This window comes from Myotis myotis, unplaced genomic scaffold (assembly GCF_014108235.1).
Source record: "Myotis myotis isolate mMyoMyo1 unplaced genomic scaffold, mMyoMyo1.p scaffold_m19_p_2, whole genome shotgun sequence".
NCBI classification, from domain to species: Eukaryota; Metazoa; Chordata; class Mammalia; order Chiroptera; family Vespertilionidae; genus Myotis; species Myotis myotis.
In genome coordinates, this window is record NW_023416324.1 from 27,942,805 (window position 1) to 28,085,925 (window position 143,121).

At 52.0% G+C, this 143,121-nt stretch overlaps 1 protein-coding gene and 1 pseudogene across 12 annotated transcripts; both read right to left on the reverse strand.

The window, feature by feature from the left end:
- Nucleotides 1-1,040: 1,040 nt before the first annotated feature.
- On the reverse strand, nt 1,041-82,723 carry PTPRF (protein tyrosine phosphatase receptor type F). 12 transcript variants are annotated; one of them, XM_036347748.1, is made up of 36 exons: nt 82,553-82,723; nt 75,734-75,807; nt 68,794-68,925; nt 60,607-60,752; nt 60,303-60,444; nt 50,012-50,200; nt 41,294-41,404; nt 37,650-37,661; nt 31,935-32,204; nt 29,909-30,490; nt 29,509-29,645; nt 28,929-29,073; nt 25,043-25,348; nt 24,234-24,427; nt 21,236-21,262; nt 19,864-19,981; nt 19,208-19,786; nt 18,439-18,536; nt 18,011-18,264; nt 17,829-17,922; nt 16,851-17,069; nt 16,376-16,530; nt 13,782-13,897; nt 10,132-10,164; nt 9,254-9,351; nt 6,569-6,692; nt 6,229-6,404; nt 5,429-5,548; nt 5,078-5,232; nt 4,716-5,001; nt 4,446-4,624; nt 4,108-4,234; nt 3,755-3,880; nt 3,429-3,583; nt 3,202-3,337; nt 1,041-2,785 (listed from the first exon to the last, which is right to left on the reverse strand). In XM_036347748.1, exons 3-36 carry the CDS (start codon nt 68,882-68,884, stop codon nt 2,717-2,719), a joined length of 5,769 nt encoding a protein of 1,922 aa, XP_036203641.1. In that variant the 5' UTR covers nt 68,885-68,925; nt 75,734-75,807; nt 82,553-82,723; the 3' UTR covers nt 1,041-2,716. The 12 variants fall into 12 exon arrangements, with proteins under 12 accessions (XP_036203641.1, XP_036203640.1, XP_036203643.1 ...); XM_036347747.1 differs by having other exon boundaries at nt 68,794-68,929; XM_036347750.1 differs by lacking the exon at nt 21,236-21,262 and having other exon boundaries at nt 68,794-68,929.
- A 6,670-nt stretch (nt 82,724-89,393) lies between these two features.
- LOC118675112 lies at nt 89,394-89,702 on the reverse strand (annotated as a pseudogene).
- Nucleotides 89,703-143,121: the final 53,419 nt, after the last annotated feature.

The window sequence follows — 143,121 nt, forward strand, 5'->3', positions numbered from 1 at the left end:
GTGCTAACTGGTTGCTAAGTGAAATAAGCCAGCCAGTGAGGGAAAGACAAGTACCATCTGATCTCATTTATATGTGGAATCTAATGAGCAAAATGAACTAACGAAACAGAAACAGACTCATAGATACAGAGAACAGACTGACAGCTGTTCACAGGCACAGACAACAGTATGATTACCAGAGGGAAAGGGGTGGAGGGGGAGGTAAGAGGGTAAAAGGGGGGGTAAATGGTGATGGAAGGAGACTTGGAGTGGTGAAATAAAAAATAAAGGTATCCATTACTCATGAACACTCAGAACCCACTTTATGCCACCTCCTCCAGGAAGCCTTCCTTGACCCTGCTACAGAGTCAGGTGCTGCCTCAGTGCACCCACAGCATCTGTGGTGGGCTCATCACGATTGTCTACAGTCTGGTCATTGCCAACTTAGGTATTTTTCTTCCCCACTTGTTCTGGGTCTCATTCATCTCTGTGTCCCCAGAAGTTCCATGGTTTGACAACGATAGGACTTGCCTGATCACTAGTGGAGCGGCCACAGGACTCAACGAGTGGATACTGCTGCGTCCAGGGGCCAGAAGGCCACACCATGCCCAGTATCTACATCGCAAGATGACAAGGATCCTCACTGGCCAATTTCCATACTGTCACAGCCTCCACTGCCGCAGTGGCAGTGGGGAAGCAGAGAGGCAGGTCATGGGAGAGTGTGGCACCTGGGAGTCCCAGTACCTCTGACATGGGGACGCAGGATATCCTAAGGGTGAGGAGAGGCAAGGGTACGTATGTTCCCAATCGGGGAGCTGTTCCGTGGGGGACTCTTTACAGGCACCGGTGGCTCCGTCTTCTGGGTCTGTAACCTCTCCTCTCAGAGAGTGGGCACCATGCTGAGCGTCCACCCTGTGGCAGACACTCCGGACAGCCTCCCTGTCTCCTTAGGACAGCCTCCCTGTCTCCTTAGGAGCAGGAAGGCAACCAGAACCTACCCCTAGGTCTTGACTTCCAGAGGCCAGACTCTGGTTCCAGAAAGAGCAGAGACAAAGGCCGGGTTTGTAAGAAATCTGATTATTCAAATTTATTACCATCAAGTTTTATGCAATGATGCTGTAGTTTTCTTAACAAATAGAAAACAGACTGTGTACAACAGTGAACTCTACAGCACTAGCATCCACAAGGTAAAAATGAATGTCGCATCCAACATTACCAACCCTGGATTGTTGATCTTGACCGAGCCTAGCTAGATCTTGGGACGTCTGCTTCGCGTCCCTCGGCTAAAACAGCTATGCACCCTTCCCCGCCCCCACTTACCTACCTAGATAGTGCTGCCCAGAGGAAGAGGCCCTCTCCCTGCCCCTCAGCAAGCCAAGATTATAAGGATTGATTATAGTACCATTGAGAAAAGTCCAGTAGTCTTGCCACATTGGTTCATGAGGGCATCTTGAAGGAGTGGAAAAGAGCAATTCTCACGGGCTTTCAAAATAGCTGCAAACCAGGGAGGAAAACCATCCGGCCCTTCTCTGAGAACAGACATGTGCTACCAGGCCTACTGGCCTGGACCTGAAGGGCCAGCCGTGCCCCTGCTTGGCCCTGAGGTGTGCAGGGTGTGGCACACACCCTGACCTGTGCCAACTGCTTCGGCCACATGGCCAGACCCACAGCCTCCCACCACCACACCGCACCGCACCGCACCGCACCGCACCGCACCCCGCAGTGCCGGGGACAAATGCCAGCCTCCGCGGGTCCTGAGGTCATCCCGGCAGCTCGCAGGGAGCCCCAGGGGCACCGAGCCGCCTCCCCTCTCAGGGGTTTGAAGCAGAGGCCAGGAAATGACTCTCTTTTTTTCCTTGTTTTTTTTTTTTTTTTTCTCCTTTTTTTTGATTTTTTGGATTGTTGTTTTTGTTTTTTGTTGTTGCTTTTTATAACCTTTGCAAACACGATGGTGATGAGGAACGCCTTGCCAGGCTCCCCCGACACGTCTGGGGTTCTGGGCTGTGAACGTTAAACACACACTGGAATAGATGACTGGGCTGAGTGTTTCCTATCTCTTCCTCGCCCACCACTGTCTGTGGGGCCTAAAATAAGGCTCTTAAGGAGAAACAAAACAAAACTTTAAAAAAAAAATTGTTCCCTGCATTTGGCTGAAACAAGATCTTGTCTGAAGGCCTGGAAGAGCAGCGGAGCGGTGAGGCCCCCGCGTAGGCTGGCGGCCCCGGCTCCACATGCGTGAAGAAGGCATGATCGTCCTTCAGCATTAGAAGTTACACAAAAAAGGACCCAAGTAACTCAAAACAGAAAATAGACTACACCCCAACCCCCATGGCAGCCCACTCTGCAGTGAAGAATTTGCAAAAGGAAACATCCGAGAGAAGAGGCTAGAATCCCTCAGTCTTCTCCACTTAATGTATAAAAAAGAGGCTTTTGCCCCATCCCCACCCCATGAGAAGAAGCATGAGAAATGCGACAGCGGAGCAGAGAGTTCGAGGTGGGCTCTGGGCGGGCCTGGTGGATCGAGACGGCTGCCGCGCCTGCCTGCCGGCCCACCCAGTGGCCAGGGGTTCTGAGCTCTCTGTTGTGGCAATGTTCCTGAAACGCTGTGATCCCCGGGGCTGTGCTCTGTCAGCAACGGCATCCGTGCAGGAGGGCTGGATGATGGTCGGTATGGCTCAGAGGAGCTGGTCCCCTCCGGAGCCCCTAGGCAGGGGCGGCGAAGGAGAGGGGGCGGTAGTTACGTTGCATAGTGGTCAAAGCTGCCGAGGTACTCCAAGGCTGCACGGTAGCACAGCTGGTACTGGTCCTGCCGGGAGAGGGGGATGGTGAGCACGGGCAGTGCCAGTGGGTTCCCCAACGTACTGCCAAGGGCACTCACACTGCAGCCAGTGGGCCATAGACTTAGCCTCTGCTGGCCAAGAGCAGGTGCTGGACCCAGACCTCCGCCCCAGGCAGCATCCAGAGGGCCTGAAAGAATCCCTGAAGGCTCATCTCTCGCTCCCTTTCCCGCTGTCCACATCCACCTACTGCCCCCGAGTTACCCTGTAGGGACTGCTATGTCCAACCCCAGCCGGAGCCAGGGACACCACGGGTGCTCAGGGCAGAGCTGCCGAATGAGGAGCACGTCCTACGGTGGAGTCGGGCTCCCACCATCCTGCCCTCGAGGCCCCGGCAGCTCGCCTGCTCAGTGTTGGCGGTGAGCTCGCGCACCGGCCCACGTACCTCCGTCTGCACCATGGCTGGGCGCTGTGTGCGCAGCGTCTTCACGGTCTGGAACATGTCCACCACACCCTCGTAGCGCATCCGCTCCAGGACGATGCTCAGGGTGATGAACACCCCGGTGCGGCCCACGCCAGCACTGCTCAGGGACAGCACTGGGTCAGGGGCCCCATCTACCAGGCCCGCAGGCCACCCCCGCCCCTGCCACCCCCTCCGGGGGCCAGCCCCACCTGCAATGCACCGTGATGGGCCCGTCCTGCCCAAACTGCTCCTTGGTCTTGTGCACCTGCCCGATGAAGTCAATGAAGCCCTCCCCGGTCTTGGGCACACCCTGCTCTGGCCAGTCCGTGAACTGGAACTGCCGGATTGTCCTCGACTGCCCATCCTGGGAGAGGCAGGAAGGGAACGGGGTGAGTGCCGCGGGCGGCAGCCCCACCAGACCAGGAGGGTAGCACGATGACACAGGTGAGCACCCTGGGAGCCAGGGCACATGCAGGCAGCCCCCAGCCCCACGTGCTCAGGCAGTTACAGACATGGTCCCCCTGTCCAAACTCACCCGGGCGTCCGTGACCTTGAACTCACGCAGGATATACTGTGGCATGTTGTACTCAGCCATCGGGTCAACAACAAAGTACTGGTAGCGAGCAGAGCGCTCTGCTGGCCAGTACTGGTGGCATTTCTCCTGTGGACAAAGGGCCCGCCGCCATGATCAGGTGGGGAGGAAAAAGGGAGGGGCTCCCAGGATCACAGGATTCTGAGGCCGGACCCCAAAGAGGTGGTGATAATTGGGGGGAGGGGGGGGAGGGGACCAGAGGTTATGCTGATGGGAGGCTGGGTATGAGAGGAGAGAAGAGTGAGGGGGGGCTGGTATGCTCCCAGGTATCAGAAGGGCCCTGGGGGTGGGCTCACCCTGCCCATCTCCCGAAGCCTGGTCAGCATGACGATGATGGTGGAGTTGTGCTCCCACAGCATGCGCCAGAAGTCCTCGGTGCTCTCTGCCAGAGGCCCCTGTGTGGCTATGTAGGCCTTTTGCTGCCTGGGGTGGACATAAGACTGGACATGCTGGAGGTGCTGTGCTCCCCGAGTCTCCCCAAGACTGCAGAGTCTCTTGGAGCTCCACTCAGATCACCCCTCCTCCAGGAAACCGACTCTAACCGCCTGGGCTGGCCCTACTCTGTGGTACCCCCAGCCAGCCAGGCACAGGCCTAGGCACCCAGAGTGTGGTGGGCAGACACAAGCACGCTAACCTGTAGCCATCCAGGAAGCTGGCATTGATGTAGTCAGAGCCCTCCACGCCCCGGATGGGCTGCAGACACACTCGGGTCAACTCATAGGGCATGATGTTCACCAGGCGGTTCTTGAACTTGTTGCAGGGCAGGTTGGCGCTGATGAAGCGGGATGTGTGGGCCTTGGAGCTGGCCAGCAACTAGCGAGAGGGAGGGACTGGTTAGGCCTGGCTTCCTGGGGGGGGCGGGACTCATCCCCATGACCCAATCCAGGCCCAGCCCTTGGCCCACCTTGAACTCGAGCTCCATGGCGGTCACACTCTCCCCAGGAGGCACTTGGCCCAGCTTCTGGATGTGGGCGTAGAGGTTGCGGGCGGGCACCTCTGTGTGTCCGCACGTGGCGGCCTCCAGCAGCGCCTCGTGGATGAACACGTACTGGTCCTCTGTCTGCACCATGTAGTTGCGCTGGGATCGCATGCACGTCACGTGGCCGTAGATGTCAACCGTCTTCTCGTGCTTCATGCGCTCCAGCATGGCGTCGATTACGATGAAGCAGCCCGTGCGGCCCACACCCGCGCTGCAGGACACGGGCTCGGCTTGGGGCACAGGTCCACCCACCTCCCCCCGCCCCTGGGCGGTGCCGTGCCTCTCACCTGCAGTGCACCACCATGGGCCCCGCGTCCAGCGGGTTGCAGGCCTTGACGCGCCGCAGGAAGGCCAGGATGGGGGTCGGGTACTCGGGAACTCCATGGTCTGGCCAGGCCATGAACTGGAACTGGCGCAGCTCCCGCTTCTCACTGGAGCCACTCTGGGGAGAAGGGTGGGGAGAGGACGTGTGGTGAGGGGAGTCTGCCTGCTACAGGCTCAGGGCCGATGAGGCAGGGCTGGCCGCCACAGTGCACGCCACAGGTCTGAGCCGACGCCCGAGCCCCCACCTCCGACGCCGAGTTCCCGCTCGCCCACCCGGCACACCTCGCTCAGAGGAGCACGGGACAGGCCCATACCTTGTGGAGTGCGAAGGTGCGCACGGTGTACGTGGCCAGCTCCACCGTGTCCAGCAGCGTCACCTGAATGAGGCCGTAGGTCTCAGTGCCACGGAGCGGCCAGTACTGATCACACTTCACCTGCAAAGGGACAAGCCAGGCCGATGCCAGGGTGTGCGGAAGTGCCCAAAGGCTCGAAGGGGCAGGGGCCCTGGGGCAGAAGCGGGGTGGGAAGATACAAGGCTCCCAGCCCAAGCTCTCAGATCCACTGTGCCACCCCCTCACCCCAAGTCTCTTGGGGGCCCCACAGCCGGTTCTCACACTACATCGCCAACCCTGCCCTTGCCGGGGGAACGAGGGCCGTAATTGAAATTTATTTATTCATGACCAGATCGCACCAGGCACGTTTTCTGCCAAATTTACCCATAATGTTTATGTGCCATTTTCAAGCTCTGTAAATTTTACGTTCCAGTCAATGCTTTGCAGTGCAAAAGCAGATAACAGTGGCTCTTTCCACTAATTAACTTGGAGATGTGTTAATGCCCCAGGAACATCCAGCATCTGGGGAACATGTGAACATCCCGGGAACATGCCAGCAACTGGGGAACATACTCACATTCCCAGAAAATGTAGCATCTGGTGCAATATATTAACATCCTAGGAACCCACTCGTGTCTGGGGACCACGGTAATACCCCAGGAAAATAGCAGCACTTGGGAATTCCCTTGGGGAACTTCGTCCCACAGGGACACAAAAGGTGCTTGAGTCATCTGGTGGCTGTTTCCCACCCCACCTCCTGGCAGAGCCCTGCCCAGTCTTACCCGGGACTTCTCCTCCAGCCGCGTCATCATGACCACAGTGGCTGTGCGCTGTTCCCACACCATCCGCCAGAAATCGCCCATGGTCTCGGGCAGTGGGCCCTGTGTGGCAATGTAGGCATTCTGCTTGCGGTAGCCATCGATGTAGTTGGCATTGATGTAGTCGCTGCCCGGGACGCCTGTGGATAGGAAGGGTCATGGGAGAGCATTATCCTAGGGTCCCCTTCCCCACCCACCACACCCCAGTGCACCCCAGGACTCGTGGGCCTTTCTGCAGGATGAACGATCACCCCAGACAGCAAGGAGGAGAGCAGGGGATGGGAAGGGCTCGCCCCTGGCTCACCATCGATGGAGGTAAGGATGACACGAGAGTGGTCGTAGGCAATGACATTTGCGTAGCGGTTCTTGGGCTTGTTTACCTCCAGGTTTGAGTTCTCCCACGTGAACTGCTGTCCAGGGTCAATGGACTGCAGAGAATGGAGGAGGCAGGTGGAGTGGGTAAGAGCGGAGGTCTCCCTACGGCCCCCAAGGGGGATTCAGCCTTCCAGGTGGTGCCCACATCCCATTTCACTCCTAGGCCACAGCCAGCCCCTCTGTCCACGGTTCCAGTGAAGGGTGGACTCCTGCTGCCCCAGCCATGAAGTTCAGGGGCTGCCACGTCACTTGTCAGGAAGGGAAAGAATCAAAGCCTCTTCTGGCCATGGAACAAAGCCCCTTGCCTGCAGAGCGACTGGGGGTGAGGTGAGGGCAGGGGAAACTCCCTCAGGCCCTGCACTAATGAAATGAGTGCAGAACGAGAGGGAGCAAAGGCCGCCAGCCATGCAGTACCCGACAGTGCCCAAGGCTCTGGGCATCCACCACAAGGCCCTGTCTGGCTCTCCCACCTCTCTGGCTGTTTCTTCTGCCTCCTCCCCTTCCACCTGCTTTTCCGCAGGCAGGACATAGGGCTCTTTCAGGGTTCACTCCCGGGCCCTCTCTGATCTCCACAACCTTCCCTGAGTGACTTCATTTGCTCGCAGGATCTTACGCCCACATGCTGGAGCTCCCAGAACCCAGCCGGCAGTGCAGTCTCCCCTGGGCCTCCAGTCTAAAGAGCCAGCGGCCTCCTTCCTTATACCACGCAGATCTGATGACCAATTTCCTGCTTCATGACTTCCAGGGCTCCTCACTGCCTCACCTCAGACGATGATAATAATAGCGGCTCCATCCTAGCGAGAGCTCACTGGCTGCCTGGCACTGTGCTAAGCACTTTGCATGTATTCCCTCACCTAATCCTGCCATGAAGCAGGTTCTATAATTACCCTCTCTTTACAGATGGATACAATCCGGTTCCCAGCACACGACGTTCCCCATGTTTTGGAGCCAGCCTGCCCCTCTCCACAGGGCAGCCTGTACCACTTCTGTAAGTCCCCCCAGCGCAGCCCACCTCGCAGCCCCCCTTCCCCACACACGTCCGCCACATTGACAAAGCACACTGTTCTATTCCATGTCGATCATCCGTCTGCACTCATCTCCCCAGTGACTGAGCTCCCAGAGGCCATTTGTCTCCGTATCCCAGCACCCAGCACAGGGATAGCACAGGGCAGGTGCTTGACAATGAGTGCATGACTGACTGACCATTAAAGATAACGGAACCATGGGACCCTAGCAGAGGGGAAGCCCTCGCAGGCCAGGGAAGCCAGAGAAAACTTCCTGGAGGAAGAGGGTCTTGCAAGGAAAGCTCATGCTGGAGGAGGAAAGGGGGCAGAAGGTGGAAGGGGAGACACAGAGCCTGGACAGGGGGCACAGAGCTCTGTTGGGAGGAAGGGCAGGTATGGGACATGGAACTCAATGTGTATGGGCTGAAGGCCATGAAAGGCCCTCCTGGCCAGTGAAAAACTGAAGGCAGGGAGCCCAACGCGCTGGATTTGTTACCCTCGAAGCAGGACCTTATGCAAAGCAGGCCCCAGGGTGCTCCACAGGCAGAGGCAGGAAGCTTGCCTATGGCAGACACGTTCCTCAATCTGTCTGCCAAGCTCAGCATCCTCTGCAGAGCTCAGACACACCCCTTGGAATCTGCCTGGCTCACAGCCTGTGGAAGGGGAATCACGGTGCCCGCGGTGAGGGTGGACACAGCTGAGGATGGACAGCTGATGGGAGTGGAACAAAGCCCAGGCTGGGCTGAGCCAGCCCTTCTATCACCTCTTCATCCTTCACTGATAGAGGTTAATCGCAGGCGAGATCTGTGCCAGCAGCAGGGGAACCGGGGCTGAGCCACAGGGACAGCTCCCTCTGTGCTCCTCAGAGGGGCGGGGCTCTGCTCTCACCTTCCCTAGCCAGGCCCTTCCCAGCTGGGCAACTTGGAAGCCCTCAGACCCCAGGCCCAGGGAACAGTGCTCGAAGTCTGAGCCTCCAGCAGGCAGGAGTCGAGGCCAGAGTGCAGGGCGCATGTGGAGGGCCCTGAGAGGAGGGTTTGTGCAGCCTGAGCCGAGTCCCCTGACTCCCCATCGCTGTGATCTGTGCAGCCCTGATAACACGTGAGTACAAGCTTGTGCAGGGCACAGGCTGTGCCTCTGTGTCAGGCAGGCCTGGGTGTGAATCTTGGCTCTATGACCCATCAGCTGTTTGACCTTGGGCAGGCCACTTGCCCCCTCAGCCTCAGCTTCCTCCTCGGTAAGACGGCGTAATAACAATACACATTTCACAGGATTGTGGAAAGGACTAAACGCAACGATGCATGGAAAGTACTTAACCCAGTGCTGGCCCAGAGTAAGTTCTTGGGACATGCCAGCCATTATCATTGGTGTGTGTGTGTGTGTGTGTGTGACCTTTTGCCTGCTCTGTGAGCATCTGGGCATGTGTCTGAGTGTCCAGGTCTGGAGTGCTGGGAGGGCCGCAGCCAGGCCCAGCGCCCGAGTAGCCGAGTTCCTGACTTGCCACTGCTGGCGTGCTCTGGGGAAGCCTGGAGCCCCTGACCCACAGCTGGGACCCGAGGCAGGAGGGAAGCTGGCGTGGGGCCAGGCACATGGCCGGGGTGGGGACGTCTCACCTCATACTCCTGGGAGAACTTGAGGCCATCGTTGGCTTTGAGGCGCTCAATGTTGTCCGCTAGGTCAGTGATGGGGATGGGCGGGTGGTCCCGCATACCTGGGGGCACACACAGGCTGAGTTAGCACGAGGCCCGAGCGAGGTGGCAGAGACAGCTCCAACGCATGTTTGTGCACATGTGAACGTGGGACCATGGAGCACTCGGCACTGGTGGCATGGAGACAGCGGCGCATGCGGCGACAGGATGGCAGAGCACACAGTGGCCGGAGGTGGGGAGAGGACGGAGAGGGCGTGTGTGTGCCGTGAGCACGTGGGAGCATGTCTGTGTGACGTGGCGCTGAGTGGGGGCACCAGGGCCCCACCTGGTGGGGTCTCAAGAGGGGTGAGAGGCTTCCTCCCTCCCAGGCGGGGGCTGTGGCTTCCTCAGCCTGCACCCCGCTGTGGGCAGCCCTCCTGCCCCTCACTGGCGCGGGTCACCATGGGAGACTCCGTGACATCATCGCCCCAGCATCAAGCATGTGGATGGAGTGACCATGAAGTACAGAGACAGGGAGGATGACGCGGAAGAACACGGAGAGAGAAGCAGAGGTGAGGAGGAGGTGTAGAGACAGGGAAGCAGAAAGGTGTCAGATTGAGGCTGGAGAACAGAGAGGCGGAGACTCAGAGAAGGGGCCGGTGGGAGGGAACACGACACTGAAGGAAGCAGATAGGGGAGGAGGAGGATGGAGAAGGGAAAAGAGGAGACAGCGAGAAGGGGGAAAAGAAGAGAGGAAAGGAGAGAAGAAATCAAGGGAGAAGGGGGGGCGACTGGGTGAGTAAAGCAGAGGAAAGACACGGAAGCCAGAGTAGGCCCCAAACATGGGAACTTGGAAAACTAACTTGAGATATTCGGGCAACTGGGGGCACTGGAACCTGCAGAGAAAAAAACAAAAAACAGCAGGGCAAGAGAAGAAAGCTGGTTAACCTTCCCTGGTCACATCACGGTGGGACACAGCGGAGGGGCGGTGACGTGGTGAAGGGGCTGAGGGGGCTTGGGAGGGGAGGAGGAGGAGGAGGAGGAGGAGGGGGAGGAGGAGGGGGAGGGTCAGGGGCAGCAAAGCCAGTCCCACGCAGGCCTCCTGCCTCCAGGGGAACACAGACGGACTCCCACCCAGAGGCAAGTGCTCTCGACTCCCAGGGGCCTGGGAAGCCTCTTTTTATGACTACATTCTTGGTCCAGACCAACCCTGTCCCCTCTGGTAATAAAATTAGACCTTGGCTATTTTCAGAGGATTTGGCAAAAGCAAAGTGTGCTTTTATACAGAGAGACGAGGCGCATATGGCAAGAAGCGAAAGGGTCAGTCTGCACGAGAACATGCAGATGCCGGGTCCCTCTTGCAGCTTTTCTGTGGGGCTGAAAAATTTATTTTCAGAAGAAACATTAAGTGATAAGAGAAAAAAAAATAATGTTTACTCAACGAAAAACACCGTGAGCCCTGGAAAGTGCTGCCGCTCCCACTGCCCCCGGGTCACTCGGCGCTGTCCGTGTCCAGTCAGCAGCCTGTTCCTTGACCTGCAGATTCTTGGTGACGCCTGCCATGCCCCTTCCCACTGCCCGACCTGGGCTACAGTCTCCTGCACTTGGCCTTTACCACCACTGCCAGCCTCTTCGTCGTCCCTCCTTTCCTCTCAGATCCCTGCCATTTCCCTGGGCCCCTGCAGCCACAGGAATTCAGGAGCTGTTGTCCCCAGGGCCCTCCGGCTGCTCTGCAATCCTCCCAGGACGCACATACCAGGCCACGGCTTCTCATGACCCTGCTCTAACCACTGCCTCTCAGCCTGGAGGAAACAGGCCTTGGGCAGAGAACTCCAGCAGCACATTCCCTACACACCCTCACCCGCCTCCCACCCTCCTGGCCTGGAGCTCAAAGGCACCCCCGCCCGCCTTCCCCAGGCTAAGTCATACCCCTCACCCAGGGCTTGGACCCTGCGTCACAAATGCTCACTCAAATGACCACTGTCCATAAACAAGGCCAAACTGGAAAGGAAATCCTTTTTGGATCCCACACCTCTCTCTCCTCCCTGGCGGTGCTCCGGCCCTTCCCGTCCTTCACACTCAGCCTCTGGAAGAGGTTTCTTCACTTGCTCTTTCCCCGCTCACTGATGGAAATCACTGGAACGCTTCTGCCCTCAGGATTCGGTCACCATGCTCTCTCCAAGATGCCAACGGCCAAGCCGCCGATGGCCCCTCCTCTGGGTCTCCGGCCTCTCTCTATCTCTAGTTGCAACATCTTAACCTCCTTGGCTACTATTCACTCATCCTTCCTCAGCGTTTCATCACCTCCTTCCCTGGCTGCTCTTTCCGCCGCCCCCCGTCCCCCTCACCTTCTCCTGGGAGCGCCCACCTACCCTCAGGCTTGGACCACTTAATGCTCCTTGGCACCTCCCGCACCCATGGTTTCAGCCTGGATGTTCGTGCGAAGGTCCAGACCCAGACTCGGCTGCTGCCTGGAACCCACATCCCACTGCTAGCCAGCAACCAGGAGCCATCTTTGCACGCTCCCCCCCCCTCGCCCCCCCACTCCCATGTGCAATCAAGCCCAAGCCCAGCTGCCGGTCTCCTTCCTTCGCGCTTCTCTGAGTGCGCTTCCCTCCACCTTCCAAGCCCAGGTTCCAGCTCCTGTCACTCACCCGGCGGCCTTCTAAACAGCCTCCCTCCCGACGTCTCCCCCTTCAGCCTGTCTCCCGCACGGCAGCCAGAGAGCTATTTCTAGAGCACAGTGCAACCCTGCCCGGCCTCTGCTGAAACCTTTAATGCCTCCCTGGCCCCTGAAGATGAAGTCCAAACTCCGGAGCCTGCTGCTCAGGTTCCTCTGACGGGACCTCCATGTAACCCTCCAGTTCGTCTCTGGGTTCTCCATAACCCCAGTTCCAATGCGGCAGAACACTCAACGCCTCTGAGCTGCTCCTGCGTGTGCCGTGTCCACCAATGAGAGCTCCCTCCCACCCCGTTCGCTCGCGTAATGACCACATGGCTTGGCATCCCCTCTCCGGAGGCTCTCTGCCCTCCAGAGCCCCAGCACCCTGGAGCTGTGATGCTTCAGATACCGAGGTTGCAACAGCCTGCTCGGTCTGCCTGGGTCTCCCTCTCTCAGGACATGTGCCCCCGAACTCAGTCACCATGGTGTAAGGGAGCCCACGCCACATGAAGAGGCTTCAGGTGGTTGTCACAGCTGGCAGCCCCAGGTGGGCTCAGAGCTGATTCTAGCGTCAACCGCCAGACACGGGAATAAACTAGTCTTCAGAATTCAGCGATCAGCAAACTTTGCTATAAAGGACCAGGGAGTAAATATTTTTGGCTCTGTGGGCAAAAGGTATCTACCACATCTACTTAACTGTGCTGTGACAGTTGTTGTTACAATGCCTAAGTAAATGGGCATGGCTGTGTTCCAATAAAGCTTTATTGGCAAAAACAAGTGGTGGGCTGACTCTGGCCGTGGGCCAGTTTGCTGACCCCTGCTTTAAAGGATTCTAGCTCCCAGACTTCAAGTCGTCCAGCTGAGGGCCCAGACACTCTACAATAGAGACAAGCTGTTCCCGCTGCGCTGCCGTCTGAATCTCTGACTCACAAAGACTGTGACAGACAATACATAATTATTGTTGTTTTAAGCCATTAAGTTTTGGGGTAATTTAATATGCAGTAATAATTAGCTCGTATATACACAGACCCTGTGTGGATGTGCTAGTTCATGCCTCCCTTCAGCTGCCTGTGCGTTTGTTTCACAGGCATTCAACAAGAACCCACCGCGCCCACAAGACCAGGGGCGGCGGGTGAACAGACACAGCTCCTGGCTCCACAGAGCTCAGACTGACACTGCGGCGATTCCAGCCCAGCGTGAGAGGTGTCATGCTGGAAGACGCAGAGAGGTTCTGGGGCCCAAGAGAGACACCCCCCCCCCGCCGCCCCCGCAAGCCTGTGTGGGGGCTGGGCAGTCCGGGAGGTGCCACCCAGGGGAGAGGTGTCTGCTGAGGCCTGGGAAAGGAAAGACAGGTGGAGGAACAAGGGAGCCACGTGAGTGTGGCTGGGAAAGGAAGGGCAGACACCACGCCCTGTGCAGGGCCCCTGTGCTCTCATGGGAGAGCTGGGGCCAGCTCCAGGAAGAATCCCATGTGGGCACCCCATCCCACAAGTGTCTGATGGGGTGTTTTCTACCAACACACCCCTCTTTCATGTGGAGGGGCTAGAGTGCAGGCGCTGGCCACCCCGTGCCTGGGATGTGGGCTCTGTGAGGGTCCCTAGCCCATATTCAGACAGACCAAAGACAAGGCAGGGCCTAAACAGCTGGGCCTCCCGTCAAGCTCCTAGGGCCCGGAGTGCCCGTCCAGCTGTTGGTGATAGGGGCTCCTCAGTCACTGCAACAAAGCGGACGGTACAGGGAGAAGGGCAAAAAGGAGGAACAGGAAATGGGGCACACGGCCAGGGTCCCTCAGTGGAGACCCCGGGGACCCGCAGGCCCGGGCTGGGCAGGCCGGCCGGAGGAACTGCCTACCTGGGGTCTGGTAGTTGAGCCTGCGCATCTCCACGGGGTCGGAGGAGTGGGCCAGCAAAGAGTCCTTCAGCCCAATGGACTGCTCGTCCTTGGACGATGGGGAGTGGGTCCTTTTCCTGAAGAGGCAGAAGGACAGCGGGTGAGAACCCGAGGTCCAGGCAGAGGATGGAGATGGATGGTGTGGCTGGCTGCCACGGAGCCCCCGAGTTCATGGCTCTGTCCCCCGCCCGCCCGCTCCTGGAGTCTCTGAGCACAGGGGAGCCAGGGGCAGAGCAGCTTCGACAGGGAGAACACAGGGTAGGGGTGGGGAGACAGCAGGTGTGGGGAGTGGAGGGAGGTGCAGCGAGGGAGAAGGGGTTGCGGAGGCTGGTGGCTCCTCCCGATAGAGGGCAGGTCACCGTTGGGCAGTAGCTGCTGTCCCTAAGGCCGCCACAGCTGAGACAGCAGGAGCCACCAGGAGTAAACATGCAAACGACACGTAAGATACACAAACATCACAGGGCGCTGGGCCCCAGCTATCTGATTCTCGGTATCAGGGTAAATGCTCAGAGCAGCAGGGGCAGGACAGGGCACGCATCACCCTAGCCAGCAGAGTCCTCCCTTGATGGCCTCAGTTCCCGCTTACAAGGACAGGGTCAGAGACAGACTACGGGGTCTAGCTGCTGACAAGCAACCAGGGTCTGCTTCTGCTCAGGAGGCGAGGGCATGTCTAGAGGGAAGAACTTGTGTGAGTTTGCATGAGTGTGTAGCGGTACACACTTCCCCAGTGCCTTGCAAGCAGTGCTCTTTGCATACACACAAGACTGTCTCCTGCAGCGCTTAGATAACTCAGAACAGGGAGCCAGTCCGTGCACACAGGGAAGCATCGAGTCTGTGCTGTGGCCGGGCCCTGGAGAAAGGGCGTTCCTTGTACAGGGTGCAAGTGGAGAGAGTGCCAGAGCCTGCCCCAGAGCCTGCTGCGCTGACAGGACAGCCACAGGCCAGGACGCTCCTGGTCAAAGCACCGCCCCTCCCTGCTGGGCCCGAAATATGCACAGGGATCATCAGTGAAAGGGGAGGCGTGTGAAGACAGAAGGAATGACTCCTACCTTTCTTGTTTACTAGGTCCCGAAAGACAGGCAAGGACAGAAGAAAGGAACGGTCACTATTTCCACCAAGAACTCAGGCCCTCTCAGGACATGGGGGACACTGTGGGACCTACCTATGGCACCCACAGAGAGGGGAGGGGGCTGCCTCTCCTGACAGACACCAGGACCCAGACGGAGTGGGAAGGAGGATGAGTGGGTGTGGGGACGCTCCTCAGGTCCCCGCCCAGAGGTCTCCATGCCCTGGACTGGGACAGTCCGTCCTATTCACCCTGGGAGGAAGGCGCTAAATCTTCGGGGAAGAGGCAATGGGTGCAGGTCAGGGGCCAGGGGTCTGGGCAGAGATGGGGCACAGAACACAGGAACTCATACATGGAGATGTGTTCAGACACACAGACCAACACGCGCTCACTGATGTGTCTTGCAGGCCCAGCCTTGTGTTGGGTGCTGGATATGCAGGCCCAGCACCTGCCTTATCGCTGGGGCAGATGAGGGACAGTGTGGGGAAGAGGTGGGGCCCGGGGGAGCCTTAGGGGATGAGATGGCAGCTGGTAGGTGGGCAGGGATGGGGCAGCTGCAGAGTGGAGGGGGGCACAGTCTGAGCTGGGGGGGGGGCTGCATCAGTTGTGTGACAATGTCCGGGAGTGGTGGCAGGGGCCAGGCTAGCCAGGCGTTTGACTGTCAGGTTACTGAGGTGAGGGTTTATCTTGGGAATCACTAAAAAGATTTAAACTGAGGCGACAAATTTTAATCTTTGGTAATACCATTCAGGCTGCAAGATTAAAGGATAGAAAGGGGGACCCCAAGAGCAGGTGGCTACAACTAGGTGGGGAGACAACTAAGATGTGCTGTGTGCTAGGTCCCAGCTGCCTGCACGTGCCTGATCCGTGGGGAGCCCAGCGGGACAGGGGGAGTAGATCCATAGGTATTCAGGACAGGGCTCAGAGGAGGCAGTGGAGGGAGAGGGAGAGGAAGGGTGAGGGTGACGCCCAGGTTTGGTTGGTAATTAGGGCGATGGGAAGAGGGTTTCGAGGAAAGTTCAAGATGCACTGAGTTAGGACAGCTGTGAGTGCTGCAATCGCAGCAAGCACTCAATGTCTGCCAAGTAAACATCCGTGGGCAGGGGGGCCTCCAGCTGGGCCTGGACCTCCCTAGGCCTAAGCGGAAGAGCCAGGCTGGGGAGGCATCTGGGAATGGCGGCAGAGGAACTGCTGACGGTAGGAGACCAGGAGAGGGCAGTATCTGAGACAGACATGCTCACGCCTGCCGGACAGAGACTAATGGACAGACACACCCACGGATGCACGTGAACCAGGCCTCTGTGAAGCCGCGGCTTCTTATCAACCTAGGTAACAGACACATGTGCACAAACGCTGCTTCTGCTCTTTCTGGCTTCCCACCGAGCCCCGGGCGGGTGTGGCTGCCCTGTGCCCGAATGCACCACGCCTGGGGAGGGCCTGGGAGTCTGGGGACGGGTGGCCGCCCTGGAGTCCTGAGCGCAATACTCACCTCTTGAACAGGAGGATGGCGATGACAATGAGGATGATGAGGATGACCGCCAGGACGGGGCCCGTCACCCACAGCATCTCAGGCTCCTCCTGCTGCTGGGCTGGCGCCACCTGGACCACAATCTCATCGGAGTAGGGGCTGGCGGCATAGCGCTTCTGTGGCCCAGTGGGGGAACAGCACAGGCGGTGAGCTCGGTGTGAGATCTCCCACCCGCTGCCCACCAAACCTCGAGAGAGGGCTCTGGGGCTGGGCCTGGTCTCCCGGACCTGAGAGCCTGGTCAGCTGACTGGGTGCCTAGGATAGATTAGGCCTGGCTTTCTGGATCCTAGAGGCTGGTGTCTTACGATCTCTTATGTAGGTCTGGGATTTCTGGGGCTGCCTCACGCCTGGGATCTCAGGGTGTTTTGAGCCTGGCCTGGTCTGAGGTCAGGCCTGGGGTCTCGGGGTGCTGGGGGCCCAGGTGGCTCAGGCAGACCTGGTCCACGGGCTCCTTCAGGGAGGCGAGCACAAAGCACTGGTAGCTCAGGTCCGGGGACAGGGGCCGGTTGTAGAAGCCTTGGTAGCTCTTCTTGTCCCCCAGGGTGAAGGTCTCAGGGAGCACGTCCACCTGAGCAGCCACGTAAGGCTTTAGCCGCTCTGTCTGCCGCCGCCGCCGCCGCCGCTCCCCGCCGCCCTGTTCGATGGCCTCCAGGAGCTGACAGAGCAGAGCACAGTCACACCGGCCCCGGAGCACGTGTCCCTGAGCCGAGACCAGGGCTCACCGTCTGTGTAAGGGGCCTGAGCCTGCTTTCCTCGCAGAAAAATGCTAGACACCGGATCCGGCAATGCTACTCCTTCCCGCCAACCCAGTAATAGCAGTGCCGCTCCTTCCCTTTGGGTAACCTGCCTCTGCCGGTTCCACGCTGCTAGGACAAGACGAGGCTCCCCTAGGCCCCGGGGGTTCCACTCTAGACCCTGGAGACCCTCTAGAGCAGCGGTTCTCAACCTGTGGGTCGTGACCCCTTTGGTGGTCGAAGACCCTTTCACAGGGGTCGCCTAAGACCATCCTGCATATCAGATATTTACATTACGATTCGTAACAGTAGCAAGATTACAGTTATGAAGTAGCAACGGAAATAACTTTATGGCTGGGTCACAACATGAGGAACTGTATTTAAAGGGCCAGAAGGTTGAGAACCACTGCTCTAGAGCCTACAGAACTCAAGGTTCTCTAGAGCCACAGAGATGTTTCTGCCTTCTCCCACTCCAGGGATCCTTGGCAAACTCCTCCAGGGAATCCTCCACAAGCCAGTTCTCTGAACTCCTGGGAGCCATCTCAGAGTCCCTCTTCCCCGGAGGGGCCTGGCTGCCAACAAGAGCAACCAGAGAGTGATTCCAATTTAGGGGAGCCCCTGGGGCCACAGCGAACCACTGCCACGGGGCTGTCGGAGCCCTGCCCTGCCCCAGCCCGCACCTCGTCCAGCTCCAGCTCCTCAGGTGTGCTCCACCTTGCCGTCAGCATGCTCCCACCCACACGGTCAATGGGCACCACCACGATGTAGAACCACCTGGGCGGGCAGAGCAGGAAACAGGTCTGTCATTGTCCATGCCCACGTCACCAGCCCTGTCCTCCTGCCCAAGGCCTCGTCTGCACACCTGATGAGGGAGGGGTCCTGCACGTGGGGCATGGAGAGGGTGAAGCGGCCGTCCTCCATGTAGGCAGAGGCGGGCTCCGGCTTGTGCGGCAGGAGGTCAGGGGCTGTGCGGATGGACACCAGGTGCTGCAGGCCCCCGGCGCTGCTGCCCCGGTTCATCAGCACGAACGAGTACTCTGTGTTTGGCTCCAGGTTTGCGATCAGCTTCCGCATCGAGTGCCCATCCACCTCCACACTCTGCCCGTTGTACAGAATCTGCGGGGAAAGGGGAGGGGAGGGCGCCCCGTCACAGGCCTGCAGGATGGAGCTCGCGCGCACACACCTAACCAGGGTCCTGCGCCACGCACACATACACGTGCCCACAACGGGACTGGAATTGTGGCCGTGCCGTCCCGCATGCAGGCTGGACTGGCTGTGGCCCTCACCCACCTTGAAGGGTACAGCCGACTTGTAGGAGTCAGGAACCTCCCAGCTGAGCAGCACAGACGTCTTCATTGCGGCCGCCACATGGAAGTTCTTGGCAAACACTGTGGAACATATAAGCAGGGAGTCAGTGCTGCTGTGGTCACTGGGGTGGAGTGAATGGGCCTGAAAGGTTCCCAGCCAGGAAGAGACACTTATTGAGGTGCAGGGGTTAGGAATAGTTGCAGAAAACCAGGTATCCCACTCCCAGCTGGCTTCAAATCAAACAGCTCAGCCCCCAGGCCCAGCAATTCCACACAGTGAGCACCCAGCTGGCAGATGCCACAGCACCCATGGCCAGGATCTCCAAGAGTGCTTGGGTCAAAGCTGGCGCTCACAGGCACCAGGTCAGAGTGGCCACAGGTCAGTGGGTTTTGGTCATGAGAAGCATATAGCCAAACACCAGAGACAGTGCAGCACGTCCATTAAGAGGTCAGTGGGTTGTGGCCCCAAGAGATTAGTGTCGCATACCCAAGAACGGTGATACAGTCAAGAGAGATCAGTGGGTCAAGGTCACAAGAGACTGGAGAGTCACACAGCAGAGGTCAGTAGGTCAAGACAGCAGAGGTCAGAGGTCACACACGGAGAATGCAGTGCCCATCTGCTAGAGGTTAGTGGTCATGGCCATGAGAGACTGGAGGGTCACAGAGCAGAGGCCGGTGGATCAGTGGCCAGAAGTCAGTGGGTCAAAAGCAGCAGAGTTCCCCAGGAGCAGCTACGTGCCCGCAGCACACACCTTGCTCCACGGGCATGGTCCGCGACTGGATGCTGGGGCTGAGTGGGCCGGCGCCTTTGCTGGTATGTGCGCGGACCTTGATGTCGTAAGTGGTGTCTGGCTTGAGGCCGGACAGAGTCAGGTGCGTGTCGGCCGTGGTGTTCTGCAGCTCCTGCTGGCTGTTGATGTCGTGGTAAACCACGGTGTAGCTGGTGATGTGCCCGTTCTGTTCCGCCAGCACTGGGGGGTCCCAGGCCAGTTCCGTGGTGGAGGTAGTCAGCCCTATCACGTGCAGGTTTTGTGGGAAGCCGCTGGGCACGTCCTCGGGGGTCATGATCTCCTTCTTGAACTCCTCACCTAGGCCGGCCCGGTTCTTGGCGGCAAGCCGAAAGATGTAGGTGGCCCCCTTGTGCAGGCCAGTGACCGTAAAGTGCTGGTCATCCTTGCCAAAATCTATGGTGTTGGGCCTTGTCTCGTCAGCCCGGTAGTATTGCAGCCGGTAGCCCAGTAGCTCGCCAGGCAGCTCCTTGGGTGGGTTCCACTGGAGCAGGGCAGTGTTCATGGCTGTGGTGCTGACCATCATGGTGGGCCGGCCTGGGACTGAACAACCACGCACTGGGCTCTGGCACTGCCCTCCTCGCAGCCCCTCCCTCAGCTGTCCAGGACCCCTTACTCACCTGCCCCCGTCGTCATGACAATTTTGGGCTTGCTTCGGGCACCGTCCCCTTTGGTGGTGTAGGCAGCGACAGTAATGGAGTAGGTGGTCTCGGGGGTCAGGCCGCTGATGGTGGTTTCCTAAGGGAGGAGGAGGAGCCCATGCCCATCACGGGAGAGCAAGGAGAGGCCAGACCAGGCCAGCCACCCCAGGTTCTCAGCCGGTGGGGAGTCCCCAGGCTCAGAGGGCCGGAGGTCCTGGGAGGGTGCTGTGCAAAGCTGGCCTCTGCTAGAGGCGGGACCAGGCAGGTGGGGTGTGTGCCCAGGAGGACCCCGCCCGTCCCAGGATCCGCACGCCTGGGGCAGACAGCTTGTTCTTCCTTTCAGACAAGAACAAAGGGCCACACTGTTCTTTCACTCCATTGTTCTGTGAATAACACCTCGTGAGGTCTGTGCACACATGACACACAGGGCCTCGCACGCACACAGCACCTTGCGTGGCTCCTGGCACACACACCCATGCACACCCACAGAGCAAGGTAGAGGAATGGGCCAAAGTACCACCCTGCAGGATCAAGTCAGGACCCCAATCTGACCCCCATCGAGGCACTGGCTCCACAAACACCTTATGCCCTGCAATGCCTCCTGAGACAGGGAGGAGAGACAAGGACAGGGAACCCCCACACTGGGGAATGCACTAACCCATCAGTCCAATGATGCCTGAGGAGTCAGCCAAGGCATTGTCCTCCCTGCCTCGGCAGGCCCTGCCCATATGCCCTTGTCCAGCCAAGGCATCGTTTTCGGACATGTTGAGAAACCACGGGAGACCAAGCCACGCCACACAGAGGGAAGAAGGGAGGGACCAACGTGCACTGGGAACAGAGCTGTCACCACCAGCCCTGGTGTCCCTCCAGCTCTGAGCCTCGGATGGGTCACTGCAGCCACCACCAAACCCTTGCAGGCCTCCTCCTGCCCCAGCTGGAGGGTCTCCCAGGGCTGGGACTCCAGAATGCACCGATGATGGAACCTGGCTCCCCGGATTCCCCTCCCAGCCTGGGCCCAGAGCAGGTGACTTTTCATTCCAGGGATCAATAAGGCCTAACAATCAGGATTGGATTTAACTCCATCCCCGTCTGGCCAGAGCAGTGGCCAGGCCCTGGTCAATCACAAACATTGGCCAGAAATTGCTGCTCAACAGGCGAGAAGAAAGGATTAGAGGCAAGGCCAATGGCGGCTCGGCTCGGGGCTTCTGTCTAGATGCCTATTTTCTCCAGATGTGGCTGGTGCCCTGAGGATCTTGGCGGCTCAGGCTGGGAGGAAAGGCGGAAGAGAGGGAGTGACCCAAGAGCCCAGCCTGACCCAGGTTTCGCCCGCATCCGCACACCTGTTACTTACATAGTCCTCGGACTCCTCTGGCTGCCACTGACCGCGGGAGAGGGAGAGAAAGGGAGATAGGATGTGAAAGACTCTGGCCTGGAGAGAGTCTGGCCCAGGGAGGGCAGATGGAGGACATGGGCCTCAGACGTGCCCATGAGGGCAGCACCCCAAAACAACTCTCCACCTGAAGATCCCAGCCCCTGCCTCATGAGCCCAACTGTGTGTGTCAGGGCTGAGGAAGGGAGTGCTCTAGGCTACTGAAGGTTCTCTGAGGGCCAGGCTGCCTGACATGGGGGTGGGCAGGACAGCTCAGGCAGCGGGGAGGGAAGACATCACGGGATGAGCAGAGAGGGTGGCTGCACAACCTGGTTTGCCTGGGACAGGCTTGGCCTACACTTGTCGCCATGGTATGATTACTAACTCGCAAAAGTATCCCTTTACCTTCAAAAGTATCCCGGTTGGGACAACAGATTATACAGTCATCCTAGGCAGGAGGACTGTCCTGGGGAACTGCACCATGGCTGAGGGTGGAGCCCGGGGCAGGCCGGACAGCAAGGTGACAGAGGTGTGAATGCCAAACTCAGAGCCCGGGCCCTGCCCCTCTGGCACGGGGGAGGCACTGAGACCCCTGTTCCTCCCTGGGATGCCGAAGATCTCATCAAGGTAGGGAGGCATGCATCAGGGCTGCAGTGTTGCTACTTCTTGGTGCATTCTTCTTTAGTTCATGATGCAGTAGGTGGTAGGCTGGACAGGTGGAGGAAGTAACGTCTCCATCCTGCAATCCTATGGCACTGGAGTGCTGGGGATTGGCAGGTGCACAGCACAGCACAGCGCAGGGTAACGGTCTGTGACATCTCCAAGAGGGAGGTACCACGGGTCCTCCAGCCCAGCCATCCTCACAGTGCTGGTCTGGCCTCTGCACACTGCGCCCAGTCCTTTCTGTTCTGGGAAGCGCTGCTGGGAAGGACTTGCAAGGAGAGTGGGACAGGATATGGGGGGAGGCCACTGGCAGACCCCTACCAGCCATGGCTGGGCCCACCTCTGCTCTAGGCTCCCTGCCTGATGGGAGGCATGCACTGTGCAAGGCAGGCCTGGGCAGGGAGGTTCTCACAGGGCCCCTCTCCTGTGTTGGAGGCCGAGTGAGAGAGAGGAAGGGAAATACAAAACAAGTAGAGCAAAATAACGAGGAAGGAGAACAGGAAGGGATCAGAGGAAAGGAGAGAGAAGAGATGAAACAGACAGAAGCACAGTTGAGAGGGAGAAACGGAAACAAAGGAGAAAGAGACCACGAGAAAGGGACAGAAGGACACAGGGAGGTACAGTCAGAGACCATGAGAAACAGAGACAAACCTGAGACATGCACAGAAGCAGACTGGTCTGGCTACACACTCTCGGGAGCACATACCCCACGGTTCTTTCAGAATGGATGGGGGCCCTGAGCCTAGCAGATGGTGCTGCTGGGTGAAGGACAGGCTGTGGTGCCCTTGACAGACCACTCAGGGGACAGCTGGGCCCTGTGGCCAGACTGGGGACCAGGCCCATCTGCTCTCCTACTGGCTCAGAGCAGAATGACCCAGTCCCACGGGGGCTTCCCTGGAGCCTGAGCTCATGCTTAACCCCCACCCCCACCCAGGTCACAGGATGATTGAGGCCAAGAGGGCAATGTCCCTCCTCCTACAGCCCAGCTCCCTTTAAACCACCTCGGACCAGAAGGGGGCACCCGAAGAGGCTTCTCCAGAACCCCACTGGCTGCAGCTGTGTGCTGGCCCCTAGGGCGGGAGGGGCTGGAGAGAGCCCATTCCCGGGATGTTTCTGGGTGGGTGTGTCCACTGAGGCTCCAGGAGGAGCCCTCAACCTGCCCCAGGAATGCGGCGGGTATACATGCCTGCCTCCTCCACCCCCTTGTTCTCTCAGCACCCAACAGGCTGAGGGGAGGAAGAGGGTATCTCCTAGGGAAAAAGGAATCTTGTTCAGAGGGCTGAGCCCAGCGGGAGGCATGAAGGCCCCTGTCTATGTGGGTGAGACCGCCAGTAAGCACAGAGCAGGGCAAGTGCCTGCACCTCCGATCCCAGCCCAGGTAGGGTGGGAAGCTGGATGGGGAGGGTGCATGGTTCTGGAGGGAATCAGGGCTCCTTTCCTGAGGGCTGGCTCCCTGAAGGCCCGGATTCTAGATGGGGAGATGCTGAGAGCACACCACGCCAGATGTTAGGTCTTTTCAGCAGAATATGTTGGGAGGGAGCTTGCAATAGCAATCACAGCCCTTTCCCCAGGACTCCAGAGACCTGGCTTCTTATCCAAGCTCAGCCACCTACTTACTGGGAATTCTGGACCATCACACCCCCTCCCAGGACCCCAGGTTCTTCATCTGAACAGCAACCCAGTGCTGAGGATACCCCAGGGACCTCACCCCAAGCTCAGGGGCAGAATCATCACCCCCCAGGACAGAATACAGAGGGAGATGTGAGGCTTGCTGGCAGGCCCAGCTCTTGAGAGTAAGCATAAGGGACTGAGCCATCCTCCTGGGGGCCTGGCACAGAGTAACATCCCAGCTTGGCCATTCACAGAACGCGGCAATGGCCAAGGGCCAAGCTGGGGGAGAAGACTGCCCAGGAGGGCTTTCCCGGCCCTGTGGGAGCAGTAGCTGGCCAGCTCAGCACTGTCTAGGAGGAAGGTATATCTCGAAAGCCTTGCCTAATGTGACAGCGAAGGCTCACAGGAGGACTTGGAGGGGCGGGAGCCCAGGTGGCGGTGACAACGGAGGCCTGGGTCTGCGGAGACAGAGCTATTCAGTGCTGGTGCTGGGGGCTGAGCCACAGAGGTGACGGCCAGGCCAGGACTGGCACAGGGCGGAGGGGGCCGGCAGGGCCTATTTCTGGAACCTAGCCCTAACCTCCTGGTCTCAGTGCCACCGTCCCTCTGGGAGCAGGCAGGGGAGGGAGCAAACCTGGGCTCCAGAGAGGAAGCCGGCGTGTTGGTCTCGCCCACCCTCCCACCCCACCATCTCGCAGGGGCGTACCTGGGCCTCAGCCAGCATGACGTCCTGGATGATGGGTGGGCCTCGGGGCTCGCCATTCTCCAGCCGCACATAGGTGACCTGGTAGCCTCGGATCTGGCCGTGCTGCTTGCTGGGGACCGGCAGCTTCCAGGAGACGTGCACGGCGGTGGAGTTCAGTGGCTCCACCTCCACCTTCCGTGGTGGCCCACTGGGCACTGGGGATCAGGGAGACAAGGAAGTCAGTCCTGGAGGTACGGGTCCTGGCTCGGGTGGGCACAGCACACTCCAGGGCCTTGCCCTTCCACCTCACTGCCCCAGGAGAGGCCCTGATATAACTTCTTTAGACCGCCTGTCCCTGGAGAAGAACACGGAGGGCTCCCTCTGCCAGGCAGTGGGGAGAACCCAGGACCCTGTGACCCCTCTGGCTTAGGGCTACTTCACTTGGGGAGAGGTCTTTGATGACCCCAAAGTCAGCACAGCCTGTTGTATCTCCTCCTGGGCCCCATATCATGCCAATGTCCAGGACAGGTGGAGTCTCCCTTGTGGTTTGAGTGTCTCTGGCACCAATCTTCCTGGTCCTCATCTCTCAAATCTTAGAGAAGGGGAGCTACTTCTTTCATCTTAGCCTTTTAAGGCTCTGGCTGCCCTGGAAATAGCCCCAAAGGCTGGAATTTGGGCATAGGCTATCCCATAACAGGCTCTCCCATAAGCTACATCTCCCCGGTTTTGGCCATTACGCCTACACCAGGAAGAGGAGTCCTGGGCCTGTGAGAGACAAAGGCCCCGGCTGCAGGCCTCCCTCCCGCCCGTCCCCCGGTGTCGCTGCCTACCGTCCTCGTTGGTGCGCACCAGCACCGGGCTGCTCTCGGGCCCGGGGCCCACGTCCGTGTGCGCCCGCACCCACACCCGGTACTCCGTCCACTTCTCCAGGCCCACCAGGTCCCAGCTGGAGTGTTCGCGGCTGATGCCGTTCACCACCTGCCGCCGGCGGTCCTCGCCGTCCACCGCCTCGTAGGCCACCGAGTATTGGGTGATAACACCGTTGCGGCTGTCGGCCGGTGGTGGGACCCAACTTACCCGGACTGTGGTGGAGCCCGTGCTCACACACGTCACCTTCTGGGGAGGGGCGGAGGGGGCTGGGGAAGACAAATGGGGGGAAGCAGGCAGATGGAGGGGGGGTCACAGGCACGGTGACAAGTCACAGAGGAGGGGAACTCACCCAGGAAGGTCATTCCCTGAGGGGCAATGGCTATCCGAGGGCCCCCCAGGCAGACTACAGCCACTGCTGCCAGACAGCCTGGCTACCCCTGGACCATAGGCATGTGCACGCCAGCTGTCTCTCTCTCTCTCTCTCTCTCTCTCTCTCTCTCTCTCTCTCTCTCTCACACACACACACACACACACACACACACAAACGGTATCTCCCACACATACATATGGTGTCTCTCACACAGTGCCTCACACATATGGTGTCTCGCCCAAAACACACACAGCATCAGGCACACACAAGCATGGGGCCATGCCACCCCCACCCCGAGCACGCAACTGCACACAGCTCTTCTCTTCTGAGGACAAGAGGCTGCAATGGCCTTTCTGGAACAAGGATGCCCCTGGCGTGTGCCTGCCTGGACAGGGGTCTATGCCGGAGCCACAGGTGACAAAGACTGGAGACCAGATGCAAAGGTGGACAATGGCCCCGGGTAGTTTAGAGAAAAAGTTCCTGAGAAAGGTGCTCTCTCAATGGGCTCCTTGGGGGTCAGGAGGCAGGTCGATGCCTTCCTTGCCTTCAGTGACATTCCAGGCCCTATTCCCACTCAGGACTGCTGCCACCCCATGGGCTTCTTGCATCTCAGGTGCTGCCACCACCCCTGCCCACGTGACTTCACAGCCTCCGCACCCCAAGGCTTGCTCCTCCCCAGCACTGCCGTGCTCATGCCCTGGATAATGCTGTGACCGGGAACAGCCCTACCTCCCAAACCGTGGCTCCAAAGCTCCCTCGCAGGCCTCACCTCTTTCCCAGCTCAGCTGCTCAAGGCCCCCAGCACTGTGCCTGCTCTGTACCTCCTGGAGACCTCTGCCCATCGACCCCATCCTTACCGTCCTTAGCATTCAGCCTGAACACTGAAGTCCTCCGTCTTACCAACACTCCAACTCCCTCTCCCCCTTCCTGCCCCAGGCTCCTGCCCGGCCTGCCCCTGAGCTCTGAATAAACCCAACTCTCCACCTTCTCTACAGCGGCACTGGGGCGGGAGAGCCAACTGGCCAGTCAGGGTGGCATCCTCTGATCCCATCCCCATGGCCTCGCCTGGGCCCTCCACGCTGCCCGACAGCCTGTTTCCTGTCCACCTCACTCTCCCACGTGACACAGGGTAGTTTCAACCTCCTCCATGCCCCTCAAACCTCCGGCTCCCACGACCCCCCTCCCTCAGCATCTGACCCTCTCTCCTACTCCGCAGAGAAAACCAGCTTCTCCAAAGCAGCTCCATCCACCTCTTGCTGCCACATCCACCAACAAACTGCATTCTCTCCTTTCCTCCGCTTCCTGCCCGAGGCCAATCACTCCCAGCACCTGGGCTCTGCCCCTCCGAGCCTTCCATTCCCCTTTCCCCTCCAGCAGAGTTTAAATATGCTTAAGACTTCCCATTAGAAAAGACAGGCCCCGTCCTCAGCCCATGTCCCACCAGCTACAGGGGTCCCCTTCGCCCCCGACTAAACATCGACGCCTGAGTTTTCCGTCTCTATGTTCTTACCGCCCGTCTTGCCTTGTGAAATCCAATCGGCGTCAGACCCTCAAACCACCAAAATTCTCTTCCAGACCCATTCCTCCCCGTTCCTCTGGTCCTGACCTCTCAGCAGCATCACCTGGTCTGCTTCTTGAAACTCTCTTCTTCCACCTCCAACACCCCCTCTCTCTTGGACCTCCTCCCACCTCCGGCCGTCCTCCTCAAGGCCCTCCATCTCCACCCGGGCTCCGGCAGCCTGCCAAGCGGATGGAGAATATTATCTGGAGCTTGAGTGCTTGCTTCTGTCCCATTGCCTACCCTCAGGAGAGCTACCACCCTCCTCCCAGGTCTATACATCAGAAACAGAGGCTTCACCTGACGGTTCCCACTCAGCCCCCTAGACTCATCCATCACCAGATCCTGGCCAGTAAGCATCCCAGACAGCCCGCACATCCACTGCGAACACCTCAGCAACACCTCACCTGAGCTGCCGCCTTTTGCCAACAGTCGCACAGCCTCCTCACTGGTCCCTGGCATCCTGTCAGGCAACTCCACGCATCCGCTTGCAGCAGCCAGTCAGTCAGCACTCCCACCTGCCTTCTGTCCCCGTGGTCTGGCTGCTGCTCCAGCCACATTGGCCTGCTGCTTGCCCCTGACCACAACCAAACACCAGCCTCCTTCAGGCCCTGGCACCTGCTGACCCCCTGCCCGAGGCCTTGTGTCACCCCAGGGAGCCCTCCCTGAACCCGTAGACCAGATGAGGTTCTTCCTGTCCCACCATCTCTCCACTGCCTGTCTCCTCCACAGCACTTTACACAAATGTAATTAAAAGCTCATTTGGATAATTGCAGGTTTAACAGCAGACTAGGATTCCCGTGGGCAGAGGCTGTGCCAGGGTCGTGCTGCCAGACCTGCACTGTGTGTGGGGCCTGGCGCCCAGCAGGACCACAAGAGGTGCTTGTGGAACGAATCCATGAGCATCACGTCACACGTGGCTCCCTGACATCACTGGCACATTTGAGTGGTCGCTGTGACACGGACCTCTCACAGATGCTGCCGTGCATTAAGGTTATCACACACACTTCCTGTCCCAATGCCACGGTCCCATCCAGCCATATACCCACAGCACTGCCATCACCCAGAGCCTGTGGACAGTGGCCTGCTGTGGCCACGTGACCAGACAGCCGTGGTCCATGGTGTGTCATCAGGAGAGCTGCAGAGACCCACAGACAGGGTCAGGGGTCAAATACCCAGAGACACACTTGCTGGGTCCCAATCCTAAGAACAGCTTTACAGACCCAATCACAGGGGCACAGACTCAATGACAAACACCTGCAGGACTGCAGTCAGGTGGTCAGATGGGGTAACACGCCCGCTCACGGAATCAGTCGCACTCATGCGGGAGTACAGCAATACACACGCCACAGTTATCACAAACAGCCTTGCGGTTGGTTCCACACATATGGCCACGTGATCGCAGTGCAGGCACATGGACATGCTCAGTCACATGGTCCCATTCTCACAGGTGTGCCCTGTGTCCAATTGGCTTGGCAGGACTGCATGGCCCACACATACTCATGGTGGGGGCATGAGGGCGGGAATATGGGTGAGGAGGAGATGAAATGTGGGGCTACAGGGAGGGAGATGGCTGGTCTGGCCACAGCGAGTGTAGTGGTCCCACCACTGAGGATGCCTAGCCAGCTGGTGTGACCATCGCAGAGGCGGGTGGAGGAAGGAGATGAGTCACAGACACAGAACTTACCTGGGTGGGGCGAGGGGGCGTGGTAGGGGCAGAAGTCAGGCAGGAAGCAATGAGTGCAGTAGCCACCTGGACACAGACTAGAGGGCACTTACCTGTCCCTCTCTATGAAGCCTAGACCAGAGTCCAGTCCAGGGCCCAGCTGACCTGACCGCCTGCCTGGTCAAGGGGGAGTGTGTGTGTGTGTGTGTCCCAGCCCAGCTGCAGCACGCAGCAGTCTCAGAAGACACTTACTGGACTGTGCCGTGCGGGCCTCAATGGTGGGGGTGAAGACGCCCAACCCCATCTCAGAACGGGCGGCCAGCTGGAAGTGGTACAGCGTGTCGGGCTTCAAGTCCTCTAGGGTGTAGGAGGAGGTAGGATCGAAGGTCACCTTGTGCTGGAAGAGCAGGGAGCACTCACTGACCGCTCTGACCTTCAAGGTCACGCAGAGGCTGTTCCCCAACATGGGTGCAGCTAACCCCTCTGGAGCCAGTGTGGCTCCGGTGCTGGCTCCATGCCACATGGCCACCTGGACCACACAAGGGCCACGTGGGCAGGGGAACACCTGGGACATGTAGCCCCAGGGGAGATTTAGGCTCTGCCAGTGTCACGTGGGCCACACAGCCTGGGACACTCAAGGACAGATCTAATGACTTTGCCCCCAGCACAGGGTGACGAAGACTAAGAAGCATAAAGGCCTCATAAGCCACAGAGGCCCAAGGAGGACCCCAGGGGTTACACCATTCTAGAAAGGCCTGCCCGGGTAAGCCCACCACAGACCCCCAGGGACCAGAAGCCCTCCTCCCTCCTCCTGTCCTTGCGAGGCGCTCACCTGCTGGCCTTCATCCTCTGCTGCCCAGTACACCAGCTCATACTTGATGATCCGCTCCTGCGGGGGCAGCAGCCATGAGAGCTGGATCCTGGTGTCGGACTCCACCTCGGCCTGGAAGTCCGTGGGCTGGGCAGGCACTGCAACACCCCATGCCAGGCACCATCAGCTTCACTGGTACCCCCGAGGGCAGGGCACCGGGGAAGGAGCAGGGGAAGGCAGATCTGTACCCCCCACACCCTTATCCTGCATTCCAAGGGACCATGCATGTGTGGAATACAGGCCCTCATCCTCCCTGAACCCCAAGTACACAGTCTGTGGAAGGAGGTGCCACCACAGCCTTGCCCACCCCCCGACCCTTGCTCTGCCAGGGCCTTCCAGCCAGCATGCTGCCCCCACCTACCTCCTTGCTGTGTCTTGACCTGGATGGTGGGGCTGGGGGGGCCATCGCCCACAGCGGTGAAGGCCAGTACGCGCAGGCTGTAGGTGATGCCAGGCAGCAGGCTGCCCACAGTGGTGAGGAGCCCCTCGTCGGTGTTGTGCTTATGCCAGGCGCTCAGGGGGCGGCGGGAGTCCGGAGTATAGTAGACGCGGTACCCCCGCACGAGGCCATTGGGCTCCTCAGGGGGCTCCCACTGCACCAGCATGGTGCTGGCGCTCAGCATGCGCGCCTGCACTCGGCGCGGCGGGCTGGAGGGCGCCTGCTCTCCCGTCCGCGCCCGCACTGCTTCACTCGGCGGCCCTCGCCCGATGCTGTTCACCGCCAGCACACGGAAGGCGTATTCTGAGAAGGGGCTGAGGCCGCCAATGCTGTAGCGAGTAGTGGCCACACCGTCCACCTCCTGGAAGGGGCCCTCCGTGCCCGATGCACGGTACTGAATGCCATAGTAGGACACGGGCTCTGAGTTCCCAGAGTCCCAGGTGAGGGTGACGCTGGTGGCCGTTGTCTCTGTCACCACAAGGTCAATTGGAGGGTTCGGCAAAGCTGGGGACAAAGCGGGAGGCTCAGGGTTACCCGAGGTCATGACCTCAGGGGCCCACCCTGCTCTCGGGGGTCATCTAACCAAAGTGTAGTTGACCCCCACAGCCCACCCTGAAGAACGGCCTGGAATGTCTGCAGTGACCTCGGAGGGCACCAAGCGGGGACGGTGCTGGCAGTGCCTCCAGGGGCCTGGGGTCCTCTGGTGTCGAGGCACGTCACTTCCGGGGCTCCCTGGATCCTCACCTCAGCCCCTGTGACTCCTCTGACAATCAGACCCAGACGAGACGTTGCCTGCGCGGGTCCCATGCAGATGGGAGGCACACAGGCTGGGGGGTAGGGACCTGCTTCTGCAGCTGGCCTGGGCTCACCTGTTGGTCCCTATGCATAACAGGCTGGGGAGGGGGAGATCTTTCCTCAGGGAGTAGCCCTGGGCTTTAGAAAGAGTGATGGGCTGTTGGCCCCACAGGCGCAGTGACTTGGCTAACATTAAAGATAGAGAAGTTCCAGGCCCACAGTCAACATTCAACAAATTATTATTGTGTGTCAGGCACTAAGCTAGGGCCAAGGGCACGTGTCACAAAGACAGGTTCCTGCTTCCATGGAGTTTAAAGTTCCAGTGCGAGAGCCGCAATCAACACGTTGAGGATGACTCTGGTATGTGCAAGGACAGAAGAGAGCAAGGTGCTCGATGGGGAAAAAAATCCAGGGAATCTCCTTAGATGGGGTGACCAGGGAAGGTCTCACAGGGCTAAGACCCAGGGAGCAAGATGGAGCCAGCGACGGCCAGGGGTGGGCAGCAGCGAGGAGGCTGCAGTGGGGATCCCTGGTCTTCATCCTAAAAGCCGTGGGGAGACACTGGAAGGCTTTCTCTCTTTCTTTAAAGGGAGCGGCATGATCCTGCTGTACATGTTACACGGATCACTCAGGCTGCAGAGGGAGGGGGAGGGCCAGAGGGGCAGAGTGGAGGCCGGGCGCGCCGAGGGGTCTGCTATATACGAGAGCCTGTTCCAGGGCTCCCGGGAGCCAACACCCTCCTTGGCTGCTATTTATCTTACTTCACATCCTTCTTGCTGAGAGGCTGGGAAACCCAGGTCTGGCGCTACGCAGGGTTAGAAGGGCTTGCTGTGGAGTCAGACCTCCCAGGGTTCAAGTGGCTGCTCCATTATTACTCTGTGGACCCTGCATCTCCATTTCTTCACTTGTAAAAGGGGATGATGAGAGGATCTACCCCCCAGGGTGACACTGAGACTGAATAATGTAATCTGTACTTCCCAGCCTGGCGTCTGCCCTCAGGACTCAGGACCAGTTAGCCATTATTATTAAGACTATTAACAAAACCCCTCCCTCCACTATTGAGGGCCAGGAGGACCCCAGGGCCGATGCACCCCGGAGAGAGCAATGACGTGGTCTGGCCCGGCCCCACAGCAGCGTGCACCCTGGCACTCACCTTTCACTGTGACCTGGGCCACGGCCTCAATCATACCCAGCGAGGAGATGGCCACACAGGTGTAGTTGGCGGAACGCACGACATTGTTGAGCTCGAGCACGTTGCGGCCAACTGGCATCTCGTCTTCCTTGGTGAGTTCCTCGGCCCCCATCATCCACTTCACGTAGGGCATGGGTGCGCCCACGGCGACGCATGTCAGGTTCACGCTGCCGCCCGGCATCACCTCCTGGCTAGTGGGAGGGATGGAGAAACGAGGAGCCACACGGCGCACTGCGGGAGGAGGAGAGAGGCACTCACAGGCTGGGCAGGAGACGCAGGAGGATGGAAGGGCAGGGGCCCCTCATCCAGGCAGCCCCTCTTGTTCAGAGCCAATCCCACCTCAGAGATAGGAGGGGCGGAGTCCCTGGGCCCTGGCTTACCACCTCCCACCCCACTTTCAGGCTAGACGCAGCACCTACACTCAGGGACTGTCTGGAACACGAGAGATTCCGCAACCAAGCTCTTATTTTACAGCCTAGGAAACTGAGGCCCAGAAGAGTCCATCTGCCCAGGGCCATATAGGGACTCAGCGCAAAGGCCAGGTCTATTCAAGGCCACAATCCAGGTCACCTTCCAGTGCCTGCCCCTACCTGCTCCTCACCCCCCACGCCCCACCAAGGGTCTCGAGAGGGGCGAGTGGGGCACTAGTGAGAGAAGTCCAGGCACCCTAAGGTAGAGGGCCTGGAGCATGGCTGGAGCAGGGCAGAGGGTCAGTCTGGGAGTGACACGGCCACCTTCTCTGGAGTCACTGCCTCCACCTCCAAGCCCAAGGGGAAGAGACGAAGGTAGTGGCATGCCACCTGCTGGGACCTCAGCCATGCTCAAGGCACAGCCGAGGAACCCAATGGGAGGGGCTGCCCCTCAGGAGGGTCTGGGCAGGGGCAAAGGGTCGGACAGGGCCAGGGACGTGGTCCACGGGCAGGATGGGCATGATGATGGCAGTAACATGATGAGGGTGCCGAGCAGACGGCTTTCCACGCCAATGAACAGGACCTCAAGGGGGAGGGTGGCTGTGTCTGGCCACAGCCTCCAGCCTTGGGCTCCGCAGATCAGAAGCTGCTCTGAGCTTCTCAGTCCAAGGTGCAGCCCAGTGACCTCCCCGCCCCCAAACTGCAAGCTTGGCACAGACATTCGGAACATGCAGAGGGGGAAGGCAGGCAAGACCTAGCCATGGGCAGGCATGCTTGGCACGCAGACGGGTCATGCAGCTGGTGGCAGAGGCTAGGGTGTGTCCTTCCTGGGCACCCCTGCAGACAGGGCTGGAGAAGGCAGGCAGCAAGGCTAAATGACCAGAGGGCACCACTGAGAGTTCGGGTCTCAGAGGACCCTTGCTGGGGAGTCCAGGCATGCAAGACCATGGTGCCCCACCAGGAGCACCTCCACTATGGGTTTCAGGCTCTGCTGCTTGCACAGCCTAGAGCCACAGAATCAGAGCTGGAAACAAATGCAGAGACCACCCGGTCCAACCTCTGACTTCCCTGAACAGGGTCAAGCTGCGGCCCAGGGACCAGATGCCCAGTAAATAGATCACTGTGCCCTATTGCCGCCTAAAATATCTTTCAGACCCACTAATTTCTCTCCAAATCCCCGGCAACTGGTATCCCAAGGTCTAAGCCACCACCATCTCTCCCTGGATTGCTGCCTCGGGTTCCTCATTGTTCTCCTGCCTTGTCGTCCCCCAGGCCCCCTCCCATAATTGGCCCTCCAACCAACAGTTGGCACAAATCTGCTCACATCACTTCCCCGTTAAAAAATTCCTGCATGGGTCCCCAATGACTCCTCAGCTCAGATTAACAGAACCCTACCTTACCCAGCCCCGGCCTCGCCTCCATCTACACCACCTCACTCTGAGGCCTCCAGACAACAGAAACACTGCCAGTCGCCTGAGCGGGCCAGGAACGACCAATGTCACGGGCTTGCTCACTTCCCTGTGTCCCCAGGCTCACTGGGGTCTCAGCATGTCTCATAGACATATACCATTCTACCTTCTAGAACTGGCATCCTCATTTCCTTCAGGGGAACCAACCCGTTCTTGCCATATGGGGCATGTGACCCAGACCTGGCTAACAACATGCAGCCTTTAGACTTTTGCAAAAATGATTAGAAGAGCGAACTTCCTTCTCTACTATGGTGGCTAAGCTTAGGGGACCAGGGACCATATTTCACAGGATGAGAGGACCTGCTTGTGAACTAACGGAGGGGAGCAGAGCTAAGAGACAAGGCAGGCAAAGGCCCACCCAAACGTTCAATGCCTGGATCCAGTCCTGCCTGACGCCAAATCTACTACATTTTTCTGTCTGGTAAGGCTAGCAAGTTTCCTTGTTGTGATTAAGCTCATATAAGTGGGTTTCTGCCATCTGTCCTAAAGCTGGGAGTCTACACCGAATGACAGCAGCAGGTCGCAGGAAGAGCAGGTCTGTGTGGTAGAGAACAGGCGGACCCCGGAGCTTGGCTGGCAAGAGGAAGCCTCGACCCAGCTCCCTTTGCATACACTCCACAGACGGCACAAAGGTGAGGTCAGGAGGCATGGAAAGGAGCAGTGGGCAGCTGGTGGTGCGGGCACCCCTTGCCCTCTGGAGCTAGGCCTGAGGAGCAGGCCAGGGGAGCAGAGACGCAGGCAGGTCTGTGTGCAGGCCAGGCCCAGGCCTGTAGAGGGTCCAGCACAGCACAGGGGGCAGTTTTAACTGACCAAATCTTCTCTACTCTCAGCCAGGGGCTGCCTCATCTCCTCTTCGCTCATGCATTTCAGGGAAGGGAGACCGCTCTGGAGCACCTGCCATGTGCCAAAGGTCTCCATGGCTATCACCTTCCAATTACAGACAAGGGGACTGGCTTAAGGCTGATATTTAGCCCCAGCCGGCTTTCTCAGTGGTGAGAGCCTCGGCCCTCGGACCAAAGGGTCCTGGGTTCGATTCCCAGTCAAGGGTGCATACCTCGGTTGCAGGCTCGATTCCTGACCCTCTCTCCCCCACCCCCCACCCCCATACTCCCACCCTTCCTCCTCCCTTTCTTCCACTCTCTCTAATCATCAGTTGGAAAATATCCTCGAGTGAGGATTTTTAAAAAGTCTGATACTTTAGTGACATGCCCGAGTTTACCCAGGTACTAGGTTGGTCTGCCTGGTGGAAAATGCATGCCCTTCTGAGCCCAGGCTGACAGGGCTGAAAAGAGACACCTGGTGACTCCAGAGAGAAGCTTCTGAAGCGTGCTGGTTTCTGGGTTAGCCAAGGCTCTCCAGGCGGCACATGGGTGGGACGTAGAGAGCCTGTGCCACGTGCGAGCGCTTGGCTGCAAGCTTGACCCCCGTCAGTGGCAGAATCTTGGGGTCTGGTCCGATCCCTGACTATAAGAACAAAGAGCCCCAGGAAAAGGAAGTAGGTCCTTGATCAATCAACCCTGGGTTCCAACCTAAGCAGCACGGAAAGCTGACTGGACTTTATCCCCCATGTCCCCGGAGGACAAGGTATTCTGCTCCACTGTCACCCCTTGCAGCAGGCAAGGGCCTCCAGCCCAGACGTTCCTGGGTGTGCGAACCTTGATGCTTTCACAAGGACACTGCGCTTCAGCCACATGGCAAGAGAGGCGAGAGACAACCTGCTGGGGTCGCCAGTGCCCGTGGGGCCGTGCATCCTGGACCTGCTTAGACAACCATCCCCATTCCCACAGCCCAGAGGGGCTGGCGCCTCACTACAGCAGCCCCGCTGTCATTCCTCCTGCTCTCAGACACGAGGCCTCCAAAAGGAACAGGACTCACCCTGGACTCGGTCTTTGACAGAAGTGACAGTAGGGAAGGAAAACCCAGAGCTGGGAAAAATGCACTCAGGGTCTAATCTTGAGCTCCAACAACGCCGGTCCCTTACTGTTCCCCGTGCATCCTGAGTGCTGACATTTTACAGACAGTTTCCAAAACAGGGCCCTGCCATTTCTGGATTATATTTTAGCTGTAACTTTTAAGTCTAATTATTTGCGCTGACAACCCCTCTAATGGGGCGGGGCGGCACCCGGAGACACCAGCATTCAGTGGAGTGACAGCCTAATAGCAGGGGGAGGCCGCCCCGCAATCTGCATTCACGCGCGGAAATTTCTCTGATGAAAATAACACAACATTAAGGAGGGGATAAAGGGGCAGGATCCACTGTATCAAGATAAAATAACTCTTTAATAAATAACCTTGTGGCTGCCGCAGAGCAGTAATTAAATGCCGGCACACTCGGCGCACAGTTTTAAGTAAAGCTGGAAAAATGTAAGATGTAATTATCAGCGCCAAACAAATTACCAGCCCAGCAAATCCCCCCGGAATATTTAGAAACTCACTTCTGCCTTCCTGTTAAATATTTGTGTCCGTGCTTATTTTTGGTGGGACCACGGAGGGGGAGGGGGAGGGACCAGGGACCAGGAGGGCGGGGGAGAGGGGCGTACAGGGAGGCGGCTGCAGGCTGCGCCATCTCTGCTGATGGCTGTTTTCTGACTGCACGGGCAGATCGCCCGGTCAGCGAAATGGTGTAACCCAGATGCCCCAGAGCTCAGGAGTGCATATGGCTGGATGCTCAGGGCTGATATCTGAGCTGAGGCTGCAGCCCTCCTCTCAACTGGCTCCCTCTCCCTCATGGAGGAAACTCAAGCCACAGAGATGATTCCAAGGGGACCAGGTGGCCCAGCTCAGCTCCTTGGGGTTCAGCCCAAAGCCCTGCGGACAGGTGGGCCTCCTCTACCACTCAGACCACTGGGCACAGAAAGAACCGCCAGCCCCTGCGGGTGGGCTGAGAACAGCCCATGTGAGCCTGCTCTGGGAAGGGCTGGAGCGGAGTCTCCAGGAAGCCCTTTCCAACCTGTGGCTGGGACAGGGCCTCTTCAGGGCTCCCAAGTGGGCCTCAGAGTTGCAAGAGATCATTCGAGGTGTAACCCAGTGTGGGGCTGAGGAAATGGGAGCTGCCTGGCAGGCTCGGGCAGAGAGAGGGGCCTGGGGCAGGTGGGAAGCTTTTCGTTTGGCTCTGGCCAGGGAGGAAAGAGACCAGAGTATACCATGTGCCACCCATGTGGGAATTACGGGCATCTAGTGGGCCTGAGACAGCCACGGACACGAAGCTCAGGAGGCACGCCAGGGCTGTTGCTCTACTGAGTCTTGCTGGGCCAGGACAGGGCACACGCTGCAGGACTTCTGTCCTGCGCTGCATGGTTTTGAGAGGGTGAGCTCCTTCCAGATGAGCCTTTTCCCTTTGTCTTCCCAAGGGTTTCAGCTGAGTTCAGGCAAACGTGGAGTTAAGTGACTGGAAGGCCCACAGGTCCACATAGAGCACCTCAGCTCATAACTCCCACAACCACACCTGAATTTCACCTGGAACAGACAGCTGGCTTAGCCCGGGCAAAAGGTGAAGTGCAGCTTCGTGCCATGCACCAGACTCGCCCAACCCTGTAGGGTAGCCCAACTAAAGGAACATGCAGACACAAGGTTTATCAGGGACCCAAGCGGCAGGAACATGCGGGGCAGGGGGATCTGCCCACCCACCCCTGGTCCTGCCCGCCTGTCGGCCCAAACAATAGACAGCAGAGCCCGACTGGCGGGCAGGCCAGGCTGGAGCGAGCCCGAGGGAGCTGGCCGTGCCCGCTGGTCCCTACAGACGGGAGCATCCCATCGACGGGAGAACTGTAGATGGATAAGAAGTGAAAAGGACCAACCTTCTCGCTGATCTGAGAGATGAGAGTTTGGGTTGATGGCAGAGTGCGATGAGGATGAGGAGGGAATAAAAAAAAGACAAGGAGAAACACAGAGAGAGTAAAAACAGGCCAACCTTCATCTGCCCACACAGCACGGAAACGAGACAAGACTCTTGTGCCCCACGCACACGCACGTGCACACAGGTGCGCGCGGACCACGCCGCTCACGAAAGACTCAGGACTCATGGAGGACACAGTGGATAGGGCTGAGTCCCCTGGCAGGGGCTGGGACGCCAAGGGCGGGACCGGGAGGGGTGGAAGTGGGGCACAGAACGGCCCCCATGCCTCACGCACACCCCATGGCTTGGACAGACCCAGAGAGCTGGGCTCTGGAGTCAGGGCCCCCCCAGCCCACAAACCCACGAAGCACACGAGCCGCCAGCATCCCGCCACCTTGAGGAAGCCCCACGCTGCACAGCACTAGTGTGAGGAGCTGGTCTGGGCACCTGTGGGGAGAAAGGCTGCGAAGACATCGCCCTGTTTAGAGACCGTTGTGACCTAGTGGCCAGCTCCCTGCAGAGAAGGGGAAAGTCAAGGGCAAGTAGGGCAGGCTCTGCAGAGGGTGTGGCCTTGCCCTGGCTCCTGGCAGCTGTACGTCCTGAGAGCTGGAGGAGAGAAACGCTGTGGATGGAAGGAAAGAGTGAGTCACTCGGGAAAGTCAGACGGTGAGGGAGAGAGGCTGGCCCACCAGGCATGCCTGGGCCCGAGAGACTGTGGGTGGCGCTGCGGGCAACTACAAGCAAAGTCAGAGTAACTGGATGACGCATCCTTCCCCCACCGGTGCTATCCTGACAGCAGCCGTGGCTACTGACTGCCAAGCATTTCCTGCGTGCCTGGTGACACGCTGGGAACTTTACACTCGCTGTCCCATTAAATGCAGCAACCGCAGGGCCTCAGAGAGGCAGTGGGAGCCCTGAGAGTCTGGGGGAGAAGAGGCAGGAAGTGAGGTAGACACTGAAGCCAAACTGGAGGAGGAGACATGCCCTCGAGCTTAGTGGACAAGAGATGGATGGAGATGACTGCCCATGGGAGGCCGTCCATGCAGCGCCGTTCTCACCCGCAGGGGTTCCCCCAGGCAACACTGGGCGAGGCCTGGAGACATTCTGAATTGTCATGACGAGGGGCTATTACGGGCATCTAGTGGGCCTGAGATGCCGCTAAACACCTGACAACATTGCATAGGACAGCCCTGCACAACTGAGGGTGATCCAGCCCGAAACGTCAATAGTGCCCAAGCTGAGAAACCCTGGGAGGGAGTCGCACCGATCTGGATGCTGAGGTTTAGGTACTGATGGCTGGTGCCCCCGGCCTGGAGGGTAACAGGGAGCCGCTCTGCTGGGCGGCGGGGGCGAGTGGATGCAGACCAGCAGGCAGGCCAGCACTGGGGTTCAGGACACAGAGCTGGTGGCTAGCACAACGGGAGCTTCCCTAGAGGAGCTGGGGCAGAAAGCAGGGGCTCTGCCAGGACTGAGATGAGGATGGGAGAGAGACCCGAGGAAGGGCCTGAGGAGCAGGGCTGTCCTGCTGTCTTCAGTCTGGAAGGGAGGGCCTGTCCTGGGGCTGTAGAGCAGGCCGCTCCCGGCAAAGCAGGGCAAGCGCAGGTTCAGGTGGGGCCTGGGGACAGAGACTTAGGACTGGCCCTGAGATACCAGAGCTCACTGGAATGCGTGTGTGACAGAGAGACGCAGAGACAACCAAAGCCAGGTTGAAACAGCCTGTTTTAGGGTCCCACGCCAAATGAGGCTAGAACTAAAGGAACTCACATGCCCTGCCCAAAAGGCTTATGGCAGTGGGCCAAGAAGGCAATTCCAAAAGACCTGGTGGGGGTAGGGGTAGAGGTAGGGGTAGGGAATGGGCCATGGCAAGAGCCAGTCAGGGTTCTGCCTGAGTCCAGCATGGACGGACAGCGGGGGGGCCCTGCAGACAGGGAAGCTCCAAGGGGCTGAGGGTCAGAGCTCCCTGGTCAGCGCTCAAGCTGCTGGCTGGGGCAGTCACACTCAGGTCATCCAAAGAGACCCACTGCCCTTTCTCAGGGCTGAGGCCAGTGTGATGGTGACTTCAGAGAAAGCTGCCCCCTCCCCACCCCGATGGCAATGCAGGGTCCATCCACCATGGGTCTAGGTCCCCTCCTGCCTTTGTACAGCCTCTGGCAGCTCTGCCCCCAAGAAATGCTTGGTCAGGACCACCGGGCACATGGAAAGGTCCAGGTGGAAGCAGACGGGTCTTTGACAAGGAAGGTTCTTTCCAGCTGCTTGTCTCTCAGAGGGGACTTGTCAGGCCCCTGCACGCCTGCCAGAACCTCCGTCTGGAGCAGTGTAGGGGGAAGGCTGTGCTATTTACAACCCTCCTCTTGGCCTGTGGGGTGGCTTTGGTGCTCCAGGTCTCCCTGCTCTAATGCCGTTCCTTAAGGCAGGTCCTGGGATGGCCCAGGTGAGCCTCAAGGAGCAGCACACCTGACAAGGGAGCCAGCGCGGACCTCCCATCCCACGCCAACTCCAGTGAAGCATAATATGCCCATCACCAAAGGGGCTGGTAGCCCGTAGTCTGTCAGTAACCGGTGCCCTGACATGGAGCAGCCCTTCCGTAAGGACACAGGTGGTCTTTGCCCTGTCTGACCTTGTGACCCCCAAAGAGTGGGACAGGCCACTGCCATCGCCCCACCCCATGCCTGGCCCTGGGTGGATAGGTGGACAGCCCTCGTGAGGCTGCATTGAGCACTTGGTGTGCTGAAACCATCACCGTGAGGAAACCCCATCCACTTTCCTTTACAATCCCCAAGGGAGCTGGTTTCACTTTTAATGCTGCCCATCTGTGCAGGAGGCTAAAGGAGAGGACGGTGGGAGAGACGAGGGGTTCCCAGGGCCCCTCCTGGGCATAAATGCACACCAGACTCAGCATGTTCATGGGAAGCAGCAGGTGGCCAGCTTAATTGCCCGAGGGCTGTGAGCACAGCAGAAACTGGACACTCCAAACCGTCCCCAGGCCTCTCCGCTGGGTATCTGGACTTGGGGAAATGCACAAGCCTCTCGGTCCCAGCAAGGAACACCTGGGACACGGCCATCACCTGCAGGGCTGCCTCGGCCTGACCCCCACACAAGGGCCCTGGCTGGTAACAGTACAGCTGGCTTCCCCTCCAGGAAGGCTCCAGGCAGGCCTGGCCAGACGGCAGGCACACCTGGCCTGGAGCCCACCCTGCATGGGGGGAAGGGAGAAGGGCAGACTCTAGGAAGACTAGGCAGATTAGTGTGCACGTTTACACACTAATGTGTGTGGCTGCACACACACTCATACACACACACACACACACACACGTCTGCTCGGAAGGCTCTGGACTCCCATGGGGCTCTGGGCCCATGTGCAGGACCTATAAGAGATACAAATGCTCCCAAGAGCGGCTGCTTCCCAAAGGGCCTGCAGGGAAGACAGACAGAGTGGTGGTGGACACTGTGAGCTTGTTCAGTGGGCGCTGCTGCTGCTGCTGTGACAGCTGCAGAAAGAGGCGGGAAGGAGGAGACTGGGCTCGGCAGCCCCCATGTGTCCACAGCCAGCAGAGGCAGCTCAGCTCCTTGGAGACAGGGCCCGCACTGCAATGCCCGAGTCCTTACCTCGCACATACAGGTTGGCGGGGGCCGAGTAGCGTGTGCCTGCAGAGTTGGTCGCCACACACTCGTACTTGCCTTGGTCTGACTCCTCGCTGCTCTCAATCTGCAAGGCACCTGCGGGGACATAAAGACAAGGGTCAGGCCTGGAACATGGGAGGAGTCTTGACAGCATTTGTGGCTTGTGTTGATCAGATGCTGCAGACATCGGGGCCACACCCCAAGTCAGTGCTGCTTTCAGGAAGTTCTCCCTGACTAGCCCAGTGGTCTCCTGGCTGGAACCAAGGGTTGTAGTCTGAAGCACAATCCTGCCCCACCCATCGGCTCTGCCAGGGGCTCTACTGCCAGCCACTGAGTGTCCACTACCCTCCAGCCAATACTGAAGCCTGTCTGCCAGGGAGCATCCCCATTAATGCTCCCGGCTGTGCCAGGCCACGCAGCCAGGCGTGGGAGGGAACAGCCTGCAGACCTGCTGGCCTAGGATGTGCAGGCATGCAATGCCCTCACCGGGCAAGAGCCTGGGAATCTGCCACCCACTAGAATCCCACAGGAAGGGGCTTGCCCTGAGGGCCTGGTGTCCAGCTGCCTCTGCTCACAGCACCCATCCTCCCCTCCCACCCCACCCCCTCCCACTGGCCCCACCCATTCCGGCTCCTCTCCTCAGCCTGGTCCCACTAAAGTGCTTCGACCCACCACGGCTCCTGCATAATTCAGGAGGCTAATGGAGGCTGTAGCTCCCACCCGGGCCGGCGCCCTGAGGGGCTGCTCTGGCCGCAGACGGACAGACAGGAGCCAGGACTGGGGGGGCACAGAGGGTGGAGGAAACTTGGGCTTGGGGCCCATCCTGGTAGGTCCAGGTGGAGGAGCCCAACACAAGGGTGGTGGTGGGAGAGTGAAACCACATGACTTGGCCACGCCCCCAGTCCTGGCAATAAACACTTGAGAAAGCTGCCGGTGAGAGCACACTGGGCAAACTGTCTGACGGTAACTCCCTGAGGCACAGGTAACACCGCTTCCCTGGAACAAGCCGACAGATGATCACACCCACAGAGGACAGTCCAACGGACAGTGAATAACCCCACAGGACACAGCCTGACAGAAAACCACCGCCTGCACACGACAGCCAGGGTGACCCTAACAGCCTGCCCCTCCCAGGGTCCAGGCCGGCTGACGGTCATACCCACAGAGGACACAGACAGAACTTGTGGACCCCAACTGACTGGTCTGGACAGGAGCCACAGGAAGAGGTCCAAGCCACGCTCTCACAGCCCAGGCCCCCGGGGAGGACCCAAGCTGCAGCCCCTTTACTGCCTGACGTCCCTCTCCCACCACCCAGACCCAGGGCAGCAGGAGGGGCTGGGAGCTTGGGAGCTTGGGAGCTGGAGATGGGAGAAGGGGCTTCCCAGGCTCAGTCCTGATGCAGGCAAAGGGCTGGCCTGCTCGGCGGTCCTGGCTTCAGTGGGCATCGGGGAGCGTGAGGGCCCGGGGTCCATGCCAAACACCCTTCTCCTGTGAGAGCAGCCCAACGGGCACCCAGTAGGTGATGTTCATGGGATGGATGGACGCTGTTACAGAAAATGTTCATTCAAACAGGTGGGGTTGGCAGGGGGGCTGCACTAAGTTCAGCTCAGCTGGGGCGGGAGGGGTGCCAGGCAGGAACAGGAAGCAGTGCCTGGGTGAGAGCCCTGCTGGGAGAGGAGGCTCCCCTGCGCTGAGAGCCAGGACTGTCCAGGGGACCCACACAGACCCTGAGCCTATCTGTACACAGAAACCCCCAAATCTGGAACCAACCTCCATAGCGTGGCAGCGGCTCTTCCCAGCCCCAACTTCAGTCCTGAGACCACCCTGGCCCTGAACTCCGAGGGACTAGATGTGCCCAAGGACACTTGTGAGGTGGGAAGAAAATGATGTAAATACAGGATAGAAGCAACCACTTTGCAGGGTGTCCGCTCTGTGCCAGACGCTGCCCAAATCCTTATCCTCTCCTCTGATTCTCACAGTCCCGTGAGGTGGGGCCTTGGCCCTGATTTAAAGAGGAGGACACAGACTTCTGAGAGAACAATCGCTTTTCTGAAGGTAACATAGGTGGTGAGTCACACTTGAACCCGAATCTTTTAGTCCAGAGCCTGAGCTTTGAACCCTTGGGCTCCTGCAGGAACGGAGCCAGGGGTTAACAGGTCAGGGGTCTAGTCACACAGGACCTGTATTTCTCAGCTGTCACCCCACCACCTACACTACCATCTTCACTGCCTGTTCCTCCTGTGTGTGCTGGGCTGAGGCACTTACGGGCTGGCCCTCCTTTCACCATGGGGCCAGGATGTTAAAGGGAGTTCAGTAATAATGGAGGGACCCAAGACAAAGGAGGTTCTTGGGAGGAAAGGAAAGGCCTCGTCATGCTCCCCCACCTCACAGGAAGGCCCTCCCTCTGGGCCAGCCGTGAGGACCAGGGCTTGGCTTCACGGCAGGAGCCCTTCTGTGGGGCTGGCCTGGGAGGCCAGGCCGCAGGGCTTGCCGTCCCCCAGGTGGGGCTCAGCTGTCTTCACAATCAGACTTGCAATGGATGAGTCCACAGGAGGGAATGACCAAGTGTGGATGTGTGTGGCGGCCGGTGGTGCTGAGGGGCCAGAGCTGGAGATGAGGTCAGGATGGGGATGGGGGAGGTGACGGACGGGACGGGACGGGATGGAGTGGTGGTGACGCAGTGGCGAGGCGTGGTGTGGCGTGGCGAGATGCACGGACAGCATTCTTACCTCTAATTGGTGAACCACCTGGCGAGGTAATTTGAATGCAAATAAGATCAGAGAGAAGCATTAGTACAGAAGGAAGGAAAGCCACAAAAAGCCAAATCAGATAAAATAAAACGCGAGAAAGGGCCTTATATACACGGAGAAACTGAGGCCTGAGTCAGGCTGACGCAGGTCATGTGTGTGCAAGCACCAGAGCTGTGTGGGTGAAGCTGTGTCCCCCGCGTCACTGGCACTGCTCTGAGGAGTGGGGGAGTGGGGTGGGGGTGGCAGGGCTGGGGGTGATGGGCATCAGGATGGTGAGTCGGGGTTCCTGCAGACCCCACTGGCTGAGGCCAACGGAGGGGGGAGGTGAAGAAAAGCGGTAGCAGCTCCACCCCGCAGGGTCACCCAAATCCACAGGTGGGGTAGATCTCAAAACAAAGCACTTACCAAAACAAACCCGGGCATTTAAGCAGACAGAAGGGCAAAAAGGAGGGCTCACCATAGGTGATCACCAGGTCTCCCTGAACAAACACCAGCTCACCCTGCCGCCAGTCCAGGTGAGCTTACAACCTAGCGGCAGACCCTGTAAAGCCCACTCATCCCTCTACAAACTCAGTGGCTATTGAGCTTCTCCCCGACCTGACTGGCGAGAGCCAGAGGCCAGACCTGCCCTGTGTCTGTTCAGTGCTTCGTAATCCTGGGAGCAGTAGCCAAGTGCTCACCCTCCAAATGCCCAATGCAGGGCTAGTGTGAGGTCTGAGCAGGCTCTCTTCCCAACGGGGCCTCCTCTGAGGCTGTGCACAGCCCCCTTCTCCCCCATCCTGAGGAGCAAGGAGCCAGGGGTGGGCCCAGGCCCAACACTGCCTCCCCTGCTCGTCTCTGTCCACTTCTGGGGGAGGGAAGTGCCCAGAGACAAAACTGATCACTATCCCATGGACCTGATGACACACACCCCGAGGAGTTATCATCCATCACCCGCCCAGGGGGACTTATTCCATCTCCACAGAGGAATGAGTTAACAGAGGCTGAGAAAAACCAGTGACCTGCCCAAAGCTCAAGGTCACATAGCTTTTGAGTGAAGTGGCAGGAATGGACTTAGTTTGTCTGGCTCAGGGCCCTCCTGCGAACACAGAGGCTAGGGAGAAGGCAAAGGCAGCTATCGGGACCTGGCGTGTGTGGGGGGGGGGAGGGGGGGGCGGGGCGGTGCAGAGATTGTCTAGAAAGAGCCATCGTCATAATGACCCTCCAAACTCGGACCACGGACCTTCACTGTCCCCCAAACCCTGGCAGGGGTCCACAAGGTCAGAGTAATTTTCATAAGACTAAGAAATTATTTGCCTTTTTCACTCTTGCTCTCTCATAAACATGCGGTGGAGTTTTCCAGAGGCTCCACGATGTGCGATATCGCAACCGACCGAACACAGAAGCAGACGTGATAATCCAGCCGTCCTCTAGTAAGCCCAAAATTAAAGAAGATCTGTAAGAGTGTACAACAATGCTGCTCTCTTCTCACTAAACCTTTTGTTTGAGAAAATATGATTATTTTTCATTAAATTTATATTGTTTATCTTAACATGTAATGGGGTTTTAAGTTATTTTAAAGTAGATTAACAAATACTTAAATCTTCTCAGTCTTATTATCTAATATGGCAAATACTGATAGATAAAACCCACACAAACAAAAGCTCTTTGAGGTCTTCTGATATTTACAATCAGCGGTCCTGAGATCAAAAAGTTGACAACCGCTGACCTACGCCTGCAGTCCAGCCTGACCTGGGAGGGGTGGCCGTGTAAACGGTCCAGTCTGGGACCCCTAGCTCCTGGCCTCAGCTCTTCTAAAACCCAACTTGCATCCTGGCCGGGTGGCTCAGATGGTTGGAGCATCGTCCTGTACACCAAAGGGTTGTGGATTTGATTCCCGGTCAGGGCACATACCCAGGTTGCAGATTTGCTCCTTAGTCGGGGTGTGTGAGGGAGGCAAATTGATCGATGTGTCTCTCTCACATTGATGGTTCTCCTTCTCCCTTCCTTTCTCTAAAATCAAATTCAAAAATTAAAAAAGGAATTAAAACCTAGCCTGCGGTGTGATCAGTCTCTGGACATCTCAGAACAGCCATTTTTCCGTTAAACTGAAATAAGAATTTGCCTTTTCCATTTGACAAGGTGGCTGTGGGAGACTAGAGGGAACCTGGGAGTCAGGACTGCCCGGGAGCTGCCAGTGTGCCCACCAAAGGGCAACTGTGACCACGAGCCCACAGTATGTCCTCCTGGCACACTTGGAGGATGGATGGCAGGGCAGAATGGGGGGACAGGCTGGGGCTGGCCAGCAGAGAGTGTGTGTGGGGGCGGGCTCAGGCCCACTCCAATCTGGGGTCTGTGGGCTTCCTCCGGCAGCCATACCCTGGCATCTCAGTCTCAGCTCGGTGCTGGGGGGTGTGGAAGGAGACGGCTCTCTGAGTGAGCTGGCGGACATGTATGTTATTGTTGTCCTCGATGCGCAAACCATGACAGGATGGCGGCTCACACACTCAGGCCACCGGGATGAGTGGAGCACAGGATGCCCTTTGGGGCTCTGTCCAGGCACAGCAAGTGGCCAACAGCTCCTCTCAGAGCCCCATGTGGGAGGTGAGTCCCCACTCACTGCCCCGGAGACACCGCCTGCTCCTGACTCGATTGCCACTCTCTCTGAGCCTGTCCCATTCCTGCTGGGCCCACTCTGGCTCCCAAGTTCAAACTCTCCAAGAGACTCATGTGGTAGCAGGTCACAGCCCTTCAGTGAGGAACACGCCTGTGGTGCAGAGCTCACACCTGGGCATCCACCAACCAGCTGCCCTCCTACCCAGCGCAGCTCTAGGGCCAAACCCTGGTGACATGTGCTGTGGCTTGGCCCAAAGATGCCTGAGGAGTTCTGGGCACTGGTCAGGAGGGGCCTGAGGTCTGGACACAATGGGACCGTGGCGCTCTGCAGCCCTCGCAGGGCCCAGCCATTCCCCAGGCCCCAGGTCCTGCATATGTGATACTAGAAGGCTCCTGGGGGAACCTCACACAGGGAGCTCCCTGGCCCTGCACTTCCACATGTGACCCCAGGTGACCTTCTTAACTCAGCCATAAAGTGGGCATGATAAGCACAGTCTGTCCCACTTCTCAGGGTTGCTGGAGAATCCAGTGCAACCAAAGGCAGGAAGGCGCTTTGTAAACTGTCGGTGATGCGTAAACCGTGAAAGTCCCTGTAAACAGCCGAGTGCTCAGGGCCTGATTCCACTCTAAGAAGGGATGTCTCTGTCAATGTGCATGGAACAGCCCCAGCACATTCTGAAGGGACAAGAGGATAGGGGCAGCTGCTACTGGGATCAGGGGCCAGGGTCAGGCAGTGATGGAGAGAGTCCTGTCCATTACCTCTACCAGAGGTGAGATGGCTGAGTCCCCTCAGGCACCATCTGATTCTATCCTGGCAGCTGGATTTTGGGCCTACAAACCTCAGGTCACAGCTGCCAGGGGCAGAAAGGTCTAACAAAGAGGTCTTTCCTGGACCTGGGAAGCAGAAGGAGTAGACATCAGTCCGTAAGGACAGGGTCGAAGGTCATGTTCATGAAATAATTCATCAACAAGGGCTCAGAGATACCTGTCCCATAGCCAGGCTTGTGGGGGACACTGGGGAGACTTCGTAGAGGGGAGCCAGCCCCAGGCCCTCCCTGTAAGGACGAAGTGAGCAGAGCTGGAGCCAGGTGGTAAACATGAGAAGCGGGATGAGTCCTGAAGGAGGTTTTAGGCGGAGGAGGTGGGGCGTTACATCTTGGCGAATGTGAGCAGAGGGCCAGGATGGGGCCAGGGAGGCTCAGGGCAAGAGGCTCAAGCCCCGTTCCCAGAGCCCTCACCATAAGATACACCAGGCAGGAAAGTAAAGCTCTGACTGCCACTGTCTCACTCAGTGCTCCCTGAAACCCCTTTTTAAAGATGAAAACACTGAAACTCAAAGGAGTTAAATAACTGAGGCCACAGAGCTCGTAAGGGGTGCAGCCAGGACCCAATGAAAGAAAGCTGGAGATGTGAGCAGGGGGAGATAGAGAAGGGTGTGTGCCCTGTTCAGGTAGGCAAAGAGGGTGCCAGAGTGCAGAGGGACAGGAGCAGAAAACTCTGAGGCTGCTGGAGGATGGATTCGAGGGGGGAGCCTGGAGGCAGGGTGAGTTGGTGACCTGGGACATGGCCAAGGCAGGCGGCAACAGGAGGAAGGGCACCAACTTGAGGGTCGTGATGGTGCCAAATCAAGAGGACCTGGTGGTTCCTTATCGGAGGAGGCGTCAGGGTTTCAGGCTGGGAAGCTGTCACGCACAGAGGCGGCTACGGCTGTCTGGGAAGGTCACCACTCATCACGGTCAGGGTGCACCAGAAGGCAGGTGCAGTTTTTGGTCTAGAGCACAGGGAAGATGTCTGGGCTGGAGAGACGGATCTGGGAGTTACAGGAGTGGAGATGGTACCAGGAGCTACAGGAAAAGGTGAGCAGGCTCTGTCCACGGGGCAAGGGGAGGGCTCACGGGCTCCCCGGCTGAGGAACAAGCAGAGGAAGAGGGGGACTGCAGGGCAGACAGAGAAGGAAGAGAAAAGCCAGGGAGGCCTGGGAGGGAGTGGTGGGGAAGGAGGGAGGGTGTGAACTGCTGCTGAGAGGACGGGAGGCTGAGGCCTGGGCAGCAACTGGGTGGAGTACTGGGCGGCAGCCAACTCACAGGGCAGTGAACGGGTGGCACAGGGCCCGGCACACAGCAAGCACGACATAAATACTTGATGGACGCACGCGCAGGACAGCGTGCCTTCCCAGAACTGCTGCCACGGACGGGCAATGCCACTGGGGTGGAGGCCAGACCTGCGGGGAGGACCATCTGGCTGCTTGGGGAGCCTGCCTGGGGGGCTGGGGGGCAACGCAGAGGAGCTGGACTGTACCGGCCGCTGGGCAGCGCTGGGCAACGACTGCAAACGCTGCCGGACTGTTTCCTGCCTTGATTATGGCTGTTTTAATTAACTGCTCTACAGCTGCCTCCATCTTGTTGAGTTTTAATTAAATTAAATGAGCTAACACTTCATAGGCTGTCTCAGGCGGCCGTGGCTGGGGCCGGAATCCTGCCCCTGCCGGGCACATCAGCTCTCCCTCCCCCTTGGGCACCACAGGGAGTGGCAGGAGAGCCTCTGGAGCGGCAGGTCTGAAAGGAGCAGTCACGTCCTCCTTCGCAGTGCTGGCATCACAGGGGCGCCGGCCGGCACTGGCCATCCTGCCTGAGCCCCCATCCCGCAGCTACCAGGAGGACTTTGGACCAAGGCCTACCGGTCCAGCCATGCCGGCGGCAGATGCCGAATGCAGCTAAGTGGAACCTGAACCTCCTTTCCCGCCTGCCCCACTCCACAAAAACTGAATCAATTATCTTGGCGGGAGCCTCGCAGGCAGATCGATCAATGGGGCGGCACCTCCCGCCTGGTCAAGATGGTATCCTTGCTCCCAGGGCTCCGAGCTGGCTCTACTGAGACATCCAGAGGAGACAGGTGGCCCTGGTGGCCGAGGGATGGCACCAACTCTCCCTGGCTCCAAGCTCTGAGGTCCAGCCTTTGGATGCCTGATGAATCAGGCATCTTTGGCCTCTTTCCCTGCCGTCTGGAGAAGCAAAGAGAAGCACAACCCAGGCCCCCTCTCAGGCCGGGCTGGAGGAGGAACTCCCACAGTCACTATGCAGAGCCCAACGCCAGGCTGAGCATGACCCTTGTCCTGTGAGGAGCAGAACTGGCCCGAAGTCTGAGCCTGACAACATCAGGATGGACGGTAAAAGAATCACCGATGACGAGCCCTCAGTGCCGAGCTCTCGTCCTGGGCCAGGTGCCCCATGCTCAGCCCTGGAGGGTCAGCCCCAGGCTGACGCCTCCTGTGGCTCCCAGGCACCCAGGCCCCAGAGGGAAGGCTGTGCTGGGTGCGGGCCCCACACCTTTCCTCACGTCTGTGCAGCCCTCTACTCACCTGAACGCAGCTGCTTGATGCGACCATTGCTTGTGGTGGGATCCACAGGGAGGAAGTCCTTGAACCAAGAGATCTCAGGGTCTGGATTCCCGCCTGCTGCGCACAACATGGTGGCCGTGCGCGCCTTCTCCACCACCTTCAGCTGGGGCCCCATGTCGATGGAGGGGAAGCCGGGGGGCAGCTGGTCCTCTGCAGACAAAGAGCAGATGTGCACGTTAGGGCCAGGACCCCGCTCTGTGGGCGGCTGCTCCTGACTCCCAGGTTGGCTGGGATCCTCAAGATTCTTCTCTCCCCGACCCCTGACTACCCAGATGCGGGCTCACAGCTGACTCGGTGGCATTAACAGCCACATTCACCCCAGAGGCTCCCTGTGCTGTCCAGCACCCCACCCCCCACCTTGTATGCTCCCACCATTGCCAGCATCCAGCCTTCAGCTCCACCCCACAGCAGAGCCACATGTCACAGCCTAGGTTCTGTCCCTGAACACCACCTGCACTACCAATGAGCCACCCTTGACCCTCAATCCTGACTCTGACCCATACTCTACGACAGCCTTGACCCTGACCCACCTGCCAGGGGCATCCCACAGGGACTGTGATCCCTCAGGAGATGGGGTTTGGGGATGGGGAGCAGCAGGACTTCCAGCACAGCCTCACCTCCCCAGCTCTCCTGGTACGGTAGCTGGCAGTACGCTTCCCCGCCTGCAGCCCTATAGATTCCAGGCATGACCCACGCATCTCTGTGGCTGTAAATATGACCCCAGAGTCCTAACTTTCAGCTCTGATTTTTAAAAGGAGCATGTTAAACAGTGGCAAGAAAAGAGAGGATGGAAACGAGGCAGGTCTTGGGATGCACCAGGCAGGGGAGCAGCTTCCTTTAGCTCTGCTACAACTTGCTCTCACAGGAAGGCCCAGGCAGGGCCCGAGGCCTGGGGTTCCCCTCCCACCCTTTCTGTTCTCCCCAGCAGCTGGGGGCACACAGGACGGCCAGAGCCATCCTAGCCTACCAGGGCACCTGTCTAGTTCCTCCCAGACCTCAATCCTCCCTGCTAAGCCCTCCTGAGCAGTGGAGGTGAGAGTGGACAGCAGGACAGGGCCTGCCAGAGTTAGGGTCCAGGAGCCAGCTGACTCCAACTCTACCAGGAGGGTACTGACCAAGGAGAAGGGAAGGAGTGCAAACATCTGCAGCTCGTGTCCCAGGAATCTACTCTGAATTCCTAACACAGAGAAGGTCTTTGGGATTTACGCCAAATTAAGGACAATTAATTTTCCTCCCTCAATTATCGCGCCCTCAACGGCTCCATCCTTGGCTCAGATCATCATCCCTCAGGCACTGCTGCCAGAGTCTAAAACGGGCATGTGCACAGAGCTGTCCACAAAACAGCAGGACCCCAAAGCCATTCCCTTGTGCCAAGGAGGCTTCCGTTCTGCACCTCAGGAAAGAGAAGTGTGTCTTGCAGGAGGGTTCTGGTCCCTTAGGAGTGACAACTGCTCTCTCTTCCTTCTATGCTCACCTGGGCCCCTCCGGCACATTCATACTGATTATGGGTTACTGATGCCCACTGTGTGCCTGGACAAGCTAAGCGCTGAGTATGCTGTCGTAAACTGACCCAACCGCCGACTGACTCATTTATCTCCCCCCCTCCCCCCAGATACCCATAGGAACTGGGGGCCATGGTGAGGGGCAGGCAGGAGAACCACTCAGGCTAAAGACCAGGGCAAATTCCTCCTGAAGATGTCACACGATCACTTCCAAACCCATCAACAAATGGGCAAACTGAGGCCCAGATAGGAGGGAGAAAAGGCTGTGCTAATGGAGCATTTACTACCTTATAGGCACTGAGTTAAAATGCTTTACAAAATGATTTAATCTTCTCCCAAACTCTGAGGTATATAAACAAATGGGGGCTTAGAGAGATCTAGACACCTGCCCAAGGTCACACAGTTTGATGGGAGATGGGGCTGGGATGAGACTAGGTGTTGGGACCAATTGCCTGGCAGGGCTGGGCCAGGGCAGGGCTAGCGGAGGTAAGAGCACCCCTGGGGGCAACCCACCATCATTCTGGCTCACCTCTCCAAGGCTGGCGCAGCCCCTTCCCAAACCACGCCCTCTGCCATCTTCCAGGGCTCAGCCACTCCACTGCAACCCCCTTGCACACAAGCCTCCGCGTTTTTTATTTACTGCAAAAGGAACCCCACAGCGCCCACACGTGGCTACACCCGGGCAGTGGCCACCGACCCAGGTTCCAACGCATCCAGATGTACCCTCTGACCAGTCTTGAGTCTTCAAACCTGTCCTGCCGAGCCCCTTCCCCTCCCCCTTGCAGGCCACCCGGTAACCATAGCAACAGCGGCAGGCGCTGCTGTTGGAAGGGCTGCGCGCGCCCGAGTCCATGTGGTTCCGTGCGCAGCTGCCGCCCCTCCCGTCCCTCCCTCCCTCCCCTCCTGGGTGGAGTCGCGGTGACCCCTCCCAGGAACCCCACTTCCCAATTCCGGGGAACCCTCCCTCCTAGAAGTCCTTCCTGCTCAAGCAAAACTAAGATAGCGCCACTGCACGAGGGTAGGGGAGGTGCCCACACATCTGCAGCCTCAACACCTGGGCATCTGCAGCGTCTGCCCCAGTGGGGCTGAGGTCCTCCATCCTCTGATAAGGAATGGAAAGAGGAGCCCTTGGGGACTTTGGAGGTACCCGGAGCCTGTCTCTACAGCTGTCTGTGGATTCCAGCTGTGGCACATACGCACATACTGGGTGCACACACATTTTCCCAGGGTCTGCCCCCCAGACCGCTGTGTATCTGTGGTGGGTGCACATGTGTACATGAATGGCTCCTGCTCCAAACTGTGCTGGTTTTCACGTACGACGGAGGGAGACCTGGCCCCTTTCCTGCTGTCCCCACTGGGGTAGAGGAGATGACGGGGTGTGTGTGTGTGTGTGTTGGGAGTGTTGGGAGCCGTGGTGGAGTGGATCAGTTCAACTCCACAGCCCACCTGCTACCTCGGCGGCTTCCTGGAGGAGGAAGGAGACACAAGGACAGGAAACACCTGACACGGGAGGCAGGGAGAGCTTTCATGGGCGAGGGAGGGCTCCTGAGGAAAGGCCGTGGGAGGGTGGGAAAGGTGCATCTGGTTGAAGCTAAGGAAAATGTAGGGGTCCTGATAGACGAGACGAGGGAGGGGCTGGACAGGGCATCCGCTTAGGCTGGTGGCAGTGACTGGGAGAGGGAGGCTGCGGGGGCCCCCTACAAAGCACACACAGGTCTCTTTGTTGAGCTCAGCCTGAGATGCCTGAGGGGGAGTCTGGGCCAGAGGAGGGGGCTGCACCAGGGAAGCTGACAGATGGAGGCGCCTTGCAGGGTCTCAGGGTGGGCAGCGCCGTCTGTCAGCACGACCTTCTCACCCTTGTTTACCCAGCTTCCTGGCATCTCTGTGCACATGCAGGCACACACATACACAGGCTCCCTGGGGTGGCACTGTCTGTCCCCTCCCTGTGTGTGAGTGCTGGGCCTGGCCTCACCCTGTCTCTGAACACACAGACACCTAGAAACATGCACAGCCACAGATACACGTGGTGAAAAAGAGAGGTGCAAAAACAGAAACCTCTGTGTGTGTGTGGAGGGGCAGTGACAAGCACCTGTGGAAACAGACTCATGCAAACACACATGTGGAGACATGCAGTCAGAGATACACATGTACTGAGACACGTGCAACTGAAGACGCACACAAGACACAGACATGGACACCGAAAAGATGTGGAGAGACACAGAAAGGAACTTCGTGGGTAGCTGCCGGCTCCCTCAGCCCTCATGCACTCACAGGAAACCAAGGCCGCCTCTGGCCTGGCCCTGAGGCAGCTCCACCTCAGCAGGGGCAGGCCAAAGACCCCCTCCCCGCCCCCACAGCAAGTCAAAGGCCTCCCCAGACAGGCAGGATCCCACTCTCTCCTGAGAGCCTAGCCCCACCCCCAGGTTCCAGGAAGTAAGGGGAGCCTGACTGAGACTTGGGCCCATCTCCCTTCGCAGCTTGCAGTCTTGATTTTCAGCTTTTCCAAGAGAAAACTCCCACCTCTTCCAGCACTCAGATTTCATCAAACTTGGCATCTTAAAAGCCTGTTTTGTTTTTTAATCTGAGCTGTTTGGGGCCTGTTGGCAGCTGTGGCTCCCCCCTCCCAGTCCCCACTCTCAACCCAGGGCTTCCCTGGCACCTCACACAGCCCTACTCACCCTGGCCGGTGAGGTCTCCCTACCACGCACACCAAGCTGGCTGCGGGGAGGGGCATTCGCTGGGCACACATCCTACCCACACTCAGCTTCCGGGCCCTGGCCCATGCTAGACTCTCCTCTTGGAGCTCCCCACCTCCATCCCACTTCAGGAAATTCCTCTGGTCCATTTACCCCCCTCCATCAGGTTTGGGCCCAGTCACTCCAGACCAGTGACAGCCTCCCACTCACTCCTCGGGCCCCTGCAGCCCAGCTGTCACCCTCACTGCTTCCTGCCTGCATGCTCCCCAAGGTCAACCATGACTCCATGGAGATAAACCAAAAGGACACTTCTCAGCATCATCCTGCCTGACCTCTGGACAGCACCCCACCCTGCTGACCACCCCCTCCTCCTTCAAGTCCTCTTTCCTCGTTGACTTCCATGGTCTCACTCGTTCCCCTCCCACCTCCCAGGCCCCTCTTCAACAGCTTCCTCTGCCAGCTCCCCTCCCAACAGGAAGAGTTAGCTTCTGGGGCTCCGTCCAGGCCCCCCTTCTTCCTCTCTTGGCTCTCGTTCTCTGAGATTTGCCATTTCTTGGCCTTCAAAACTCCATCTCCAGATGTCCCTTGGACTGCCAGGCGGATCTGAACAAGGCCTCCTTGACGCCTCCCCTGGATGCCTCACATGCCTGGTACAACAGGTTCCCAACAAGACTCATCAACCTGCCCCTTCAAACCTGGTCGCCCTCCCATACCTGCATTGCGGCCAACAGCACCACCATCTACCTGGCTGCAGAGGCAGTAACCCAGAGGCTCAACCGCCCCAAACCCACAGGTAGCCAGGCAGGCCACCTCGCTTTCTGAACTGCTTGTAACCCAGTGTCCCTTCCTCTCCTACCCACCGCTTGGGTTTGGCCCATGGCCACCTGTTGTCTGGGCTACAAGGCTGCCCCAACCTCTCATTGGTCTCCTTCCACCCGCCTCTGTGCTCTCAGAGACCTTTCTGATGCATACAGTTGATCATGTCATTCCCCTGATTGAAATCCTCTCTCCTCTGGCAACCAGAGAGATAGGGCACCTCACCAAGGATGGAGGAGGTGCACGCACAGAGTCATTTGAAGTTTTTTGTTTTTCCTTTTTCTAATCCTCACCCAAGGACATGCCTCTATTGATTTTAGAGAGAGAGGAAGGAAGAGGAACAAAGAGAGAGAAACATGCACGTCAGAAATATTGATCGGCTGCCTACTGCATGTGCCCTGACTGGAAATCAGACCTGAGACCTTTGGGTGTACGGGATGATGCTCCAACCAACTGAGCCGCACTGGCCAGGGCACACACACGGTCATTTAAAACCTCCACCTTGGCTACCTGCTGCAAGGCTTTGTAAGTCCTTGTGACTAGAGGTGTAGAAGGGCCATGGCGGGCACAGGGGAGGTGCCTGGTGTGCCTGTGGCTGAGGGGAGGTGGATGTTGTGCCCACCCACAGGAGGCAGAAGGAAGCCCACTTGGGCCTTTCAAAAACAATTTTTTTATTGCTTTCAGAGAGGAAGGGACAGGGAAAGAGGGACAGAAACATCAATGAGAATCATGAATGAGCTGCCTCCTGCACGCCCCCTACTGGGTATCGATCCTGCAACCTGGGCATGTGCCCTGACCAGGAATTGAACCCTGACCTCCTGGTTCATAAGTTGATGTTCAACCACTGAGCCTACCGGCTGGGCTCCCCTTGGGCATTTTGAAGGCAGATCAGAACTAGAAAAAATGGGGGATACTAGGTATCAGGAAACCCAGAGTGTGAACTTCAAGGTCCTACTGGAAGTGCCCTCCTACCTGACATCTTTCCCACCCACAGGCCTGGGGCACAGAACTCTCCGGGAAATGGATGCCGAGTCTCAGATGCTGCTGTGGTCATGATGGGGACAGAGTGGTCAGACCAACCACTCTGTCCTGAGTTCATCTCTGTCCCAGCGGCCAACAGCTCTGAGCAGGGATCCTGTGGGGTCCCAGAGACAATGGGCCCAGACTACTTGCTTCATAAGCCCTTTGCTGTACACATAGCCTATAAGGTGCAGACCTTGTATGTGCACCCCACCCCACATACACAACACATACAACACACACACAAACACACACACACACACACACACACTCCATGATGTACACCACCTGCTATACACACCACACTCCCACAGTCTAATGCGCATACACTGCATGATGGCAGGCTCTGCGTTCCACACACCACCTGCTGTATACACCATACCCCGAACATGCGTGATGCACACACACACACACACACACACACACACACACACACACAGTCTGCTGCACATCCCCTGCTATACATACCACCTGTAAGGCACACACCTGCTGTACACACTGCACCACACACTTTACACACATACTGCCTTACACATGGCACACAGGGCCCCCACACCACACACAGGGTACACAATCACCTGCTGTATCCATGACCATAAGGCTAACGCTGCCACTGCACCCAGAGCCCTCAGAGCCAGACCCCCAGGACAAAGTCAGAAACGGCTCATCTGTGCCCTCAGCCTTTCCCCCGCCACTTCTCCCTCCTTCTTGACCCTTCCAGAACCTTCTCCAGTCACCAGGCCCTGCCACACCTCTGTGTCTGGTCTCCGGGGCTTTCCTGGCCACTGTCCTGCCTGGCCTGCACCCCACTGGCCCGGATGAATCTGTGGCCTCCTAGCTGAGCTCCAAGACTCTCCCTCCCCCTCCTCCCTCCTCCTGGAGGGAAAGGCCAAGCAGCAAGGCCTGCCTCCCTTCCCCCTCTGCTCCCCTCCCTCAAGAGAGAAAATGTCAGATTCCCTGTCTCAGTGGTGGCAGCGGGCGGGTTGGAGGGGGAGTGATTCAGCTGCCTCAAGAGTGCGGAGTGAGAAGAGCTTTTCCTGCCATTACCCAGCGAGGGAGAGGCTAGCTTGCTAATGGCTTCAATTACCACTCAGACAGGAACGCTGGGCGGCGGGCTCTGCACTCCTCACAGCCCAGGACGGGCTCGCCCCCCGCCAACTTGTGCTGCCGAGCAGCCGCCTGGGCATCACAGGGCAGTGGGGACTCTACCGGGGAGCTGGGTGCAAAGGCCGTGATCAGGGCGCTCCCAGAAGCACCAGTGGAACAGAGTGTGAGGGAAGCTGGGCCAGATGCGGAGCAAGGCGGGCAGGGGGCACGAGCTCCCTTTTAGAGGGGCACCAACCCCTCACCAGAGCCAGGTCTCCCTGGGCAGCCCTGAGCCACTCCCTTAAAGAGCCCAGCTTGTGGTGATTGGCTCCAGGCCAATGTGCCAGTCATTCTTACACACACTGGGCTTGGGCTGGGCTTGGGCTTTCGGGCTTTCCTGGCCGACACAGGAGGCCTGGAGGGCCAGGGCGGGGCGAGTGGCGGGGCAGTCACAGTCTGGGCTGCTTTCCTCTGGCCCCACCCCCTGGCACCTTTGAGGCCTCCCAATCCACTCCTCTCTGCCAAGCCTAGAGCTGGTCAAGGTTACACAGACCAACACGGTAAGTCAGCATTTTGTCTTCCGGGTGCTGTGTTTCAGCAGGAGGGGCTCGTGAAGGCCCACAGGGACCTGCCTCACTCTCCAACATCATCAGCTACCTCTCCTACTCCAGAAGCACACACATACCCCAGACCCTGCTAAAGAAACCCTGACCAAGAAGGCCCCCCTGGGACGGAGACCCTCTGCAAGTCTGAATCCCCCTCACCCCAGGCTCTGAAAGATCCTTTTCCTCCTCCTCCTCCTCCTCAATCCTTTAAAAGTTAAAGCTGCCCAGGGCAGTGGTGAGGGTAAGAGGGTGCCCACAGAGGACCTGTGGGGAGAGTCAGGCCAGAGTTGGGGCAAAGGGGGCCCTTCTCTTTCAATACTAACAAGGAGGCCCTTTCCCCAATATGAGAGCCTGAGAAGATGCCCTCTGGGGCAGGAACCAGAGTTTGGCCCTTCGGTCATTTCCCAAATGCCAGGGCCAGGCTGATGGCTCACTGCTGGAGCAGACACCAACAGAAGGGAGGACAGTGTTGGAATACTTGGCCTCAGGTCATGAGTGGGGAACCTGAGATCAGGGGTGGCCAGGTCAGAACACTGAGCAATCAGTGATCCTGGCCCCAGGCCTGTCCTCTGGGCCCCCGCCCCACAGGCATGTACCACCCATGGGAGTAAAAGGTAGGAGCTGCACCACCAGATAAAGCCAAGCAGCACAGAAGCCAGGCACCGCCAGCTCAGCTGCCTAGGCCCCAGGATGTGCAGCTTCTAGCCCAACACTCCAGCAGCTACTGTTCATGTGGAATCCTGTGAAATGCTTAACTACATCATACGTGACCCTCCCAACCAGCTTGGATGCTAGGTAGGGTATCTCTATTTACAGGTGGAGCAAGTGAAGCTCAGAGGTATAGTTACTTGCCCAAGGTCACGAGGTGAGAGACGTCAGAGCCCCTGCTCTTAACCACTGTCTTCCACTGCTCCTCGAAGGGGGAGGCCCAGCCCTGCCTCACAGGAGGCACACAGACCGAGGGAATGACTGAATGGATGCGTGTGTGAACCCATAAAGCCATAGCGCAAAAACGGCCAATGTGAAAAGATGCTCAACTGCTCTTGTAATCAAAGAAATGCAAATTAAATTGAGATGCCATTTTTTGTCTATTAACTTGGCAAAGATTTTTTTTTTAATGATAATTCCCACTGCTGGTAAGAATGTGCAGAAAAGAGGCCCCTTATGACCTGCTTGGTGGGAGTGTAAACTGACACAATCTTCTGGAAATATTGAAAACCTTGGAAACGAATGTGCCATTTTGATCCAGCAATTCCAGTTCCATGAATGTAGAATAAGGAAATAATCAGGAAGGGGAACACATCTTATCTGCAAGGACGTGCAGAGCACCTTATTTGTAAAAGCAAAAACCCGGGAACACCATGTGTGTCCAACAATAAGGGAATGGCTAAATAAATGAGGGCACTTCCATGTGACACTTACCCACAGCCATTAAAAATAATGATGCAGAAGAATACTTAATGCTGAGGAAGATGTTCACGATAGGTTTCTTTATAAGGCAGTCTGCAAATCATTGGGCAGAGTGCGATCCCATTTTTGTTATATAGATACTGCATGCACAGAGAACGGACTATGAGGAACTAACCAAATGTTAATCGCAGAGGTAAGGTAACAGGTGATTTTTATTTTTTCCTGTGCACTATTTTATACTTATCAAGTATTCAATAGTGAACAGATAATGTCATTGTAATTTTTTTTTTAAAAAAAAGCAACAATCAATACTATATTTTGAAAATACATGCAGACACACTCAAACTGATGAATCCATGGTGGCTGGGGGCTGATCATGGCTTCCTATGTCCCCAGGAAAGTGCTAAATTGTTCTTCCACTCTTCTCTCTGTGCTCTCCAGCTCCACACACCATCGAAGAAGCTCCGTTCCCTCCTGCCTCTGGACCTTGGCACATGCTGATGCTGTTCTTCCTGCCTACCCACCTCAAATCCCACTTACCCTCAGGAGTCAGCTTAGACAGCAGCTCCCTCTCCCCTGTGCTCCCCCAGCCCCCTGGGCTGCGCCACAGCACTTACTGGAGATTGAAGTTTAGAGGGCCTGGTCAGAAGACCCTCTGAATACAAGGCAGCATTAGGGAATGTTTGTGAATGAATGGAGGAGCCATCAGGCAGAGAAGACACTAAAATCCACACACGGCCCCAATCCCCATCTAGGGCCCTTGCAACAGGAACACAGCTCTCTGAAACCCACGGGAAAATCTGATCCACTGCGAAGAGCCATGTAACCCAAGCGATACACAGCTGTAGCCCACACTTCAAGTCAGACCCTAGACCGCCCCCAGATAAATGCCCCATCTCAGCAGAATACAAAGACACTAGGCACACAGCCTCAGCACAAGCCAAACAATCCAGGTCAGATCCAGCAACCGTCCCTGTCCACTGCTCAACCACAGAATGTCCAGTTCTTTCTCCCAAACACACAGGGCAGGGGCAGGGCAGGGACAGGGCTGGCCGGCTGGTTCTTCCCAGACATCTGTCTCCCCACCCACCATGCCATGTCCTTCCATGGCACTTACCTTCCAGCACTGAGAGCTTGGCACTCGTGTTGATCTCTCCCAGACTGTTGGTGGCCGTGCACTCATAGATGGCTTCATCTCGCTGCACCCGTAACGGCTGGATCCGCAGCACGGACCCTGCCCCGTCATCAAACTCAATTACCTGTCAGAGGACAGACACTTGGTCACAACTTGCTCTGGGCCAGCCATCCTCCTGCCTCCAAAAGGCCCCCGGAGAGAGAGATCGCGGGAAGTAGATGTGGGACCAGACGCTGCAGTAGGCAGACCCTGAGCCCGATCTGACACCTCCCGCCCGAGGGCGTACCTCAAAGCGCTGGGAGCTGACTTTTTTCCCCTTCTTCATCCATGTGATACGCGGCTTGGGTTCCCCCGTGGCTTGGCACACGAAGGAGGCCACCCCTCCCGACAGCCCAGTCTGGTCCTCAGGGACCTTAACGAAGACAGGTTTGCCTGGAGAGATGGAGACACCAAGTTAGCACAAGGCAGTCACTACAGACATGGCCAACACTAGGTGGCAGTCATGGGGATGGGGTCGTGGCAAAAAAGACCTACAGAAGAAATAATGTTAACACCTAACCCTTATACAGTGCTATGTGCCAGGCACACTTCAGACAGCTGTAGGCATATAAGGTGGGTGCTATAATTACCTCTGCTTATATAAAGAAGAAAAATAAGGCACAGAGAGGTTAAGGGATTTGCCCAATGTGACACAGCAGGTTAGTGGTGGAGCTGAGATTTGAACTCAGGTATTCTGAGTCTGGAGTCCATGCTTTAACTACTACACATCTGTCTCCCATCCCCCCCATCAATTCCAAGCTCTAGGACAAAGGCATGCTGAGAGCTGCTAGGAACAGCCCCAGCATCTCCCCCAGATTTGTTTCTCCCACACTGCTTTCCCCCTCAGTGATGGTACCTTCATCTACCCCAAGGCTCAAGCGAGAAACCATGACTCCTCCGGCCCCCACATACCAGCAGTCCCAGAGGTCTAGACATTCCACCTCCCTAAGTGTCTCTGGACGTTTTCCCAGGTGAATGCTTTCCTGTAAATCTGCCCCCTCATCCTGCCCCCACTGATAGGATTATTGCCTTCTGACAGCCTGGATGTCTCCCCAAAGTGTCCACAGGGAGGCGGGGAGGCAGAGAGAGGAGGGGGTCCAGCCCCTGTACTGCCATGCCCACATCACCAGGAGCCCACCTGGAGCACCAGTTCCCTGTGAACCCCACCACCCAGGGTCACAGGACCAGAGAAACCCGGCCCTCACTAAGACATAGCAACACCTCGTTAATCCTGACAGAGGATCCATTTCCTATTAATCAGGCCAATGAACAGCTCCAGGAAGGCTAATACCGTGGGAAATGACCTTTCAGTCCACCTGCTCAGTGTGGGTGCATCCAGGCTTGGCCGGGTCCCTGGCACCGAAACGTGTGTGTGGAATGACGATAGTACTTCGCTAAGCACCCACGCTGCACCAGGTACTTTATCTCATTTAGTCCTTCGTCAGTATTACCCCCAATTACAGACTCAGAAAGGTCAAGTCACTTGTCCAAGGTCACACAGCCAATGAGTGGCACATCCGAGGCTGGAATTCAAGCCTGTTTGATTCCAAAGCACCAGGCACAAGACAGTGCTCGTGGTATTGGCGGAGGCCTCATCAAGAGCAGGGCCAGTGGTGGGTGCCAGAGCCAGACCAAAGAAGGCCGAGGAGGGAGTGTGAGGTGAAGAAGTGGAGAGAGGAGTTAAGTGACCATGTACACAAGACGGGCTGAGAACGGGGAAGATAAAGAAAATATGGCACCTGGAGAGCCTGAGGGTTGGAGGAGATTTTTTACATTTTTCTTTTCTAAGAAGTTAAAGACAATGTTTAAATGCTGATGGGAAGAAGCCAGCAGAGAGGAAGAGGGTGCCAATCCAGTGGAGAGAGAAGGGGCAGCAGATGGGGCAGGTCCCCGAGGAGGGGAGGGTTCAGGGGGAGCACAGGGGTCAGGAGTGAAGCTGCAGGTACAGAGAGTAAGGGGGGCTTAGCTTTGTGGGGAGCATGGAGGAACCCATCTTACTGAGCGCCCCAGGGCCCAGTGGGCTCCAGAGGCTTTATGTAATTACTGAGCCAACCACGTTTTCTGAGCCTCCATGTTCTCATCTGCACAATGGTGCTGGTGACAGGGTCTGTGCAGATGAAATGGGATGCCTGTACACTGCTCCCACAGGCTCCGCACACGGTGGGCCGTGCGTGAGGGCGGCCCTTAGCACTGTAAGTCTTAAAACAATCCCAGGAGGTAGGTTGTATTATCATCCCCATTTCTAAAATGGAGACTCGGGAGGTTAAATAAAGGACAAATCACAGAGTGATTTGGGGGTAGAGCCAGGGTTGGATCTGGAGTTCCGAATCCTCAAGTCAGGGACTCACCCGACTGCTCTTGAAGGAGTTGGAGGAGCCAGGCACAGCCTTGCTGGGGAAACACACAAGCCTGCTGGGGGCCAGAGTGCCATGGGGACAACACCAAGGTTCAGGAAGCCTGTCTGTCCCCCCTTCTCCCGGCTGTCCTCTGAAGGAGGCTAAGGACGCCCCCAGTCTGCAGTCGTCTGCTCGGCCTGTCTCTTTCAGATAGGTCCTCAGGACTCGTTCAGATGGGCGACAGGACTGTCCACCCAGGCTCCATAGGCGGGGGGCACCTCCTGTCCATCGCTACACACACTGTGTGCCCTTCCTCACACCTGAGGACCTCCAGACCGTCCTCCTCTCCTCCTGCACTGCCACCACCTTGGCCCAGGCACCCTTTCCCCTAATTGGACCTTCCACCAACCTAATAGGCAGTGTTCCTGCCTCTAGTCTTGCCCCCTCCAGCCTGTTCCTCATTCAGCAGCCAGGGTGAACTTACAGCCTCTCTTCCCTGATCAAAACTTTCCAAAGGCCTCCCGCTGCTCTCAAAACAAAATCTAAACTATCATGGCAGTCAGAGCCCTGACAGGCCTGACCCCAGAGCCCTGGCTTCCCATCCCCTGGGTAAGCAACATCCCCTGCGGCCTCAGGGCCTTTGCATAGGCTGGTTCTCTTCCACAAACCTCTTTACCCACTAACGCCTATTTGCCTTTCTGAACTCAATTTAAAACTCATTTCCTCAGGAAATGTTCTTCGGTCCCCCCGTCATCGTCCCCACCTCCATGAGCTCAGTTCCTGGTTTAAAGATCTCTGGTCATTCCACCTGCCTCTCCATAGCACTGCTCCTGTGTGTGTGGTGTACGTGTGTAAGGTTATCACTTTTTCCACATTTTGGGGAGTATTTGAGTCATAGCTGCTTCCCCACCTAGGACAATAGCCCTGGGCAGGGCAGGCACCATGCCTCCCTTGCCTCCTGTCCTGTTGCAGTGCCCGACCCAGTTCCTGGCACGCAGGGGTGCGGAACAAGTGAAGAGGCAACAGACAAGAGGAGGCCTGCGGAGGATGGAGTCTGCAGCCCCTCACACACCAGGGGGAAGCCCCCTCCAGCAGGGAGGGAAGCCCGGGTAGGAACCCTCAAACCCTGCGAGGCTCAGTCTCAACGAGTCTGCACAGAAACCGGAGCTGGAACCTGCTGAACCAGAATGGCCAGGCAGGTGTGCCGGGGGGCGGGGCAGGGCCTCAGCACCAAACAAAGCACCAGAAACTGGGGGAGTGGCTCTCAGACAGGTATGGGTCAGGAGAAAGCAGGAAGGGGAAAGGCCTTAGTACTGTGTGGAGGCTGGACTGGGCCCAAGGCCTGGGGCACGTAGGAGGCAGAACACCCCTTGGAGTCTGGAGTGGGGCCAGTGCCCCACCTGGCCACCCACCCACCCACCCACCAGAGTTTGGCAAGACTAGCAGTGCAGCCCAAGCCTCAGGCAGCCCAGGGGGCAGGTCCCTCCCCCTCAGTCTGGTCCAGCTCTGGTTTTCCTCAACACCCTCAAGCGCCCCCCACCTGAGGGCACCTCACACAGCACAGGAGCCAAACCAAACTCCAGCTCATCCTCGTCCCAAAGCCCTGCCAAGCCCTCGCCCCTTTTGTTCACCGGGCAGACCTGTGAGTAGGTAGCAGAAACCTGACAATGTCTCTCCCCAGCCCCAAACCCTGTGCCTGTCTCCCCACTCCCTTCCCCACACTTGCTCCTGCTAACCCCCGTCTCCAGGCTCACCTATCTTGACTCTTTAAAAAAACACACAAAAAAACAGCATCTACCATGGGCCACGCACTGTGTTCTGGAACACAGCTCAGCCCCCCACCCAGGCCTGCTCCGACAGGCCAGGCCCGTGGGCACCTCCTCGTCTTTGTGTGTGCCCTGCCCCTCTTGGGCGTCCCACCCCCCAAGCCTGTGGGAGCCTGTTCAGCATCCAGAAACCCTTGGGCTGCTGAGAGGAAATGGTGGGCTGGCCTAGTAGTGGGTGGGCACCCGGCCCCCCCAGGGTCCGGCCCTGGGGACAGCCAAACTGGGCCCCTCCAAGGCTCCTCCACCGAGACTCGCTGCTATTTTGTGCCTTCCCTGCGGAGTACCCATGCACACTACACAAACAGCACACGGAAGCGGAGAGCAGACACGCAGTAGCGAGGGACTGCCAGGCAGGGGAGGGAGCTCCTGGAGAGGTGATTTCCCAAGGCCCCCAGCCGCCTAATGAGCTGGGGACTCATTAGTCCTGGCTCCGGTGACCGCCCCTGCCCCCCACCCAGGAAGCAGGCTCAAAGACAACCCTGGGTTCTTGGGGACACACAGGGAGCCCTAGGTCATGGTCTCCGATGGGGGAAGTACATACTACGTGCCAGGTGCCTTGAACAGGTGACCTCGGTTAACCTGTTCAGTGATTACCCTCATTGCGCAATAGGAAAACAGGCCCTGAGAGAGAAAACCGCCTGCTGGAAGTCCCACAGAGGGCAGAGTCTAGACGGGAGTCCAGGTCTTCGCTATCCGTAAGGACAGGTGGGAGGCACAGCAGAGCTGCGTGCAGCACCCTGCATGCTCCAGCTCCACAGGCTCTGGGGGGCGGGGGATGATATGGCAGACACATCCTCAGCTACTCAGACCCTGGTCCCCACCCACCACCTACCCCTCCAGCCATCAGGCATCCGACTCTCGGCTCCTAAGATTCCAAGTAACTGAGCCATAACCAGGGTGCCTGCATCCCTGTCTATCCTGCGAGGTCTGGGGACAAAAGGGGCATGGTTCTCACTGTGGCTCTCCCATGAGCTCCATGGAGAAGCCTAGGCCCACCAGCGCTTCTTCCCCCAATCTCATCTCATTATGTGATACCCCCATCAGCAAATGCCCACTCACCCTGCAGGGGCTCCCCCTCTTCCAGGAAGTCTCCCACCCTCCTCCCAAGATCCTTAGGTCACAGCGCCCGCAGTAGTAACCCACTCTGCAGGTTCCGAAGGCAGGCCTGTGTGGATGCTTCCCGTCTAGCACCTGACCTGCATGGCAGATCAGCAGAAACCTCCTCCTGCTCAGGACCACCTCTGGCCCCACAGCCTCCCCTTGAGAAGCTGGGGGAACTGCCCAAGCCCCAGGTGCCCAGGTCTCCATTGGATCTGATGAGGCATTGATGCTGGGGCCTCTGGGCTACCTCTGGCAGCTGCTTCTCCACCTCCCTTCCCTCAGCTCCCCTCAGAGGCCAGGGCCCCCATTCGTCTCGTTAAGAGTCCTATAGAAACACATTTGTCCGCTCCATGCTTCACTGCTCCGGTCGTCAATTCTCTGGGGTGCGTGCCCTACCTTTTGCGGCAGCCCTGCCCACGTTTGCGGCTCGCCCCTGGCTAGAAGTCTCCCAAGCCCAGCTCAAGCCTGGCCACAGCAGGGGGACAGATCCAAAAATGTGTGCAGTACAAGGCAGGCCTGGAAGACAGACCCTGCCTCCCCGGTCAGGTCACCATGGCCCAGCCCAGGCCCCTGTCTCATGGTTCTCTGCCTGGGAGCAGAGTCCAATTCACCTATTTCAGGGTCTCTGGCTGGTTCCTACATTCAAGACCCTGACCTCTGGTTCTTAAGGGACCGGTGTGAAGGTTTTGTTGACTCTGCTCTAAAAACTGTTCTGCTCTGCACCAATTCCTACCAGGGGTCCAGGCCTAACCCACCCCTTCATTCACCAGGATCTGAGCTGGACATGGCCTGATCCCTCAGAGCTCACAGTCCAATAGGTCAGGCAGACCCAAAGCAGAGAGTCACAATCATGCAATCTGAGGCGAGCACAGAGGACTAGCACATGGAGGAAGTGATGGCTCCAGGTGAGCAGGAACTGGTCAGGGAAGGGGATGGGGAGGAGTGTTCCAAGCAGAGGAAACAAGAGGAACAGAGGCCTGGGGAGAACTGAGCACTGAGTGAGGTCAGCATGGGGGGAGGAGGGTGTGGGAGGGGAGGGTCCAGAGTGCAGGATAAGGTTGGCAGATGCTTGACAATGCAGGGCCTAAAGAAGAGCTGAGACCCTTAGGCTTGACCCTGAAGGCAACAGAGAGGCGAGTGAGGGGTTTTATTATTATTTTAAAATATATTTTTATTGGCTTCAGAGAGGAAGGGAGAGAGAGAGAGAAACATCAATGATGAGAATCATTGGTTGGCTAGAGGCCGCAACCCGGGCATGTGCCCTTGACTGGAATCGAACCCAGGACCCTTAAGTCCGCAGGCCGGTGCTCTATCCACTGAGCCAAACCAGCTAGGGCAGTGAGGGGTTTTAAACTGGGGGGGTGAGGGGGGTGACATGATTAGGCTTTCATTTTGCAACGTGACTCTTACTTTGGAATGAAGAATGGATTATGAGAAAAGAGAGCGGAGGGCCCAAACCAGAGCTGAGGGTGGCTTGGGTGAAGGGAGCAGAGAGAGAAGTGGATGCATTCCAGAGATATTTAGAAGGCAGAAACAACAGAACTTGGTGATGGATTAGATGTGGGGCATGAGAGGGAGGAGGCTCGGAGGAGGCCGAGGTGTCTGACTTGGGTGGCTGGGTGGGTGGTAATGCCATGCGCCAGGAGAGAAAGCACAGGAAGACGAGCAGGTTTGGGGGGATGAGAGTGAGGGGTACAGGCTGGGGCATGTTGGGTCTGAAGCAGGGGGAAAGGCAGTTATTCTCCCAGGATGTGTTGACTCCGAAAGCCCAGCTGGGCGGTCCTCCCTCTGCCTTCATGCTCCCTGTCTGAAGGCCCTGAGTGTGTCCAGGGTGGGGGAGGGAGAGCAATGTCCAAGGGCCACAATGTCCAAGGGCTGCTGACCACACCTAAGTCCTGACAAGCCTTCGCCTCCCTGCCAATGCGGGAGACACCTGATGACTTTTACCCCAACCTGCCCCTACAGGCTCAAGCAGCCTCCAACCACCCCCGATCCCCACCCTACTCCGGCTTGTCCAGCCCTCTCACTGCCTGCACCTCAGTGCTCCCATTACCCCTCACCCCCATGCCCTGGGAGGAATACCTCCCCTCCCTCTTGCCCTTCTAGCCCCACCAGGGAGGACAAAGGGCAGGAGCTCCAGTCCAACCCCTCTCCAGATCTGGTCCTGAATAATTAATGAGCCATTAGGAGAAAGGGCCTGTGTGGAGCAAGGAGAGAGATCTTTGCCTAGCGACTTGGAGAGGGGGGTGTGGAAAACCCTATGGCCTGCTGACCCCTGGGTTGGCCCTGAGCCACCTCTGGGCTCAGAACAGGCTGGGAACAGCCCCTTCCCCCAGGGACCTTGGCTCCGACCTCGCCCCTCCCCCTCAGTGTGCAGATTGGCTAAATCCGCCCTGTGCCCCGCCTCCCACCAGTAACCAAGCAATGGTAACCATGGTGACGGGGCGGCCAGTCTCGTAGTGCCAGGCAGGGGGAAGGGCGGCAGGAAAGGGATGAAAGTTCGGAGTTGGATCTGGGCAGGGGACAGTCCCACCTCCCGCAACACACACACAGGGGTGCTGGAGCCCAGCTGCCTCCTGGACAAGTGCAGAGGGCCGGGGAGAGGGGGATGCCCCTTTGTCTTGAAGATTCAGGGGAGAGGGAAGGAGGGGCTCAGTGTCTCCACACCTCAATCTCCAGGGTCCAGCCCAGGGAAGAGCTATAATGGCTCTGCCTTCTGAGCCCTCTCTGTATCTGTGGATACAAGTGGCATTCCATGGTCATTCACATTCCTGGTGCATCACCCCCCATTCCCACGCCAACCCCCGACATGGCTCACGCTGTGCCTTCTGCACAGATTTGCAGTGGCGGACACAATACACGCCTGAGCATGTCACCCAATGACCACATGAATCTTGGACATGTCGTACCGTCAGCCCATAAAACAGGGTAACACTCAAACATGCCCGATCCTGCAGTGCCTTAAGGGACATGTGGCATTCCACAGGATGCTCCCAGGAAGCATGGATGGGGGCTCTCCGTGAGGGGTTCTCTCTAGGACAGAAGGTCTGGAGGGGTAGCTAGCCATCCTGTCTTTCCTAGTAGCTGGTCCTGCCCCCATCCCAGAGTCCCGCTAGGAGGGACACCACCTTTTGAGCTGGGAGAGCCCACACCTTGAAGGGTCAGACTTACTGTCGCCATGGGCGCCCGCCACCAAACCAAGCATCACGAGTGCGGGCACAAGGGGCACCATCCTCCTCCTTGGTGCTGGTTCAGGGGCCATCCAGAGCTCCAGTGCCACGGCCAGCCACAGCCCAGGACAATCTACCTGTGACGGAGAGAAGGGCAAGCTAATCAACCAAAGGATTTATATGCAAGCATATAGGCCTAACCAATGGACACAGACAACAGGGGGGTGAGGGCATGAAGGGGGGGTAGGGGGTAACATGGGGATAAGGACACATATGTAATAACTTAATCAATAAAAAAAAAAGAGAGAGAGAGAAGGGCAAGCTAGTTAGCTTTTATCCACCAATGTCCCTATTGCCCACCCATGCCACCTCCTGGCCTTACCACCCAGACACCCGCTCATCTTCACTGACCATCCAGAGCCCAGTTCAACAGATCCCCCCTTGTACTATTCAATGATCACCTTCTGACCCCTGTGACCACCTAGGCGCCTCACTGACCCTCCAGTGACCGCCCCCAAAATAGCCCAATAGTCACACTGTAGGGAGAGAGTATAAGAGGCCTTCAGGTCATTCCCTAAACCTGAATAGGGGGCAGGGACGCTCCACCCCAGATCCTGCCTTCCCAACTGGCCTCCATAAGGGGCAGGGACAGGGAAAGGAGGTGAGAGATAGAGACTAAACAAAACAAGACAGAGACAGAGATCAGGGAGAAGTTAGCAGACCCATACAGGCTAGGGACTCCAGAGCCCCTGGGGCATCCTGCTCCCCCTCCTGTCTCAACAGGGAGGGAACAGGCAGGAGGCCAGACCCCACATGCTGAGTGCAGACCTGAGCACAAACTTGATAGTGGCTGATAGGATCCAGGAATCAGAGGCTTGAAGTCAAAGCCACAACCTGTCCAGGTTCGCCAGGACACGCTCTTGACAAGTTGCAGCTGCCCACCTGGCTACCCCCGTCCTACCAATTCCCATGGCACCTTCCCATTCCAATGGGAAACTACAGGGAGGCCCTAGTGGCCAGGGATGGGGGTGCTGAACCCTAGATTCAACCCACACCTCCTCTGCTCTTGTCCCAGCAGGGACATGGGCAAACTTCACAGAGCTACAGGCTCCAAAGTGTCACCCACACAGACAGGACCCTGTGCATGGGGAAGATCACATTTGGGCCAACTGAATGCCTTCAGGCCTTTGCTCACACCACGAAGTACAGATGCACTGCGTCCGTGGCCCAGCCCCACTGGGGAACTCCTGAGGGCCTCTTCCATGTCCCCACATGGAGGGCTTCAGGGGATTCACACCAGTGACCACCAGCTTTGTTTCTACTTTCCTCTGGGCAGGGGCTGGCACATAAGTCCCTCACTGATGCTCTAAAAATGCCACCAGACACAGAGGGCGAGTGAGTGATAGTGAACATACCTCATGGCCCTACAGTGGTATGCACTGACTCTGGTGGGAGAGTTGTGATCACAGTTGACCCACAATAAGAAAATTTGCAAGGAGGTGACAGGACTATAGGGAGAGAGTATAAGAGGCCTTCATAGAGGTGAACACGAAAGGACAGGGCTCAAAGATGGCTCTATTCCTTCCTAGAACTTGAATCCTAGTCTCAAGTGAGAAAGTCAAAGGTCATGAGATCAGAGGGCAGTAGGTGAGCAAAGAGGCTGGGACAAAGCAAGCAGGACTCTGAAGTGGAGCGGGCTGAACACAAAGGGAAATGGGTGGGAGATGTCCCTTGTCCTGAATCTTGCCGGAAGTCTGAGACAGGAGCTGAGCTGTGAAAGTAGGTTGAAAGGGGTATATGGGCATCCAGCCCCATCTATATAACCCCTGGGGTTCCGCTCAATGATCACAGAGCTCAGGTGGCTGAGACCAGGAGAGGGAGCCCCCACAATTATGCCCTCCCTGCATGGCCATTTAGGGATGGAGGTCACATATCACAGAGCCCTATCTGGGCTTGGTCATCATGGCGCTGTGCTCAGCGGTGCAGCCAACAACAGAATTCAACATCCCAGCAGACATCAAGAGGCGAAACGCCCTGTCAGGCTGACAAGCAGGTATGGTCCCGACACAACCTCCTGTAGTCCCTTGGACAGATATCATGGCTCATAGCTCAGTGGAGTGTTGCACCAAAAGACAGGGAGAGGGGCTTATACAGATGTCATGGGGGCAACAATACAACATTCACAAAGGTTTAACCTCAGGGAAAGCAGCCGGTGTGAACCCCCGCAGTGCAGATATCACAGGGACTCAACCCTGAGGAACAACATCCTGGGAGCATAGCTTCTTGGTTCGGACGTAAAGGGGATGAAACTACATAAAACAGGTATTATGGAGGTACAATTACACAGCAGTCACCCTGAAATGTAACTCCCCAATATAATTATCACAGAGGGTTAATCCCCTGTAGCTGCCTTGGTGCACACAGCAATGCAACAACCAGGTGCAGACATCAGAGGTAGTTGTCTGGTCCAGACATCAACATAGTGTAGGGGTTCCACACATCATGGGAGTGCAGCTGCCTGGTAGACATTACAGTTGTATTACTCTCCAGTACTTTATCGTAGAGGTGTCACCCGTTATAGACTGAAAGGGTTCTATGTCCATAACACAGCCACCATGGGGATAAAACACAGAGCAGACAGCACGAGGGACAATGTTGGATGAGATTCTGACCATGGTGTCAGAGAACCTGGGCTTCTGGTAACCTCAGCTGGATGTGACAAAAGACAAGTGGCTCTTACTTGGGGACTCCAGGACCCCCTGTGTTTCTGGGTCTAGGGTATTCGTGACACTGTTCAGGTCCAGAAAGCAGAACAGACAAAGGTGGAGAAGCTGAAAAGACATTTCCTCCCCAGAGAGCTCGTCCAGCAGCCCATGGACACAGGGACATGGCTGCCCAGAGAGGAGGTACGGGGCCACACAAACACAGACACTTTCTCAAGGAACTACTCAGGCAACCATGTAGCTGTCCGAAGCAGGGCCTCTCCCTCACCAGCTCCTGGCATGAGCAAGCTGCCCTCCCGCCCCAGATTCTGGGCACAGAGCCTGTCCCGTGTCAGGTGGTGCAGGCCACTCCCAGCTCTGGGGCCACCTCGTCAAGAGTCCCCGACCCCTGGGCGGCCCCCGCTCCAGAGTGCTCAGGGTCACCTGTGGGAAAAAGGTGGGCGAGGAGCAGGGAGGGGACGATGCCAGCTGTGCTGGGGTTGCAGAGAATCCGGCGTGACAGTGTTAAGAGCAGGGCGTCCACTTTCGCCACCACGGCTGGGTGAGTCTGGGCTTTTAACACCTGAGATGAAACAAGGCCTGAACATTTGTACACTCAGGCGCATCTCCGAACTGCACTGTGGACCATCGGTTCTAACGAACTGACATGGACAGGAAAACAAACTCCACACTGTATGATGCTGCAGAATATAATTAAATCTAATTTTCCTACATTCAGAATGGCTTTTAATATACAATATACCCTTTTTCTTTGCTGTCAGTGTGAAACTGCCAACTGCCCTTTCTTGGGAAGAACTGTCCTTTATTTTCAAATTTTGTCCTTGGTGTTAAAATGTCCTTTCTGGTATGAAATGATGGTGGTAGCAGATAGCAGTTTTTTGTTTTTTATAAATAATGTCTTTATTTGGCAAAATAAAAAATTGCCAACCCCATGTCAGGCCCCCAAGTGCTTTTGGAAACTGTACTGGTTTGTGAAATCAAAGACCCTGGGAGTCACTTCTCTGAGGGAAAAGGGAGGAGGGAGCAGGCACCACACCAAGCCACGGGACTCAATACAATCGTCATGGAAATGCATGTTACACAGAGGTCACGTCACCTTCATGCAGCCCAACCTAGCCACCCTTGTCAGCCTTAGAGCCCCACCCCCGGGGGCCCTGTGACGCCAGAAATGGGGGGGAGGGGGGTTCCCTGGCTGGAGCAGAGAGGGGATCATTCTGACCTCCTCGTGAATATGCAAACACAGATTGATTTGTTTCCTTTCGGCACGTGTTGTTATTCACAAATATTAATTAATCTCCAAATACCACCTGTTCCTTCAGTCGCCTCCCCAGGCCGGAATCCTGGTTCCCAGGAGGCTGGGGCCCCAAAATGGACATCAGCAGAAGGAGGGGTCTCCAGGGCCCCACAGAGCGCCGGCCAAGGGGAGAGGCTGGTGTTTGAGCAAGAGGAGCCTGAGGGCAGCGAGAGCTGGAAGCTGTTCATCTTCTAATCAGCCGGCAGCCAGCCGAGCCCTTTTGTCACGTCCTGGACAGTTCACGGCGTGGCACTGCAGCAGCGGCCGCGGAGGCGGAAACAGGCTTGTTACACTTGGGAAGGGGAAACCAACATGTTTCCAACTCTCACCAAACCAACCGCCGAATTAGGACCGGAATAAATCACAGGCTCAGCCGGGACCCCAGCCCTGGGGAAGGAGGCAGCCGACAGCAGGCTGCCTGTCTCTCTTCCAGCCAGCTGGCCTGTCATTGAGCGCAGCCACAGCCCGCCTGCCCGCCCACAGCTGGACCCCCTCAGCTTCCCGGGCTCCCCTGAGAATGGAGGGGGGATGAGAAAGAGTGTCCCAGAGTCTCGGGGGGGCGGGGCGGGGAGGGAAGAGGAGGGCATAAGGTCCAGCAGAGGCTTAGCTCTGGGGGCAGACCCAAGGGACCAGCAGAGGCACCTTCCTACAGCCATAATCCCAAGCCACCAGCCCTCAGCCTCCCTCCGCAGGGGAGTGGAGCCTCCCTTGGGTAATGCTCACCGATGTGGCTGCCCCCGGGGCCTCTGCACTTGGCGCTCTCTCTACTGAGAAGAAGGCCCTTCTCCTGTCCCCACCTGCTCACCTTTCAGAACGCAGCTCAAGTGACCCACCCATCACTAACTAGCTCCCTGGACTGGCCACCCCCAGTTTTCCAGGTTTGTACAGATTAGTAAAGGCAGCAAGAGGTGATATCAATCCAGGGTGGTTCCATCCCCCGTGGGACATTACACAATGCCTGGAGACATTTGTCAACACTGAGGACAGGGGTGGGGGACAGGTGCTACTGGCGTCTAGTGGGAAGAAACAAGGGAGGCTGCTAGATATCCTACAGACATCCTATAAGAGGCCAGCCTCCACAACAAAGGATTATCTGGTCAATGTCAACAGCACTGAAGTTGAAAAACCCTGATGTAGACAGCACGATCTTTCGCTGCCGTAGCCTAGCACCTGCCCTGGACCCTGCCCCAGAGCCCAGTCCCCTACGAGCACCCTGGGCCCGTACCCAAGGAGGCCTCAGCCTGGCTAAACGCTTATACCAGCTGTCCCTGGGCCTCAGTGCATCTTCCCCTCCCCCTCCAAGTCAGCACTGCCTCCAGAAACAGAGCTTTACAGGAACCCCACCTTCACACATACCAGCAGCAAGTGGCCTCCCCAGAAGACAGGGCGTTTCACTTGCAGGCACCTTTTCTGGTAAGATTGGGCTCCCAGGTAGGTAAGATCCATCATCTCAGAATGGACAGGTAAAGGGATATAAGGTATTCCCACACCCACCCTCCCCGTCTGACCCTTCTCACCTGTGACAAGTCCTTTCTTGCTGCTGCTTCTAAATAACCTCAATGTCCATCTCACCGCACAGGACCTGGCCCCCAGCAGATACCCAATACACGCTCATTCCCCTCCCCTGCCCAGGCCAGACCCCTCTCTTCCACGCCCTCTTCCTTCAGCCGTCTGTGCAGAACTGTTCAGTGAGCCCTGCTGGGCCCTGAGCCAGGAGGCAGGATGATGAACAAGACAGTCTTGGGCTCTGCCTTCAAGCTCTCAGAGGATGGCGCGACAGGAACTCATCCTCCCCCATCCCGCTCCTCCTCCAGGTCCCCATCTCAGTGACAGTGCCACCGTGACCCGGTCACCCAAGCCAACCAGTCCTCCTCAAATGCTCCCTTTTCCTCATCCCACACACCCAGCGGGTCAATAGCGGGTCAATACGTTTGAATCTGCCCTGCACCCATCCAACCACCACGTCAGTAAGACCTTCACCACCGCCCTCTTTTTTTTAAAATCCTCACTCGAGAATACATTTATTGATTTTTAGAGAGAGAGAGAGGGCCATTGATGTGAGAAAAACTGATTGGTTGCCCCTGTACACGCCCCAACTGGGAATAGAACCCACAACCTAGGTATGCGCCCTGACCTTCTGCAACCTTTTGGTGCACGGGATGACACTCCAAGCTACCTGGCCAGGGCAACCGCCTACCTTTTAAGTGGGCTCCGTGCCTCTGGTCACTCCCTCCCAATCCATTGTGCACGCAAACCAATGCCCCCTTTTTAGCTCACTTTGCTTGGCTGCTTTATTTCACAGTAGACACAATGTTTCCTAAGTAGACAAAAGGACGGGAAAATAGGTAGAGGAATGCACCAATGCTGCTTCTCTGCTCAAGAGCCTTCAATGCCGCCATATCACCCTCAGCAAACAGTCCAGTCTTTAGCCCGGCATCCAAGGCCCATCATGCTCTGATTCCAACCTAACCCTCCAACCCACCCACTTGTGCTTCTAGCGGAAAGAAAAGAGAAGTGGACCTCAAGGAGACTAGGAATGAGGTGCTCCGGATCCTATGGGTACCCTACTCCTCCTACCACAATCGACAGTTGAAGAGAACAGTCTTTTCTATAGAAACACGGTAAAAGGAAAAGCAGCGATCCCAGGATGTCACCCAGAAGCCTATTTCACACCTACAGCAGCCGACATGCTGTGTATCAGTCCCCACCCACCTCCATCATCCATTCCGGTCAGAAACCCGGGCAGCATCCCTGACACCTCCCCTCCCTCATGCCCCATATTCAATCCTTCACCCTGTCCTATCTACTCCACCTCCCTCAGAGAACTCAAAACCCCTCTCTCCACCTCCATCACCGCCGCCCTGGTCCAGGCCTCCGTCGTCTCTCAGCCACACGCACACCCCGCACACTTTGGGCACACTCACCAGTTCTTTGCTTGCTCACACCAGTTACTCTTGGACAACCAGCACTCTTGGATAACCGAGGCCTCTGCTCCTTCCTGGAGAGAGTGGATAGAATGAGAACATTAAGAATTTCCTCATAGCAGAATAACTACTGACACAGAAAGACATTCAAAAGTTACTGTTTATGCAGGGAGGGGAAAAAGCAGGTTATGGAATTGTTCCTGAAGGAAGATCCCCATTTGGTGACAATGCCCTTTACTTCACTCATTCACTCGCTTATTCGATACTCCTGAGCACCTACTGTGTGCCAGACTTGCTCCCAGCCACCCAGGATACAGCTGTAAACAACACAGACCAAGTCCCTGGCTTCAGTAGTAAAACTGTGTCCAAGCTCCTCGGCATAACCATCCAGCCAGTGGAGCAGCTGGCGAGGCCCCCCTCTACAGCACTACCTGCCCATGCTCCCTTCCCTCCCACCAGCCAACTGCAAGAGCTTCCTCTTCTGATCCTCAGATGTGCCACGTTTCTTCCAATCTCCCAGCCTATGCCACTGCCAGGAACACACTAGCCATGTTTTTCTAGCCAATTACCCCTCAGATCTCAGGGCCAATGGTTCTTTCTCACATGAAGTCCTAGACGACATGCTGGGCCTTGCCTTGGAGCAGTGACCACAAGTGTGATGATTTATTTATTTACACATTTGCTGAGTGGTCGCTGAGTCACACCCCGAAGCTGGGTGTGTGCCCGGTCCAGCTCTGTATCCCCAATACCCAGCAGAGAGCTGGCACATAGTAGGTGCTTCATCCAGGTCTGCGGAATGAGTGGATGAATGCATGAATGAGTTCACAGAAAACAGGCCAGCTTCGAAGAACCACACCAGCATACATGCAGCCTTCAAAGAAGCTTTAGAAACAATATTTATTTTTGACTTCCTGCTTCTCTATAATTTTTAAAATGAAGGCATGCCCTGGATGCCTCCTCCGCTGGCACACATAGAGCAACAAAGCCCGGCCCCTTCCTTCTAGAACCATTACTGAGCCTCCACCAGTGTGGGCACCATCCTGGGTGGGGGTAGGGGCCAGGCACGCCCACTCCATCTCATCACCACCTCACCACAGCTCAGCGACTTGGCACCGCTGGTGCCCATTAGACATAAGCTACACCTCGAAACGGGCTTATCCTCAACCTCCCGCCCCCACATGCACATGGATCCCCGCCCCACAGCAATGCCATCTTAGTTCCTCCCAAAGCCGACACACGGAATGGGGCTCAGGGAGGGGGTCCTCACCAGCCCGGGCCAGCCTCCTGTGTCTGGGAATCGTCCTCACTTGAGACTGACCACCTTTGCCAACGCGGGAGATGTCCTCACTGATGGAAGACCCACCAGCCCAGTACCATCCGCGCTGACCCTGTGGGCCTCACCCTCTCCTGCCTCCATCACCCCCAGCCCCCAAGAACCAATAGTCCTGGGACTCACTCAGGACGGCTCCCCTCCCCCAGACGGTTGAGTTTCTCCACAAAGTTCCCTTTGGCCACTGCTCCTAGCACACAGGCCGTCAGGCGGGTCTGGCCAGACAAACCAGCTTCCGTGTCCGAAACTCAAAGGCCCATTTGTCTGGGGACGCCAGCGGGGCCTCACAGTGCCAGATGTGAGGCTGTTGGCTCTACCGCTGCTCAGGGACCCTGGGGCAGAGGAGCAGAGTCCCAGGCGAGAACAGGGAGGATCCGATCCCCACCCCCGCACCCCCAAGCCCGCTGGCAATACTGCCACGGCCACACCAGGAGACTGGGGCTGGTGTCCACAGATGGGACCTAAACTGAGCAGGAGCCACACCTGGAAAAAGGTATGTGCTCCAAATGGCCAAAGGCGGTCCGAGAACAGATGAAACGGGCATTTGGAAAGACCCTAGAGCACACAGATTGGCATCAGGGCAGGATTCAACAGCACCTGGAACCACACCAGGCCAGGATCAGACCGGCCCCCAACCCACCTAGACAGACAATCAGAATCACCCCTCAGCTTCACCAGAATTACTCTAGAGACTCATCCTAAGATAAGCCAGAACAATCAGAACGACTGCATACACCCAGAAGATCAACTAGAAAGCTACTCAGAGGGAACCTGACCGGTACCGGAAACAGGTTAGCTATCTCTGACTGGCATCCAGAAAGGCCTCAGAAGGGCTGAGGTTGGTGGCCAGGACCAAGATCAGGTAAGAAGGCCTTGGCAGCAACCTGGGGCTGGCCCCCAGCAGGGCTCTTCGTCGTGGCCTGGCAGCGGGACCAGGAACAACTTGAAATGTAGAGAAGCACAGATGCGCCCCCAGAGCAACCCTCAGGCAAGCCCCTTGGGCTGCACCAGGAACAGCTCCTGGATGCAGCAGCTACAACACTGCTGAGGAGTGAGAACCATCCTTTTCAGATCTGGAGGTTGGGGACACACGCAATACTGGTGCACCTGAACCTCAGAGGCAGATGTGGGAATAAAGAACCTCACTAGATACCCAGGGTTCAGGCGGGGTGAGGGAAATGGGCAAGTGAGCATGCTGAGTCTGCCCCTCTGAGAATCCCCTCCATCCGCCCCAAACACAGGGTCTCTTGTCCAGGGCTTCTTCCCCTAGTCTCCCCATATGGGCCCGTCTGTAGATCAAAAATACCCAAGCAACACACACAGTCGCATAAACACGATGAGGGATGAGAGCTGGGCACTCCCTTTGTGCGCTCCCCCAACTTGCTAGCCTAAGCTCAGAACTGCAGCTACTTTAGATGAGCAGGTGCCCTCACCTTAACAAGGTGGTTTGTAAAGGCCCCTCATTCTGATGGAGGTGGGTGTGCACCACCCATGTTGATCACAGTAACAATGGCTAACACTGACCTGGTGCTTACTAGATGCCAGGCCCTGTCCTAAGCACTTGCGGCACATTAACTTTAATCCTCACAACAACCCTATACGGCACCGAATTTTATTACACACAGTTGACAAATGAGAAAACTGACTCAGAGATGTTAAGCTTGCTCAAAGTTACACGGCCATTAAGTGGAGTTGAACCCCAGCAGTTAGAAACCAGAGTCTGTGGTCTTAACCACTGAGGTTGTCTTCTCTTGATGAGCACAGCTCTACACTCACATAACTCCATCCTTTCACAGGCCGAGGCTTCTCTCTCAAGCTCCAGATGCTCACACTCAACCCCCTGCTGGAGGTCCGCCCACCCTGCCCCAACCTCAAATGCTGCATCTCAAAGCAATGTGTCCAACCCTGAGCTCATTATCTGCCTTCCAAATCTACCTCTCCGCCTAAGTCCCTAGCTCTGTGAAGGCCCCACTTTTCACTTCCAAGAACCTGGACTCCTTCCTCTTCCTCACCCCCACATCCAACAAATCATCCTGTCTTAATAAATGTGCCGTCTAAATGGCTCCATGCCACTGCCCTATCCAAGCCACCATCCTCTCACCTGACTTACCTGATCCCTCCTCCTCCTCCTCACTGAGCATCCTACCTTCATCCATTTCCCATAACCACAGAATCCTCTTCCAGAAACAAATCTGATCATAACACACTCCGCACCTCCCACTCCCAGGCTTTAATCCTTTGGGTCGCCCTTCTGTGTTCTCAGAATAAAGTCACAGCTACTTAAGCGGGCATTCAAGGCCCTCTGTGATCCACTATATCTCTGATACCCCACAAATAACAAGACCTCTGAGTCTTCACTCGTACTGTTTTTTCCTGTCTGGAATGCTCTTTCTTCAATTGGAAAACTCCTACTCATCTCTCAAAACCCAATTCAGATAGCCCCTTCTTGGTCTCCTCTGAGACTTATCTCACTTTGGCCTCTGGACTCTCCCCTCTGCCTTTTCATGTTAAATACCCCTAACTTTCTAACCTCAGCTCAGAATGTAAGTTGCTTTAGGTGAACTCATGATGAACTCAATATCAGTAGCTCCTAAGGGGTGGTGGGCTGCCTCTTCCACACAGCTGTCAGTCCCATAGGAAGCAAAGCAGCCTGGCTGAAAGTGCCTAGCCCAGAGTTTGGCACACAGTTAGCAATCAATAAGAGGTTACTGAATTGCTCTACATTCCCATGATGCAATCTGTTCCCCCAGGGACCATGAGCTTCTCAAGGGCAAGACCCTGGCTGCAAGCCTGGCCCAAGCACACAGCAGTGTCATAACCACAATGGAAGCAAATGCCACTGCTGCTGACTGAACTATCATCCAGTTCCCTTGGATTCTCACAACAGCCTTGGATTAGCTGCCCCATTTTACAGGGGGTAAAACTGAGCCTTAGGGAGGAAATGAGCTCCTCTAGGTCTCAAGTCAGAAAGTGAAAGAGCTATATTGTGTGTCACAGCCTCTGTGGAGAAGGTCTAGCTCCCACCTGCCCCTGACCAAGGGCCCTCAGTAATGGACTTGCACAGTCAGGGTGAGAGGGGAGAGTGAGGGGAGCACAGATTGCCAGGGCCAGCATTTTGTTGCATTCCAATACAATTTCCAAGAAAAATTTTAGCCAGTCTCTGCTTACTATACTCCCCTGCGCCCCCCCCCCCCAAAAAAAACCAACCCCTGCTTCACCACCACTCAGATCCAGCCTCCTCTCTTAGAAGTCCCAATACCACATCCACCTCACAGAGTGCACAAAGCTGGACAGAGAGAAGGTGAGGAGCTGCTGGGGGGAGAAAGACAGAGAGGAAGGAAGGAATGATATCAAAACAACTTCCTTGTTAAAGGGAAGAAAAGAGGAAAGAGGAAGAACACATGGAAAAGAAAACACGACTACAGAGACATTTCAAATGATGAGGACGTTGAGCAAGCAAAAATGTGCAAGAAAGTGGGCACGAGGATGCACAAGACTGTGAGTGTGCACACGCCCCTCCCTGGGTGTGCACGGTGGTGCTGTGAGAGCACAAGCATGAAGTGGTTGGTGCAGGGCATGCAAGCACAGCAGATTTCTGCTCTCTGGCTGCCATGCAGGCCCAAGTGTGCAAGTGTGAGGGCAGTGAGGCAAACGGATGTGTAAGCGGAGGGAGCTGAGTGTGGAGATGAGGGGGTGTGAGTGTGTGGCCTGTGCCCGGGGCTGCGGATGTGGGGAGCTGTGCTTGGGGAGTTACACCTGCTGCTTCCTGAAGTCCTAGGTTTGTACATATAATCAGTGAAAAACCGGGATTTTCTTGCTCTCTTGAAGCAAGAGTTAACAAGGAGCCAAGCATAGAATTTCCCGAGATTTCCTGCCAGAACCGTCCTCTGGATCACAACAGATCCCTGCTGCCTCCGAAAGAATCCCTCCGCAGACCCTTTCCCTTCTCAGGGGATCCCTCACTAACCAAGGCCCCACTGGAAGCACCACGGGGCTCCTTTTCCAGCCTCTCACCCCAGGGCACTTCCTGGATTCTCCAGCCAGATCCCGCACAGGGTCACTCTGGATCCCTGCCCTTGTCTGTTCAGGAGCCAAAGTGGAGCCTTAATCACCAACACTCAGCAGTCGGGCCGCCCAAGCTCTGCGTCGCTGTCCCCAGGGGAATCCAGAGGATCCCCTCACACTGGCAGCCTCCCTTCCATTCCCCGGCTCACACAGGGGCAGGGCTCCCACTCCCCAACCTGTTCCACCCACCGAGGGGCCCTGCACTGGGGTGTTGGGGGAATGTTGAAATGGGGAGAAAGGCCGGCCCTTCCCCCACCCTGGGATGGAAGAACCAGAGGGGCAGCATTCCACAGAAATGGGGAGGGGGCCTAGCAGAGGAATGCGGAGACGCCAAGAGACCAGGGAGAGACCAGACAGAGAGACCCAGGAAGGGAGACTCAGAGGTGGGGGTGGGGGCCACAGCGAGCCCCGAGGAGGAGCACAGAGGCCCGGGAGGAGAGAACAGAGACCGAGGAGGGAGAGCAGAGACAGACCCTGAGATTGGGGGGGGGGGGGGGGGGGGGAGAGGTGATTTTGGGAGGCAGTGACACAGGGAGACGGAGATACAGAGATGTTGAAGGGCAGAGATAGAGACAGGGACACACAAGGAAAGCGAGAAAGAAGCGGAGATAAACGTGGGCACCGCGATGAGGACTGGGGCACACCGGGACGGGACGGGACGGGACGGGACGCGGGCGACTGAGTGAACTTTCCGGAGAGGGTGCGAGTGGACACGTCCTCCCGGGGCAGGTCGCTCCAGGGCCTTCTGGACCCTGCACGGGGTGGGGGTGGGGACAGCCCGCCCCGGCCCCTCCCCAGCCCGCGCTGGCGACGGAGGGGGGTGAGGGTTCCAAACTCGCGCCTGGCGCACCCCGGGACCGCACGTGCGCCAGGGCCGCGAGCGAGCGAGCGAGACGGGGACGCGTCGCTGCGGATCCCCTGCCGGCTGGGAGGGGGCGCCGGTGCGGCGGGGGCGCGGCCTGGACCCACCCGGGGCCAGGGTGGTCGGGGGAGGCGGAGGGCCGCCCCCAGAGCGCGTCCGCGCCGGGGGAGGGGGGCGGTGGGGCGGGGCGGGGGAGGGGGAGCACCAATGCAAAAGGGAAACTTTGCACTGGGGGGGCGCGGGCTGCGGCTCAGGTGCGGCGGGGAGGCCGGCAGAGGCGGGGGAGGGCGACGAGGAGCCGGTCGGCCGGCGGCGGTGGGGGGCGCGTCTGCCGCGGGCGGGGTGGGGGGGGGGCGGTGAGCGCGAGGAGGAGTCGCCGGGTGAGGGGGGACCGAGCAGAGGCTGCGGGCGCGGCAGGTGGGGGCGCGGCCCGGCCTCAGCGGCGCCCCAAGCCCCCCGGGACCGCCACCAGCTCCACTAGGCGGACGCGGGAAGAGGGCGGGGGCTGTGGGGCAGGAACAAATGCGGAGGGGACTGTCGGGGGGCCAGGGGGGCCACTCACCGCCTCTCCAGGGGCCGTCGGTCCGCATGTCCCCCACGAGCCGCTGAGGCTGCTGCTCTCTCTCCTCTTCTGCCTCCGCCGCCGCCGCCGCCGCCCCCGGGTCCCACTCCCGCCACCGCCACCCGAGCTAGAGCCGGAGCTGGAGCCGCCGCCTCGGCCGCCGCCGCCGCCGCCGCCGCCAGCGCTCCCGCCGCTCCCGCTCCCGCGCCAGCTCCAGCCGCGCGCCCCCGCTCGCCGCGCCCGCGCCCCTGCCCTGCCGTGCTCGTGCCCGGCGCCGCCCCTCCCCTCGTGCACTCTCGCTCAGAGAGCCGCGGAGCCAAGTAGGCCCAGCGAGGCCGCAGCCCAACCCCGGGCGCAAACGACTGGAACTCCCGGTATGGAACCGGAACCCCGACAATGAGCACGTACAGATCCAAACTCCCATACGAGGTCCAGATCCTACTAGTGGTTCCCAGGCCCAATATGAATCTGATACTACCCCCAAGTCCTCCCCATACTGATGCAAATCGAATATTGAGCCCTGACCCACCCCCCAACTCAATATTGAGTTCAAACCCCTGAATCTGAAATTGGCTCAAGCAGTGATTTAAATCTGAAGCCCCATATGGAGCCCAAATACCAGTTCTGACTCTAAACCTCCTGATCACCTCTCACTACCTGAGCTTTAAGCTTGATAGTGACAATAGCACCAACCCTGGTACCAATACTGAGCCCCCATTCCTAGATGAACCCTAAAGTCCAATAGCTACCTTGTTATGAACCCCAGTGCTCTCTTCTGAACCCCAAACCTTTCATAAAACTCCAATCCCAACCTTAGGTCAACGCCAACACACTTTCTGAGCTGGGATGCCCAATTCCTGAATTGAGATTGGGTCAGCAGAAAAGGACCTAACACAAATACCGACCCCAAACCCCACCCATCCTTGGGACCATTTCGGACCCTAACTTGACCCAACTCTAATAATAATCATCTTGGAACCCAAGATTAATGAGACTGGCTTTGCAGAAACTCCATGCAAATCCACTTCGTCTCCATACTCACTCTCTACTTCTCTGATCAGATGTCAACCCCACCTCAGGCTGGCCAATACCCCAATATTTATATCAATTTCAACTGTGAGCCTGAATCAAGTCTTGAATTAGCCCTTGAGTTCAAGACTTGATAATGTCCTCCAAACTTGATATAAACCTTGGTATTGGGTCTCTGACTCCTCATACCAAACTCATATGCGGACCCTATAAATTTCTGGACTAAACCGATCATGTACCTGAAGATTTATTCTGAGCCCTGACTCCTAGGGACTTGGGTGAGCTCCGAAGCTAGAGCCACACCTCGGCAGCAAAGCCCTCAGCGTCAGACCCACCTTCCCAGTCCGTGCCACCACCACGTAAAAGTCAGCCAAAACCACAACTGCCCTCTCTGCCCGCCCCTCTCATGAAAGATGGGGAACCTACCTGTACTGCCGTAGGTCAGGTGAGGACCCCTGTGGAGTGTCTGATTTTCTGCAGGGCCTCTCTGATACCTCTATGAGTTTGGGAGTCAGATGAGAAATAAACAGAGTTTGAGGATTGTTGAAGCACCTGGATTCAGGGTTCACAGGTGCAGGGCAGGGGTGAAGGTGGGGCCTAAGGATTCAGCTGAGAGGTCAAGTTCTGGTAATCACTGCCTGCTTTTGCGGGACTTGGATTCAGAAACAGTGTGTCTGCGCCCCCTGGTGTGTAAGAAGGGGATGGGACTGACTCCCGTGATTCTGGGCAAACAATTAGATCCTGATGACAAACGGAAAGATGAATATTCCTTGTCAGTGGCTTTTTGCCCATTGGTCATTTTGGTGTACTGTGGAGGAGGTATTGAGAATGTTATGCAGCTTTATACATTTTTGCCATAATTTAGGTGTTTCAGAATTTAGGACGGCGCTAGGTTTTTGTTCGGGGCTTCCTTCTCCACCCCTCCCCCCAATTTAGAAAAGTATTATTTTTAGCCAATTAGGCCAGCTCATTGCTGACTTGTGAAAACAGTCCTTCCCCTTGGCTTGATGGCCTGGACTTTCCGCGATGGCCACCCTTTCTCAATCTCTTGTACCATCTCCTGCTCCTCCTGGGGTCTGTCCTATCCTGTCCCTTCTCTCCCTCTGTCCCTTCTCCCTGGACCATCTCAAGCACCACCAACCAAATACTAACTTCCAAATCTCTATCTCTAGTCTGGGCCCCTCTTCTGAGCTCAGGACCCACGTAACCAAGAACCTTTTTTCATACCACTCTCTGCACATCCCTCAGGTAAACAGAATTCACTCTTTCTCCCACCTAGAGCCACTGGTCTTTAATTGACCCCATCTCAGGCAGTGGCATCCTCATTCATTCAGTCTCTGGGCCAGAAATACATCTCTCCTGCATCCCTAGAGACCATGTAGCTCTGTGAGGAATGCATCAGACTGAGGAAGGAGCCCCAGAAGTGGTTGGGGAGAGGGAAAGAGAAAGAGTGGTAGAGGGAGAGAGACAGAGACAAAGAGCTTCTGACCACACAGAACCAAGTTGGTCATAGAATCTCTTGCACATAATCATAGAAAAGCACCTCTTAAGACCTGCTCTATCTTTTTAAAAATATATATATATTTTTTAATTGATTTCAGAGAAGAAGGGAGAGGAAGAGAGAGATAGAAACGTCAATGATGAGAGGGAATCATTGATTGGCTGCCTTCTGCATGTTGGACTGAGCCTGCAACCCAGGTATGTGCCCTTGACTGGAATGGAACCTGGGGCCCTTCGGTCCGCAGGCCAACACTCTATCCACTGAGCCAAACCAGCTAGGGCAAGACTTGCTCTACTTGAGTGGGTTTCAGTACCCTGGATCCTGTTTAGAACCATCACTTCTTCCAGGAAGCTACCCCTAACCACTGGCTGGGTTGGGGCTTACCTGCTGAAGCTCTAAGCATTAGGTATCACCACTACCTATACCTATGTCTGTCCCCCACCCCAAACTGTGGGTTCCTTGAGGGCAGGAGGAACGAGCCTGCCTTGCCCACTGCCATATCCCAGTGGCCAGCATGGGAACCAGACACACAATAGGTGCTCAACACATATTTAAAAGAATGAACAGGTAGATGTTCCCTTTCTGTCCACACAGACAAGAATCTCAAGTGTGAGTGCATAACAGCCACGGACAGAGAGGCCCAGGCTCTGTCCAGACTGCCCAGCTCTGAGCACGGGGTCCGTGTGGGTCTGCCCTGCTGCCCTGCTCCTGGGCCTGCGGGGAGGGACGTCCTTGTGCTCATCTGTGAAGGCCAAATGGTACCACGTGGTAGTTCTGTGTCTGCCGTGTTCTGGCCCCAGGGTGCAGGGTGAGGGGAGAGCCAGATGTCAGCTCCCCCTGACTGTTCACCCTTTGTCCAGGTCCTGGCCCACTGGACACTCTGCTCAAACCCATGATGTAAATACATCTTAGTTGCTCTAAATCAAATTAAATTCAGCTTGAGTCCTTACCCTAACCAGATCAGTAAGAATTCCATATCACTCACAGCCCTCCTTCAACTCCCTTCAATTGTCCAAGAACTCCAGGGGCTCGAACAGTCCCAGAGGTGGTTGGTCTGTGCTGCACAGTCTTGTGGGCGAAGGCTGAGGTCCTTTTGGGACCGCTTTTGCAGACATTCGCTGTCACCGCCATGGGGCTTCTACTATGTGTCCCCCAGTCCTTGGGAAGGGGACCCCCCATTCTTTCCAGCCCAGGCTCTTTCAAAAGAGCCTCTCCTATAGGCCAACAAAGTTGCAGCCCTTAGTCTTTGGCATCTGTAGTGACACACAGCCACATCCGTGGGGGCCTGTTTCAGGGGGGGATGGGAGTACCTGTTCTGCCCCTCACTTCCATGCTGGAGGGGCAGCTCCCTAAGTGGTTCTCCCTCTTAGCCAGTCAGAAGGCACTCTGACACCTGAAAGGAAAACAGTCTGTTTACCTTCTCAGGTGTGCGGTGGGAGAAAAAATGGCCTCAGAACACAAAAGCCCTTTCATTCCCTCCTGATGAGTCAGTGGGGGTTGGGGATGAGGCCCAGGTTAATTTCTCAATAGAACACTCTGCTGGAGACTTCAGCCCCAGCTTCTCTGAGCAAACAGAAGCTGCCAGGGGAGGGCTTCCTCATCCCCCACTACCAAAACCCACGTCCTAGCCTTCCTCGCCATCTCCCTCCTGCTTCCCAGGAGGACGTGCCCCGCAGTAGTGGGCACTGATCCCCAGGATGCTTTGGCTCCTCCAGGACTTCGCTTCTCTCCCCTCACCCATCCCCTCCCCTTTGCTATATCATTCCCATAGGCTCATAGTTATTCTTAATTCTTTCTCATCCTAGAAAATAATCTGCTTCCCTGACCCTCCCTCACCGCCCCTCCCCCCCTCCCCCCCGCCAGTGGGAGAGACTGAACATTTCTCTGCTCCGCTCACAACAAATCCAAGAGCTGTTTATAGATGAAGCCTCCACTCTTCCATCTCCTGCTCACACGCAGCCCACTACAACCGGCTTTTGGGACCAACTCTCCACTGAAATTGCTCTTGACATAATGACTATTCACCTCCGTTTTGCCAGATCCAATGACTGTGCCTACTAGTATGTTTTCAGCTTATTGAACTTCTCAGTGGCCTTTGCTGCTTCCTGCCATGTGCCTGGGTTACTTCCGTGCCAGAGAAGGCAGACCTTGAGCTCCTCATCACCATGGCCATCTCCTAGGGGCCACTTGGGCACCTCATTCTCACCATCACACACTGGGCCTTGTCCCAGCCCTAACCACGCCTTTGCTGCTCGAACCTTACTCATGCACCCTCAAGGTAACTAACGGTTCAGTCTCCTCAGGCTTCTTCCATGTTGACCCATCTGTGTTCTCCTAATGTATCAGCCCTCTCCTTCTTTCCCTTTTCTTCTTGTTTGTCTAACTTAGATGCCAAGGCCCAACATTTTAATAATTTGCTTGTCAATATCCCAAGCCCCTTTGCCTTTCTGCCTTTTGATCATATCTGTCTGGCAAGTCCCCAGCCACAGATGAGCCCCCTGTCTGCCTTTTAGTGCCATGCGCCAGCAGCCAAGTGACTCCACAGGTCAGATTGATGTTCCCATAACCCATAGCCATTGACTGCAACTGGGCCCTGGACACATTTCTCCAGTCAGCTTGGAACCCTACTCTCTGCAATGGTTGTTTCTAACCTTCCCCATCCTCTTTACACCTCCCTTTCCTCCCTGGCACATGTGATCTTGCCCCTTCCTTTATAGAGAGGATTCAGCCACTAGACAGGAGCTCCCCCAGTTACCCACTAGCACGTTCACACATCTCCCTACATCTGTCCTCTCTCCCGATGCATTAAAGAAAGCACCCCTCCTCCTACCTCAGGCCAGTGCTCCTGCCTAGCCTTGATTCCGAGCCCCTCTGCTTCTCAGGCACCTCACTCTATCCAGAATCCCCTCCCTCTCTGAGCGCTGGATCCCACCCTCTCAATTGGATTCTTCCCATCTTTCTGCTCCCTGCAACCTTAACCCCAGCTTCCTTCCCCGCTCTTGGCTATATGGCATTCTTACTCACTCCGACATTCATTTGGATTTGGCTTTCACCTCTCACAGCTCCCCTGAAACACGATGTTTGAGCTATGACTTCCATGTCTCAAAATTGGATGGGATTTTTCCCCCAGTATTCATCTGTTAGATCTTTTGATTACTTCAGTTAAATATATATATATATATAATTATCAATAATATATATATATATTATTGATTTCAGAGAGGAAGGGAGAGGGAGAGAGGGATAGAAACATCCATGATGAGAATCATCTATTGGCTGCCTCCTGCATGCCCCCAACCGGGGATTGAACCTGCAACTAGGCATGTGCCCTGACAGGGAATCGAACCGGTGACCTCTTGGTTCATAGGTTGATGCTCAGCCATTGAGCCATGCCAGCTGGGCTGATTACTTCATTCTTAAAACACTAGCTTCTTTGACCCCTATGGCATCATATTCACCTGGTTGGTCTCTTTCTCTGTCTCCTTTGCAGGGCCATCCTCCTCCATTCAGTCATTAAATACTCATGCTCTTCAAGGCCTATTCCTAAGCCTTTGCGCTCACTCCCTGTGGACTTTTCCCCCGGTGATCTCATCCCTGCCTACAACTTTGACTGCAATCCATTTGGTGATGATTCACACCTTTATGTCTCCATCCTGGAGAACGTCCTATCTAAGCTCCCGACCAACAGGAGCCCAGCCCACTACCTAGTAAACATCTCTACCTCAGTGTCTCAATGGCACTTCAGTCCCAACATGTCCAAGACCTAACTCATGATCACACTCTGTGAACCTTTCCACTCTTCTCTGTCTCGGTGAATTTGCCACCAAATAGGCAAGCCAGAATCCTAGGAACCATCACCAAATCCTGTTAATTTTACCTCCAAAGCATCTCTTTCCTCTACCCCCTTCTCTTCACCTCTACTGATGCCTTGCTGGTCCAAGCCATTATTACCTCCTTTTTTTTTTTTTTTTTTTTGCATTTAAAAAAAAATAAAAAAAGGAGACATTTAATTTAAATTTAAAAATTCAGAAATTGTCCGGGGGGAAAAAATGAGTAGAGCAAATCAACTCCTAAAAAAGAGGGCTGCATCTTGGTGATCACATTTACTGGAAGGATTGGAGAAAAATAAAAGTGCCATTTAACTTAAGAATTTGTGAGTTATCTGCAAATCAACTCATTTCAGGAGTGGAAGATTCCTTACTCATTTCTTAATATCAAAATTTACACAGGTTTCTCTTTTCAATATCTTCTACATTTAAAGAAACACTCGTACAAAGTCTCCTAATTTCCATGCAAGATAAATTATTTGTCTCAGCCAACTCTCCATGGAGGGGCAACTAGTACAACACCATCCCCCCACAAAGAGCATTGGAACATGCCATTTTGTTGATTTTTATATCTCTTCATATGTTTCTTCATCAATTTCTGTAGTAGTCACAGTTTCTTCCAAATCTTCTAATACCATATTTAAATGTTGACCATAAGCAGGTGATCTGCCTCAAGGCTCTCTGTCATTTCTCATTTTCACATAAATCCGCTCATCCAAGCTGAGTCTGATGAGGTCCAGGGACTCTTCTACCTGTTGGTAGTTAGTTGCTGGTCCACATCATTGACCACCATGTTTCAAACCCTTATTAGTACCTCTCATCTGGATTCCTGAGGAACTCCTAACTGATCTTACTGCATAGCTCTGTCCTTCTCCCATCTTACCATGTCACTCCCATTAAAACCCTCTACTAACTTCCCATTGCTCCTGGGATAAAGAGCCAACTCCTTAAATGGCCTCCCCTTACCTACCTTCTATCATCATTTAGCATTACACTCCCTTCTCCTGCGTTCCCTCCAGCTTCCTTTCAGTTCCTCAAATACACATGTGCCCCCACCCCCAACCACCCAGCCTTTGCACCATTCTTTTTGGAGGATTTTCCCACCCTGCCCACTTCAGTTTTTAGCTCATTCTTCACTTTTGGCTCAGGCACGATTTCTTTGGGGCAGCCTGCCCTGGCCCGTAGTCTAGATCTGGGTTGTTTGGTAGACATTTCACAGAGCTCTGTTTCCCCCACATATAATCATGCTTACGTGCTTCTCTGGGACCCCAGCCCTGTGTGGAAGTTGAGTAGAGTCCATGCGGGTTCCAGGCAATGTGGGCAATGTGATTCAGAAGTGTTGTGGGGGCTCTGGCCAGAGGCTTGGAGTTGCATAGGTGTGTATCACGGACACCTCTAGGTTTCCAAGGACGCTCCTTATGCTGCCAGTGCCACAAAGGCCACAGCCAGGACAGACCAGCTGAACTGGCCCCAGTCAGCACAGATCAGCTGCTAGGCAGCCTGGCATTTGGAGACATACAAACCTAGTCTGAATATTACCCATGGCACTTATTAGCTGCTTGGTTTTGGGCAAATTACTTCTCTCTCTAAGCCTCAGCTTCCTCTTCTGTAAAAGGGGAATATTACTTACGGCAGTATTATAAGAATGATATAAAATTGTGTTCATAAAGAGCTTTACCAGAGCTTTTCCAGAGCTTCACATCACAGGTTCTTGAAAATAGAAGCTATTTGATGATTATTAGAATTAGCATAATTAAGCCTCTAATAGTGCAGGCTTGGAGGACCATTTAAAAGCTAATCCCACTGGGCCCAGTATCCCAGTAATCCTCAGCTAGTGTCTAAATGAGACCCTGGTTCATCATCTATCAACCTTCTCTACTTCCTCTCCCCTGATCCAGCTTCCCACTGCTCCCTCTCCAATCTTCCCCTGGTGCCCTCCAGAAGCATTCAGCCCTTTAAGAGGCCCTTCTTCCAACTCCTGCCTAACTGAGGACCCAGCAACTGTTTTCAGGGAAGCTGCCATCCTCCCCACCACAGAGTAAGGAGGAGGGGCAGAGCCTTCTGTGCTCTCAAAAGCCACTCCCAGATCATTATTCCTTCAGCCTCATGGAAAAATTCCTGCTCATTTAAGGCTCATGCCATCTGGCTCTTGCAATTCATTCATTCAATCAAGATTTATTAAGTGCTTTTCCCTCTCTTTCTTCACTTTACTTTCTTTCAGAAAGGATTTAGGTGACGTAAAAAACATGCGATACAAGATGCCTGGTACATAGTAGGACTCTGTCTTTTTGAACAAATGAATACATTTAAAAGTTCACACAGTTGTTCATCTCTTCCCAGTTCCCCCTTCAGAGGTAGGTCTCATTAAACATGAACAGAGAAGTAGGAGGTTCAGTCTTGGGCACCCCCTGAGTTCTGAGTTGTTCAGTTGGGAGCCGGTTCACCATTTTAAAGGTTCTAATTCTGCAGGGAATCTCATCTCATAATGCTGGCCACCACCCGGAGTTTGGGATGTAGGTACCTCAAGAAAACTGTGTTTTCTCCCCATGGGCCCCAGGAAAGAGATAGGGGATGGAGCGTCCCCTTCGCCCCTTCACCACAGCAGGTTTTTATTCTCCCCGAGACCATCGTATGAGGCGGGGCTGCCATGTGTGACTTGCTTTAATGAAGAGTTGGGCAGCTTAAAAAGGAATTACAGGACAGAAAGAGAAAACTACAGCTGGGTAAGAACTAGGGTTTTCCCGGGAACCAAGGAGACAAGCATCTCAAGAGTTAAATGCTGAATTCACTCTGCTGTCCTCCGTTATACAGCTTCTCTCTGGGCGGCATCCTTCATCAACACCCCTGGCAATCCACTTTCAGAAAATCCCTGCGTTCCCCACCAGGAAGGGGTGTATCTCTCTGGATCCTTTCCTTCCCCCTATTCAGTTCCCAAGTCAAGAAAACTCATGAGTCATGTCTGCAGGGCTCATCAAGTCGATCAGTAATGTTTGAATTGGCACCTCCTCCCAGAGGTCATTCTAGTGAGGGAGAGCGTTGGCATTCTACATCCCATCTTTCAAGGTGGGTTTCTTTTTTTCAGCAGCTTTCTTTTCGATATCCAATATCCACACTGATGTCTTTAAATATTGAGCCTGCTAAACAAATACACTCATACCCGTAGCTCAAAGACAGACATCACTTCTCAGGTCCAGTACATTCTAAAGCCATATTGAGAAAGGAAGTAATTCCTTAACTACCTCATAATTAGCAGTAATTATTCCCTTTTCCCTGGGAATCAGTAAATCCGATTATTGTGGCGAGGATAGAATGCCTACTCCTTTCTTGATCCCCTTTGGGATGTGTTTGAATAAGAATATGGTCATAGTCCCTTTAATGACTTCTTGATTCTCACAGGAGAGGCTTTGATGACTTGATTTTAGAAAGCCTCCATTACCAGTACATTCTTGCCAAGAGCTAATATCAATGGGGAGAGAGAAAAGAGATGACCTATTCTCCCAGTTAAATAAAATTAAAGGTAAGTATATGAAGAAACTGAAAAGAAAAAAAAAAGAAAAAACAAGGACAGTAATCAAGACATTGTGATAGTGGCATTGGATAGACATACAGATCAATGGAACAGAACTCAGAGTCCAGAAATAAACCCTTACACGTATGGTCAATTAATATTTTTAAATAATTTTTTTCTTTATTGATTAAGGTATTACATATGTGTCCTTATTGCCCGATTGCCCCCCCCCCCCACTAATGCCCTGACCCCCCCACCCCTGGTGTCTGTGTCCATTGGTTAGGCTTATATGCATGCATACAAGTCCTTTGGTTGATCTCTCCCCCTTACCCTCACCCTCCCCTACCTTGTCAATTGATTTTTGGCAAAGGTGCCAAAGCATCAATGGGGAAAAAATAGCTTGTTTGTTTTTTTCAACAAATGGTTCTGGTACAAGTGGATATCCAAATGCAAAAATATTAATTTAGACTCTTACTCCATGCCATATCCAAAAATTAACTCAAAATGGGTTAGATCTAAATGTAAGAGAAAAAAAAAACCAATTAAATTCTTAGAAGAAAACATAGGAGTAAATCTTCATGACTTTGGGTTAGGGCAAGTTATTAGATATGACACCAAAAACACAAGTAATATAAGAAAAAAACGATAAGTTGGACTGCATAAAAATTAAAATTTTTTTGATAAAAAATCCACTAATTAAGTGAAAACAAGTGACAGAGGAGGAGAAAATATTTGTAAATCGTATGTCTGATAAAAGGATTTGCATCTAGAATATATAAAGAACTCACAACTCAATAATAAGACAAATAACTCACTTTAAAAATGGGAAAAAGAATTAAACAGACATTTCACCAAATACATGGCCAATAAGCACATGAAAACAGGCTCATCATTAGTCTGTAGGGAAATGCAAATTGAAACCACTACACACCCACTAGAATGGCTATAATAAAAAAGACAGGCAATAACAAGTGTTGATGAGGATGTGGAGGAACTGGAGCCTTCACACATTGCTCGTGGGAACGTGAAATGGCGCGGCACTTGGGAAAACAGCTTGGCAGATTCTTAACATAAATTCACCATGTGACCCAACAATTTCGCATCTAGGTATCTGCCCAAGAGAAATGAAAACATATGTCTACAGAAGGACTTCTATGTGCAAGTTCGTAACAGCAGTATTTGTAACAGCCAAAAAATAGAAAGAGCTCAAATGTTTATCAACTGGTGAATCGATGATAAATAAAATGTAGTACTAGTATATCCATATAGTAGAATACTATTTGGCAATAAAAAGGAATAAACTACCGATAGAGTCTACAGATGAACTTCAAAAACATTATACTCAGTGAAAGAAGCCAAACACAAAAGATCACATATTATATGATTCCATTTATATAAAATATCCAGGAAAAGCAAATCTACATCAAACAGAAAGTAGATTGTAGTGGTTGCCTATGGGAATATGGAGTGACTGAAATGAGTACAAGGATGCTTTTAAACACACACACACACACACATATATATATATTATTGATTTCAGAGAGGAAGGGAGAGGGAGAGAGAGACAGAAACATCCTTGAGGAGAGAATCATTGACCAGCTGCCTCCTGCATGCCCCACACAGGGGATCGAGCCCACAACCAGGGCGTGTGTCCTGACTGGCAGAGTCAAACCACCACCTCCTGGTTCATAGGCCCACACTCAACCACGGAGTCACGCTGGCTGGGCACAAGGATGCCTTTGAGGCTGATGGACATGTTTTGTGATGATAGTTGCACAATGTTGTAAATTTACTAAAAATCATTAACTAATACACTAAAAAAAAAAAAAAAAAAAGACAACAGGACAGGAAAGAGATAAATGGAACTGAGGGTGATGCTAGTATACAAGGGTACACATGGTAGAGGCGGGCTTTAAATTTGGCTGAGCTTCCTGACAGTCAAAGGAAAAAAGGAAACCTAATTGGGCATGCAATCCATAGTGTCTTTCAAATTCAAAACAAAACGAAACTAGTTTTAGTTTAAGAGCTTTGCTTTTAAAAAAAAAAAAAAGAGCTTTGCTTTTTTCAGTCCTTAGACCTGAGAAAATGTTTTCCTAGTGAGAGGACAATATATGAACTAGTTAATATCCTCCTTACTATCCTACAGTCATTTCATTTCCAGGTTTTTTGAACAGTTTCATATAATGTCCTTCATTGTCATTGGTAGAGTTGTGCTACTCTATATGGATGCCCAATAAAATAATTAAAATCACATAATTTTAGAAATGTAGTTACCCTAACCACATTCCAAGTGCTCAATAGCCACATGGGCCAGTGGCTGCTACAATGGACGGCGCATCTATAGGGCATTCCCGTCACTGCAGAAGGTTCTTCTGGGTAGCGCTAGGTTAGAGCGTAGTTCAGTAAAAACAAGTAAAAGTTTGGAGTTTGGAATGCTGGTGAAAGTGATTCTGTTCCAACCTTGGCAAGGAGAGACCTTTCAACCTACTTTCATACCTTCACACATTCAGTACAGGGGCAGAAAGACGGGTTGGGGATAGGAGTGGAAATTTCATTTAAAAAATAGGATGAGGGTTGACATACTTTTTCTAACATTTGCACATGGAATGGTGGGGTAAACTGAGGCCCATCAGGGGCCTCGACACAAGAGAACATGCAGGCCAGGTGCCAAGAGGAGATTGAGATAGTAATATGAAATGTCTGTCTTTCTTGCAGATATTTTACCAACCAACGGCCCCATCCCTATTCCCACCCTTTCTTATCCAGAGTGAAACCAGACAGACTGAACAGCTGACCGCTTGTACCAGAGTCCAGGGAGGCAGGCTCCTGCAGGAGGGAAGGAAAGGGCTTATAGGACAAAAACTGGTGGAGCCAAGGAAGAGAGTGAGAGGGCTGGAGGGGCTGTTTTTCCTCCCAGTGTCGAGAGAGTGGTCATTTTGGGGACAGTGCAATCCTGCATGAATAGGCCCTTCTTACTGAGGCGCTGTTAGGGTGCGGCCGTCCCTGAAAACGGTTCTCTGCATATTCCTGCTGGGTGGAAGCAAACGCAAGCCAGAAGTCAACATCGGCTTTGTCCATTTTCCTGTGCTTTGGGTGCATGTTTTTCTGGCGAAGAGTACAGTTGTTCTGAGTAAGCTGTGCTTCTTCCTCCCTTTCACGTTGAGAGTATAGTGTTGGAGTGAAAACCACGCAGAAGTACTGACCAAGGCCAGTGTCTGCTGTGACGAGGCCCCACCATCCCAGCGATTTGAGCCAGTGTGCCCCGCTGTGGCCTCTGGGGAGAGGGAAGGGGTGTACTGAGGAGCAAGGGGCATCTGGCCTGAAGGAATAAGAAGAGAGGAGGTGGAGGCCACTGTCATACCTGCCTCTGGAGCTGCTGGAGGGCGCAGTAGGTGAGAACAGAGGGTGCAGTTGGTGAGAACGGAGGGTGAAACCTGACAGCCACAGGCAACACGGAGGGGAGGCGGCTCGTGCAGGGAGCTGTGAGGACACAAATGATCTGACCAAGTCTGGAGCAGCAGCTGCTAACAGTCTTCACTAAGGAAACGTGTGACGCCCCACTGCCATTCTCCAAGCCCGGCCTCCTCTGGCTGCGGCCAAACGAATTGAAGAATTAGCTGGTGTGTGATGGGAATCACTAATTTTGTATATTTCAAGTTGCTTGTGGTTTTACTAATATAATTACGCCTTTTATTGTATTTAGATGGAGAGGGAGGATCTAGAAGCTCACAGTAGGTCCTTTCTATGACAAAAGCTCTGAATCCGTACGGGTCAGGGATCTAGGTGGGGACCAGGAGCTGCTGCTCTGTGGGCTCTGGTGGCACCTTCGGGAGCTAGGAGAGTGACTGCGGGATGGGGTTGGGGCCTCACCGGGCCTTCTGTGAGGCGGACTCAGTTCAGCTCTCCATTTGCTCCGAACCCCATGCACTCCCACTCTGGCTAGTGGACCCCAGTGGCATCCAGAGCTCTAGGAATCAATGTTGGGTCAGTGCCAGTGCCCAGTGCCTCTGAAATGCCTGGGTAGCCACAGGCCCTGAAAGAGGGCAGAGTATTCAGGCCCCAGGGGTCAGCTTGTCTGGGCTCCTGTGCTGACTCAGCGGATTCACCTGGCCTTGGCCTCTCTCACCACTTCACCTTGGAAGGTGTATTAGTCAGGACTTTTTTCATGGCACATGGCAGAGAAAGTGTAAAAGTCCAGAATATACAAGAAAATGTTTAAATTCTCCATTGTGTTTTTTATTTTATTTTTAAAGAAAGATTTTTTATTGCCTTTGGAGAGAGGGGGAGAGGGAGAGAGAGAAACATCAATGTGAAAGTGATCGGCTGTCTCATGCATGTCCCCTACCAAGGATCGAGCCTCACAGCGTGGGCATGTGCCCTGAGCCCGCAACCTTTCAGTGCATGAGATGACACCCCACCAACTGAGCCACACCGGCCAGGGCTCTGTTGTGTTTTTAAAAATGTTTTCGGGGTGGGGGTGGCGAGGGGGTACTAATATAAGGTGACAGGAAAAGATTTGACTTTGGTCAGTGGGCACCACTGCAATACACAGATCTTGTAACATAGAAATCCACACCCAAAACCTATATGTTCATGTTGACCAACATCTCCCCAAACAATTTAATAAATAAAGATTTAAAAAACGTTTTCTGCTATAACAAGTATTTGTTTTTCTTCTATAACTTCTGCAAAAGAGAAAAAACTTAAAAATACTTTTTCCATGGGGGCTGGGTGGAAGTGGGCAAAGGAAGGGAAAATGGGGACATCTGTAATCATGGCAACAATAAAAATAAAGTTAAATAAAATAAAATACTTTTCCCAAATGCCCAGAAACTCTATCATTCTTGTCCTGCCAGTTGCTTTAAATAAAACAAGAGCACTGACATCATACTCGTCAGGTTAAATATTAGATAGAAAGTTCAATTTCCTATAACAACCTTGCAATGAGTAAATACAATTTTCTACAATAAACAAGCATCACAGTCTTAAGGTTAAGGGTTATAAAACAATAAACCATTGTAGTTAGAGTAGAATATTATAGGAAAGCTTCTTGCATACAAATGACTCAATCTCATCGTCACAAGATATAAAAGAACAAATTTGAAATAAGATTTAAACTCTGTCTGGTTAACTCTGTCTTGCTCTCTCTCTTCCTTGTACCTTTCAACTTATTCCTAATCTTTACCACACAAAAAATTATATCCAGCCCAATGCTTTCCCATCTCAAAGGCCTTCATGCCAATAACTTTTCATTCTCTCAAGCTTCCTTATTTATGGTTATTGAAACCTCTGGTTTCAACTACAGTTTTAAACAGATAAAGTAAGAGATTAGGAGCTTATAATATTTTTATTTCCTGAAAAATGGCTGGGTCCAGGGGCTCAAATGGTGATCAAACTTATCCCTTTGTCTCTGTTTCCATCTCTCATCTCTCCTTTATCTCCGATCCAGTTGGTTTGTGGCCTCATTCCCTTCGGTTGTAGAGTTTTCCTCTGTGGGACAGTGAAATGGCCACGGGGAGTCCAGCTGCACTCCTAGAGAGTGGGACAACATTCTCTTGGTAGGTCTGACAGAAACTCTCAGGTTGGCCCATCCCTGAACTAATCATGATGACTAGAAAAATGGAGTAATCTGTAAGCTGGTTCCACCTACCCACCTTTGGGCTCTGGGGAATGGGGGCTGAGCGGAGATCAGTGTTACCTAAACCACATAGAATTAGGGTCCTTTCCCCAAAGGAAAGGATGCCAGACAGACAAATAACCTTGGTCTAAGACAAAAGGATGAAAGGTGGTGTTATATTAGGTCAATGGAGATAAAAAGTAACTGTGACGTTTGCTCATCAAGGCCCATCTGGCAGTGAGGCCCGATACCCCATCAACAGACTAGAGTTTTGCATGGTGAAGTGGATGATCAAGAACACATTTAAGGAAGATGAGTGCAGAGCACCCTTCCAGGTGTGGGCTGCTACCTGCCTCACGTACTGGCGCTGAATTGGATATTAGGAGACATGCTGGATAGAAGCTCCAGTGGCCTGTAATCCCAGCACTGTTATCGTCTGCTCTGAAGGGGCAGCTGCTGTGTGAGGAAGGTCACATCCTCAGGTCACTGAGACCGTTTTTAATGAGGGAGTGAAGGCCATTTGGAATGGCAAATCGGTCTGGAAAAGAGGCTTGGCTGACAGCCCGGGGCAACCCTCAGAAGCTGTACTTACAACCTTGAATTACATAACCCAGATCTATCTCCCTGGCCCCGATGGAGGTGGGGAGTCAGCACAGGGCTTTCATAGGAAATGAGCAGTGGTTGATAGTGAAGGGGAAGACAGTGGGTCCTGGGGGCAGGGAGGGCACAGAGCTCCTCTTATGGCCTGAACGTGCTACTCTATGAAAGACAGGGATCGCTCTGATTATTGGGTATAGCACAGGATTCCACGTGCCTCATAAACGGATTGTGGAAGCAGTTGGTACTGTTTCAAAAAGGCTGCCCCACGGCACTGAGGTCCATGCGTGATGACTCTGGGCCTTGGGGAGGGAGCAGATGCTGGGGCTAATTAGGGCATGGTTCCTCTGGCCCAAGACAGGGGACATCCAAATAAAATGGGACACCTGCGCCCAGTGCATGACGTGGACAGCCCTGCTCACCAACCAGCCTGTGTGGGGATGACTCACAGTGGCACGCTCGTAGAGACGGTGTGCTTCGAGCATTGTCTTCTGAAAGCGGACAGTCAAAATTGGGTGGCACAGCTCCTCCCGTGCCTGGGATCAAACCCACCAGGGATCAAGAAGCGTCCTCTGTGTCAGGGGTGTAGTGGGAGAAGTTCCCAGTTTATGGGTTCTCTGAGATTTTGAGAAGTGTTTTTCCAGCAGAATTGTAATTGGCAAAGCTAGGACTGCTTCCCCAAGGGACCCCCCCTCCCCCCACCCAAAGGATTTCACAGAACTTTATGCAAAGTGTGTGGAATGCTCCGTCCAGATCAGAAGTCGCAGTGGGCCAGGACAGACGCTCTAATTCATGCTACACCCTGGGAACTCTGTTGCTGACTGTGTTCTCCACCTCGGCCACATGTTCATCTGGTTTGGGGCTTGACAACAAGGGGACACAGAGACTGTCTCACTCAGGATGCCACCAAGCTGAAGGATAGGCTCCATGGTGGCTTCGCTGCACAGAAAACAAGATCAGAGCCTGGAGGGCAGACAGCTGTTTGGAAGCTGTGCAGCCCTCCCCTGGTGACCACACCCCAATTTTCACTGGGGGAGCCACACCTAAGCCACTCTCAGTCTGTGGAGTTTAGGGGCCAGGGGTGAGGGGAACTGACAATCTTCAGGCAGAAAATCAAGGGGATTTCTGATGACATTGGCGTTGGCAGAGCTGTTCTATGCAGGATCAGTAGCAAATATTCTCAGCTCGGTGGGCCATACGGTCGGTCTCTGTTGCTACGTCTCAACTGCAGTCGCAGAGTGACAGCAGCCGTAAACAACATGGAAGTAAAACGCCTGGCTGTGTTCCAATAAACAGTTATGTATATAACACAGGTGGCAAGCTCCACGTGGCCTACAGGCTGTAGTTTACCAACCCTTGGTTTAAGCACCTGGATCCAGCTGAGCCCGAAGCTAACCGCCCTTGTGCCTTTCCAGTTGATAAACCAGTGCATTCATCTTTTACTGAAAGCAATCGGAGTGGGTGTTTTTGTCAACACAATGGAGAAGTTTCTTATGGACTCACCAAGGTACAGGCAGGAGGTGGGGTTTCACAATGGATCTGGTGGCCCCGGGGAGACAGGAGACAACTTAGCACAAAGGAAACCATATCTGATTGGGGACTGCTCAGGTTACCTGAGAGTTTATAACCTGCAGCCAGAAGCCAAACCACTTCCACCCACGGGAGACGGGAGCGGTGGGCAAACACCTGCCTGAGGACATCGATCTAACCCCCATGAGCAGATGAACCGGAAATGCCCCAAGGAGGCCAAGGAGAAGCCAGGCCTCTCTCTGTGAGGACTTGGTGGGAGATGGATGGGAGAAGAAGGATGGTGAATGGCGGGGAGCGGTGGTGCCCGGAGAACCTTTGGAATGGAGCCCAGTGGTGCCTTGATCCCAGGTGGGGAGGTGAGATACCCTCCCTCTTCAATGAGGATGTGGGGAGCCCACTCCCCAACACTTAATCTGGAGACAGCAGAGAATACGGGAGGAGAAAAGAGTGGAGGGGTAAGTTTAGCCTCCATGGGGCACCAGGAAATCCAGTCACTTAATTGATGAATAAGGACCATTTTGCCCAAGACCAACACCCCCAGCTACCTAGAGGCTGCCTGCTCTGTGGGCATGTGGTATGGCCAGGCCCTTGCTACACTTCACATGGAAGGGATCTGCATCCCCCTCTGTGAGAAAATCGGAAACTCCAGCCTCAACAGACTTACAATCCCTTAAGGCAGTGGTTCTCAACCCTTTAAATACAGTTCCTCATGTTGTGACCCAACCATAAAATTATTTTCGTTGCTACTTCATAGCTGTAATGTTGCTACTGTTATGAATTGTAATGTAAATATCTGATATGCAGGATGGTCTTAGGCGACCCCTGTGAAAGGGTCGTTCGCCAAAGAGGTCGTGACCCACAGGTTGAGAACCGCTGCCTTAAGGGGTTGAATCTTTTCATGGAGGGGAGAGGAGCTGAGAGAAGATACCTGGACTGATATGGGGTCCAATGCCATTTCACCTGCTGGCTGAGCAGGTGCCCGGGACAGGCTATGGAGCAAAGAGGCCCTCTGCTCCGGGATGCAAGATGACTTAGGGTGGTGGCTAGAACCCATCAGAGAATGTGACAGCGTGGCGGGTCTCAGAGATGAAGAGTTTGCATTTGGAAGTAATTACAGAGAGACCGCAACTGATGTTGTTGGTGCTCTGCCCACATTCCCCTGGATTGTTTTTTGCACACCAGCTCACGGAGTGCTTTCAATCCAGCAGCCTGCACTCCATCTTTGTCAGAGACTGAGCTCAGGCGAGGGCCTGGGGATTGACAAGGGGCAGCAGCAGCCTGTACCAGCCACCAAGTGCTCCCCTGCTCTCTGGGCCAGGTGACCCTGGGGGGTGGCCTCAAAGCTGTGCTGGGGGATTACCCTCCTGAGACTGCTCAATACCCCACCTCACTCGACCCTCTCCCTCCCGGCCCCAGAACTCTTAAATCACCTGCACACTAATCCTCGGTTGCTTCTGGGGACCCAACCGCATTTCGGCGGCCCTGTGAGGACGCTGTGAGGAACCCCTGCTCACGGGGAGTGGCGAGGTGCTCTCACAGGGTACATGGGCTCCAGAAACATCTACAGCTTGGAGAAGCGGGGGAGGCTGAAGCCAGTCACTGTGGGAACACTCTGGCCAGGTTTTCCTGAACAATCTTAGCCCCTCAAGAATCTGGCTCTTGTGAAGGGAGGCGGAGAGGGGATTGGGATGGGGCTGGGTCAGAGGAGGACAGACATGGGGAGCTGGAGGTGACGGAGGTGAAATTTTCAGTAGATGAGGCCTGGGGAGGGGAGAGAGAAGCTCCTAATCTGAGTGCCCTGGAGACTGGCCCTGGACCTGGCTAGAGACACCTCTAGATTGTCTTTGGGGTGGCCAGTTCGGTCCTTGGGAACTACTGGGTATCTTCACAGGCACCCCACAGGCCTCAGCAAAGGCGAGACAGCCTCGGGCCCACTCGGAACGGCCCAGGGCTCCGTGGGATGAAACCCTCCACTCTCTCCTGCTCTGTAAACATACCAGCACATGGACTGTGGCGGTGAAGGGTATCTTCTAGCAGACTGTGCCGTGGGAGAAGGGCTTTTCTTGGGGAGGGGAGGCTGAGGTGCAGAGTGATGGCCGGCTGCTCCTTTGGACTGGGGAAAGAGAACGTGGAACGGGGCCTGGACCAAGGGCACTGGAGCCGCGCAGAAGGCTCAGTTCCCAGTGAATCCCGGACGTTTGACATGTGTGTTTGCTTCCACAGCAGTCACACGTTCCTTAACGCCAGGGCGTCACCGCCGCGTGGTGACTGCTCAGGGTCCTCTGCGGGCCAGCGGGGGTCTGCGAGGAGGCCCTGGAGGAGAGAGTAACTGAAGAGCCAGTCTGGGCAGCAAGCACGTCCCTAATGGAAGCTTCAGGGATGAGGGCACGGCTAATGTGGGAAGGGAGGAGGGGCAGGAGGCTGGGAATGAGCCAGGAGGGACGCCAGGACACAAGCAAATAACACACCCACTTCTCTTTGCTGAAGACCTCATTTCCTGAGCAGGAGAGGGTGGGGCAATGAACCAAGGCCTCCAGGGAACACTGGGTGAGTGGCCGGTGGCCTCAGTCAGTCTAAGGGTTCTGGGATTTTACACTCTGACTTTGAAAGCGATTGGGGAGGAGGCTGGAGGCACCACAGAGGGAGAGAGACTAAGAAAGGAAGGTTGCAGAGAGCGCAGAGGGATGGGCAGCCCCTGTGAGCAGGCGGATTTGGGGGAAGGAGCATGTGGGGAGCATTATAACCCCTCTCACCTCACAAACCCTCAGGAAAAACCACATCCCCCATCTCTGCGTGTGGAGCTGGAACTCGGTTTATCCGAGATGCAGGGACTGGCCTCAAGGCTGTCCGAGGGAGAGCAGGCGCAGTCCCAGGCAGCCCGCTCACACGGAGGTGACATGAGCCAGTGAAATCGAGGTTCAAGTGGGGGCCTGAGAGAGGCCCCGTGTCTGGAATTCAAAGGAGGACCTCCTGTTTCTCTTTCCCTTTTTCCCCGGGACAAACAGGACTCCACGCAGCCCGAGGGGGTGTCAGTGTGGAAGAACAACGGCTTTGGGGCTGGAGAAGGGCCCCAGCTAGGCCTAGAGGGAGGCTTTGCTGCTTGGAGTGGGAGCACTATAACCCTCTCACCTCCAGCCTGCCTGGTTCTGGCTGCAGCCTTGGCTGCATCAGACAGACCCGGCTGTGTGACATTTCAGAGTGTCACCACAGACCTGGGGGAAAGGGGGCTGGGGCTCCCATAGTGTCTGCCTTGAATTTGACTCTAGGTCCATGAAGTGTCCTTCAGAACTATAAAGGCTTCAGGGGGCAACATGGAAGGATTTGGCAGTGGGCTTGAGCGAGTCATTCAGGCCACTGGTGGGTGAAGGAGGAGCTCTGTCTCCCCTCGATGTGAGCCTGTCACTATCACTCTCTCCAGGCTGGCCACGCAGGGGACAGGAACGTCCGGGTGTGATGTTTGTGAGACGAGCAAGTGGAGAAATCGGAACTATGGTCCCATCGGAACCCCAATAGTATGAGAGGATGAGAAGCCTGGGGAAAGGCAGGTTATGCCTTTACTATGGATCTCTTATTAAAGAAAGTAAGATAGTTCTGAACAGAAAATATTCCCTCTTGTTGCTGACATCTGCCAAGCTTCTAGACTTGTCATTCTCAACTCCATCACACCCAACACCCATTTGTAATAAATGCTTTGTAACACCCCCTTTACCATTCTGAAATAAATGCATGGGTAGTATTACCTTCTACAGTATATACCTAGTTCCAAGTGTTCAAATAGTTCAAAAGTAAAAAATGTCCAAATAAGCCCCCCACCCCCAAGTAATAGGAAGGAGAAATAAAGGGCGTGTGATACGCAATGAGAGGCTCTCTGTGCCTCAGTATGTAAGTGTGCAGGCAGCCTGCACTGACACATAATGAGGGTCAGATGCTTGTACGTGAATGTGAGGTCAGTGTGAACGGCAAGGCTACAAATGCAGTGTTTGGCATGGAAGTACCTCAAGGGGCTTTGTTCTTAGTAGTTTTCCAAAATGTGAGCAGCTATTAGGAAGATTCTAAGCAAAACAAAGGTCCACTTTCCCTGGGTCTCCACTGTAGTTGGTGCATTCCTGCAGGGGGTAACCTGAGGGCAGCCAAGTCCCTCAGAATACTGGCAGGACCTGGGGGTTGGGGTGGTGAACAGTAAGCCCCAGTTCAAAGTCTTCACAAGATGGGGGGCAGTGTGTAAACAACCCTTAGGAGGTTTTAGAAACTTCGTGGGGGCATTTTCGGTTGTCCTAATGAAGAAGGGGTGTTCTTGCATTTTGTGCTCAGGGGCCAGGGATGCTGGATGCTCTGCAAATTCAGGACAGTCCTGCACAGTGAAGAGCTGCCCTATAGCCTGGCCAACTTGGGAACAGCTCCCTGGACTGTCATGCAAGTAAATAACCGGGTGACAATGACCTGAACCTAGGCCCTCACTCTGTGTTACATGGCAACAAAGTGTGCAGCGCCCTCAAAAAAGTGTGGCCCTGGGAGTTGCTGCCTCTACATGGGGGCAGCGGACGCTGAGGGCTCAGCACACGCACAAAGGAGAGCCTGACCTGGGCCTGGGCCTAGAACACAGCTGGGGAACTGGCCATCTGGACAGCCTCATTCGAGATGAAGAGCCAGCTCTGCAACACATGAAATCAGACCCAAAGTTCTCCTAACCTGGCCATCAGGTCCCGATTACAGAGGTTCCAAGCCAAATGATTTGATTGGGACTGAGCCACGTCCCCAGTGGAATATCATGTGGGACAGAGCTCCCCAGTGCATAAAAGAGGGGCTTGAAGGCATTGTCCTCAGAAGGTAGTTGTGGGTATAGCAGGCTCAAGGTTCCCTCATCACCTATCTTCAGCAGAGGGAGCCCCCCAGGACACAGGTACTCAGGAGAAGGCAGAGGCAGAGGCTAAGAGGGAAAGAGATGCAAAGCCCTGGCTGCCAAAAGTAAAGAATGCAAGAAAACCCATCATGCGATGATGGAGCAAATGCTGCATTTGAATGAGCGGCACATTTCTGTCTTCTTGTTGGTTACACCTGTTATTCCTCTGGGTTATACCTCCTGGACTCTGAAGACATCTTGGTGTGAAGGACCTGGTGTTCTGCCCACCTGACTTCCTCCAGATCCTCAGCAAGAGGTGTGCTCTTCATGTCTGGCCAATCAGAAGGGCCCGTTTTCAGGGACACAGTGATCATGTGACCTAAGCTGGACCAATCACCAGTTGTCTGGGCCTTGCAAACATGCAGATGCTGAGAGAAACACATGCTTTTCCCCTGGTGTGAGTAAGCAGAGAATATGTGAATTTGGAACTGTCAGCACCCATCTCCCCTGGCAACATGGAGGATATCCATCTAGAGCTGGAGCGGATCAGTTCAACACACAGAGGGAAGTAGGGGGAGCCCTGCTGGCATTGAGCGAGGCTCTGGATCCAGTTGTGCAGCATGCCAGAACTGCCCACAACCTTCCCAGTGGAACAAGCTGATGGGTCCATACCTACATACCTCCTCCCTTCTCTTTCTGCTCTAGCTAGTTTGAGATGGATTGTAACTAGAAGAGTCCTAGCTTCTACAAATAGCATTAATTCATTCATCACATACCAGGCATTGCCTTCTATATCCTCCAGCTCCAAGAGTAAACAGTGAATTTGGTCCCTGCCCTCAGAGAGCTTACCATTCTGTGGGAGAGGCAGAGTAAAACAATTCCATAACCCGTTACTTTAATTAATAATTCTAAGAAGTGCTATGAAGAAATACCTGTGGAATTAAGCTCCACGAGGGCAGGAACCTCTGTCTCTTTTGCTCACTGATGTGTTCTAGGGTCTAGAACAGTGCCTGGCATATAGTGGACACTCAATCAATACTTACTGAAAAAATGAACAGAAGACAAAGTTCTGGACATAGCAGTGAGGAGGTGTGAGAGTCAGGGAGTTTCCCCAGGAAGCAACATTTAAGCCAAGATCTAAAGAACACAGAATAGCCTGGCCAGTGTGGTTCAATGGTTAAGCATTGACCTATGAACCAGGAGGTCACAGTTTGATTCCCAATCAGGGCACATGCCCGGGTTGTGGGCTCTATCCCCAGAGTGGGGGATGCAGGAGACAGCCAATCAATAATTCTCTTTCATCATTGATGTTTCTCTCTCTCTCTCTCTCTCTCTCTCTCTCTCTCTCTCTTGCTCTTTCTCTCTCTCTCTCTCCCCCTCCTTCTCTCTCTCTCTACACACACACACACACACACACACACACACACACACACACGCACGCAGAGGAGTTGGCAGAAAGAGCAGAAAGTGTGGAGGTGGGGTAGCTGGAGTAGGCCTCCATGAAGGAGGAAGAGGAGGCAAGCATGGCTGGAGTGCAGGGAGCAGACGGGATGTGGTGGAGGTGAGGCAGTGGGTGGGGCACTCAGCAGGGGCTGCAGTGGCCACACTCAGGATTTGGTCATATCTCCAGAGCAGGGGGAAACTGGTGATCACAGCAGCGAACAAAGCAGTCAGGGGCCTCACCCTCAAGTTTCATAAATGGAAGTAGAGAATGAAAAAGGAATAGGAGGCTGAGTGAGAGCAGAGAGACTAGTTTGAAGCTTGATGGAGAGGAGGGCATAGCCAAGAGATATTTATAATCATTACAATTAAAGGAAGGGAAGTAATACTCACATAGTCGATAGGAACTGACTTCCTGAGCTGAAAAATGATTGGGTAAATAAATCAATGACTTCCAGGAAAAAATAATAAAAAATTACATACTAGGATGTATCCTGGCAATGAAAAACTTCTCTTTTTTCCTAAGATGAAGGAAAAACATTACACAGATCTGTAAATTAGGATGGGCTGCAAAGGGGAAAGTTTAGGTTGGTCTTAGGCTTTGCCTCAGCATTTCTAAATGCTAGAAAACAGGGAGCAATGGTTATAGTTTTGAGTGAGAAAGATTGTGACGCAAGAATTCTGTACCCAGAAAATTGTCACTCATGTGCAAAATAGCAGAACTGTATTCCAGATTCACAGAGCAGGATGTAGAAAATGTACCACTCATGTGTTCTCCTTAAGTAAACAACTTGAAGCTACACTTCAGTTGCTCAAGAGATGAATTAGAATTAAACACTTGAAAATGAGATATTATAAAAGATTTGGTTGCAAGTTTTAACACTAATCTCATCTATCATAAGAATTGAACAAAAAAACTATTCTTAAAAATATGGAATGCAAGTTTAATTTATAAACTCACAGTACATTTTAAAAGACTAGAAAATGAGTGAGGAGTAAGGCAAGTAAAGATCTACTAAAATCTTCCCTTGACATAAAGTAAAAGAGTTAGGAGATACTGGCTGTTCTTAACTTTCCTAATCAGAGAAATTGAGGTTTAATAATATATGTGGTAAATGTAAAAGTCAATCACTAGTAAAATTAAAAAAAATAGGATTCCTACCTTTTAAATGATGATAGATGACAAAAAGAAAACAACATTCTATAAGGAAAAACGCAGAAAATAAAGGATTCCTAAATAATAGAGATGAAAATTGAAAAAATATTTAAAAAATTATCTGGTACTAAGATTTCAAGTGACTTCAATAAAACAGGGAAAATGACAGGTGAGGAGTAGATTTCAGGTGTTCTAATGATCTTATCTTGTTTGGGGGGAGTTATTAATTGATTGGATTTTTGACACTGATAGAAAAATTTGTTTCAATATTCAACAAAATATGCAAGAACAACGTGTAGACACAGAATGCAGAACTTCCAGACCACAAAAGGAGCAAAGATATACTATTACGCCCTCAAAAAGCAGGAAGCCAGAAAGCATGATTGCTAGAAAATATAGAATAAAATATTAGGCAAAAGTCCAAATACATCACAATACACCATTATTTGCAAATAATATGATGGTCTCCCTAGGAAAGAAATGATATTCAACTGAAAAACTATTAAAACCAAGAAAAATGTTCAGGAAGGATGCCAAAAATACCAAAATCAATAGCTTTTCTATTTGTCTGTAGTAATCGATTAACAACAACAACTTCAAAACACCTAGGAATAAACTTAAAACAATGTGTTCAGGATAAGGAAATAGCAAACTACCCAATAGAAATATAAGCAAAGTCTATAAACAGTCAATTCACAGGAAAAGAAAGATGGTCAATAAACATAAAAACATGTTCAATTTCACTAGTAATCAGAGATATGGAAATTGAAACAATATTAATATCAAAAGTGAAAAATGGTTCACTTAATGCTTAGTGATGGTGATGGAGTGGGGAAGCAGACATTCTCATAGGAATAAAAAGCAGTAAATCATTTTTGTAGGGCAATTTTGCAATGTTTTAAATTTAAATGTCTTTTGACCCAGCAATTCTGCTTTCAAGAGCCTATTTTACAGAAAATAACTTATAATAATAATAAAGGAAGGAAACAAATGCCTAAAAGTGGAGGAATGATCAATTAACCTACAATATACCCATATGTAAGAAAGTAGCAAGCAGCTGCCTCTTTTCTGCTTAGGTGGACTTAATACTTCACCTTGAAACAAACCTTCTCTATTCAGGAAGGATAGCCTTGGTGGGAGCCATTGTTTATGGCAGGGTGTGTTAGATAGGCTCCCCTTACATATGCCCTTAGCATGTGGAGGCTTGGACTTGGGGAGAAGGGAACCAGATTTCCATCAGAAGGCCACAGCTTGAGAAGGAAGGCATGGTGAGTGTAGCCCCTCCTCTCTGATATTTGATGATCAGGGGAGTGCTAAAGTCTTGATGCAGGTCTGCTGGTAGGAATAACACCAGGGTTCCCAATGAAGAAATTGCCATGAAGGGAGGAAGAATCTGGGCTCAAAACAAGTATCTAAGAGATTTTAGGGGAAGCTATGCCTTTAGGCCAAGTACCTTGGCATGGTATTGTTTTGGAGAAACTACAGTTGAATGGTAGCTCTACTAAGAAAGACCTGGCCAACAAGGTCATTACCACAGCAGAAAAGCATTCATTGATTGTGGGGACCAGATTCAGTAGAAACACCATGTGGTATTAACTGAAGAAATGAAATATCGTGTGAAGATAGATAGCTATGGTGGCCTGCAAGGCCCGTTGTTCCATGGCCCCCTATAGCGATATGACCTTATCTCCAGTTACTGTCCCCCTCACTCACTCTGCTTCAGACACATAACCTCTTTATTGTTCCCCAAACATGCCAGCATTTTCCTGCTGCGTTTTTGTTCTTGCTCTTGCCACTGCCTGGAAAGTTCTTTCTCATCACCTCACTTCCTACAGGTCTGCTTAAACATCACCTTTTGAGTCAGGTTTTCCATTTCCACCCTTTGAAACATTGCAAACTCCTTTCTCTCCCAGATAGCTAGTACTCCCTTTGACCTTTTTATTATTATTATTATTATTGTCTAAAGTTTTACATATGTCTCCTCTCCCCGCCCCCCAAGCCCATTGACCCTCACCCCTCCAGCCATTCCCACCCCAGGCAAGCCCCCACCGCCCCAGGGTCTGTGTCCATTGGTTATGCTAATATGCATGCATACAAGTCCTTTGGTTGCTCTCTAACCACCCCCCACTCCCACCTCCCCTGCCATTTATCTCTGGATCTATTTTTGTTCATCAAATTATGTTGATCATTATATCCCACATATGAGTGAAATCATGTGATATTTATCTTTCTCCGACTGGCTTATTTCGCTTAGCATAATGCTCTCCAGTTCCATCCAAGCTGTTGCAAATGGTAAAAGTTCCTTCTTTTTTATAGCGGCGTAGTATTCCATTGTGTAGATGTACCACAGTTTTTTAAGCTGCTCATCTGCTGATGGGCACTTAGGTTGTTGCCAAATCTTCGCTATTGCAAATTGTGCTGCTATGAACATAGGGGTGCATATATCTTTCTGATTGGTGTTTCTGTTTTCTTGGGATATATTCCTAGAAGTGGGATCACTAGGTCAAATGGGAGTTTCATTTTTAATTTTTTGAGGAAACTCCATACTGTTCTCCACATTGTCTGCACCAGTTTGGACTCCCACCAGCATGCATGAGAGTTCCGTTTTCTACATATCCTCGCCAGCACTTGTCCTTTGTGGATTTGTTATGATAGCCATTCTGATAGGTGTGAGATGGTATCTCATTGTTGTTGTTGTTTTTTTACAGAGAGGAAGGGAGAGGGACAGAGAGTCAGAAACATTGATCAGCTGCCTCCTGCACACCCCGCACTGGGGATGTGCCCACAGCCAAGGCACATGCCCTTGACCGGAATCAAACCCAGGACCCCTCAGTCCACAGGCCGACGCTCTATCCACTGAGCCAAACCGGTTAGGGCTCATTGTTGTTTTGAGTCGCATCTCTCAGATGATTAGTGACTCTGAGCATGTTTTCATATGTCTCTTGGCCTTCTGTATGTCCTCTTTCGAAAAGTGTCTATTTAGGTCCTTTGCCCATTTTTTGATTGGATCGTTTATCTTCCTATTGTTAAGTTGTATTTGACCTTTCTTACTTAAATTTTCTTCAAAGTACTTAACACTTCACTTATTAATTTTGTTTATTTCAGATCCACCACTTCCTACCTTCCCAAGAATGTAAGCTCCATGAGTCACATTTTTTTATGATTGGTTCACTGATCCATCCCCAGGACCTAGAACAGCGCTTGATACATAGCAAATACTTTATGAGTATTTGATGAAACAATAAACAGGTATGCATAGAAAATTCTAAAATATGTAATAAGTGAAAAAAAGCAGATTGCCAAATAACATGTAAGTAGTATCACACCATTTGTGTAAAAATAATGTGTGTGTGTGTGTGTGTGTGTGTGTGTGTGTAAAGGATAAATAGAAAACTGTTATGAAGAGGAGAGTAGGATGGGAGTAATTAAGTGCTTTATTTTTAATTAGTTAAAATTAATTTTCCCTTTGTATGCTTCTGTATCATTTGGCAATTTAAAATATGAATATTTATTAGTTATATAATAAAATAGATAATCAATGAATACTTCTTATTACTAATATTAAAGGGTAACAGTTCTGGAACAAGGTCCTGATCTTTGGTATTGGAGAGTAGTTGATATCAGATTAGTCCTCTTACAGATAAATGTTATAAAATCTGGCAAAAATATTTTTAAATGTTTTTATTGATTTTTAGAGAGAGAGGAAGGGAGAAGGAGAGAGAAAAACGTCGATGAGAGAAACATCTGTCTCCTGCACATGCTGGTCTAGGGATCAAGCCCACAACCCGGGCATGTGCCCTGACTGGGAATAGAACTGGTGACCTCTTAGTGCATGGGATGACACTCAACCAGCTGAGCCATACCGGCCAGGGCTGGCCAAAATATTTTTGTGAAATTATTTGAAGCTACTAGAGAATGACAAAGAGCAGGCAGAAACATGAGGGAATTCGATTCTTGAAAGAAGGGAGCCATGCTGGGTGAGATCCATATTTATGTGGTTTCTCATTGCAGAGCATGAGGCTAGCGAAGAAAGAAAAAGCTGCACCCTAAGGAGGCATAGGACAGAGTTTGGGGCTGTCAGAGCAGCAGGAAATTAAGGAGGAAAAACCCCAAAGGAGGGAGCTACAAAGGGGGATGCACCAAATCTATATATAAATATTGCTTGAATCTTTGGCTGACCCCTAAACTACATGAATGGGGAGACTCCAAAGAGATTAGGAGAAAAATAACAGCTGTGAACATGAAAGAGCTTAGCAGAGACGAATATCTATTATAAATATGGATGCAAGAATCCTCAACAAAATATTAACAATCTGAATCCACAGCATATAAAAAGAATTATACACTTTGACCAAGTGGGAATTTTTTCCAGGAATGCAATTAAAATGTTAATTTAATACCTCCAAACCAATTAATGTGATATACCATATAAACACACACACACACACACACACACACACACACACACAACCTAAAACTACATGAGCATCTCAACAGGCACAAAAAAACACATGTGACAAAATCCAACCTCTTTTCATGATAAAGTACTCAACACACTAGGAATAGAAGAGGACTTCCTCAGTATTATATGGGAACAACTCTGAAAAACCCACAGCTGACATCCAACTTAATGGTGAAAGACCGGATGTTTTCCCCTAAAATCGGAAACAAGACAATGTTCACTCTTGCTGCTTCTAACCAACATTGTACTAGAGGTTCTAGTCAGGACAGTTGAGCACAAGAAAAGAAATAAAAGGCATCACAATTGTTAAGGAAGATGTAAACATCTCTGTCAGTAGACAACATGATGTTGTATGCAGAAAATTCTAAGGAATTCACTAAAAACCTGTTAGAACTAATAAATGGGTTAAGTAAGGGTACAGGATTCAAATCATACACAAAAATCAATTATATTTCTATACACTAGCAATGAACTCTGAAAATGAAAAAACAATTCTATCTACAGTAGCATCAAAATGAATATAGTACTTAGATATAAATTTAATAAAATATTTGCAAGGCTTCTACACCGAAGACTACAAAACATTGTTGAAGAAAATTAAAGAAGGTCTCAATTTAAAAATCCCATTTTCATGGTTTGGAAGACAATATATTAAGATGGCAATACTCTCCAATTGATCTAGAGATTCAATACAACCCCTGTCAAAATTTCAACCACCTCTTTTGTATAAATAGATAAAAAGATCCTAAAATTCACATAGAACTGCAAGGGACCCAGAATAGCCAAGAAAAATCTTGAAAAAATAGAACAAAGTTAGAGAACTTACACTTCCTAATTTCAAAACTTCAAAGCTACAGTAATCAAGACAGTGTTGTTCTGATATAAGGAGTGCCATATAGACAAATGGAATAGAATTGGAAAGTCTATGGTAGATTGATTTTTGACAAGGATGCCAAGATCATTCAACAGGGGGGAAAAAACAGTCTTTTCAACAAATGGTGGTCGGACAACTGATTCTCCACATGCAAAAGATTGAATTTGGACCCCTCCTCACATCCTATACAAAAAATAACTCAAAATGGATCTAACTCTTGAAAGAAAATATAGTAGGTAAATTTTCATGACCATGGATTAGGCAATGGTTTCTTTTAAAAAATATATATATTTTATTGATTTTTTACAGAGCGGAAGGGAGAGGGATAGAGAGTTAGAAACATCAATGAGAGAGAAGCATCAATCAGCTGCCTCTTGCACACCCCCTATTGGGGATGTGCCCGCAACCAAGGTACATGCCCTTGACTGGAATCGAGCCTGGGACCCTTCAGTCCCCAGGCCAACGCTCTATCCAGTGAGCCAAACCAGCCAGGGCTAGGCAATGGTTTCTTAAATATTACACCCAAAGCACAAGCAACCAAAGGAAAAAAAACCAAACAGGTAAATTGGACTTCATCAAAATTAAAACCTTTTGTGCATCAAAGGACATTATCAAGAAAGTGAAAAGACAAACAATAGAATGGGAGAAAATCTTTGTGAATCACATCTGACCAAGGACTTGTGCCTAGAATATATAAAGAACTCTGACAACTCAATGATAAAAAGGACAAATAACCCAGTTTTAAAATTAGGTTATTGTTAACCCAAAATAATAAAAAAAAAACCTAAATAAATATTTCTCTGAAGAAGATCTATAAATGGCGAAAAGCACATGAAAAAATGTTTGACATCATAGTCATCAGGGAAATGCAAATCAAGACCACCGTGAGGTACCATGGTACACCCACTAGGATGGTTAAAATAATGATTTTAACAGGACAATAACAAATGCTGCAGCTGTGGGGAAACTGGAACCCTCCTGCAATGTTGGTGGGAAGGTAAAATGGCGCTGCTGCTGTAGAAAACAGTCTGGCCGTTCATTAAAACGTTAAACATAGAGCTACAATAGGACCCAGCAATTCCACTCCTAAGTATATATTCAAGAGAAATGAAAACATATGTCCATAAAAATGTGTACATGAATAGCTGCATTATTCATAATACAACCCAAAATGGAAACAACCCAAATGTTCATCAACTAATGAACAGATAAACAGAATGTGGCAGATCCACACAATGAAATAGTGTTTGGGCATGAAAAGGAATGAAGTGCTGATTCATGTTACAACATGAATGAGCCTTGAAAAGTAATAATTATGTGAAAGGAGCCAGCCACAAAGTCAAATATTTTATGGTTTCATTGATATGAAATGTCCCAAACTGGCAAATTCATAGAGACTGAGAGTAGATTAGTTTCCCAGAGAGAAGTGGAGAATAAGAAGTGACTGCTGCCCTGGCTGGGTGGCTCAGTTGGTTGGAGTGTTGTCCCGTGGCATCAAAATGTTGTGGGTTCAATTCCTGATCCCAGCACTTACCTAGGTTGTAGGTTCGATCCTCGGTCAGGGCATGTACGGGAGGCAACCGATCGATGTTTCTCACTCACATCGATGTTTCTCTCTCTCTCTCTCTCTCTCTCTCTCTCTCTCTCTCTCTCTCTCTCTCTCAAAATCAATAAAATCATATCCTTGGATGAGGATTAAAAAAGAAAAAGAAGTGACTGCTAATGACTGGGACTTCTTTTTAAAGTGATGAAAATATTCTGGAATTAGATAGTGATAGTAGTTGTACAGCTTTGCAAATATACTTAAAACCCCCCTAATTATACACTTTAAAATGGTGAATTTTATGGTATGTAAATTCCATCTCAATTAAAAATGAGCAGAATGGACAAAACAGAATCAAAGATTAGGGAACTTGATTCACATAATCTAAACTGAAGCACAGAGATTTAAAAAGCTTGAAAAGAAAGAAAACAACTTATTAGTAACATGTGAGATAGAATCAAGGGGCAGCACCCATGTAATTGGTGTCCCATAAGAAGAAGAGAAATAGAATGGAGCAGAAAACATGTTTGGAGAAGTTTTGCCTGAATATACTCCAGATTTGATTAGAAATACATAGCAAATCCAGATCCAGGAAGCTCAGATAAATACAAAAAAAATCACACCTGTGCACATCATAGCAAAACTGTTGAAAATCAAATATAACAAAGAAAAATCTTAAAAGCTATCAGAGAAAAAGACACATTATATACAGGAGAACAATGATGAAAATGTCGGCTGACTCCTCATCAGAAAAAGCAGAGCCCAGAAGACAATGGAATGACATCTGTAAGTGTTGGGGGGGGGGGGCGGGGGGGCGCAGGGCGGGGAAGATTGTTAACCTCAAATTCTATATTGAGGGAAATAAGGACATTTTTAGGTAAGCAAAAGCTGAAAGTATTCATTGTTCACAAACTACACAAGAACTACCAAAGGAAGTTCTTCAGGTGGAAGGGAAGTGTTATCAGATGGATCTATGGAAGGAATAAAGAGTACTGGAAAGGATATACAGTATATACATTTAAATATAAAATGACTATTTTTATTTAAAAAATATTTTAAAGTCAATTGTTAACAGTAATAATATATTGTGGTGTTTATAATATGCAGAGGTAAAACATATGGCATCAATAGCATAAAAGATAGGATAGGGTATAAATGTAATTAAATCATTGTATATTATCCTATATAATAAAAGCCTAATGTGCTAAGTGTCCAGTTGTCCATTCAACCAATCAAAGTGTAATATGCTAATCATATGCTAAGGCCACTCAACTGCTCGCTATGACATGCACTGACCACCAGGGGACAGACGCTCCAACTCATAGCTTAGCTTGCTGCTGGGGTCCTGCTGATCAGGACTGAGCGAGATGGGCCAGACATGCTCTGGAGCCCTCCTGCGGTCCCTTCCCAGCTGGCCAACCTCCCGCGTCCTTCCCCAGCCCTGATTGTGCACTGGTGGGGTCCCTCGGCCTGGCCTGCACCCTCTCACAATCCGGGACCCCTCGGGGGATGTCGGAGAGCCGGTTTCAGCCTGATCCTGCAGGCCAGGCGGAGGGACTCCCACTGGTGCACAAATTCATGCATCAGGCCTCTAGTCTTATATATAATGTGGTATAACATACATTCAGCAAAGGTTATGGTAAGTTATAGATGAATATTTTAATTCCTAGAGAAACCACTAAATAAAAATATAAAGAGGTATAGGTAAAAAGCCTATAGAATCCAAAGAAGATATATAAATGGCCAATAAGCACATAGAGCGATCTCAACATCATTCAGCATCAGGGAAATGCAAATCAAAATCACATTGAGATATCATTTCACACTCACTGGGATTGCTATCATTGAAAAGACAGATAATAAATATTGGCAAGGATGAGGGAAATCAGAATCCTTATACATTGCTGGTGGAATGTAAAATGGGTCACTTTGAAAAACAATCTGGCAGTTCACCAAAAGTTTAAACACAGAATTACCATATGACCTAACACTTAAACTCCTAGATATATACCCAAGAGAAATGAAAACATGTGTTCACACAAAACTTACCCACAAAAGTCTATAGCATATCATTCACTGTAGCCAAAAGATTGAGACAATTTGGTGTCCAACAAATGAACAAATAAAATTTGGTATATTCATACAATGGAATATTATCTGACAATAAAAAATGAAGTACTGATGCCTGCTGCAATGTGGATGAAACTTGAGAATATTATGCTAAATGAAAGAAGCAGCACACTAAAGGCCACATATTCTATGACGCCATTTATATGAAACTAGAGTTCCAATGCACGAAATTTGTGCAAGGGTAGGCCTTCCTTCCCCCGGCTGCCAGCACCAGTTCCCTCTGGCGTGCGGGACCCAGGCTTCCCTCGCAGCCCCAGCTTCGTCAGGAAGGTTGTCCGGAAGGTTGTCCGGGAGGATGTCTGGTCTAATTACATATTATGCTTTTATATATATAGATGTCCAGAAGAGGCAATTCTATAGACACAGAAAGTAGATCAGTGGTTGACTAGGGTTGGGAGAGGGCTGGTAGCAGAGGGAAAAGGAATTAAAGGGTATGAGGTGGTTTGAAGGAGTGATGAAAATGTTCTAAAATTGACTGTGGTGATGGTTGCACAACTCTTTGAATATACAAAAAACCATTGACTTGTCGTCACCAGTTTGGCTCAGTGGATAGAGCATTGGCCTGCAGACTGAAGGGTCCCAGGTTCGATTCCGGTCAAGGGCATGTACCTTGGTTGCAGGCACATCCCCAGTGGGGGTGTGCAGGAGGCAGCTGATCGATGTTTCTCTCTCATTGATGTTTCTAGCTCTCTATCCCTCTTCCTTCCTCTCTGTAAAAAAAATCAATAAAATATATTTAAAAAACAAACAAAAAACCATTGACTTGTATACTTTAAATAGGTGAATTGCATGGCATGCGAATTACATATCAATAAAACTGTATTTTTAAAATACCAGTGCAGAAGATGAAAATGAAATACTAAAAATACTTGATGAATCCAAAAGAAGTCAGAAAAAGAACAAGGGGAAAGAACATAGGGAATAAATGGCAAACAAATAACAGGACGGTCAGCTAAAACCCAACCCCATCTGTAATTATATTAACTGCAAATGGACTAAATCTCTTGATTAAAATGTGTAAACAGACAAACTTTATTTTTAAAAAAGGAGGAACCTTCAATTCTTCTTAAACTTTATTCTGAGATGCAACCAAGTTACTTTTAAATAGCGTGATCCTTGCAGATCTTGCTTTTATGATGAGCTATGTAAGTCTGCAGAAGTGCTCACGCTAAGGCTAAATATTCCCCACTCTGAGTCATTCTATGCATTGCCTGAATGCTCTGTCCAATGCCTGGTAAATTTAGAATTTTCCAGTCTGGCCTTGTGTGAGGGCCAGGCATTGTTCCTTCTAATACTTTTGGATGGTTATTTTTCCAGTCTCAGAACGTTTCTTCACACACATCTGTTGACTAGTACTCTGCTGAACACTGGAGTGGGATCCTCTGTGAACCCCCAGGATCCTCTCTGTCTGCAGCTCTCCACTCCCTTTCACTCTCTCCTATAAACTCTAGATGCCTCATCTCCAGACTCAGTTCCATCTTCTCAACTCAGGGCATCTCTGAGTTCTGTCAAAGTCCTCGACTTATGCCATGTCCTAGAAGCTCTCTGAAGACAGTAAGTTTGGGCAATCATAGAGCTTACCTCATTTGTTTCCCATCTCTTAGGGATCTCTGTTTTCCTTCCTTCCTTCCTCCCTCCCTCCCTTCCTTCCTTCCTTCCTTCCTTCCTTCCTTCCTTCCTTCCTTCCTTCCTTCCTTCCTTCCTTCCTTCCTTCCTTCTTTCCTTCCTTCCTTCCTTCCCTTGATGTCCAGTGTCTTTAAAACTTCTGTTTCATGTATTGTGTCTGTTTTTGTTTGTTTTAGGTAAATCTGGTCCCTGTTATTCTATCTTGGCTAAAAGTGTAAGAAAGCCAAGATATTAATATTAATATTAATATTAACATTAATATTAATATTAGAAAAAAATAGACTTAAAGATAAGGTGTATTATTAGAGCTAAAGATGTCATTTCTTAGTGATACAAGGATCAACTATTCAAGAGAGGGTGCTGAAATCACCAATGATTGTGAATTTGACTAGTTCTCCCAATAACCTGCCCATTTTTACTTTATGTATTTCGAAGCTCTGTTATAAAGTTCTATTATGGACTGCGTATTTGTGTCCTCCCCAAATGTATATGTTGAGGACAACCCCCAAAATGATGGTATTTGGAGGTAGGGCCTTGGGGAGGTAACTAGGTTAAAATGAGAACCTGAGGGTGGGCCCCATGATGGGATTAGTGTCCGTATAAGAAGAGGAAGAGACCAGAACTCTTTCTCGCCCCACCATGTTAGGATACAGCAAGAAGACGGCCGGTCTGCAAGCCAGGGAGAGGGCTCTTCCTATGAACGGAATCTGCTGGCACTTTGATATCAGACTCCTCAGCCTGCAGACTGTGAGAAATAAACATCTGTTGTTTAAACCACCCCATCTGTGGTATTTGTTATGGCAGCCCATGCTGACTGATGCAGGTGCATATACTAGGACATATTTTAAATTGTTATATCTTCTCACCAATCGATAAAACAAGCACACTTAAAATAGTAAGGACACAATAAATTTGAACAACATTATCAACCAATTTGACCTAATTGACACTCATAGAACACTGATTCAACTTCAGAATACACTTTTTTTTTTAAGTGCACAAGGGGCATTTACTAAGGTAGATCATATACTGGGCAATAAGACAAGCCTCAGTAAATTTCAAAGGACTGAAACCATACAGAGTATGTTCTCTGAATACCATTGTATTAAATTAGGAACAAACATAAATTTAAAAAATCAGAAAATCCCCAAATATTTGGATATTAAAAAACACATTTTTAACCTGAAGGCAATAAGAAATTACAAGGTATGAGAAAGATGGCAGTGTAGGTAAACACCTGTACTCAACGCCTCCCACAACCACATCTAAATTACAACTAAAATACAGAACAACCGTCACCCAGAACCGCCGGAAAGCTGGTTGAATGGAAGTCCTACAAGTGGAGAAGTAAAGAAGAAAGCACAGAGACTGGTGGGAGGTGCAGAGGTGCGGAATGGCTGGTCCGGCACCCATGTGCACCGCTTTTTTAATCAGGAGAGGGACTGTCTCTGCGGAGGCCACCTGGAAGAACAAGGGGTCCCAGCCCCACATCAGACCCCCGGCCCAGGGACCCAGAGCTGGGAAAAGAAGTCCCCATAACTAACGGCTATAAAAACCAGTGCGGATTGGATCTCAGTGACACAGAGGCTGCTGGAGAGCCAGCTGTTCCTCTTAAAAAGCTGTCATCATGAGCTGAACTTACAAGGTCCTGCTTCCTCTGAGCTCCAGCATCAGTGCGAGGCTCTGGGGGACACATTTGCCTGGCATTGGAGCAGAAACTTGGGGGCAGCTTTCTCCCAGACAGAGTTACTCACAGGGTTCATTGTTCCTATGCTGGGACTTCCCCAGTTGCAGGGCTGACTGGCAGCCATTTCTGTTTGCTCCATCTGCCTGATGATTCCCTAAGACCCCGCCTCCTCCAATTTACAACCCCACCCAAGCTGCCTGCAGTGGCTTTTGCATATGAATGGCTTGTCCTTGAAAATCTCAAACAAGCTGCAGCTGGGTCAGAGAGCCCCAAACCTATCAATAACAGGCCAAGACCTGGCACCAGCACCAGCCTACCTTGCTTCACAGCTGGGCCTCATCTGCTCCCTTCCAAACCGATACAAAGAGGAGGAATCTGCAGACCTCTCTGTAGCGCCTGCTGGGTGGACCCAGGCAGTGGCTGACTTTGCACCTCCCTGGAGACCTAAGAGCCAGTGTACCCAGTGGTCAGTGTCAAGATTACAACTCTACACATCCATAAGTGACACATGCAAGGAGCAGACTCAGTGAGCACCAAAGCACCACTGAAGCAACTCTTGCTTCATAGGGGTGTCTCCTGCATAGCAGCTCTCCCACTATAGTCGCAGCTGGTTCTCATAGTAAATTGGCCTGGAAGTCAATTCCTCCCAGTGATACCAATAGCAATCAAGTCTCAACTACAACAAGACTGCTCACAGCCCACAAAGGGATGCACCTAGAGTTCCCAGCTCAGGTGACTGGGGAGGCTGAGCCACTGGGCCCTATAGAACACCTACTACACAAGGCCACTCTACCAACTCAAGGTGACATAGCAGCTCTACCCAATACATAGAAACAAACACAGGGAAGCAGTCAAAATGTGGAGACAAAGAAACATGTCACAAATGAAAGAAATGGAAGAAAGCAAACTACTGGATATAGAGTTCAAAACTACAGTTATAAGGGTACTCAAGAATTTATAGAAACCTCCAAGGAACTTAGTAAGACTTTTAAGGATCTTAGTGAGAATGCTAAACACATGAAAAAGGACCAGTCAGAAATTAAGTATATACTGATTGAAATAAAGAATAATATACAGGGATTCAACAGTAGAGTAAGGATTCTGAGACTCAAATCAACAATTTGAAATATGAGGAAGCAAAAAACACCCAACCAGAAGAGCAGAAAGAAATAAGAATCCAAAAAGATGAAGATAATGTAAGGAGCCTCTGGGACAACTTTGAGCATACCAGCATCTGAATTATGGGGGTGCCAGGAGAAGAGAGAGAGCAAGATATTGAAAACCTATTTAAAGAAATAATGACAGAAAACTTTTCATACCCAGTGAAAGAAATAGACTTACAAGTCCAAGAAGCACAGAGAGTCTCAAACAAGAGGAACCCAAAAAGGACCACACTGAGACACATCATAATTAAAATGCCAAGGGCTAAAGACAAAAAGAGAATCTTAAAAGCAACAAGAGAAAAGCAGTTAGTTACCTACAAGGGAATGCCCATACGACTGTCAGATGATTTCTCAACAGAAATTATGCAGGCCAGAAGGGAGTGGCAAGAAATATTCAAAGTGATGAATAGCAAGGACCTACAACCAAGATTACTTTACCCAGCAAAGCTATCATTTAGAATTGAAGGTCAGATAAAGAGCTTCACAGACAAAAAAAAAAGCTAAAGTAGTTCACCACCTATTCTTTAAGAAGAGGAAGAAGAAGAGGAAGAAGATAAAAAATATGAACAACAAAATGGCAACAAATACATACCTATCAACAATTAGAATCTAAAAATCAAAATAAATGAATAAGAAATCTAATGAACAGAATAAACTGGTGAATAAAATAGAATCAGAGGCATGGAAATAGAACAGACTGACGATTTTCAGAGAGAAGAGGTGGGGGAGTGGGAAGAGATTAAACAAAGATCTTATATGCATATATGCATTACCTATGGACAATAGGGTAGTGAAGGCCTGAGGCGAGGCAGGAACCAGGTGGAGGGAGGCAATGGGGGGGGAAAAAGAGAGACATTTATAACTATCTCAACAATAAAGATAAAAAAAATTACAAGGTATATGAAAATATTTTTAACTGAATGATAATGAAAGTATAACAAGAAAATTTGAGGGATGCAGCTAAAATAACACTTAGAAAGAAAATTATTTTTAAAAATATTTATTTATTGATTTCAGAGAGAGAGAGAGGAGAAAGAGAAAGAAACATCGAGTTGTTGTTTCACTTACTTACGCATTTATTGGTTGATCCCTGTTTGGGGAATTGAACCTGGAACCTTGGAGTATCTGGACGATGCTCTAACCAACTGAGCTACCAAGCCAGGGCCTAGAAAGAAATTTATAGCTTTAAGTGTTAATGTTTAAAAAAAGGAGAAAGTTTCTCCCTGGCTGGTTTTGCTCGGTGGATAGAGCATCAGCCTGCGGACTGAAGGGTCCTGGGTTCGATTCCAGTCAAAGTCACATACCGGTTGTGGCTTGAACCCGGCCCTGGTCAGGGCGCATGTGGGAGACAACAAATCTCACAACAAATCTCTGTCTCTCCCCCTCCTTTCCACTCTCTCTAAAAATCAATGGAAAAATAGTCTTGGGTGAGGATTAACAAAAAAAAAAAGAAAGTTTTGTAAAACCAATGATCTAAGCTTTCACCTTAAGATACTAGAAAAAGAAGAGCAAATTAAACTCAAAGTAAGGAGGACAAAGGAAAAGAGATAAGAGTAGAAATGAATGAAAGAAAAACAAACAACTACAGAAAAAAATCAATGAAACTAAAATCATTAAAAAGAACCATTGATACGTGAAATACCATGGGTTGATCTAAAAATCATGTTAAGTGAAAGAAGCCAGAGCAAAAGAATATGATTTCATTTATCTGGGATTCTAGGCTGTGACCCATTGGTCAAATCTAGCCCAATGCCTGTTTTTTTTAATGACCTTGAGTTACTAGTAAGAATGGTTTTTTTACATTTTTAGAAGGTTGTCAAGAAGAAGAAAGAAGAGGAGAAGTAGTAGTGACAGAAATCATATGTAGCCTGTAAAGCCTAAAATATTCACTAATTGTTCCTTTACAGAAAAGTTTTCCAATGTGTGATCAACGCAAACTAAGCTATGGGAACAGAAATGAAAGTAGTGGTTACCTCTGGCAGGAAAGGTGGGGGAGGAAGGGTGGGAGGAAATTGGATCAGGACACCAAGGAATGCTCTGTGTAATGAAAATGTTTAATATTTTGATCATGATGGTTACTTGGATATATATTCTTGTCAAAACATTAAAATATGCCCTGGCCGGTTGGCTCAGTTGGTTGGAGTATCCTCCTGTACACTGAAAGGTTGCAGGTTCGATTCCCAGTCAAGTGCACATACCTAGGTTGCAAGTTCCATCCCGGGTTGGGGCACGATGGGAGACAACCTATTGCTCTCTCTCTCTCTCTCTCCCTCCCCCTCTCTCTAAAATTAATAAACATATCTTTGAGTGAGGATAAAAAAATTAAAAAAACACATTTTATTGTACATAAATTTTACCTTAATAGAAGAACCAGGAGGTCTTTTTCCCCTCCATGAGTTGCATTCACTGATTAAGATTAAAAAAGCATTAAGAATATATGTTTCACTCCCCTCTCCATAGCTTTCCTTTTAAGTAGAATTGATATTTTCAATAAGGAGCTTTGTTCTAGAGGTCTTCTTTGATATTTTTAGCTTGATTGAAAGCTAATCAAATAAAAACCAGTGTTTACTGAGCTTCAGAAATTATTGTTTCCTTGGGATTGTGCTTCCCAAGTAACAGTTTAACGTGATTGAAAATATAAATTTATGTAGTGAAAACTGCAACAGATGCTCTAATGTTTGTCTGTCTGTAAGTGAATAGGGCTGAGCAGCGTATTATCTCCACTTACGTGAACACTCATGAAAAACATAGGGTAGAGCATTTTGCATCACGTTCTGTTTTCCGTCCACCGATGCGAATTTGGCTGATAGTAAATTAACTTGGTCTTTAAACTGATTTTAAATTATATCCCAGTATGATTTTTAGTTTTGAGAATCCAAAGTTAAGAATACTTCCTTCTGTCCTAGCTGTTTGGCTCAGCGGATAGTGTTAGCCTGCAGACTGAAGGGCCCCAGGTTCAATTCCAGTCAAGGGTACATGCCTTGGTTGCAGACTTCTCCCTGATTGGGTTGTGTGCAGGAGGCAACCAAACAATGTGTTTCTCTCACATCAATGTTTCTCTCCATCTTTCCCTCGCTCTTCCACTCTCCTAGGAATCAATGAGAAAGTATCCTTGGGTGAGGATTAACCAAAAAAAAAAAGAAAGAAAGAAAAGAAAAAGATGGCGGCATAGGTTAACGCTGGAGTTTGCTGCTTTGAACAACTACTTCAACAGTGAAACTAAAAGACGGAAGGGACATCACCCAGAACCACAGGAACGCTGGCTGAGTGGAAGTCCTACAACTAGGAGGAAAGAGAAACGCATACGGACACTCAGAGGAGGCGCAGTGCTGAAGTCAAATTCTGAGGTGCGGAGTGCGCGGAGCGGGCTGGTGGCGGAGGGCGCGGTTGGCGTTTTCAATCGGGAGGGAGTCGCAGACTCTGAGCTCCAGATCCGGGCGAGTCTTTAGGGACCCAGACTCAAACGGGAGAAGCGGGACTGTCTGGCTTCGGTCAGAGCGAGTGCAGCTTTCTCTCTGAGCTTTGCAGCGGGTGCTGGGACTCAGAGAGGCAGAGCCCCTGGGGACAGGACTGAGAGCCACCATAACTGCTCTCTCCGGCCCACCCTGTTGATCCTGTGCGGCCCGCCCTGCCCAAGCCCTGCACAGAGGCATTTGCCAGATAGCCTCAGGCAAAGGCTAGATTAGCACCTCCCTAGAGGACAGAAGTTCTCTCACTGCTGACACAGCTGATTCTCATAGCCACTTGGCCTGGAGGTCAAACCCTCCCTGGTATTAGCTACAACAATCAAGGTTTAACTATAAGCTGCGCACAAAGACCACTAGGGGGTGCACCAAGGAAGCATAACAAAATGCGGAGACAAAGAAACAGGACAAAATTGTCAAAGGAAGATATAGAGTTCAGAACCACACTTTTAAGGTCTCTCAAGAACTGTTTAGAAGCCGCCGATAAACTTAATGAGATCTACAAGAAAACTAATGAGACCCTCGATGTTATATTGGGGAACCAACTAGAAATTAAGCATACACGGACTGAAATAACGAATATTATACAGACTCCCGACAGCAGACCAGAGGAGCGCAAGAATCAAGTCAATGATTTGAAATGCGAGGAAGCAAAAAACACCCAACCGGAAAAGCAAAATGAAAAAAGAATCCAAAAATGCGAGGATAGTGTAAGGAGCCTCTGGGGCAGCTTCAAGCGTACCAACATCAGAATTATAGGGGTACCAGAAGAAGAGAGAGAGCAAGATATTGAAAACCTATTTGAAGAAATAATGACAGAAAACTTCCCCCACCTGGTGAAAGAAATGGACTTACAGGTCCAAGAAGCGCGGAGAACCCCAAACAAAAGGAATCCAAAGAGGACCACACCAAGACACATCATAATTAAAATGCCAAGAGCAAAAGACAAAGAGAGAATCTTAAAAGCAGCAAGAGAAAGAAACTCAGTTACCTACAAGGGAATACCCATACGACTGTCAGCTGATTTCTCAACAGAAACTTTGCAGGCCAGAAGGGAGTGGCAAGAAATATTCAAAGTGATGAATACCAAGAACCTACAACCAAGATTACTTTATCCAGCAAAGCTATCATTCAGAATTGAAGGTCAGATAAAGTGCTTCACAGACAAGGAAAAGCTAAAGGAGTTCATCACCACCAAACCAGGATTATATGAAATGCTGAAAGGTATCCTTTAAGAAGAGGAAGAAAAAGGTAAAGATACAAATTATGAACAACAAATATGCATCTATCAACAAGTGAATCTAAGAATCAAGTGAATAAATAATCTGATGAACAGAATGAACTGGTAATTATAATAGAATCAGGGACATAGAAAGGGAATGGACTGACTATTCTTGGGGGGGAAAGGGGTGTGGGAGATGCGGGAAAAGACTGGACAAAAATCATGCACCTATGGATGAGGACAGTGGGTGGGGAGTGAGGGCAGAGGGTAGGGCGGGAACTGGGAGGAGGGGAGTTTTGGGGGGGAAAAAAGAGGAACAAATGTAATAATCTGAACAATAAAGATTTAATTAAAAAAAATTAAAAAAACAAACAAAACAAAAACAACAACAACAAAAAAAAAAAAAAGAAAGAAAAAGAAAAGAAAAAGAATTCTTCCCGGAGAAACTAAGATGGCGGCATAGGTAAACACCGGGAAATTGTCGCCTCACACAACAATTGAAAATTACCGCAAAGGACTGAGCAAACATCATCCAGAACAACAGAAAGGCTGGCTGAGTGTAAATTCTACAACTAGAAGGAAAGAAAAGCACGCTGAGAGCCAGAGGCCCTGCAGAGGTGAAGTGCAGAGGTACGGCGGCTCGCGGGCGCGCGAGGAAAGGGGGTGGCGCCTGAGGACGTGGCTGTCTTTTTGAATCACAAGCTCCCGACTGCTCTGAACTCCGGTTCCGGGAAGTCTCTGGGGACCCAGGACTCATACGGGGAGAAGCTGGTCTGTCCGGCAGCGGGCGAACTTGAAGGCGGCTTTCCCTCAGAGGTGTTTGCAGCAATTAGCGGGTCACTGAGACCCGCGACTCCGGGCGGAGAATCAGCCATAGCTCCCTGATCCGCCCTTTGATTCCCTGAGACCCCGCCCCACCCAGGCTGCGGCAGAGGCTTTTGCATGTGAATGTACCTAACTGCAGCTGAGCCAGGCAGACCCGGAACTTCCAAGAGAAGGCCCAAGGCCCCGCAGCAGCTTGCATTGCTTCACAGCTGAGCCTCTTCGTGGCTCCTGCTGTGTGGCCTCAGGCAGAGGCTGAATTAGCACCTCCTTAGATCCAGGAGCCACTGTACCCAGTGGTCAGAGGGGGTCCATCCAGACTGCAACTCCTCAGATCCATAAGGGACGCACTCAGGGAGCAGATTCAGTGAGCACCAAAGCCCCACTGAAGCAAGTCTTGCCCCAGAAGGGTGTCTTCAGCACAGAAGTTCTCCCACTTTAGACACAGCTGATTCTCACAGCCAATTGGCCTGGAGGTCAATTCCTCCCAGTGATTCTACAACAACCAAGGCACCAAGAGTGCACCAAGAGTGTCCACCCCAGGTAACTGGGGAGGCTGAGCTACTGAGCCCTACAGGACACCTGGCGCGCAGGGCCACTCTATCAACACAGGGAAGCTGCCAAAATGCGGAGACAAAGAAACAGGTCACAAATGGCAGAAATGGAGGAAAGCAAACGATTGGATATAGAGTTCAAGGCCACGTTTATAAGGTTTTTCAAGAATTTTATGGAAACCGCCGATAAATTTAATGAATCCCTCAATAAGTATAGTGAGACCATGGAGGACATGAAAAAGGACCAACTAGAAATTAAGCATACACTGACTGAAATAAAGAATAATTTACAGAGATCCAGCAGCAGACAAGAGGATCCCAAGAATCAAGTCAAAGATTTGAAATACAAAGAAACAAAAAATACCCAACCGAAAAAGAAAAAAGAAAAGAGATTCCAAAAATATGAAGATAGTGTAAGGAACCTCTGGGACAACTTCAAGCGTATCAACATCAGAATTATAGGGGTACCAGAAGGAGAGAGAGGGCAAGATATTGAAAACCTTTTTGAAGAAATAATGACAGAAAACTTCCCCTACCTGGTGAAAGAAATGGACTTACAAGTCCAGGAAGCGCAGAGAACCCCAAACAAAAGGAATCCAAAGAGGACCACACCAAGACACATCATAATTAAAATGCCAAGAGCAAAAGATAAAGAGAGAATCTTAAAAGCAGCAAGAGAAAGACAGTCAGTTACCTACAAGGGAGTACCCATACGACTGTCAGCTGATTTCTCAACAGAAACCATGCAGGCCAGAAGGGAGTGGCAAGAAATATTCAAAGTGATGAATAGCAAGAACCTGCAACCAAGATTACTTTATCCAGCAAAGCTATCATTCAGAATAGAAGGTCAGATAAAGAGCTTCACGGATAAGAAAAAGCTAAAGGAGTTCATCACCACCAAACCAGCATTATATGAAATGCTGAAAGGTATTCTTTAAGAAGAGGAAGAAGAAAAAGGAACTCTTACCATTTGCCACAGCATGGATGGAACTGGAGAGCGGATAAATACCACAGGATCTCACTCATTTGTGGAATATAATGAACAACATAAGCTGATGAACAAGGACTGATCCAGAGACGGAGAGGCATTGATTGGACTGTCGGGACTTGGAGGGAAGGTAGGGGAGGGTGGGGGTAAGGGGGAAAGATCAACCAAAGGACTTATATGCAAGCATATAGGCCTAATCAATGGACATGGACAACGGGGGCGTGAGGGCATGAGCGGGGGGGGGGGGGGGGGGGTAGAGGGTAATGTGGGGACAAGGACACATATGTAATATCTTAATCAATAAAAAATATATTTAAAAAAAAAAAAGAAAAGAATTCTTCCCTCTTTCAAATTTATGATGTTTAATGCAAAATGCTGTTGGCCTGTTTTTGCTTCATCTATATGTCAGAAAACCTAGTTCCCTTTGGCCTCTGATCAGGTGGTAAAATTGGATTGTTGGAAAAGGACTTCATTATATGGATTCTGAGAGATTTTTTTGTTTCTTTTGTCAATCCTCACCTGAGGATGTTTTTCTTTTTTTAAAAAAATATATTTTTTTATTGATTTCAGAGAGGAAGGGAGAGGGAGAGAGATATAGAAACATCAATGATGAGAGAGAATCATCAATCCGCCGCCTCCTGCACACCCCACACTGGGGATAGAGCCTACAACCTGGGCATGTGCCCTTGGCCGGTACCAAACCTAGGACCCTTCAGTCTGCAGGCCAATGCTCTATCCACTGAGCAAAACCAGCTAGGGCAGTGGCTCTCAACCTTCCTAATGCCGCGACCCTTTAATACAGTTGCTCATGTTGTGGTGACCCCCAACCATAAAATTATTTTCATTGCTACTTCATAACTGTAATTTTGCTACTGTTATGAATCGTAATGTAAATATCTGATATGCAGGATGTATTTTCATTGTTACAAATTGAACATAATTAAAGCATAGTGATTAATCACAAAAACAATATGTAATTCTATATGTGTTTTCCAATGGTCTTAGGCGACCCCTGTGAAAGGGTCGTTCGACCCTCAAAGGGGTCGCAATTCACAGGTTGAGAACCGCTGAGCTAGGGCCTGAGGATATTTTACCATTGATTTTTAGAGAGAGTGGAAGGGAGGGGGAGAGATAGAGAAAGAGAAACATTGATGTGAGACACATCGATTGATTGCTGCCTAGAAGCTCTGGGACCAAGGCCAGGGATAGAGCCTGCAACCCAGCTACATGCCCTTGACCAGAATCAAACCTTGGACCTTTCAGTATGAGGAGTCACGCTTTATCCACTGAGCCAAACCGGCTAGGGTGAGATTTTTTATTTATTCATAAAGCGATGCACAGGAGTAAGAAACCCAGCGCCACTAAAGTAGGCAATAGTGTTATAATTTTTATTTTAGGAATATTTCCCTTAAAAGTAGGTTTCTATGACTCTTTTAGATATCCAGCTGGTAATGAGAAACAGAAAATAGGGAGAAATGTTTTAAAAGTTGATTTAAAGATATCACTTCTGCCCTGGCCAGGTAGCTCAGTTGGTTAGTGTCCTACCCATATGCCAAGGCTGTGGGTTCCATCTCTGGTCAGGGCACATACAAGAATCAACCAATGAATGCAGAAATAAGTGGAACAACAAATTGATCTCTCTCTCTCTCTCTCTCTCTCTCTCTCTCTCTCTCTCTCTCTCCCCCCCCCCCCTGCCTCCCTCCATCCCTTTCCCCTTTCTCTCTAAAGTAAATAAAATAAAATAAAAAGGTACTACTTTTGAGGGGGAAGTTAAAATGATGGCAGAGGTTTTAGACCTCTGCCTTACACCATATATAAAAATAAATTCCAGATGGGTAAAAATGTAAATAGTTTCTTTCCAGAATAGCTGTCTGGAGAAAACTTCCTAGTGCAGAGCATTTAAAATGCTGGATGAAATACAAAAAGCATCTTTCTTTTTAAAGGCATGGCAATGCTGTCAGAAAAGAAAGGGAAATTATCAAAAATAAGAAGAAAGTTCCACTCCAGAAAAATTCTAACTGGAGCTGCTGGGTGCGTGGGGACATCAGTCCATTTCTGGTAGGCTTAGCCAAATTCAGAGAACAGTAGCTTAAGCTTGAGGCCTAAGGGCAAGGAGTTTGCATTGGGAACTTCCAGAGAAAGCTGGGATTCCCTGTGGATGAAGTAGAAAAGCAATTGAACTGGAAAAATACCACCAACAGAGAAAGACAATGAGGATACTTGTCTCCAAACCTGGGCCTGTGGTCGCTTGAAAGTGATGACACATAACTGCGTGTTAAAAAAAAAAAAAAAAATTCTCGCCCTGGCTGGGTGGCTCAGTTAGTTGGAGCATCATCTTGTACACTGAAAGGTGTGGGTTCCATTCCTAGTCAAGGCACATACCTAGGTTGTGGGTTTGATCCCCAGTTGGGGCATGGACAAAAGGCAACTGATAGATGTTTCTCCCTCTCCCTCTCTTCCTTCCTCTCTAAAAATCAATGAAAACATATCCTCAAGAAAAAAAAATCTTTTTTTTTTAAATTAAATCTTTATTGTTCAGATTATTACATTTATTCCTCTTTTTTCCCCCCATAACTCCCCTCCTCCCAGTTCCCGCCCCACCCTCCGCCCTCACTCCCCACCCACTGTCCTCATCCATAGGTGCACGATTTTTGTCCAGTCTCTTCCTGCATCTCCCACACCCCTTTCCCCCCAAGAATAGTCAGTCCATTCCCTTTCTATGTCCCTGATTCTATTATAATCACCAGTTCATTCTGTTCATCAGATTATTTATTCACTTGATTCTTAGATTCACTTGTTGATAGATGCATATTTGTTGTTCATAATTTGTATCTTTACCTTTTTCTTCCTCTTCATCTTCTTAAAGGATACCTTTCAGCATTTCATATAATACTGGTTTAGTGGTGATGAACTCCTTTAGCTTTTCCTTATCTGTGAAGCTCTTTATCTGACCTTCAATTCTGAAGGATAGCTTTGCTGGATAAAGTAATCTTGGTTGTAGGTTCTTGGTATTCATCACTTTGAATATTTCTTGCTACTCCCTTCTGGCCTGCAAAGTTTCTGTTGAGAAATCAGCTGACAGTCGTATGGGTATTCCCTTGTAGGTAACTGAGTTTCTTTCTCTTGCTGCTTTTAAGATTCTCTCTTTGTCTTTTGCTCTTGGCATTTTAATTATGATGTGTCTTGGTGTGGTCCTCTTTGGATTCCTTTTGTTTGGGGTTCTCCGCACTTCTTGGACCTGTAAGTCCATTTCTTTCACCAGGTGGGGGAAGTTTTCTGTCATTATTTCTTCAAAGAGGTTTTCAATATCTTGCTCTCTCTCATCTTCTGGCACCACTATAATTCTGATGTTGGTACGCTGAAGCTGTCCCAGAGGCTCCTTACACTATCCTCGCATTTTTGGATTCTTTTTTCATTCCGCCCCTCCGGTTGGGTGTTTTTTGCTTCCTCGCATTTCAAATCATTGACTTGATTCTTGCGCTCCTCTGGTCTGCTGTCGGGAGTCTGTATAATATTCGTTATTTCAGTCCGTGTATGCTTAATTTCTAGTTGGTTCCCCATCATAGCATCGAGGGCCTCATTATTTTTCTTGTAGATCTCATTAAGTTTATCGGCGGCTTCTAAACAGTTCTTTTTTTTTTTTTTAAATATATTTTATTGATTTTGTACAGAGAGGAAGGGAAAGAGATAGAGAGTTAGAAACATCGATGAGAGAGAAACATCGATCAGCTGCCTCCTGCACATCTCCTACTGGGGATATGCCCACAACCCAGGTACATGCCCTTGACCGGAATCGAACCTGGGGCCTTTCAGTCCGCAGGCCGACGCTCTATCCACTGAGCCAAACCAGTTTCGGCCTAAACAGTTCTTGAGAGACCTTAAAAGTGTGGTTCTGAACTCTATATCTTCCTTTGACAATTTTGTCCTGTTTCTTTGTCTCCGCATTTTGTTATGCTTTCTTGGTGCACCCCCTAGTGGTCTTTGTGCGCAGTCTTATAGTTAAGCCTTGATTGTTGTAGCTAATACCAGGGAGGGTTTGACCTCCAGGCCAAGTGGCTATGAGAATCAGCTGTGTCTGCAGTGAGAGAACTTCTGTCCTCTAGGGAGGTGCTAATCTAGCCTTTGCCTGAGGCTATCCGGCAAATGCCTCTGTGCAGGGCTTGGGCGGGGCGGGTCACACAGGATCAGCAGGGTGGGCCGGAGAGAGCAGTTATGGTGGCTCTCAGTCCTGTCCCCAGGGGCTCTGCCTCTCTGAGTCCCAGCACCCACTGCAAAGCTCAGAGAGAAAGCTGCACTCGCTCTGACCGAAGCCAGACAGTCCCGCTTCTCCCGTTTGAGTCTGGGTCCCTAAAGACTCGCCCGTATTTGGAGCTCAGAGTCTGCGACTCCCTCCCGATTGAAAACGCCAACCGCGCCCTCCGCCGCCAGCCCGCTCCACGCACTCCGCACCTCAGAATTTGACTTCAGCACTGCGCCTCCTCTGAGTGTCCGTATGCATTTCTCTTTCCTCCTAGTTGTAGGACTTCCACTCAGCCAGCATTCCTGTGGTTCTGGGTGACGTCCGTTCAGTCTTTTAGTTTCACTTTTGAAGTAGTTGTTCAAGGCAGCAAACTCCGGCGTTAACCTATGCCGCCATCTTGGTTCTCCTCTCGAAAAAAAAATCTTAAGCCTAAAACTTGGTTAAAGTACTTCTGGGTTTGTAGTGCCCCAACTGCCTAGCAAACATGAAGGATTGTTTTTCAAGGATGAACACATTTTCCCCTAGGCCTCAATTCCCACAGATATACCTCCAAAGCACTTGAGTCTTCTCTCTCTCTCTCTCTCTCTCTCTCTCTTCTTCCTTAAACATAGGAGGTAATAAAACATGATGTATGTGAATCAGCAGAAAGGATACACAGCAGAATCAGGCCCATACATATGATAGTTACCAGAATTATCAGATACAGGATACAAAATATACATTTAATATCTACACTAATAAAAGAGAAAGGTGCAAATTGACCATACCTTTGTGACGCCCACCAGCCAATCAGGAGTGAGTATGCAAATTAACCCAACAAAGATGGCAGGTTAATTTGTATACGCGGGCGCCAAGCAGCCTGGGTCCCGGGGATGGGTGTCCTCAGGACCCAGGCCACTCTGAGCCTGTAGGCCCGTGAATAGGTCTGGAACAGCCGGGGTCCCAGAAAGACCCCCGGCCATTGCGGGCCTATGCACACAGGCACCAAGCAGCCGGGGGCAGGGCAGGAATGCCCTCTGTGTCACCGTGGTGGGCCTGTGGACAGCGCACACATGTGGAGTGGCCGGGGAGCAGGGCGTGACAGTGAAAAAACCAAGAGTGTGGGGAGCACCAGGAATTCTGGGAATTGTAGTTCTGGTGGCAGCCCCTGGACTGGAAGTGGAAGCCCAGAGTGCAGGGAGCACCAGGAATGCTGGGAATCATAGTTCTGGTGGCAGACGCATTGTGGGATCTCCTAGACCAGTGGTCAGCAAACTCATTAGTCAACAGTGCCAAATATCAACAGTACAACGATTGAAATTTCTTTTGAGAGCCAAATTTTTTAAACTTAAACTATATAGGTAGGCACATTGTTATTAATTTAATTAGGGTACTCCTAAGGCTTGGAAGAGCCACACTCAAGGGGCCAAAGAGCCGCATGTGGCTTGCAAGCCGCAGTTTGCCAACCATGGTCCTAGACACTAGAGCAAAGTGAGCCTGGAGCAAGTTACTGTTGCAGTGGGGGATGGAGGGAGAGCAAAGGCGAGAGACATAAGTAAAGTCAGAGTGTCAAGGAAAAATTAAAAGGAAGATATCCTGCAACTTCTAAGAAATCTCCGCCAATGGAGCAAAGAAAAAAAAACACCTCTACTATTCTGTGAACACAAAACCAAATTGAGTTGGGGTCTCAGACAATTCAGTCACATTGCAAAGACAGACAGAAACTCCCGGATTGGAGCGGGTGCAAGTCTGGCTGAGGGTCCCACCCCCCATGCACGAATCTTCGTGCACCAGGCCCCTAGTGTTTAAATAAATACAAAAGACATCAAAAATTTGACATGGGAGTAACAGACCTTCAAGAGGAATTAGGCAGAGTTGAAAAAGAAGCAAACAGAACTGCTGGGAATTAAAAATAAAGTAGAAAAATAGAAGGCTTAATGGGTAGATTGTACACAGGTGGAAGGAGAAGATAAATCTAGGAAATTACCCAGACTGCATTAAGAAGAGACAAATATAGTGAAAATGTGAAAGATTAAGAGGGACGGAGGAGCAATTGAGAAGATCTAACACAAACCTTATTAGGAGTTCTAGAAGGAATGGGAGCTGCAATATTCAGAGATGGTGGCGAGAATTTCTAAAACAGACCAGAGAAGCTAATGATCAGTATGAGATTCAGAAAGACAAATAATTCCCAAACAGGATTAATAAAAATAATATCTATACTAATAAAAGGGTAATATGCTAATTAGACCAGACATCTTCCAGACGACCTTCTGGATGTCCTTCCAGATAAAGTCATGCTGGCGGGGCTGAGACAGAGGTGGATAGGGGCGATCAGGCCTGTAGGGGAGAGCAGTTAGGGGGATCAGGCCTGCAGGCAGGTGAGTGGTTAAGAGCCAGTGGTCCTGGATTGCGAGAGGGATGTCCCTGATTGGAGAGGGTGCAGGCTGGGCTGAGGGACCCCTCCCCGCCCCCGTGCATAAATTTTGTGCACTGGGACTCTAGTCCTATATAATAAAACCCTAATACGCAAATCAACCAAATGGCTGAATGACTGGTCGCTATGATGCACACTGACCACCAGGGGGCAGATGCTTAATGCAGGAGCTGCCCCCTGGTGGTCAGTGCGCTCCCACAGGGGGAGCACCACTCAGCCAGAAGCCGGGCTCATGGCTGGCGAGTGCAGCGGTGACAGTGGGAGCCTCTCCCATCTCTGAGGCAGCACTAAGGAGTGGGCCTAAGCCAGCAGGTGGACATCCCTTGAGGGGTCCCAAACTGCGAGAGGGCACAGGCCAGGCTGAGGCAATCCCCGCCCCCACCACCACCACCCCAGTGCATGAATGTCGTGCACCAGGCCTCTATTATGTATATGAAAGATTTAAAAAGAAATCATGACAAGGGGACAAGATTTAGACTAAAAGCTGTCTTTTCAGCAGCCACAATGGAAGTTAAAAAATGGGAGAATATTATCTGCAAAGTGCTGGGAGAAAGTGACTGTTGTTTAATTATATGCTTAGCAAAATTTTCTTTCAAAAGTAAGGGCAAAATAAAGGCATTTCTGTACAAACAAAAACAAAGTAATTTCAAGTGACTAAAAAAGCTGCCAAAGGTTAAGCACATGAAATACTCATTTTCAATAGTCATTAGGGACATAAATTAAAGCCACAATGACAGCACTACACACCCCCTGGAAGGGCTAAAATGTGAAAAGACTGACCAACCACATCAAGTGTTAGTGAGAAAGTGGACCAAATGAAGCTCTCATACACTGCTGATGGAAAATGCCCAACCTCCTCAAAGAACAGCTTGGCAGTTTTGTAAAAAGTTAAACACACACCAACCATATAATCCAGCCATTCCACTCTTTGATATTTACATAAGAGAAAGGCAAATATATGTCCATACAAAGACTTGTACTACTGTTTACAGAAGCTTTGTTTGCAATAGCAAAAAACTGCAAATAATCCAAAGTCCATAAAGAGGTGAACAAATAAATGAACGATGTATAGCCATATAATGGAACACTATTTAGCAATGAAAAAGGATGAGCTGTTGCCACACACAGGACGGATGCACACAACATGATTCTGGGGAAAAAACCAGACCTAAGAGAATACGCAATATCATTCCTTTTATAGAAAATCCTAGACTATGCAAAAAGATGTTTAGTGACAGGAAAACAGACCAGTGGTTGCTAAGGATGGGGCAGGAGCAGGGAGGGGCTGGAGGAAGTGATCATCAATGAACATAAGGAAACATTTTTAGGGCTTTAAATAAAGTGTATGATTTGATACATTCTGATATCACCATCACCACAATCAAGACCATCTGATCCACACTAACAATTAAGAGAGTGTCAGGCTGAAGGAAAATGATCCAGAGTGGAAGCATAGCATTGCAGGAAGGAATGTAAAACACTAGAAAGGGCAAAAAAAACACACAGAAACATATATGTGTGTGTGTGCGTGTTTAAATAAACAGTGATTGTTTATTTAAATTGCTCCTCCATCCCTCTTTATTTCTATCAGAAATAAAACAAGTGACAAAAAATTGCACCAAAAGTGGGGAGGAGGAGTTTTGGTAAGTAACAAAAGTACTAATTTAAGGTAGACTTTACTCAGCCAAGGAGCCATATTTTTATTTTATTTTGTTTTATTTTTTAAAGCAGAATTTATTGTTTTTCTGATAGAAAAGCAAATGAATGCACACTTGAGAATTATAAAAGTACACACAAGGACAAAGATGAATAATAAATGTTCTAACAATGAAAAACACTTAGTGTTGGAATCATATTTTTAAAATACACTTCTTAATTTAAAATACTTTTAGATTTACAGAAAAGTTGAGAAGATAGTACAGAGAGTTCCCATATACCCTTCGCCCGGTCTCCTCTATTATCAACATCTTTTTAAAAAAATACATTTTATTTATTTTTTACAGAGAGGAAGGGAGAGGGATAGAGAGCTAGAAACACCAATGAGAGAGAAACATCGATCAGCTGCCTCCTGCACACCTCCTACTGGGGATGTGCCCGCAACAAAGGTACATGCCTTTGACCAGAATCGAACCTGGAACCCTTCAGTCCGCAGGCGGATGCTCTTATCCACTGAGCCAAACCAGTTAGGGCTATTATCAACATCTTATGTTATTCTGGTACATTTGTCACAATTAATGAACCAATATGGACACATTATTATTAACTAGAGTTCACATTTTATTTACTTTTTTTTTTTTTTAGTTTTGACCTAATATCCTTCTTCTGTCCAGGATTCAACCTGTGATACCACATTGCCTTTATGTGTCTTTAGGCAACCCTTGCCTGTCACAGTTTCTGCCTTTCCTTGTTTTTTTATGACCTTGACAGTTCTGAGGAGCACTTGGTCAGTATTTTATAAAATGACCCTCAATGGAGATTTGTTGATTTTTTTCTCATGATTAGATCGGATTGTCTGTTTCAGAGTGGAAAAACCCAATGGTAAAGTCTCATTTTTTTCACATACCAAGGGGCACCCACTATCAACATGACATCACTGTTGATGTTAATTAGGATCACTTGGCTAAGAGAGTGTTTATCAGATTGCTTTGCTGTAAAAGTATTCTTTTCCTCCTTTCTACACTGTGTGTTTTGGAAGGAGATAACTCTGTATGTATTTAAGGAGTGGGAGTTATCGTCTATCTCCTTGAAGGTGAAATATTTATATAAATTACTTGGAATTTTTGTGCAAGGGAGATTTCTTTCTTCTAGCCAATTTATGTATTCGTTTATTTACAACAGTATGGACTCATGGGTTATTATTTTATACTTTTGGTTATAATGTAGTACCATTTTGCCTGTTATTATTTTGCTCAAATTGTTCCACCATTGGCCGCTGAAAGCTCTTCATTTGATCCCTGTGTCCTTCTGACATCCCCTCATCTTTTTTTAGAAAACACCTCTTCACTTTCTGGCAGTATAAGATGATGTAGGCTTGCCTTCACTGGTTTGGCACAGTGGATAGAGCGTCGGCCTGTGGACTGAGGAGTCCCAGGTTCGATTCCAGTCAAGGGCATGTACCTTGGTTGCGGGCACATCCCCAGTAGGGGGTATGCAAGAGGCAGCTGATCGATGTTTCTCTCTCATCAATGTTTCTAACTCTTTCTCCCTTCCCCACTGTAAAAAAAATCAATAAAATATATATCTTTTTTAAAAAGGTGATATAGGCTCATCTTGTATATTTTCTTTACCAATTTTAGTCAGCCATCTCTCCAAGGAGTCCCAGTCTCTTTGATTTTAGAATGGTATTAGAAACCAGAGTCTGGTGCTAGGTGTGCTTCTTGCTAATGGGGTGTCACTCCTCTCAGCTGACGGAGCAAAAAATATATATACGTGTGTATACCAGCCTGTGCGGACACACATATGTATGTGTCTATATATTTATAAATATATGTTTGTATATGTAACCATCTGTATCTATATCAAGCTAAACATGAGTTTATACTGATGTAAGGAGATGTATTCAATCTCTATAATAACCACTGAAAGAAATAGAAAAGAATGTGAAACTAAAAAAGGAATAGAAAAAATAAAAAATAATTCCTCCCAAAGAAGGCAAGAAAGGAGACACAAAGGAACAAAAACTTGATGAGCCGAGTAGAAAACAAAGAACAAAATGGTAGATTTATATATAAAGAAAAATAAACTGTGAGAGGGTCAGAACAAAAACAGAACATTCGCCTCTCCAGAGCCACCGTCTGCCCTTTCCCACCCTGCTCTCTGCCTCAGGGCTGACCTGCATGGACTATGTCAGTGGATGCCTCCCTTCCTGGCTTCTTCTTGGGCTCAGCCAATGAAGATTCCCAGCGAGACATCTCCCTTAGAAGTCCACTTGGGTTGTCCATGTCACTCGACCAAAAACCATTACTTTCTCTCCAATGGGCCCACACTATAGGAATTTCCTTTTGGATTCCAGAAACCACTCCCTCTCTTCATCTCTTCAGACCTAGGGGTACTAATAGTTTTGCTTTCATTAGTTCTGGATTAATGCATTATCTCTTGTGCATCCCCTATACACTGCCCAAACCTTAATAAATAGTCTCTTCATGACGCCCTCCTTGAGTTCTCCTAATTTCAGTGTGCCATCTGTTTCCTATTTGGACTCAGACTAATGCAGTAATTGTGGGATCAGAAAATACTCTCTCAACATGGGATCCTAGAATTCAGTTGCGCATATGTTCGAGGAGCACAGGGATAACCTTGCTGGGGAGAATGTGGAAATGGGTAATCCGTGGCATGTGGTGGCTTCATCATTGCCCAAATTATCAATGGCGGCAGCGTGTGATGAAATGCAGGTGGAGGGTAAGGCAGTAAGAAATCAGTGGCTCTGACACTTAATTGCTATGGCAACAACAGTGGTTATAAAATAGTCGAACCAACTGGATTCTTTTTACCACAGAGGGAACGTATACAAAGGGAAAAAGAGAAAATAAAGCTATGGAGATACAATATAAAAGACACACGAAAAACCAGGATACCTCCACAGTGGCACTGAAGGAGTCTCGTTTTCAGTAATTGTGGCGCAAATGTGGCTAAGAACCAAGCCTAGAGTCTGATTGTAAGGGTTGTAGCGCCAGTGAAATGCTGAACTCTGCCAAGCCTCTAACACCCAGGCAACATTCCTGGTGGGAACAGGGAGCTCTGAGACATGGGAAGGGGATACATGATGCCTAAATGCCAGGAGATGGGCTGAGAATTTTGACCCTTCATATTCCTCCAGACCTCTTCTGCTGGCTGACGGAGTGTGCTCTCCTTTGCATAAAAGCCTAACAATAATTTCACTCGGGGCCGTTGCCTCATAAGCTGAGGCCAGGTCTCCTTAGGCCCCATCTCCTTGCCTCTTATCACTAAAAGGTCTGCTGCAGAAAAGCATGGCCTGTGCATTTAAAGAATCGCAGAACCTTGCACGGTGCAGAGTCAAGAATCTAAGGGAAATGTGTGGAGTGGACTATAAGGATGATAGATGAGAGGTTCTCAAGTTGTGGTCCTTGGACCCATAACATCAGCATCACCTGTAAACATGTTGGAAATTCAAATTCCTGGGCCCCACCTCAGATCTATGGAATCATAAACTCTGGGAAGAAGACTCAGAAATCTATGTGTAACAAGCTCTCCGGGTGATTCTGACACACCCTGAAGTTGACAACCACTGATATAATAGAGTCATTCTATTCCATGTCCTGAGTCTACGCCCACCTCTTCAGCATTATTGCTCAAGCTTGTGGTCTCCGATCAGAAGCACTGGCATCACCTAAGAGCTTGTTAGAAAATGCAGAATCTTGGGCCCTTCCCCAAACTGAACTAAATCAGATTTTATGTTTTAAAAAAATCCCCATGATCCTAGTTGGTTTGGCTCAGTGGATAGGGCGTTGGCCTGCGGACCAAAGGGTCCTGGATTCAATTCCGATCAAGGGCTTGTACCTTGGTTGCAGGCTCCTCCTCAGCCCTGGGCCCTGGTTGGGGCTCATGCAGGAGACAACCAATCAATGTGTTTCCCTACATCGATGTTTCTCTCTATCTTTCCCCCTCTCTTCCACTCTCCTTGGAAATCAATGGAAAAATATCTTCGGGTGAGGATTAACAAACAAAACAAATCCCCATGTGATTTGTATGCACATTAAAGTTTGAGAAGGCAGCCCTAGTCAGTGGTTGGAGCGTGTCCCATGCACTGAAAGGTGGTGGGTTCAATTTCAGGTGAGGGCACATGTCCAGGTTGCTGGTATGATCCCCAGTCAGGGTGCATGTGGGAGGCACCCAATTAATGTTTCTCTCTCTCTCTCTCTCTCTCCCCCGCCCCCTTCTTCTCTCCAAAATCAATAAAAAGCATATCCTTGGGTGAGAAAAAAGAATAGAAAAAATCCTCTTAAAAGTTTGAGAAGCCCTGCTCTACACAGAATCACCACTCTTTGAGAATGACTGTACTGTGTAGTCCTGCTCACTTCTCCCTAACCAAAGCCCTCAGGAAGGCCTAGAGGACACCCCCCTCTCCCCCCGCCCTGCGAGGCATTAAGAAGTGCTTGAAAAGCTTGTGGTGACTGTCATCTATCGATTGGAGACGACAGTTGGGGATGATGCAAAGGAACTGGGTTCCTTGATCTCAGTGGGAATACGGGATGCCAGAGTAGAAAAGTCAGAGATGAGGCAGGCCAACAATAAGCCACAGAAACAGAAGGACAGTTGGGTGCTCTGATCTGTAGGAAACTGTGGCAAAGATTTCTAGAAATGAAATAGTTGGGCAGCCTATGAAGGTGCTGCTTGCCAAGCACAAATAAAAAATTCAGAGTTTCTGGGTAGAAACTGGAGGGGGTATTCGTGGCCTCTTACCCAATTCCCGGACCCAGTTGTCAGTTCACAGACCCAGAGGTCCTCAACTGAGCACGTGTCCTGCCATGGGGCCACAGGAACTGTGTGTCTTCCCTAAACGACCTGCAGCCATTTACAGGGTAACCATGCACTGGTGAAAGGGAAAGGCGAGATCTTCCCGAGGTTAACAGATGTTGGCTCTGAATTCACTGTCCCCAGGGCCCTAAGGTGACACCGTGATCTGCCAGTGAGACTGGGCACTTATGAAAGTCAGGTCACATAAGTAAACCTAGCCAAAGTCTGTCTAATACAGTCTCCTGAGCTCATGTACCTACCCTGTAGTTTTCCTCCGTTCCCAGAATATACAGTGAAAAGAAAGATACTTGATAACTGGCAGAATTCTTATATTGATTTGCTCACCCATGAAATGAAGGCTATCATGATGAGAAGGGCAAAGGGAAAGCTCCTGAAACAACCTCCCTCACTCCCAGCCCCACCACACCAAGCAAGTAAGTCAAGAGCAGTAATACTTCAATCATGGGGAAAATTACAGAGATTAGTGCTACCATCGAAAACTTGAGATATGCAAGGGTGGTGATTCCCAACATATCCACCTTTAACTCGCTTATCTGGCTAGTGCAGAAGCTGGATGGGGCATGGAGAAAGATAGTAAATCTTTGCAAGCTTAGTCAGGTAGTGGTGCCAATCACCACTAAAGCACCAAGCTGTGGAATTTTTACTGTGGCCATTCAACACAGCCCGTGGCCCCTGGCATCCAGCTTTTGACCTGGAAACCATTTTCTTTGCATGAAAACATGAGGCAGTTTGCATTTACACAGCAGGGCAAATAGAATGTCTTTACCATCTTGCACCAGGATAATATCAAGTCTCCTCCTCACTGTCATAATACGATGTGAGGGGAAACTCGGTCAGTTTGATATCCTATAGAACATCCTAGTTCACTACATGGGTGGTGTTACAATAACTCAACCTGGTGAGTGGAAATTGTGTGGCTGCTACACAATGGGAATAGGGAGGACTTTGTTCAGGGCACCTCTGAGTCCTCTCTTGCTCTAAAGTTCTGGTCAATGGAAATTTGACAACTCAATGTTAAGACCACTAGATGCCTTTGTAAGATATATGTGCCTGAAGCTGAGGAGCCTGCCATGTAGATAAAATTTCTAGGGGTCTGAGGCATCCTTCATTTTATTTATTTTATTTTATTTATGTTATTTATGTTATTTTATTTTATTTTTAGAAAGACAGGAAGGGAAAGGGAGAGGGAGAGAGAGATCCATGTGAGAGCAAAACATCAGTCTGCTGATTGGCTGCCTCCTGCATGCTCCCTACTGGCCATGTGCCCTGACTGGGAATCGAACTGGCAACCTTTGGTGCATAGGCTGTTGCCCAATGAACTAACTGAGCCACACCAGCCAGGGCTGGGGCATCCTTCTGAAGTGAGAGACAAGTTTCTGCCTTTCGAGTTTCCCACCATGAAGAAACAAACAAACAAACAAACAAACTGGGGTTGGAGGGAAAGCATCTTGAACCCCTCCATCTTGGAGGGAGCCAAGCTTTGTTCTCATAGGGTAAATACATAATCACTTATTTGTCTTTTCTGCTTGAAGGGCTTCTTCCAGCATCATTTTTAAATTTACAGAATGCCTTATCCTTCATCATGGTATTAAACTCAACATCACCTCTGACAACGGGACATATTCTACAGCGTAAGAAATGTGGCGGAGGGTTCATCCCCGTTAAATTCGCTGGTGTGACCATGTGGCTTATTGCCCAGAATTAATTAGCTTGAGAGGATGGTGAAGTGGATTACTAAAGGCTCAGTTACTGGGAAGACAACACCCTCCAAATAGTTCAAGCTTTAAACCCGAGGTTAATACATGGGGCATCTCCCCGAAGGCCAGGATGCATGTGTC

Bases quoted from the DNA above. Each gene is read 5' to 3' on its own strand.
- PTPRF (XM_036347748.1), bottom strand. From the start codon at position 68,884: ATGGCCCCTGAACCAGCACCAAGGAGGAGGATGGTGCCCCTTGTGCCC. The intron at 60,445-60,606 runs GTACGCCCTCGG...GTCCTCTGACAG, and splicing joins TCAGCTCCCAGCGCTTTGAG to GTAATTGAGTTTGATGACGG. The intron at 3,584-3,754 runs GTGAGTTTGGAC...TGCCTCTCCCAG, and splicing joins TCAAGGTCACGGACGCCCGG to GATGGGCAGTCGAGGACAAT.